At 40.8% G+C, this 144,179-nt stretch overlaps 3 protein-coding genes across 16 annotated transcripts in view; 2 read left to right on the top strand and 1 right to left on the bottom strand.

Annotated features, from left to right (window-relative positions):
* Nucleotides 1–30,275: 30,275 nt before the first annotated feature.
* ANKS6 (ankyrin repeat and sterile alpha motif domain containing 6) lies at nt 30,276–81,719 on the bottom strand. 13 transcript variants are annotated; one of them, XR_012633133.1, is made up of 19 exons: nt 74,146–74,523; nt 70,905–71,404; nt 67,029–67,073; nt 63,290–63,494; nt 58,729–58,835; nt 57,132–57,280; nt 52,032–52,242; nt 51,322–51,371; nt 50,297–50,500; nt 48,331–48,496; nt 47,499–47,668; nt 43,737–43,926; nt 42,208–42,324; nt 40,243–40,310; nt 38,859–38,975; nt 37,820–37,916; nt 34,386–36,966; nt 30,950–31,029; nt 30,276–30,677 (listed from the first exon to the last, which is right to left on the bottom strand). XR_012633133.1 is itself a non-coding variant. In XM_074899384.1 (18 exons), exons 1-17 carry the CDS (start codon nt 74,490–74,492, stop codon nt 30,980–30,982), a joined length of 2,793 nt encoding a protein of 930 aa, XP_074755485.1. In that variant the 5' UTR covers nt 74,493–74,523; the 3' UTR covers nt 30,276–30,677; nt 30,950–30,979. The 13 variants fall into 13 exon arrangements, 5 of the variants coding, with proteins under 5 accessions (XP_074755485.1, XP_074755490.1, XP_074755484.1 ...); XR_012633132.1 differs by having other exon boundaries at nt 30,276–31,029; nt 34,386–34,453; nt 35,532–36,966; XR_012633136.1 differs by having other exon boundaries at nt 30,276–31,029; nt 34,386–34,453; nt 35,532–35,584.
* A 1,391-nt stretch (nt 81,720–83,110) lies between these two features.
* On the top strand, nt 83,111–131,098 carry GALNT12 (polypeptide N-acetylgalactosaminyltransferase 12). Its single transcript, XM_074899382.1, has 10 exons — nt 83,111–83,573; nt 96,216–96,385; nt 97,101–97,290; nt 100,553–100,738; nt 103,068–103,185; nt 110,288–110,464; nt 113,077–113,208; nt 121,419–121,532; nt 128,192–128,347; nt 130,926–131,098. Exons 1-10 carry the CDS (start codon nt 83,197–83,199, stop codon nt 131,061–131,063), a joined length of 1,758 nt encoding a protein of 585 aa, XP_074755483.1. The 5' UTR covers nt 83,111–83,196; the 3' UTR covers nt 131,064–131,098.
* A 9,673-nt stretch (nt 131,099–140,771) lies between these two features.
* The window catches only part of GABBR2 (gamma-aminobutyric acid type B receptor subunit 2), a 483,193-nt gene continuing 479,785 nt past the window's right edge, over nt 140,772–144,179 (top strand). The window contains exon 1 of one of the 2 annotated variants that reach the window (XM_074899378.1): nt 140,772–141,086. In XM_074899378.1, coding sequence (XP_074755479.1) covers nt 140,772–141,086 — 315 coding nt within the window. The remainder of the gene's footprint in view (nt 141,087–144,179) is intronic. The other variant, XM_074899381.1, reaches the window with a different exon arrangement.

The following is a 144,179-nucleotide window of genomic DNA, read 5'->3' as shown; positions in this document are numbered from 1 at the left end:
TCATTTTTAAGAACCTGAAGAGATTGGTAGAGCAGCAAAAGTGAAACAGAGTACCTGAAAGGAAGGAAAAGGAAGATGGAGAGAACTACAAAACAGCCCTATTTCAAACCCTTAGAACTACGTACTAAAGCAATCAGCATTTAAGCATACAGGAGACAAAGAATTTGCCAACACATCAAGAACCTGTAGCATCAGTTCAAGCTACTTATCTTCCTTGATAGCATAACTGGCATAATGGAAAAAGAGAAGCAGCAGATGTGATATACTCATTTTTCTAAAACTTGGTATTTTCCCTCGTGCTAGACTTGTATGTGAACCAGGAAAGGCAGTGGAGATCAAGTTACAATAGAGTGACCACTCACTTGGTAGAAAACATGCACATTAGGAATATCAGTGTCAGACTGGGAATACATTTCACTTGGAGTAGAATATGAATTTGTCTTTGGCCAAACTCTATTCAACGCATTAATTTAAAACTTGAATGGCAAAGAAAAAAAAAAATACCAGTTTGCAGATGTCACTGGTCTGGAAGGTCTCACACCAGAGAAAGAAGTGGTATTAAAATGAACCTAATAAGTCAGGAAGACATTCCATAGGCAAATTCAAAGAACTGTGCCTGAATAAATGAAGTGCATAATATGATATAAAGAATAACTGCACAACTAGAGCAGTGAGGAGTTATTATGGTCCATAAATCGACAGATTCAACATTGTGATATTGCTGCTGTGAAAGGAAAATCTTTTTTAGCATATACTGGTAGGATTGCCATATACATGACCAAAGTGATAAAGATTGTTCTACTCTGTGTTCAGTCAGCCTTGGCTAGAACACAGCGGCTAGTTCCCAGCACTGTACTTCAAGAAAGCAGAGAAATGAGAGAAGTGCTCAGAAGAACAGTGACAGGTTGAGGCAATATGGCCTATGAAAACAGGTGGAAGAAATTGTTTGTCTAGCCTTGGAAAAAAGTACTGAGGAGAAGCTCTGAAAATATTGTAAGAGTTGTAGTAAAACATAAAATTATCAATAATCTTTCATATTCAGTGAGAGGGAAAGAAAAAGTAATTAGCTTCAATGGTAGAAAAGACACTCAGGTTAGCTCTCAGGTGAAATTTTAAGAACTCTTCCTCTCTGGACAAAATTGCCTGAGAGGCTACAGAATCTCAGTCATTAAAGCTTTTGAAGAAAATGTTACATGGGTATCTGTAAGGGATGGGTTAGGTATATTTATCTATGAATGTAAAGGCACTAGCTGGCCTTTTTGAAGTTATTCCCAAACTTACATTGCTATGCAAGTTAGTATCATCTGCTTTGTTAAGGATTTAGGAATGCTGTCAGGACCCTGAGTGCAGACTGTGAGGTGGGGGAAAGGTTTTGCTGCACAGCCCAAAGGTCAGCAGGCTCAACGGTGCTTGGCTCAGGGCTCAAGAAGGTCCGAGGCAACCCACAGGGAGCACCAAGGGCTATCTGCTCTGTAAGGGAAGGGGAGCCAGGCAGGCAGAGGCTTCATCAGCAAAGGCACAGACCTGCAGTACCTAAAAAGGAACAGCAAAACAGGTCTAGTGGCAGCAGTCAGAAGTAAGAATCCAGACTACTGGATGAGTCTGTAGTGCTGAGGCAGGTCCAGAGCCAAATCAGGCACTTAGGTGCACAAGTCAGTGTCCGTCTCAGTGGAATATGTGGCCAAGCACAGACACAGCTGCAGTAAAGGTCAGGGAGCAGCAACAAGCAAGGGTGCGAGCTTAAATACAGCACTCAAGCAAAACAGGAACAAACCCCAAGGAGACTTCTCACTGCTCTTTCTCACACAACTTCTTTCACAGCAGCTTGATCCAAGGCCATGCAGCTGTGCCATATCAGCACTGACTTTGAGTCAGTGGGTGCACTCACAAGACTTGACAAATACTTAGGAAGTGACATGGAAACCAGTGCTGCATTCATTTACCTTTCTTCAGTAGGTACCTCCTAATATCTTCATGCTTTTTATAAACATTATCTGCAAACTCCTACTCTGGCATAAATTAACATTTTTAGTTGCTTCTTCAGGGGTGCTAGTACAGTTCCAAGGTGAAACAACTGAACCAGCATAATAATATAAAATCCTGGCACATGCATGGATAATACTAATATATGAAAAATATTGCCTTCTTGGAATGAATACACATAAAACAAGTAGAAAATTACAGCAAATGAATATTAATGTTTAGATTACTGTTAGTAATTGCAATGTTTTTAAACGTTAATATTGTTTTAGTAAGCTAAATTTTGTTAAATAGGTCAATTGTGAATGCATTCTCTAATTGCAGTATCATTATTAAAATTAAGAGAGATGAGGTTTGCATGTATTCTTATTGATAGAATAAATTGAAGTATTTGAGAGTATGCCATCTGTTGAGTAAAAATCATAATGTAAATGTGATTAAAACTGTATTACTAATTAGTAGCAATGCACCAAATATTTCCTATTAAAAATGCTTCATATATTTCAAAGCAACACCATTACAGGAGCGGCATACCTAGATTCCATCCGGGGATCAACTACATTCTTTTATAGTAGATATTTCACCTGCCCTTCTAATCTAAAGCTTATGCTTGCTACTTTACAGTCAGCTTTTCTTCAAGCCAACTTGTCAAACACATGGGTCACATTTTCCAAATGCCAGCGATAATCTGAAGTATGATCACCCAGTATGCCTTATCTTCAGGAAAGCAGGAGGTGGGGTCATTCTCTTCTGTTAAGAAAACAGAAATAAGTGTTCAACATGACAAGTCTCAGATCTCTGAGACTCGGCTAACCATGCAAAGCTTCACTTATCAGAACCCACAATTCCACATCAGCTTGGATTCCTCTACTTTTGAAGAAAAAATCTACCTGCCAGCTTGAACTGCCACATAGGGCCTGGGCTTTCCCACAAAACTCCTCTAGAAAAAGGCATTCTTCCCTAGGCCTGCCATGCTCCCACAGCAAAGTAATTTGCTCAAGTCTCAACAGAATGGTCAGCAGTGGTCTGATGATAGATTGGTGAGAAAAACAAACAACAACTGCAGCACCAATTATTGTTTTAACTGTAAGGAAGCTCCAGTGCTGCTGAAATCAATGGCCAAAGATCCAGAACAGGATTTTAGTTTTAAGATGGACTAATCTTTTATCTTTATAATAAATCTGAGAAGTTCTCCACTGTGTTTAGTTCAAGTGTTGCAAATTTAATGTGTTATCTGTTGGATAAAAACTGTGATTTTCAGAGCTAATCTAGGTAGGTGATGGAGACAATGCCACTTCTGTATTTACATTCTATCTGTCCAACAGTCTTCATATAAATGAGCACATACCTGAATTCTGCCACCTGTGGTAACTGCTATCAAATCATTCAATGTATACAATATATGCAACTGAATCCTTTTAATATTCTACCATAGAGAGTATAATTTGATGGATTAAATCAGTTTATTTGATGTTTAAAATGCTGGAACTTGCCAAATTATACTGACTTGGGATCTAAGAATGTGTCAAAAATTAGGCCTACAGTTTGGTTACAGTCAGATAGATTATGAGGTGTTTTGTTAATACATCACTTTAAGATTCCTCCGCCTCCTTGTTTGCCAGAGCTCAGAGTAGTTTTGGATACTCTGGCATATTTCTATAAAAAGGCCTTTGCATTATTAACCACATCCCAAGACCAACGAGTGACTGAAAAAAAGGCTCAGAGTTTTGAAATCACAGTCTATGGGACAAAAATATCTGGAGACAAAACCATGAACTGACCAAATATACTGAAGAAAAAAGGACAAATGAGGACCTTTCCCTTTGGATATGAAATATGACAGCATTTGATATATTAAATAATTCTCATCCTATTGTCAATCAAATGCTTCCCCCCCCCAAAAAAAAAAAAAAAAAAAAAAAATTAAAAAAGTGTCGCAGTTTTTCACGCTGAAGATATTCCTGCTACATCCTGGACTCCAGTTCTTCCCCTCTTCTTCGCTATTGACCTTTATTTTTTTTAAATTTACTGAAATGTTTCCTCTGGTTCTTTTTGTTTAAAAAGACATGCAAGATACTTTTATTTCATGAAAGTTACAAGCAGGTAAAAATTTTTCAATTAATAGTATGTTTTTCATACTAGTTTTGCCAATTATATGCTGTTTAAGCTTATCATCTAATTGCATGCTAGTGCTGGCTTCAGAGATGGCATGACATTAAGTCAAGCTTGTGCTGCATTCCCCAGCAGTGGAATATTCAATTATTTGTTCTGACTCATGTAATTCCCTGTATTCCAAGCTTGTTAATGTCATTACAGGGCTGAAATAAAGTGATTACTCTAAATGAGTATTTATCCAATAGGCAATGCAATTCCTGCCCCCTCCAGCTGACAACAGATGATTGCAAGTGTTCTTCTCTACTCCCTCACCTACACCTCCCCCTCCTTCCCCTGTCAAGGAGGAAACCATAACATTGTGGTGCTCTGTGAAATACTGTCAGATGGCGTAAAATATATATAATAAAATAAAAAGAAGCGCAACCTTCCCCGGCAGAGTTAAAGCTAATGACCACTGCTTCCACTCCCAGTCAGTGATGACAGGTTGAACTAACTGATAATGGCATGCCTGCTGTTGAGCTGGCCACTTATGTTATTTCTCTTGACATGGTTCTGGGGAAGGCCTAATTTTTTTGACATTTGACCATGCAAATTTGAGTCCTGATACATTATTCTGCATTTACATCCTCCCAGTGTTGCTGTTTAAAATGTGCTACAAGCTCCTTGAGCTCAGCTAATAAAGGCCACAGAATGAAAGAAAGTTAAATATGAATGTAAGAGGAGACCTAAATGAAGGGCTAGCTTGTACATCTCAGAGATGACCTTCTGGAAATGAGCAAGTGGAAAATCCTTTTAAAAGCAAATGGTAAGAAGTGTAACATTGATTTTTTTTTTCTTCAAAATTTTTTTTAAAGATTCTAAAATATTCACAAAAAGGAAAACATTAAGTTTTACATAGACATTTCTTCAGTCAGCAATTCAGCTGAGTGTATTTTAAGCCTAGGTTCCATTAATGACTCTTAGTAATACACCTTTCCCAAAGAGACAGAAATTCATAGTGCTTCATTAAATATAAGGAAAAAATATGGCTTTCTCACTCTCTCTCTTTCTTTTCACTTGCTCTTAAATTTTTCACATTGTTGAAGTCCAAATGTATTACCTGTGAGCAAACTCAACTTTTTTCCATCTCTTAAAATTAATTTGTATAAATTTACTGCTTATGAACAGCAATAGCTTGACAGCTCTGAGAAAAACACATCTCTTTTTAGCTACAGAGTGGGTGCAGGCTGGAGCTATGGCTTCTCAGCTAAGGCTTTTACATCAAACCTGAATGGATCATATGGAGGGAGAGGTCAGCATTGCATGGGCCTTCTACACATCTGGAGTCAGGGAAGGTGTGGTAAAACTTGAATTCCCAGGTTTTTCTCTGTTGTCTTCGCTCTTATTGACACTGTTTTTTACAACAAACCTCTTGGTGCATAAGCCAATATCCACTGAGGTCAATAGAAATTTTTCTGGCTTACATTCTCTGCTTCACTCTCACATAACAACTCCAGTAATGAGATGGCTGCAAGAGGATTATGCTGCATCCAGCCTCCAATGTCTGGCATGTAGTTAGCACCCAGAATGTATCAGACTTCCCCCCATCAATCACCCTGGAAAATAACATGTTTTATAAAGAGCATAAATCAGCACCTCTAAGCACAAATAAAACAGCAATTTACCATGAACAAGAAAATTTTGACCACTGTGCACTCTGGGCCTCCAAGAAACCCATCAGCTCTAAAGCAACTGTAGCTTGTTCTTTAACAATTTATACTCTCCTTACTTTCCTTGAAAATTCCTCTGATTTCACATGTATTTGCCAACAACAAAACACTCCGGAACACGACATGAAAGACAGTCTGTGTGATATTTGTAAGTTTTAGCTAGAAAACTTGAATATGTTAATATTGCACTGTATCCTGTTGCAGTTACGTTACATTATGTCATATTGTTACCAGCTTAGAATATTATGCTACAAAGTGAGGGAATACCAAAGGGCCAATTCCATTTTCTTTTTATTTCTAATACCTGCTGGTATCAAGACCCAGTTTTCAAATTCCTTTCAAAGCATATATTAAATGTGTAACTTAAAACTAGCTCAGACTGACCAACACCGGGAAAAAACATCAGTGATCCTATTATCAGTCGCTAGCCATGTAAATGTGAAGGTACTTCCTCCAGTTTTCAAACAAGAGCTTCTTTTACAAGATTGACACCAGTGACAACTTGATCAGTCATCCTGTAGTCATGCTGAGGTCAAAGAACATGAATGATTTCCTTACTCACTCTAAATGGATGGTGCCTCCAGAAGACTCGGTCCATTTGCAGACATATCCGGTTGTTAATCCTTAGTATCTCTCTTCCTCACTTGATCAGCAATGAATAGCTCCATGAGAAGGAAGCCATATGCCCTATCTCTTCCCCATAACTAAGGTAGAGCCACTCACCCTCCTCTTGGCTTACATGGGCAACAGAGACATGCCCTCCATGCCTTGTGGAGAAGCAGGTGACTAGCAGGCAAGGACCCAAACCCACACCAAAAAAAAGGAATACAGCAGTCCAAATAACTGTCTGCGTATACTCATTTTTACCAGAGTATCTCTGCTTCTTCTGTGCTACCTGCTGCCTTTAAAATGTTTCTTCAAGCTACCCAGAATAACCCAGTTTCTCCTTGCCTCCATTTTTAAAGAAACCTAATTAAAAATAAATGGTAGCTTCATAGCACTGTACTGACCAGAATTTGCATATCATTTAACAGAAACAAGTCAAAGCAGAAACAAACTGCAGTATGCATTCACTGGGCTAGAGTTGTGAGTGAAAATCAAGGGAATGACATTTGAACAGCCAATAAACTAACTCAGAAATCAATTAGATTACTACCAGAAAGCCGCCACTCAAGCAAATATCAGAAAGCGACCATAACAGAACCAACAGCTTAAAAAATCCTGTAGATTTTTCTTTTTGTACAGCTGTCTAAAATATGTTCTCATCCTGCTAAAGCATGACTCATCTTGAAAATCCCCCCACCTCAAGTGCTGTTTCATCCCACAGCAGCTGAGGCTGCAGGGGAAGCCATGGGAAACAGCTGGCTATGCAATATCCTCTCACCAGTTACCTCACTTAAACTATAAAGGATACAATCTAAGACACATACTCCAAATCAAATAGCACTTCCCTCTGCAATACTTTAATTCCACAAGGATTGATATCTGAGATACAATCTGAACATCCATGCTGGATACCCATGTTACAATTTTTAAAATGACAGTGTAGGCATGAGAAATCCCAAACTCGCTTTGTAATTTCCCTTTGAAAAACTCAAGACACCTGCAACATTTGCTTCGCTGAAAGGAAATCACATTTTAGCACTGTATTTCTCTGAAGGAAGAAGTCATGAACACCCTAGTATTCATCACCAGTCTGTGTGATGAATCCAGTAACACAATAACCATGAATCCAGTAACACAGGAAATAAAAGTTCTGAGGCAAACAGCCACCGGTTTTTCAAATAACTGTGGTGCAGACAGTTTTTAAACACTGCAGAGTGTCTGGGGTGAAAAAGATCCAAAGGCACAGTGGCATGAGTGGAAACTGGAAAAGGGAAGAAGAACATTGACCAAAATTATAAACACCTTGAAGATCATGATTCCTCCCCTTTTACTACTGGAAAAAAATCCACTGAACGCAAATTCTGCTCAGTAGTCATTTAGTTAGAAAGGCTGATGTCCAGCAATGTAAGCTCAAGGGTTTCTAGAACTACCCAGGCTGACTCCACTTCACTACCAACATTTCTCACCTAAGCACTTCTCAGGCAAATGAAGAACTAAAATAAATGCTAAGAGATGACAACAGAATGTGATCCTATTAACCCATTAGTAGAGTAAAACCATAGGTGTTGCTGTTCTGTTTCAAATATATGAGGCCCCTTCTCAAGGTCAGTTTTTTACACCTCTCTTATACCACAAAAGAAAATTTAGAACTTGCAAATACCTTACAGTTCCAACCTAATTAGTATAACATATAACAGCACTGCATAATTGCACAGACTCACTGGTTTCTCACAGATTCAATTTAGCCTGTTTCTACAGCAAATTAAATATTAGCATTTTCTTGTTTATATCTCAGCAAAACCAGATTTTGTAGCCATATTGAATAACAGCTACTTACCACATGATTTGTCACCTTTTTACAAGTGAAAGTGACTTTATAATGAGTAATACTAATGTTCTTCATATTTATGCATTAAATACATGTATGTATACTACTGCCCTCTGTGGAATGGAATTATACCACCATGCTCTCTTCCAAGCCAGTGTGTTTTTAAAATATACACAGTAGATTTAGACGTATTCTACTGCTCTCTACGTACTCACATAACTTGAACCATATGTTTCATCCTTTCCTGAATTAGGACTATGTTTTATGAAATCACATTATACGCGTTCAGATTTTCACATTGCAACTGAAAAGTATTTAGCCAACAGCTGCATCTTTAAAAACACATCTTGAATTACTGACCAGTTATTAAAACATCAGTAAAACTCTCAAACTGGGATGATCAGTAGAATTTAAGGACTAATACAAGGATTTCAGCTAAACTCATAAAACTCACAGATATGTGAGTAGCAAAGCTCATCTCTCTACTTAGCCAGGTTATCAGTAACAAAATCAGAATAACAAGTTCAGTTAATGCCTAAAAAGAGAAAACTGGTCTATGCAGAGGAAGCAGGTAGATCCCTTCCAAAGACCTCGATTTCTCAAAATCCCATCTCTTTACAAGATTAATACAGGATTAATATCAGTGCAGCTGTATTTTTGTCACTTTAGCTAACCACAAATATTCTGCTTCTACATGACATTACCTTAATGCTAGCTAAGTATAACTCGCTACGCTCTGGGGTTATTTGCTGTTGCAATTTTAGCTTGCGTTCATACTTTGTCCCAAGCAATAAATAAAAAAACCCCTACCTGACTAAAATAACTTTTGCCAGAGCCATTTTGATCTTGCCTGTCCCTACTTGCAATTCCTGCTACCTTTGCAGTTTCTGTTATTAATATATATAACCTCGATTAAGCAATAGAGTTAGGCCACAGGCTTTCTGCTCTATTAGGCCTTGTGCTCTGTTAGACTACAGTCTTTACACTCAGGTTACAGAGGTGACCTGAATTTTCCATTTTTCAGAGAATCTATGAAGTAGCAGTTAGCTAATTTGGAGAGAAGAAGGAACAACATACAATGCCAAACTTGTAACTAGAAGGCATAAAAGACTGTTTAGAGCCCAGCCTGAACCAACAGAGAACAAATTAACAGCGAGAAACTGGGCAGCAAAGACCAGACAAATGACCTGAAAAAGCGACAATGCATTCCTGACAGGGAGGCTACAGTGACACGAACTGGAAAGGATGTGGCAGTACAGAAAAATTAATAAACTCTCAAAGACTGCTGTTCAAAATACACTCACTGGCTGTTGCTCCTAAAAAGAAAAATCTACATCAGAAGTAACAGAAAGACAACAGGCTGTGAGTGCCCTGAAACACAGCTCAGCGCTGGAGTGAGAAATACCCTCCTGGACTCTCCATCAAAATTTCTATCCAGATCTGCCTGCCCTTGTCCTGGGAAGCATGGGAAAGTTTGGCCCTGGCAAGTCCCACACTGCTTACTACTTGAATCGATACTCATTTACTGCTGTTCGTTTACTCTCACTACCAATAAACAAGCAGGAAGCATTATGTATCAAAAGCAACATGAAAGGAAGAGGGGAGGCAGACCTGAGTGGGATGTGGGGAAGGTTAAACAGTGAAGCATGTGCTCCAATAACTTCAGACAGCTCAACAGTAGCTGCAATGAAGCATCACCAACACTTTAGACAATCCTGAAGTAGCTCTGCTGTAAAATGACATCCTGATACAGAAGCCATGACTAACTCTTAGCAAACCTAAAAAGCTAATGATGCCATTTCTGTGTAGGACTTGAATGACTGGACCCCCTAGGAGATGAAGCATGGGAGCTGGCAATGTAATACAGAATGTGCCACAGCCAGAGAATTTTCAGAGCATTGTCAAGAAGCAACTGTGTCAAACACAGTCTGATCTCAGTACAATGTGTTATCAACGGCTGTGTCTATCTTTCTTGAAGAGAGGCTCTCAGTCACTCTTCTTGTGTGGGGATCTGCTTACCTCCCACGTGGCTGCTGTGTGCCTGATCTTCCTCAGATAGGATGCCTTGTTCTAATGGCAACACTTTCCACTTTTCCCACAGGAAACAGGGAATTTGGACATTTGTCCTGGACTACAGGTCAGAGCAGAGGCAGTAGCTTGGACTACTTGCAGATGCCCAGAACTCAGTCACAAATGACTAAAGCATGCATGCATGGCACACTTGAGATTTACTACTTGGGTGCAGACGAGTCACTCTGGGCACGTGGTGCAAGCTCAGTGAATCCACAATGTGTTAGATTTGCTGCACGGTGAGCTTCGCATGACTGGTATGTAGGAGTTGTTGCATGTACACAGCATTGTGAGCGTGGGGGCATGTAGCTGGGTGCTAAGCTGCTCGGCAATTGAAGTCCCAGATGCACTACAGCCAGGCTGCCGGGCTATTTGCGGGCACACACTGCCTGTACATACAAAACTGACTTGAGGGTAGCAGTAGGACAGCCCTTTGGAGACAGTGCAAACCTACCTGTGAATTTCACACTCCTGACCCAACAGCTCTGCAGCCAAAACAGTCATGGAGGTGTAGAGAGTAGCAGCTGCCATTGCAGGAAACAAACCAAAGTGACTTCCCTATAAAGAAAAATAGGGATAGACTATCTGTGAAAGGAAGTATCAAATTGCTATCCTCTTTCCCTCAGTTTCATGAAACCACTTGAATACATGATGGCTAAATCTCCTTAATTTTACCAAGGATACAAGTCTACAGAAATGCTATGTCACTCTTGACCTTGCAGTTGGAAATAACAAAGCAGCAAGCACAATGGAGCATAGTTTAGTCATAAATAAGCTGGCCCAAATGAGCTGGTCTATCTACACAAACCAGTGCTATGAAGAGTGTGTCCTGAAAAAAAGTGTACTTGCATTAATCCAGCATAGCCCTCTGCCTAGGCCAATTGCCTCTTTACGGAGCTAATTAGAGCAGAGCAGATTAATCCAGACACTCTGCTTATCTTGCCAGCTGCTCCACTGAGACGCAGAACACCGTTGCGTCCTCTCAGCCAGCCACAAGACATACACATGGATGTCTGCTGTGGAAAATTCCTTGTTAATACCCATTCCATAGCTGGCAAGCTCTCATTTGTTACCAGTCTCATGGAGTGACTAAAAGATGATGAAAAGGCCCTTGCAAAACTAAGAATCTGGCTGCACATTTAAATATGATAAACACAAAGGTGGATGTATTAACAAGACGTTTTCATGGAGACAAAAGCAGAACAAGCATCAGGGAAATGAAGCTGGCATTCAGTCTACCCAGCTGATAGCAATGATGCTGAGCAAGTCTGGACACTCTACCAGGGCATTCACATGAGCCAGGGAACCATGTTAGTGAACACAAAGTTCTCACATATGAGTTACAACCTCTTCACTGGTGCTCCTGGAGTGCCAAAGCGCACCATCCTGTTTGGCAGAAAAAATCATCAACTCCTTTTTCATAAAATAGCTGACAGAATTTGCTCGGAACTGGCCTCCATATTTGGTTACAATTTCAAAATATGATTATATTTTTATATAGTGAAAGAGGTATAACTCACCTTGGTTTCCATTTAACTCCCGACTTCCGTTTGAAAGTTGTCCTTCTGTTACGTCAGTATCGTTTTGCATTGTTTCAGAAGTCAGACTGACCATGACTTTGATATAGCAGTCATACTTTAAAACTTCTACTTCAGAAGTAGGGAAAACTGGTTATTCTAAGCAATAAAACTTTACAGCACGGCAGCATTTTAAGATGTTGGATATTACACTTAAATTTTGGGTTTGTACATTTTAAAATCTTTGGATGGCATGTAAAATTTGAAAGCATTATTTTTTTGAATTATCTCCTTGAAATACTAGTTTTCTGATAGTTTTATGACGATTAGACTGAATCAAACTTAAGGCTTTTTTTTTTTTTTTTTTTCCCCAAAAAGAGCTGGAATCTGGTCTGCAGCCTCATTTTCAGTAATCTGGAGCTGCTATCAGGCCTTTGATCATACCAAGCCTTACAGACGGAAAAGTTCTACTTTAAAATTCCCCACATTTGGAGATGTCAATAAACTTCTTTTAAAGTGTCAGAAGTGATTGCTTGGTTTGTAGTTTTGCTAATACCAATTACAATGGTATTGTCTCCAGTCAGAAGACAATATAAAGAAACAAGTAAATGAACCCTTCTTTTCTCCTACCCATTCTAGACAGTAAATTACACACAAACACCTAGGCACATAAATGGATGCACACATGCACACGCATGCCACCCTGCTTCTTTGGAAGGAATACATTAAAGTATTTGCACTTTGGGATAATGAAGGAAACATGTAAATGCAGCACTCTATTCTTTCAAGAAAAGCTTTCAAAATGCACATACTCCACTCTCCTAAATTATGGTAGAAGATGGGTCATAATAGCTGATGTAATAGGCAAGAAGGGAGAATGAAGCACAATTCCCTAAACTTGATAAAATAAGCAATTACTCTTGTTATCTGAATGGCTCTGTCAGTGGAGAAGTTGTCTGTGTCATAACAGAATCTAACAAAGCCTGTTGCCTTTCAGCATCAAAGGCTTTGGCCTTATTATCTTTCTAAGATGTGCATGTATAATAAGTTTTCCCAACAAATGGGGAGGAAGTGTCTCTGGCAAAATATAAAATGGTGATAAACTATGTCCAAATGATTAATTCACAGAAATTCTCCATCACACTGCAGCTACATGTGCCCGTCTCTTCTGTTATGCCCTTGGAGATTTTCATACTAAACGTATGTGCATATTTTTCATGGCCACTGATATTTGAATTGCAGCCTGCTCCCATGCAGAACATAAAACACTTCAAACTGCATAATGCTGACTAAATTATAAGTTCTCCAGTGGCCCGAGGTAGCAAGGGCCATAATAATGAGTGTGCTTAAGTGGTTTGTGTAGATTTTTTTCCCCTTTAATTTTAATGCCCTGACTTGCTGCTGCCTTTTCTAAAGCTAGGGATTGTCTCATACAATCATAACAACAGGGAAATAGAAACTGCATTATGCTTTGAAAAAATGTAGGATGCAAAGCAGAAGCTTCAGTCATCAGGCACAGTGATAGCCAATTCAGCCCTGTCGGTCATATGGAATAGAAAATGCTTTGGTGACTTTGTCCATACTTGTAATCATATTTGGGCTGTTTCGTGTATAAAGACAACTCAGACCACATTTACTGGATACACCAAAAAGCTGCAGTCCTTCCAGCCAGATTTATATTGTGCATGCAAAAAAAATAAAGAAAATAAAAAAAATACACAGCTGAAATCTCATTTAATTAAAATGATAATGAAACCAGGTAAATGAAGCTTGTGAAAATGCTGAAAACTTTAGTCATGGCATTACAATAGGTCAAAGTGGACATCTGTATGAGCTGTAATGAACACTTAGTGATTTTGCAATGTTTTCAGGTTCTGGTATTGGTTATTTTTCTTGGTTTTACTCAAAAGACAAATGGATGAAAATGCTTACACTGCAGCAATGCTCACTTCCATGGTAATTGGAAAAATATACACAAACTGTGCTAATATTCATGGATGTTTATAGTCAGGCGGATGAAAGGAGTCTGGGCACATGTTAACTGTTTCCATCAACTTCCCCCACCTCTAAATAGTGACCATTTTGGCCAGAACATTGAGGAGCAAGGAGCTATTGACTTCACAAATCAGTGCAAAGGAAGATGGGCTCCTCGCAAAATCCTCTGCATGTGCCCCTCTTTTGTCCCACAATGGGAAGCACATTTCTACATTCCCTGCTCTACACGATTGAGGCAGATGTTTAAACTCACTTCTCACAGGATTCAGGCTGACCCCCATCTGCACTTAACCACTCCATTTGGCCTACAGTCTAAGGCCCTCTTTGCGGAGGACTCTGAACTGGTGTGGCGTGAGTGCTCCTATATTAATATGGCTACACAAATCTTCCTCTGGCACCAGTTTTCAGACCCCTTCCTCACTGTGAAAACACAGACTAAAAGTCTTTGTAAGCAGTAACAAGACTTAAATGGAAGGAGAGAACACATGGACTTCTGCCCTACCTCCATGTTGCTCCAGAACCCTGGTGTGGAGCTCCTGGCTCAGTCAGCAGTAAGGGCGACTCTGTTGGCACAGCAGGAGGGGATCTGCAGTGGCTCTGCCTACAACAGGTAAGAACTGATGCAACACCAAGACTTCCCAGGAAGCACCGTTTTTTCCCTCTGGCCTCTCTTACATATCTGGTTTATTGTCTTTCCATAACTGAGAGTAATGAATACATCTCTCATGTGGGTGTTTAATTCCCCGTTGTTTTGGATACTGTTTACCGATATTCCTCACTTAGAGCAGATAATAAAACTACTGGTTAGTTTTTACAGAGTACAACCCTACTTGCTGCAGTGTCTTGAGTCTCTGCAGCTCTTTTTCTCACTTTAATTTTACACTTCATGATTCAGGTATTGGGTTGTAAATGCAGATTAGAATTATTTATTTAATCTGTCTTCATACCTGAAATAAAAGTATGGTACAATTCACAGAATCAGAGCATGGCTGAGGTTGGAAGGACCTCTGGCGGTCATTCTGTCAAATCCCCCCATTCAAACAGGGCCACATAAAGTGGCTACCCATGACTATGTTCAGATGACTGTTGAATATCTACAAGGACGGAGACTCCACAGCCACCTGGCTGTGTCTTCTTTGCACGCTCCTTTCAGATATTTCTACATGCTGATGAGATCCCCTTAGTGGTCCTTTGCTGGACTCTCTCCACTTTTTGGTCCACCTCACTTTCTGCTCAGCCAACCCATACTTCATCAGCATCTCCATTAGAATCTTATGGGAGACAGCGTCAAAAGCCTTATGGAAGCCAAGGTAGACAATATCCATTACTCTACCTTCATCTACCAAGCCAGACATTTCATAGTCATTTCATAGGTGGTCAAGCAGGACTTCCCCTGGGTGAATCCATGCTGACTATTCCTGGTGATTTTCTTGTCCTTCATATGCTTGGAAATTGTTTCCAGGATTAGGTGCTCCATCACCTTCAAATGGATTGAGGTGAGACTGACCAGCTTGTAGTTCCCTGGGTCCTCCTTCTTGCCCTTCCTGGAGACACAAGTGACATTAGCTTTCCTCCAGTCCTCATTCCATAGTCATCATGATCATTCGAAGATTATCCTGAAGTCCAGGGTTGTTATCTTGCTTTTTGCCCTGCTGCTTCTCAGGATTCTGAACTCCATCATGGACACTGCAGCCAAGGCTGGCTTCAACCTTCACATCCTCAACCAGCCCTTCCTTGTTTGTAATTACAAGGTCCAGCAGTGCACCTCTGCTTACTGGCTCCTTTAACAGTTGAGTCAGGAATTTGTCCTTAATGTTCTCTAGTAACCTCCAGGATTGCATATGCCCCTCTGTGTTGTTTCTGCAACAGTATCAAGGTGGTTGAAATTCCCCATGAGGACCATGGCCTGTGAGCATGAGGCTGGTTCTGTCCACAGAAGGTCTTATGTATTCGTTCTGCCCGCTCGTGCCACCTATAGCATACACCTACTGCAGTGTCACCCATATTGGTGTGTTCAGTGATTGATGCCCATAACCTCTCAGCTGGCTCATCATCCATCCCCTAGGCAGAGCTCTCCATACTCCAGCTGTTCTCTCACATAAAGGGCAACTCCACCACCTTGTCTTCCCAGCCTTGCATCCCTCCATTGCAGCGCTGCAGTCCAGTGAGCAATCCAACCTCGCCTCTGTGATAACAACATCATAGCCCTTCGACTGCACACAGATCTCTGCTTCCTCATGTTTATTCCCCATGCTGCATTCATTAGTGTACACACACTTCAGAGAGACACCCCAGGACACTGACTTCCTGGTAAAGGTCTGGGATTTTTCCATAATGATGCCTTGTAAGCACATCCTTGCGTATATGCAAATGCTTGAGATGACCCTGCATAAGCCCCGTTTTGTTGACTTTGTTTACTATCATTCTTACTACTGCTAATATTAAACAAGCTCCTGAAAGCCCAGTAAACAGATAGGTGTTCAGTGTCTGAGCAATTATTTTGGGCATGAGTATACATGGCTATCCATAAGTAATAACATATATATTTATTCAAGATTGTTGTACAGGATATAACACCAAAAATAGGCAAGACTGACTCAGCATACCTGATTTGATTTCAAGGGCCATCAGGCATATTTCACGATCTCCTGAAACATCTATCTGCATATTTTGGTACCTTAAGCTGTCTGAATGAATTAATTTCCAATCCTTGCAGGCACAGTAAGATCATATATTTGGTCTGGGCACGTTTTTCAGTGTATAATCAGTTCAATACATTGCCTTTACTGGCAAAATTAAGTTGGGCATGTATTTTAACACATGAAAAGTCAAACAGGTGTGTTGGTTCAGCAACCTGAATTCATGTGACAGATTCTTAAAATGCAAACCCCCTACAATTATTCTATTCAGATATGTAAAGACCTTTGCTTGCCAAAAAAATAAATGCAGGGTCATCTGGCTTCAATCTGTTTCATTGTCTCTTCCTCTAGCATAATTTGTCCCATATTTTAAAGAGCTGAAACACCTACTGTTTGGTATAGTGGAAGTCTCTTGCTCTGAAGTGCTTGAGAGAACTCCAGGCCTGCAAGCACCTGCAGCACAACAGTCTTCCTGAAGTCAAAGGTGCTTCACTCAGTCCAAATGGACAGCTAACCTTCAAAGCGACTTTCTGAGGAAAGTGCCAATTTTGATTTGTGTCCTTACTCAGAGAGCAGTAGGTTGAGAACTCATCTGTGGCTTCAGGCAGATTTTAATTTAAAACTAAAAATACTACTACTAAAAGAGAATAGTCAACTCCACTGATGGTGTGGCATGTAGCCATCCTACATAACACTCTTCTGAGGCAGGCATTCCAACTCTTAAAGCTGAATAAAATGTTTTCTTTGTCGTGCTAAACTTTGCTTATCCCCAGAGGTTTTTCAGAGAAGGTTTGAAAATAAAGGTGTGCTTTTAGGAAATCTCATTTACAAGACAGTATGTAAAATAGTCAGGTTTCATTATGTTTTAATGAGCAGGTAAGCTTTGTTTAGAGATAGCTTCAGAAGTGAAATATTTATACCACCTTCCACAGTAAAACAATGCATCACTTATCTCTTGGGCATTCACATGTGAATCTTGTCAAGATCTATTGCAGAGTTTTCAAGTGTCATTTTTAGGATGAAAGATTTTTAGAGAAGTATCTCACAAACAAACTCTCAAGAGTTGATTGATGTTTGAGGCATCTTGCTGTGAGTAAGACACTGTAGTTTGTTCAAATTAGTTTACAAGATTTCTCATTTCAGCTCATTAAAAGCACAAATGCTAGATGCTAACGACTTATGGAAGTAAAGTAATTTTTATGTATCCCTTTGGTACACACCCTGTGTGCCCTCTTAGGATTTAATATGTGATGAAAGGTTCAATTTGGAAAAGAGAAGGCTAAATTAACAATAAAAAGGGCTTCCACCCAGTACTTCAAAAGGGCATTTATGACATGCCTCTAAAGTTCTACCTACACTTTAAGTTTTAATTAATTTCTGAGTGAGATATGTGCACATTTTTCAATCCCATTGAACTACAGAACATTTGAGCACCTATCTCCCACCAGGCCCTCTGGTAAACCTGATCTACCATCTTCTAAATCCCACCTAGTGCTCATAATCATGCTTCAGATAAACATTCATAAAACCCAGAAACATATTTTTCAAGAAAAGTGCCATACAAAATGTTCACTCAAACTAAAAAGCTTATCTAACAAGGCCTTATGTGTGCAGCTCAGACTCCTTGTTAAAGGATTTCCTTTCCCCAGAAGAAACAAATTCAGCTTTCCCACCAAAACCAGCCCTAATGAAACACTTATCAAGAGGAGCAAACGAGCTGATAACTTGATAATGTGGCCACCTGTCAGCTAGGCACCGGTCCAATGTTACTGACTGATTTCATGGGGGCGGCAGAAAAAGCATTAGGTTGTAGTAACTTTCAGGTGTAACTGATGTGTGATGAATAGATCTGATGTCCCAGAGGGAGTAGGTTGCTTATGCTGCAAAATTTTAGTCTCCCCATGTTGTAAAATCATCTCTTTGCAAGTTGAAATAAACTGTGGACACATTCCCTTTCTTTAAATTCCTCTTGCTTTGATGTCATTCATGGCATGACTTTAAGACTGCATAAATAAAATACATGCCTATATGTTAACCAAGCACTGGGCAGAAATATGGTGTAAACTGGTTCCACTCATTCACACATTGTCAGACCTACTTTCTAGCTTCTGTGTACCACCCAGTAAACCCCTTGGCCTCGGTCTGTGAGGAATTATCCAACAGGAAGGCACAAAAGCTGGGTACTGAAATTAGCCCCTTACACATGCCCGAGTACTTAGGCACCTCATTCTGCTTGAATTTACAGTAATGCCTCCCACACCTTACAGTTACCTCATAGCCCTCCAATTTTTATCTAAAAGCCAGTCAGATCACTTCTCTATCCCACATTTTACCACCAGCTGAACAAATGTACTAGCTACAGTTTTTGTGCTTCAAGACATACCATTGTTATTGTAAAATTTTCCTATTAGCATAACTGAACACTTTCCAGAGCAGTTTGGCCCACCCTAAGGAGACATTGCTGAAAGACATGAAAAGGAATAATTGCTGATTACACAAATATTCTATTGTCAGAATTATATACAGCATTTGCTCTTTATGTTGTTTAATTCAGTTTGGAGACTGTATCCTCCTGACGATGAAGCCAGGTCATAGAGCTTTAGTGATGAAAATGAGCACCTTCAGTCCCCTTAATTTATAAAGTATTTAAATCTTTGTACTTCTGAGAGGGCTGTCACTTGCATTATTTGTCCTGCTCTTTTTAATGGATAGTTGTAGTTCTCCTACGTTGATCTGAAATCTGACACATTCTTTTCTAATTAAGGACATCTAATGGGAAAGTTACACTTTCCCATGATGCTTGCTACAATAAATCCTTCTAATTATTAATGTATCCAGGCAAGTGACATCTCATTATTTTGGGTGACTTCACAAAACCATTTGACAGGAAATAATGATGACTCAACCCCAAACCTAAATTTGGAAGAATTTAAGCAGATCAGAGATTTTTCACTACCATAAAAATTTTTGATTCATATGGCTTAAACTAATAGATAATTCAGTCTGGAGGGTTCATACGAGTTGAACTTATTCTCACTGAATGGGAATGATGACTGCAGTGGAGAACAATGCTGGTGTGTTTTGAGGCCTACATGAGAACATACTGCTCCCATCATGTTCCCCTTCCTTGAGATTTCTAGACCCTATTTTTACAGTAAATATATATCGTAATGACCGGAGCAGAGAATGCACCAGGACAATTTTAGATACTACTTAAAATTTGTTTTGCTACTCCTCACTCACCAGTATTACTCTGTGGGTTCTCCTTTCCTATATGTAAACAGGGGGAAGCTTAGATCCCCGTGTCTGTTTGAGAGCGTTCGGCAAATTCACCCAGCTTCCCACAGAGCTGTCAGCCCATCAGTTCACATGCAGCAATTGCGTTAAATGGGAGAGCAACTGCCAGAAATGTTCAGACGATGGCATTAAGCAGTTCTGTCAGTGCAGGTTAGCTCTTCAGCCACCCTCTCCCAGTAAACTTGGGGACTCCGTTCAGGGTACAGCAAAATAAGACATTGCAAATGCTGTGTGAGACTCTCGCCACACGAAGCCACTGCTGCCACTGACAGGGCAGCCGGTGCCGGGCGAGCATGTCCTCCTCCCCACAGCACGACTCGAAGGCCTTGGCAGCTGTGACACTTCCCCAGCCTCCTCCCAGGTCCTCGGAGCACAACCCAGGGCTGAGGGTCACATCAGCTTCCCGCACTGTATTTCGGAGACTCAGTGTGTTTAAACCACCCATCGTGCTGGAGGGGAGGGCTTCACCCCTGCTGGGAAACGCTGGGGCTCCCCAGGATACATGGCCAGGCGAGATGGGGGAGCCCCTTAGCTCCACAGCAACTTGCTGAGGAAAGGGCCACTCCAGCGGTCAATACTCCCGAAGCTCACACCAGCAACCCCCCCCAACTCGCACCAGCTACCCCTCATCTCGCACCTGCTGTCCCCCCCAGCTCACACCCACTGTCCCCCGCCCCACACCTGCTGAAGCCCCCTGCTCACACCGTTTCCAGTCCACACACCCGCTGTGTCCCCCCAGCTCATACCCACTGTCCCCCCCACACACCCGCTGTGTGCCCCCAGCTCACACCCGCTGTCCCCCTCAGCTCACATGCGCTGCCTCCCCCCCACCTCACACCCTCTGTCCCCTCGCCCCTCACACCCGCTGTCCCCCCTCAGCTGACACCCGATGTCCCCCCGCTCCCCCCGCGCTGTCCCCCACCTCGGCAGGTCTCTGCTGGCGGCTGCTGCGACGCCAATGCCGAGTCGGCAGCGCCCCCTGGCGGGCGGCCGCCGTCACCGCGCTCCTCCCGGCTCGGCCAGGCCCGGGCCGGGGCCGGGGCCTGGGGCCGGGGCCGGGGCCTGGGGCGGGCGGGAGAAGCGCTGAGGGCCGGCCACGGCGCTGAGGGCGCCGCCGGTAATCTCACTTAATCTTTGATCATTATTATCACGGTGCTGCAGTGCGCTTTCTTGGAGCTTTTGCCGAGGGAACGTTAATTTCTGTGATTGTCAATAACCATGAATAATTCAAGGCGTTGCCGTGGAGGCTGAGGTGCCCGTGATAAGGGTATCCAGAGATCAGAGGAGACTCCAACTTTTCGAAAGTAAAGGGGAAACTGTTAAACTATGTCTCTGACGTGTGGTCTGCCTGTATCAGCTGGGCCTCCCGTAGTAGTTTTTGTCCAGAAAAGTCCCGAAACGCTTAACACATCCTCTCCTGTCCTGAAACGCAGCTGGAGGCAGCAGTGTGCGATGGGTGGAGCAGTGGGGTCTCTTCCCCGTTGAACCCTGCCTGTGTGAAGCTGATGGAGAGCTGCATGGTGGGGTTTTTCCACATGTCAAGCTTTCCTTTCATGGAGCTGCCACAAGGCGGGAGGGAGTGGGCAGCACACCGTTTGGTAGAGGCCTTTCGTTACAAATCCATGCTACGAAGGGGCCTCGGGAGGTGTATTGCTCTAGTCCAGCTCCCAGCTCAAGACAGGGTCAGCTAAGAGGTAAGAGCAGTCTGTCCAGGGCTTCATCCCCTCAGGTCTCAAAGTCCTTCAAGACTGGAGAATGCACAGTCCTATGGGCAACCTGCTGCGCTACTTGGCCATCTTCATGGTGAAAAAACATCACTGATACTCAGTCTTGTTTCAGCCTAAGGCGTCTGCCTCCCGTCCTCCCACCCTGAACACCTGAGCGGAGCCTGACTCGATCTCCTCAGTGACCTCCTTGTACAAATCAGAAACCTGCTGCCTTCACTAGCTACATAGCTGTTAGAAGGTCTCATGAAGCCCCCTTTTCTCCATGATGATCAAGTCCCATTCCCTCAGCCTCTCCTAACAAGGCAAAAGCTCTGATCTTCAACCATTTTCATGGCTTTTGCTGAACTACTCCAGTTTATCCATGCCTTTCCTACACTGTGGGTCCCAAAATTGGATGCAGCTAGAGTCTAACAAATGCTGAGTAGAGGGGGATTGTCACTCAGCCTGCTGCTACTACAGCCTAGGATGTTGTTGTCCTTCTTTGCAGACACTCCATGCTGCTGTCTTACATCTACCAGCCCCCCAAGTCCTTTTCCACAGAGCTGCTCCCTCACCACCATTCTGCCTATATTGTTGCACAGGGTTCTTCCTTCCCAGGTGCAGGACTTGGCATTTGTCCCTGTTGAAATTTCTAAGGTTTCTCCACCCTGTGCAGATCTAACTGCATGACAGCTCTGCCCTTGAGTGTATCAATAGTTTGGGGTCATCTGAAAACCTGAGGAGCTAGCAATGCATCACCTCCTGTAGGTCATTGATAAAGATATTAAACAGGACAAGTCCCAGGATAGACCACTGAGGCACTCCACTTACTACTGGCTGCCAGGTAAAGCATGAACCATTAACTACTACCACCTGAGCCTGATCATTCAACTGATTTTTTTACCTGTCTAATTGTCCACTAATCCAAACTGTGGTATCTTACCTTGGATATAAGAATATTGTGAGACACAGTGTTAAAAGCCTTGCTAAAGTCAAGCTGCTTTCCTTGCATCTAGGACATTTTATCATAGAAGGCAATCGGGTTGATCAGGCAGTAAACTCAAGCTGACTCTTCCCAATCACTTTCTTCTCCCAGCTTTCATCATGAATCTTGGGAAGGAGCATGATCCAAAGCCTGGGGGATGGTGGTGTTCCTGTCTGGGCATCAACACACTTGCAAATGTTTTTATAGTGCTTTTACTTTCTCATTTCAACACCCAGAAAATACTGAGCAGGTCAAAGAGCAGTTTACCACTAATGCCAATGTTAATTCTTCCTGGAGCTTTTTGTTGTCAGTGTTGGTCACTGCATAACCAGCTGAGGATGAAATATTACTAGCTGTCTATTGCTGAAGGGAAACTCTGGCAGAAAATTGATTTACTCAACATCACACAATGTGTCTGTTGTCAAGGCAGGAGCAGAACTCAGGATGTACTCCCTCCTGGTCACATATGCATCCTCAAATTCATCACATGACAACTATTGCCAAGAATTTACTCTTCCACTCAAACCCATGAGACAAATAAATACTTTGTCCATGCAGTGACCTCAGCCTGAGGTTTTTATTGTATTATAAATATACATGTCTAATTTACAAACAAAAAAACCAGCACAATGGTGAAGTGAGTTATCTGGATCACAACATGCACTTGGTTCTGATAACAAGCACTTATAGGGAGCAAAAGCTTATTGGGGAATGTTAAAAAAACTAGGATGACAGGCAGGAAAAAAGGAGGTACATGAACTGAAAACAGCAAAGCTGGCAAAAATATTTTTGTTGGAAATGGAAAGTTAAAATTTCTTACTTGGTACTTGTTGGGAAATTAAATGTGGGTGGTTTTGTTTTGATTTTAAAAAATACTACTTTTCAACAGAAATGTAGTTATACAGTTCTCATTCATGTTTTAAAACTTTCTATGCAATTATTAATTTGAAAATAAAAAAAGCACAGGAGAGTGTCTTTCTCCTTCTCTTCTTTCCTTCCTGAATCATCCTTGCTTCATCTAAGAAATCACTGGTGTGTCTTTGCCAGAAGTCTCCTTAAAGGCATGAAATGGAGAATCTAGGTTTTTGTGTGTCTGTATGGAAGTACACTAGAATCCAGCATAACATGGGGAACCATACATAGAAGGTGAAAATGGCATAATGTGGGTTTCTATCCTATCATCAGCTCTGGCTTCTGAATTTGTTTTTTCTTTGGCTTTTCCTGCCTGTGAGGAAGAAACAAGTTGCAGCAGAAAGCCAAGGACGCTTTTGTGAAATGGCTGTGCGACACTTCCTATATTGCACGTTGTCTCCAGGAGAGAAGGAAGGTGTTAGTCATGCTGTGCTTATGCACAGTTCTCCCAGATTAATTTGAAATATATACATGTACATAATGGCTAATATATGACAAGGCTATTGCTCATTTATACATAGTAAACGAGGCTAAATCAGTTGGTTAGTTTTGTTCCTATATCCAGATAAGTGAGGGGTTTTCTCGTGGGGTTATTTTCATTTTTCTTTTGCCCTCTTTGTCCTCCCATCTCTATATATGAATTGCTCTTTTTGTTGCTTTGATCCAACAGAAAATAAAGGCAATTTAAAACAAGTTCATTATTAACATTTGTAATACTTATCAAATTACTACTTATCAGATTAGAGAGTGGCAGGACCAACAGTGAATGCCAACAGGGAGGTGAGCTCCAACAAATTAAAGTGGTATCTAAAGCCACATGACAGACACATTCTTCAGCTACTTGTCTAAGAACATACCTGCAGTCTCCCTGTGTACACGTTGAGCTTACGCAGAAATGATGCAATCCCGCATGCTGGGTGGGGTGCTCCATTTCTAGATTATCTCAGCTCAGATTCTATCACAGTTCCCCACACTTAAATCCAGAGTGTTTTGGATTTGGTGGAGTTACACCAGTACGAATCGGGCCAGTATTTGGCTCTTTAGTTTGTTGCTTATTTACTGTAAGGTACAAAGGGGCATTTCTTTTTTGTTAGAACTTCTGAGCAAGTGTATTTGATGCAAGCAGAAAACCATTATCACGTATAAGCAGTGTTCTCACAAAACCCAGCATATTTACAAGTTGTCACGGGGCACTGCTGAATCTGAGAACACCACTGTCCTCTAACTGAGTAACAAATTGACAATATTAATGTTATAAATCAATATCTTCGTCTGATTATCAAGGTTAACATTTCAGGAAGGTGCATCCCTCCTCAGGCAGACGAAATAGGGAAGAGCTTGACTGCAAGTAATTATTGCTGTGTGGAAAACAGCACCTGGAGCCATTGGCTTCCCTGAGAGTTGGACCCAGGTCTGCTGGCTGGCTGGCTGAATCATACTACTAGTTGGCATGACTTCACAGTCTGCTATCTGGACAAAACACAGGAAAACACCTGTGGCTGCACTAATAAAAGGCATTCTATCGTTGCAGGATTTACTGTTTCTAAGTCTAATAACTTGTTTCCTAACTGTGCATTTATTTGTATGAATTTATTTTTTGTACTTGTCAATGTGGTGAGCACCAAGACCGATGTTAGGTCAGTCTAGGAAATATAGGGTATTGCAGTCTTCAGTATGTACTAGGTTTTTTTCTCAGAATATTCAGACCCCACCAAAGTCTCAGTATTTTAAAACAGACCCTCACCCACTTCATGATGATGCTGGGTTTGCTTGAATGCTGATAACACAGAAAAGTGTTGGCAAATTTTAGCTGGAACATGTTTGCTCACTTTGTCCAAGGAAGTGGAAGAATGACCCCAAAGTTGATGGATCACTGTGTAAGTTGCTTCTTAGCAACAGGATGCCCGAAGAATGGGAACCATGAATACTATTGCTGTACAACTGAAATAATGGGATGCTTGGAATACAGCTGACAAACTACTATGAAGTTCTTTGTAAGAGGATGTTTATAAACCATCAAAGGACTAGCAGAGGTGTGTGTAGAACACATGCAGAACACCCATGGTATTATCTGATGGGGACCTGTAGATGACAAAATATCCTTGCATGGCACTCCAAGAGATGTTGTATGATATACACGAGTCCATGGGACTTGGTGGGATGCACCCACATGTATTGAGGGAACTGTTTGGTGTCATTGCAAGGCCACTCTCAATTATCTTTGAAGGGTCGTGGTGACTGGGCAAGGTTCCTGAGGTCTGGAAGAAAGCATATGTCATCCCTATCTTCAAGAACAGTAAGAAAGAAAATCTGGGGAACTAGAACCAATCAGCCTCACCTTTATTGTGGGGAATGTGATGGAGAAAATAATCCTGGAAATAACTTCCAAATATTTTAAGATGGTGCTTGGGAGTAGTCAGCATGGATTTACAAAGAGGAAATCATGTCTGACTAACCCGATAGCTTTCTACGATGATTGTCTCAGTGAATGAGAGGAGAGCAGTGGACATGGTCCCAAACAACCGGCTCCAGGTGGCCTGCTTGAGCAGGGGGTGGTGGACAAGATGATATCCAAAGCCCCCTTCCAGTCTCAGCCATTCTGTGATTTCTGTGAAAAGAATCTGTGGCATTGTTAAGGACTACAGTTTGTGTTCTTGACACATACACCAAACAAGCCATTAAAATGCATGATAGATGATAAACAATACCATGTATTAGGACCATCTATAAATTGGAGCTGTATGGTTGTCCCAGATGGCTGGAAAGGTGGACCTCCGCATATACCATTTAATTACCAGCACAGAGAATGATTCTTTGTGTTTTCTCTCTGTCCAAGTAAAGGAATGTGAGCAATGGATTTTGAACCAAGGCTGTGATAAAAAGTGTGTGCTTTAGAGTCCTGAGCAGAAGGAAGTGAGTCCCAGGGCATTCAATATTAACGCTGACTATTCAAGAAACAGTCTAAAGGAGAAGCAAATCCTGGAAAGAAAGCCAGTAATCCCAATCTAGTAAAATACTATCTGTGCTTCTACCCCTAACTTTTTTCAATTTGTTTTCTTTTTATTCTATCTTCCCCTTTTTAGGACAAACTTGCAGCAGAGAGTGACTTGGAAAAAAACCTCTATGAAGAAATATGTTGAGAACAGTTGAAATCAGGCCCACGGTGGTCAAATCCATTGCACTTTGCTGTCTGCTCTCTGTGCAAAGTGATTTTGTTCTGCAGTTCGGCAAAATGGAGATCTCTGCTCCAGCTAATTGAAGGTCACCGATTCTGTGGTGTTACAAACCATTTACTAAAAACAAGAACTCACAGCCACATATCAAGTATATGCATGAAGGCTGAGTATTTTTAGACCATTTATAAGAAGGGATCTTGAATGGGCCTGTTTTTCTGCATTATTTATGCATTTATCACCTTCAAGAACCATGCTCCAGCGCAGCACTAGGTACTCTGCTAACAGCCATGATATAGCACTCATCTTAAGGCCAGACAGACTTGCTCTGAAAGCGTTGTACATACCTGCTGATGAGAACTGAGAGGAATAAGAAGCCAATTATGATGCAATAGATGAAATGCTGGGAATACAGCAATCATACTTCAAAAATCTATTTACTTTTGTTTTTATGACTGTGTGTTAACTCCATCAGGTTTTAATGCAGACTGGCATGCTGTGAATGACAAGTGGCAGAAATTCCTTTGAAACAATTCTTTGCTGTGACACTTTAGGGAGGACATTGCATTAACAGTTTATTTCAATAATACAAACTTCTGAGAGACTGGAAATTAAGTATTCCAGAAGAGCTTTAAATACAGCGTAAGAGCATAAGAAGTTTTGGGATTAATGGACAAAGCCTGTTCCCACTAAATGTACCCTTGTACTGCCAAAAGAGCTTTGAAATAAAATAAAATCTAGAAGTGGCAAGTTAGAGGCTATTAGTGTCAAGAGTCAGACCAGCCAGGCAATTCTAAACTAATGTGATTTTGGTATTAAAGAAATGTTTGAATGAACTTTTATGTTCCGCTTCACTCTAGAAACCAGTTGTTCCCTTGAGAAGCTACCTGGCTTCTGAGGCATTTGCTGAAGCACAACAAGTACTACAGATGACTGCCTGAATTATTTCCAGATAACAACGTATCTTTATTTAAAATATGATCTTGATTAATGCTTGAAGTGTGGAAAAAAAGAAAATGAAATTCAAAGAACCTCATAAATGCTTCTTGTAAAATAAAAATGAGTACTCCTCAGCAAAATAAGACATCTTTGGTTTAACAACTACAGATTAGTCAAGTCTGTAATTCTAGACTGAATCAGAACAAGAACTGTTTCTGTAGTGTTTACTTCTTTGGCAAAACCCAGAAGGTATCACTTTTCATTATGAGGTTAGCCAACCTTAACAGAGATTTTCATTTAAACTAAAAAGGAGAATGCAGAAAATTATCAGCAGATGGGAAACAGCTTTTCACCTTTGAATGTCTGTGACAAATCAGGAGAGGTCAATGAAATAATGGTCTCTATCTCTGAATGGTCTCTTTGTCCAAGTGACTGCAACAAACAAACTGATCATAACCTTCACATAGTGTCATGTCTGGCAACACTCATGGGTGCTTTGGATGCCTCAGGGCATGCAAGTGCCAGTGCATGTCTGGACAACTGAATCAAGCTCTGGTCTAAGGCTGGTCAGATACTGGCTTTTGAGGCCCAGTTGACTGTACTGACGAGGCCTCGGCTACCCATGCCAGCCCTTACACACAGACACACAAAAGTAGGAGTCGGTCTCAAACTTTCCTCCTCTCACAGCCATACAAAACAGCCATGGTAATCGACCTGTTTTGTTTCTCCACTTAAAATCGCAGCTAAATCAGGAAGATGGAACAGATCACCTCTAAGTAAGTGCAGCAGAAGATATGAAAGGTTCCTAAACTCTAAAACCATGTTCCTGTATTAATAAAACTAAATCTTTAGATAGTAGGACTTGTTGGTGGGACAGCCTGAGGAAGCCTTTCTGTCTGTTGCGTAAACACAAAGAGCTTACACTTGTGCACTGGTCTTTCTTTGACAGTGTTGTATTCCATTTTAAACCTCTTTGCTGCTTGTTCTTTGTTGCACTTTGGCTAAAATTCCCAAATTCACAGCACTATTCATCCTCAGCCACTATGTAGCTTAGGATTTGGTAAATATATCAACTAGAGGAACTGAAGACTAACTCTTTCCCATCCTAGACCAACGACTTAAGGGGCCACACTCTGTGAATCTTGAATTATTTTCTGCACAGTGAGACAGATTCAGCCAGAGGAATGAAGCATGCCCCTACCTTACCCTTATAGCCTTGAGGTTCCTGCAGTCTACTGGGTAGTGCCACTCATATATATGAATTTGAATCCCTTTGAAAGAATGCATCTCTCAACCTTGCAAAGTTTTCTTTCACACTGAACTATTGTTCAATGCCTTACTGAAAAGGACCTAAAAAAAAAAAAAAAAAAAAGAACACTCTTAACAGGAATGGCTGAAGCCTTCTCACCTTGTCCAGGTTTCCCTATTAGCAGGCTTGAGGTGGCCCTTTGCAAAGCATACCGGATGTTTGGATTGCCACCTGTTGCATTAAAAGCACAAAACTGTATGGGGAAACTGTGCTGCCATAGGGCCCGGAGGCACTAGATCGTAGGTGAGATGTTTTGGCTCATTACAGATCACTTATTCACAGTTACACTGACAGGGGCTCCAAGGTGCAACGGAACCCTTCAGCTCAGAAGCAGCAACCATTTCCTAGTCTTAATAGGAAGCTGTAATTACATCTCTGCTGCATTTTGAAGTGTTTTAACCAAAACTGTCCACATGTTTCTTCAGGAAAGGACAGGGCCATTAGCTCACTACTATATGGTTCACACCCAACATTTCTGTAGTTCTGTTCTGCCATGCCATCTTTAGTAGGAGCTCTGGAAGACTGTAAAAGAAGAAATATATTTCTACCCTAAAGCTGAAATTAATACTGAAGCACAATTCTGCATAAGGAGTGATTTTCTTGGGCATAAGACATGTTGGAAACATAAAATAGCACGCTAAACGATGACAGTGATGCAAGTTTGTTGACAGATGTGCACTGAAAAAGAAAAATGGAATAAAAATTACCTTGCACATGGCTCTACTATGAACACCTGAAATGTTAACAACATGACCGCCAGGGACCTCAGGGTACTCACAGGTTCTGATTGCCTTAATCAGCTCGTAACCATCTTTTTTTTTTCTGCAATGTCCCCCTATAACCTCTTCTCCTCTTCCTCTTAGGGGTTTAGCTACCTGTGTCCAAGGTCAGCTCTGATATGGCACAGCTGCACAACCTGGTACAGCAGCTCAGCTGCTCTGCTGTTTGTGGTCAGCAACTTGCAGCAGTACCTCAGATGGCCAACCAACGAAGCCGCCACAGAACCAGCTGACAAACCCAGAAGCAGCTGGGAGACAGCAGGGGCATCGCTGCTTTCACAGCTGCTGTTATCCCTGGCTATCACTATACCCACTTTGATTATCCCTGGTTTTGCTAAACTCCACTAAAACCAGTATGGGTGGATAAATGTAGAATCTTTAGTTCTGTACATGAGTAATTACTTGAAATCACATCTCTGCATTGCAGCTCCAAGATGTTCTTGGCTTTACCTGCATTAGTACTCCCAGACTCACACTGAATTCAGCCAGTAGCAAAGTTATGTATTTGTGAGTCTTCAGAAAGGATAAATATAGTGTCAGAGGCTTCTGCTGGCTTCTGCTTTAACTGCTCAACAAAAATTTGTATTTACTAAGCGGAAAATTATTTCCACTCATAATTAGTATAACTAATCCTTTTAAAATTATTACAAAAATCAAGTTATAAAAATGTATTTTAAGGATCTGCTAGTGTTACTGTTCAAAAAACCCAGCCAATATCAGTTAAATGGTTTTATTCTCAAAACAACTGATCAGCAATATAAAATATTTTAACACTATTTCTGTTTAAATATCAGTGACAGATTATGCATTTTCTTAAATAAAGTGCTGTTTTTACAAATAGGTATTTCATATTTACTTTTACTGCTGTTCTAACTTCTTAATATTGAATAGATAAAGTGTATTTTGGTTAATGAAGAATGCAGCATTACTTTTCCTTTATATTCCTTCTCATGAAACCACTACATTTTCGATTTGGACTCCTTTATCTGCATCCAGTCAATAGAGGCATATTCAGTTTATCTATTTCCCCATGTAGAAGCTCTCATAATTCATGGTGGTTTTCATGCCTTCTTCCATGCTTTTGTTGTTCTTGACTATGCCTCCTATGGGTTCTTCATCTATGGGCAAGAGTAGAATGAAAACATGAATCTTCTTATATCATCATTCATTCTTCCTGCTCTTCTTTGTTCTTCTCAAATCCAGACCACTGATACCTTGAACAATTCAACACTTGAGCTACAAAAGCAAGCTCTTTATTTTGTTTGATTCTTTGTGGGATTCGAATTTTAAGTACATTATTGCAGAAAGTCCTATAAAGGTGTAGTTAGGGCTAACTTTTCAAATTTTCATTTGTACACTTGAATTTACTCAACCAGGTGCCAAACCTCACCATAAGAAAAAAAATCTTTTCTTCCAGTAGCTATCTTTTAGGAGAAGCAGCTTCTTGTGGCTTTATAGAGCAGCCAGGTGCTGTAAAAGAAAAAAAAAAAAAATCTGGAAAACTGCAACCAGCGAGACTTACAGCTTTAAAGAAGACAAAATAATTACACAACTACCAGAAACAGGCCCGCATTTCCCAGTATCTTTATACCAGACTCCAACAATTTGACCCTGTAATTCATTTTACTCATCTCCTGTACAGAGAGGTATGAAAAGTCAGTCACTTGTGAAAAGGTCATCTACTGCCACAAACCTTTCCAGTACCTCTCCTCAGTGTGCACCTTTCCAGCAAGTGGCTACCTGAACCCTGTATGATTTTTATTTGCAAGTCTATATTGGTTTTGCTCCTATTTTTACTTTTCAGTCTACAATCTCTGTAACTCCCTCCTCTGGATAATTTCCATTTGGTAGTTTTCACTCTGAATCCAAAAGGGGAAAGTAAATATACAAACAACTCCCCACTCTCTTCCACTTTATTCTGTCATGTCTTTTAAAGTATGTACATACGTATCTGCATATAGGTATGTGTAAGTATGTATCAATATGCAACATACTATATGTAGTCAGAAATTACAAGACCATAATTTCTGCAAAGAATTATGGATTGAATGGCATCACATTCTTTTTTGCACCGCAGGCATAGTTACTCTTCATTTAATTTGTAGCTGGAGAATATTCAGTTAATTCTTTTGATATCTCTATCTTCCCTTTGTTCAGTGGCCCTGCTAGATGTTGGGGTGTTCTCTACCCACCTGTTGTAAGAGAAGTGTTACGTTTAGGTGGGGGAGAGAGCTGGGTGTCTATACCAAGTCCATCAATCAGTATCTTCTTTTTCATTTGAGCATTTCAATAAACTTGATATTAGAAGATAAACTAATCTAACTGGCAGTTACTTTTATGTCCTACAAATCTTTTTTTCATAATGAGGTTAAGAAATGCCCTAGGAGAGAAAAAGAAGATTGTGTCCTTCAGAGTATAAACCTTGGATGCTCTTTTGCTTTTTTCATGTAATTTTTGTAGAAATAGCCAATTCTGTTACAAGCCCCAGACTTGGGCAAGGGAACTCCGTGAACTGTTTCCATTTTTTATCACAGATCTAAAATGTAACACTTCCTTACATATGTATTATAACTAGCATATGGGATTTTATTTCTACTCTTCTGGAATAAATAATTTCAGCTGGTTTGCTCCTTTTTTTTCCATAATCCACATGAATTTTTTTTAGCTTTTTATTTTGGATTTGGCAAGTCTGTGTTGACATGCAGCTCTCCTTTGGCCTAATTTCTTTAATTTAACTTGCAGACAACTTCCAAATCTGTTCAACCCCTTAATTATCTACTTGGTGACTGCATGAATCTTGACACCCACCCCTCTTCCTCAAAAAACCCCCCTAAACAATTAGTCCTGGCAATTAGGCATTCAAAAAGTCTGATTTTATTTTCTACCAGAATCACGTAAGCAAAAAAGTCACCACAAACTACAAACAAACATTTCTGGGGGTAATATAATTTTTTTAATTCAGTTTCCACAGAAATCTAGACTTCATGGTGCCACTCGCTGTTTTCACTGAAGTTGGAGCACAGACAAAAGGAGGAGCATTTTGTTCCTCGGAGCAGTCATCTTGCCTCATGCCTCCACGGGCTGGTCATCTGCTCTAAATTTAAATGGTGAAGCAGCAAGCTAATTCTGTGTTTGTTTGACACAGTTCACTGGGTTATAAAGAAGCAGTATCTTCCTAGTAGTTTCTCTTATCAAGGACAGGGTGATTAGCATGCATTGGCAATTTTCCAAGTCATGATTTTTCCCTTGAAATCTACCAAAGTGTCAAAAAGCTCCATAACATTTACTCATAGAATTAATTAATTTCAGCACAATTTTCTGAAGGTCACCAATTCATTTCCATTTAAAAAAAAAAAAAGAGATGGAGGCAACACTCTCCATGCAAGTACTCTTTGACTATTCAGAACAGGGACAAGAACGATGGTGCCCCCGAACCTAATGGCTTACAGGTCCAGTAACCACTGAATTATTTATACTGCAGTTAGGGCAGTCATCTGCCTTATGCAGTTCAGGCAAGGACTGGAATATGGAGCTCCCACAGCCTAACCTAGTGTCACTAGCATGGGGTGGGGAAGAAGTGGTTTCAGCATCCTTCTGAGAGAAAGTAAATATATGTCAAAGCCTGTTGTTTTCTGTATAGCAGAATCATCTCACTTCCAGCCCCAGGGATGATACAGCAACTGACGTACAAAGGAACCTTTCCCCCGACAGTGAGCTTTATTATAATAGAAATTGCTCATCTGCCAAAACCCAACAGTCAACAACTTTTCTACAAGTTCTTGTAGTGAGTATCACAGCGAGTTCAGAAGCAATGACCTCAGCAGGAGGTGCTCAACCAGAAGTAAGCTGAGGACACAAGCCAGCAAGTGATTTGGAACTTCCAAAAAAACATCCAGAAGAAACTGTAGTATCTTCCTGAAACAAGCTTGTTGTGTGAAATTAGTTATACCATCAATCCTCTGCTTCTGAAAGTCTTGCTTTTACTTTTTCTGTCTCTCATTGTTTTCCTTCTACTGCATTCCTTGGAAGTATAAATGTAGGTAACACTACAGTTCTCTGTTCTAGAAACACTCATCTAGATGCTTTTCTGTTGCTGTTGCCCACCACCTCATACCAGGTTTGATGAGCAGCAACACTCCTGACCCAGCTCCTGGCAGCAGGGGAGGGACTGAGCCTGGGCAGTGCAGATTAGGGCATTTTGGGTGAACTGAAGCTAGGTGGGCATTGGAGCTACGGATGGGGAAGGGTGTAGAAGCTGTAGACATTCACAGGCTTGGTGATGGCAGTCAGCCCACAGACCTCCCACAGTTATAAGCTACATTTCCAGAAAGCGAGGATATTTTCTCCCTGCTTTTCAATTTCTGAGTCTTATGAATATATTTGGGTTGTACTTCATTATCTTCTACACACCTACAGGCTGGAAGCTTCGTAAAAGCAGAGCTACACTGGCAGCCACTCCATCTGAAGGTACTGAGCTTTTGAAATGACTCAAAATACTGAGGAAATCACAGTGATTGGTGTGAAAACAGTGATACTGACACAGCTGGAAGACCAGGATGTTTTACTATCCTGCGAACTACATCTACCTTTCTAAAAAGGCAAATCATGAAGTGTCTTTCTTGCTAATGGTGTCCAGACAAGCTCCTAGGAAGAGCTGCAGAGAAACCAGTGGTTGTGGACTGTGCAAAAAGCATAAAGATTTCACATGTTACTTCTCAAACACATCACAGGAGGCAGCCAGTTACAGATGCCATGATGCAAATCAATGACTATACTGTAAGGAGCTAGAGAAGTAAGTTCACATTGGAAAAACTAAATGTATTCACCATGGAAAAGCTTGGGAAGGTTCCCATTTCAGAAGCCTTCTTTATGGGGGAGTCCAAGGTATCTTAACCTGAAGTATTGGTAAAAAAAGGTTATGAAACAAATACACAAAGCAAATAATAACAAACTGCTAGATCAGATTTCTAGCGGAACACACAGATTAAGCAGTTGAACTGCTGAATACAGAGCACAGGTTCTTGTTTAAATTGCCACAAAACTCAGAAGTTTTTTAAAATGATAGGTTTTTTTAATAGTTCAAGAGGAGATCCAGGGAAACACAGACCAGCAAGATGGCCAGTAATACCAGGCAGATTAGCATAAACTATAACATAGAATAGGAAATGTTATGGAAAACAATCAAAAAGGGATTTGAAAAGTCTTGCCTCACTGACCTACTTGAAGGTGCCAACAGTCTTGTAGAAAAAGAAAGTCCACCTGATGCCTGATTTTTTACATTTCACAAGGTCCAAGGCTGGGTCTTAAGACAGTAAGGAACCCACAGGGTAAAAAGAGTTTCTTGTGTGGATAAATAATCAGTTAGGAAGGCAGTGATTTTTTTCTATGGTAAAGAGATTCACACCACTAGCATTTCATAGGGATCTGCATGAGGACTCAAGATATTCAATATGTCACTTTGAAAGTGAGTGAAGTGACAAACTTATCCTAAGTTATCCATGTAAATAAAAAGAAAGGCAAACAGAAGACTGTCGATAGGATTTTAGGAGACATCAGTGCCCAAAAAATAAGAAGTCAGACAAAATTTGATGAAGATAAATATGAAGTAAGGCATATAGAAAAATATGAGTGGTTATATAAAATTATAGGCTCTGAGCTTGAATTCAGCAGATGAGCTGGGTAGTAGATGAGAGGTCATTCCAATTAATAAAAAGCAGAGTACTAGAAATAACTATGAAAGGGCAAGAGAACTGAAAATAGAGAACCCAACTAAAAAACAAACTCTGTCGTGTAAATCCACAGTATGCCTTCATCTTGAATATTGTATGCGAGGCTGGTATCTCTAAGTCTGAAAGGATACAGTAGGAATGGAGAAGATACCAGAAAAACTATAGTATGTATAGAGAATGATTAAGCAGCCTGTAAGTCTTCTGCCTGGAAAAAGCATGACTGAGGAAGAGTATCACAGATACCTGTAAAATTATCATGGAGGCAGTGAAGAGGAAACAACTGTCCACCGTATCTTCTGATCCAGCAGGATGAAGCAAAAGAAGTCAGGACATAGTAAGTACATAGCTAATGAAAGCAAGCAGCTCTTCACCAGCTGAAGAAGCTGAAAACAACTGTATGGACTTAGGATCTGACTTGGTACAGCTCCTCTTAGGCTCCAAAATATTACACATTCCTGGAAAAATTACTTCAAATTCCAGAGACTGCATAAGGGTCTCACTGCTACTTTTTACAATAAAAAGCAGCTTACCTGGAGCAGAAACTTCTTTTATCTACATGTTCTCTTCCTCTTCCTTCTCTGTTAGTGCTTCTGTTGCTGTTCCACAGCCAAATCTATTTCACAGAGCTCTCACACACAAAACCCCAAAAAGCTAAATATCTGATGGCAGCCCCCTTGCAGGTCAGCAGCTGGTCAGCAAGAGCAACTGTTGCTTCATTCTTACAAAGGGATGTTCTCCCCAACTCTGTACCACCATTACTGTCTTTTGCTGTCTTCAAGACACTTTTAAGGTCAGTGATTACACGCAGCAAATTGCTTGGAGACACATTACATCTATATGCTGCTTCAGTTCTTCAGTAATTCCAGTTCATTACACCACACTATCAAATCCCAAAGAGTAGCTCCTGCTCACCTAGTAGTCCCTACAGAAGAGGCTCTTCAAGTCTGGGACGTTATCAAGAGACATCCTTAAGCTCACACACACACTGACTACTCTTGAGAATGGTAAGTAAGCTGCACAGTCCATACAGTGACCCCTGACAGTGGCTTTCAGCCAAGCAGACTATACAGAATACAGAAAGTAGCCCACATCGCCTAACTACCCCAGCAATGTCCAGTTTTCACCAAGACAGCAGTGGGACTACAGTTAGCATCTGCTTTCACATATCTAGTGATTTTCAGCTGACTGAGACTGGAACAACTGGAACTCGCTCATTACCAAGGCCTCCTAAAGCATACAATACCACCTACTAAACAAATGGAATTATTTTGTGAGTGGGTGCAAGCAGCAAATAGGCAACTGAAAAAGAGTAAGAGACACTTCAACATGGTGAATTTTTTGAAGCCATTCAGCAGCTTTCATGTCCCTCCTAAAACATGGATCCAGAAATACATGTATAAATAGATTTTGCCCCACTCCTTAACCTTGAGTAACAGATGCATCTCTGCCTTTGGTTCAGGTGGCTAGCAGGACAGAGATTTGCAACTTTTATATCTAGGGTTGATTGTAGTAAATGCATTCATATGTTGCATGTCAGCAACACCTTTCTGTACATTTTGAATATAGATAGTACCTTTTCAAAGGCAGTTTCTCCAGCAATGGCTAGCAGTTAACACTGGTGGTTGGAACAGATGTGTTCCAGAGAAACTGGCTACAGGCAATCATACAAAAATATTACCTATACAAAATAAATAAATGCATACATACATAAATACATAACTAACATAGCTTTCTAAGCCAGTATACTAAATGGTAAACCTTGAATATCTTTAATCTACTTGATCACACTAAAGAAAATTGTCTCTTATAAAAAGTATGCAGAAGTAAATTATGTACCATACAGAAACATGAATGCTGCAAGCACTGGCAGTCCCCAGGCCCAGGGGTCTCCTCATCATTACTTTTAAGTTTAGGCTGCACCGTGACTCTACATAGGCAAAGACAAATGTCTTCTTCACAGGTTTGGCTCGACTATATCTTAGACTGAGTATTAGGAAGCATTTCTTTACAGAACGGGTTGTTAGCTGTTGGAATGGGCTGCCCAGGGAGGTGGTGGAGTCCCCATCCCTGGAGGTGTTTAAGAGTTGGGTTGACATAGCGCTGAGGGATCTGGTGCAGTTGGGAACTGTCAGTGTGAGGTTAATGGTTGGACTGGATGATCTTCCAAGGTCTTTTCCAACCTACATGATTCTGTGAATCTGTGAAACGCACCTCCCACTGCTACTATACATATATATACACACACACGCTATATACAGTATACTGTTTGCTATACTTGCATCTATTTTCTGTATTAGTAACATGTAACAAAAATCTTATGCTTATTTCAGATAGTACTGAACTGCATATAAAAATCTTACAGATACCTCTACCTTTTTACCTTGAAATCTTCTCTACAGTCTCAGCAAAAGACACAAATACACATCAATCGTTAACCCAGAAAGAAGTAACTGTTCGTCACATTCTGTCTTCTAACCAGTATTAATTACAAGTATCCATATATTTTTCAATTGATTTCAGGTGCTACTTACACTGGGAATGACCTGGAGGTCGTGTGTTACTAACACTACTCTCAAAGGAAGAGTGGAAGTTGTGTATAGTTTCTTGTAAAATCTGCCTCTCTCGTCCCTGTAAAAGCACAATAAATTAAAATAAGGTATTCATAAATTTCTGTTTAAAAAATTGATTTATTAAGAGTTCACAAAAAAATGTGTAAGTGTATGTATCTATGTCCAGAGAGTCACAGTGTACTATTAGGAACAGTAACAAATCCTTACCTCCCAGATGTGTAGAAAACCCTGTAGTAATTTTTTCTTGAAACTACCAGACAGCAATAGAAACATTTTCACTATTTTCTTGATAGCTTTATAGCATGGAGCATCATCCACTTCCCCTAACTTTTATCCTCATCACTTGCTGCTGTTGGTCTTAACTTGGGAAAATTGTGTTTTGTTTATCCAAGCTTCCAGTATCAAAGAGAGACTGTACCTCAAAACCGAAAAAGCAGCTAAGTGTCAGCATGCCTAATTAAAGAGATGCTCCAGTCCATAATCCTTCTGACAAGAACACTGCTTACTGTATGCCATTCTTAGCAAATTTGTTTATGTCAATACAAAAATAAAAGGCAATGAAACCGTAAGTAATTAGAGAAGTGCTATTTACCTAATCACAGAGAAATAAAAAACTATTGGGCAAAAGAAAGGAGATCTTTCATTTTACATTATATTCTCTAGCTGGACTAGAGCTGCCAGATTATTCTTTTTAGCATCACTGAAATCAATATTCAGTAACTGCAATATTGCCAATGTTTATGTTACCAGCAGCTTCTGTTGTAATTTCCAATACTCTTAAAAGAGCTGTACAGTCACTGAACTAGGAAAGAGTTAACAAAAGAACAGGACTTACCACAAAGGAAGATATTTTTCACTAATCAAATACATTAAGTATTTTGTTTGGAAAACATTCATCTGGCTTTTCTAACCAACATCTACAACTGAGTTTTGAAATGTATGTTGAATTAACAATGTAAGCAAACCCCGAATTTACTAAGTACAGTACTTCAAAATGTACCTTTCCTGCATTCAGTTCAGAAATAGCTGCCAAAATTTGCTGCCTTGATCCATCAGTTTTAATACCCAGCTCTTTCAGATCACCATCAGTAAGTGTAAGGAAGGCTTCCATATCCACCTACATACAAAAAAAGAAAATAAAGATAAGACAAATTTACCTAGGCAAAGATTCACGTTAAAAGTGTTTGCTGGTTTGGGTTTTTTTAACTGTATATACTTACTGTAAATATTATGCACACAAAAATTTGTAATGAATTACCAGCACCAAATGGTAACCACTTTACTACTCTGTTGTCAGGTTTTAAATCTGCTGTTAATAATTCAATTAATGATGATAGTATATTTAAAATATTAATTTTTTTTTCTAATGCTATCAATATAAAATATATACTCTCCACAAAAATTCCTCTACTTACAGTAGCAACCAGTTGAATAAGACTAAGATTTTTCTCTATTCTTTTCTCCACACACCCCCATACCCCTCCCCTCCCCCCCCCCCCAGTATTTTGGGAATTTCAGAATATCGCATGTACTTTTCCAGTTCATATATCAGTTTTTATTATATGAACACATCCATAAGGCTGCGATATGAACAAACATCTAAAACTCTGCATATTGATACAACCTTTGCGCAGAGCGTATTCATTTCTACAAATGCTCCCTTCCCTATCATGTAGGGAAACAATAATAAGCACAGCGTATTGTGATGCAGCTAAATAATCTGGGTTTGTGGTATCGCATCCTGAACTCTGCAGCAATGTGAATTTACTGTATGTCCATTCACTACCCTCTGCCTTTGGCCAAACAAACACACAATTATTGCTCACATCTAACGGTGTCTTAAACATTGTAATTAATTAATTCTACTCATTCTTCCTTTCGTTGCATCCTTCAGGCAAGTCACTGCCACAGGCCTCATCTACAGTGATGCTCAGATTCCCCAACTTAATTCTCCTGTTGCTTATTCATAATGGATAATGAAGAGAAAGCAGCCATCTCAGTGACTCACACCCTGCTGTTCTCCATCTGCAAATGAGGTTCCAGCTGTGATTCCAGGGATGATACAGCATGTCCTATAAACTGTTTAGCCACATTGAATGTAGACATATATAGAAAAAGCAGAGTGTAAAAACAGAGAGGGGGAAAAAAGTCTGAAGCACCTATCTGTGTTAAAATTGTAGATTCAGTGTAAAAAGCACTGATATTTGCAGTGTCCTGGAGGATGCCATGAATACCACTTGGTCCATATTTCAAGGTCCTCTCTGCAATCAGAAATGGTTGTAAAACTTTAAATTTGAGATTCTGGATCACAATTCTGATTTAATGTGTGTTGCACCCTACTTTTCCTAAAAGAGTAAAAAATAAATCTTTTAAAAAAGGCATACCTCTTGTTCTTCAAAAATAGGTTGATATTTCTCAAGTGACAATTTTTTAAGGATGCCAGTCAGCTCATCTGTAATAATAAAGAAAACAAAACAGAAACACCCCCATAGATCAGGAAGGATTTTAGTGATCTCGGCATTGTTAACTGCTGAACAGATATATTAAAACATATATTCTACTCAGTGATATATGATAACAAAAACCCAATCACATTTATTCTGCATCACAAATTAAAATATTGGTTTACTGTGTTCTCACCTACTTCCATAGACTGTAATTCCATCTAATCTTACTTGCTAGGATAAAACCTTTCTGTTGTACTGCCCTTTCTTCCTCATTAAAAGGATTTTAAAAAAACAAACCACTAGAGGACATCTTAGACACTTAAATGCCTAAAATGCAGGTGCTTGGCCCCAGAAGGTTGACCCAGATCATGAAGGTTAGATCACGCAGCTCCTCAAGCAGGCAATGAACTGAATGGCGTATTTTCATCTCATGATCCAGGAAAGCAAAATGTAGAGCAAGCAATCACCCAGTTGCTTATTCAAAACACTGATACAACAGGGTATATATCTCAACCTCTTCTCCTTAAGTGCCTGACATCCAGGCGTCTTGACCAGATGAAGTACAGCTAACATGAAACCTGGGCAGAACTTAAGTTTCATAAGCTTACCTTCCAAGACTAACAACACTGGATATTGGGTTTCCTCTCAAAGTCTAAGGAAATTAAAAGTTGGATGACCTGATAGTGACTCTTCCCACACACTTAAAATGTGATTAGCCACTTAAAAAGCATAAATGAAGGTTTAGAATAACCCGCAATTACCCCTCTTAATTACATGCTACCTCTCTCAACTAAGGATTCTGTTTATTTTTACTGCTTTACTGTCACAAGTGACTGATTTTAATTTTGCCCCTAAAAGTACCAGAATGGTCAGTTAAACTAAGGAGTTAAAGTCAGAATGAAGAACATGAATTATTACACTACACAACCAAATTCTATTTGGTATTCCCCATATAAACTCACTTTCATTGTAAAGACATCACTATTCCATTCCCAAACATACCTTGCTTTTATTTATTTCACTTCCTTGTCTTTTGACTGTCCTGTTTCTTTCATCATCAAGAGAAACATAAAAGAGAATCTCACTCTCTAAGCTTCTCAAAAGATATCAAGTATCTTGAGATGGACACACTTTTTTATGCACCATTCTGGAAGCCTCCTTCTTTACATAGAAGAGACCACAGAAAACTGAAGTGAAAAATTCTAGTTGAGTCTTATTTTCTCCTAGAGTTTTGTTTTTTACCTCAAGGCCAATTAATCTGTTATGCTTAACGTGATCTGTAAAGGATGGCACAGTTTCAGGATGAAAGTTTTAGTACCCTAACTGATGTTAATCCATGGGAAAAGGCAACCAGTTTTAGAAGCACGGCACGGGAACTTCTCCATCAGTTTGACGGAAAATATTGTCTTAGAGAAAGAAAATAAAAGTTTCATTAGAAGTCCTTAGATATATTATTAACCTTTTTTTCTTTTAGGTTGTTAATTAGCCTTCTCATTTTTCATCACACTGGTGTGCTTGAATTACAGGTTGTGATACGGGAAGAAACTTCCAGGGTCTCTAAGCCCAGAGCCTTGCTGTCATAAACAACATCTAACACTTTTCACACGACACAATACTTTCAGCTGGAGGCCTTTCAAGTTTTCTTTTCCTCTTTCTCTCTTCCAGTTCCCGTATTACACATTAAGTTTAAACAAAATCTGAAACCTCTCAGTTTTACAACTCTTGCATAACATACTGTTTTTCCTTTGTTTTTTCACTGTCTTTTTTTTCCCCTCTACTTGCATCTTGTCTCCTTACCTACATCCCTGGAGAAAACAAAGGTTCTCAGAGCTCTTACTACTTCTGCCACATTACTCCTATTTAGCATCTCTGTACTACTCTGTAGTAGTTGGGTAAGATTACCTTTCTCCAAGTTTTCAGAGCCTCCTTTTACTCTCACATGGTTTCGTCTTTCAGGATTCTCTACATCACTGGCTCTCAGAATAGGGACAAGCTGTTGATGGTCCACCAAGTGGTTGCCTAAAAAGAAATCATGCATACCTCTGAACCCTGTTGCCTACTGCTCCTTCACATTTCAATGCAAACCAATCTTCTAATTCATTTAAGTTTACCTGAAAGACAAGTTAACATTGGAGGTCTTCTGTACTTATTCTGATTACTGCTGGGCCTATGAGCATTTGTATTACTGCTGCTAATTCAAAAGTAAGAGAAGCCCTTGAATTAAAGGACCACTAAACTATGAAAGCTTACAAGCACAATGAACCCAGAACTACCTAGGTTTCTGACAACCTGTCCCTCTGCTACAGAGGAAACTCGCTGTCCCATGACACTAGCGGTGCAGTCACAAAGTCCAGCTTCACCAGGTGAGATGAGAACAGCTGATAGCTTGGGGAATTCCCCTTGTTATCCAATGGGAAGTTCTCTTCCTTTTATATATTTCTAAACTGACAACTCTTACATTATCAAGCCATCACTGTAAAATGGCGCTAAGTAAAATATGAAAGGATTTTCTCCAACAGTCAGTACAGCTATATAACAGCTAAGACATAGTAAGAGGACAGAAAGTGGGTCAAATATCACCTCTCTTTAGTGTCAAATGGAAATACAGTGTCAATGGACAAAGTTAGTATAAATGAAAATAAACCAAAATCACTACAGACACTAAAAAAACCCCAAACCAGTACAAAGTGCCTCTTGCAGAAACCAGATAAAAGATGTCTCCATGTCTTACTTAAAAGATTGAGTTGTGGGTTGTTTTTTTTTTTTCACTTAGAGATATTTACAGAAAAACAGTAATTGATACCCTCTTTCTAATGCAGTAACATGACTTCTTAAAATAAAGTGCTGTAATTTAGACCTAAAAGTTCAACTTAAAAGACAGTAATCTTACTGGAAAAGTAGTAACACTATCATCCTTTTTTATGACCTAAAGTTGAAAATAAGGTCAAAATAAGGCTATTTTTGCAATTATTAAAAAAAAAGCAATAAAACTCTTAAAAATCAATTGCATGTAGCTGTGACTTGCTATGAATCAAAATCGTGTTTCTGTAGTGATTTGCTTCACTGCATTTATTTAAAAAAAAAAGTATTTCTGAATGTGGAAAAACTGTGTTTTCTAGACTCAGCAAAGGCTGAAAAACAGGATTTAAGACAGAAAGAGGGCAAGGAAGGACGCCATGTTAAGAGTAGCCTACTGACATGCTGTATGTTAGCTTTGACCCTCTAAATGGAAGGGATCACAGCTTTTGGGAGATAAATAGTCAGTTACTGCAGGAATGACAATCTCACAGTGAGAAACACCACAGTATTTTTTCTAGAAAGAAAAAAGTTTTAATTTTCATGCAGATACACACTAGTCCAGAACAGTTATATCTTTAAACACTTTGTGCTCTTGATAAATGAATCTCTCTTAATTACAGTGACCTACTCACCATCTTCTGTAATAGTACCACTGCTGGAACCATTGCTCTTGGCCTGTCTGTGAGAAGAAGAGAGAGAGGACTCTGTGTTGTGAACCTTAGGAGACGGGGAGGGTGATGGGGAAGGTGTGAGAGTTGGTGAAGTGCTTTTAGATGTAGATGAAGTCCCAGATGGAGGTCTTTTGTTCATCTCTGGTTTTTGCTGTAGTTAATGATACAATCATTTCAGTTTATAAAAAAAGTGTTTACCTATATATGATGCTTCAATATTATTTAAGTTGCATATCATTTCTACAGAGCATGAGGTCACAACTAGAAGCTTCTGTGTAATTCATATGGAAATAATTGAAGCAATACTGATTTATCTCAGGTGAGAGTCTGTCCCCTCAAATTCATCAAGAAAAATACATTTATTCATTTATTCATGCTGTAATTTTGAAGTAAGAAAATTGTTTCTATAATATTATATACAAGCACGACAATTATTTTTTTTTATAAAAGCTGAAATTGACTCTGAAAACAGGTCTTTTTATTCAGAGATTTAATTAAATAAATCAAATCTCAATTAAAGCTTTTTGAAGTATATCAGATGCTTATTTATTTAAAGTAGCACGTCATGCTGGATTAAGCAGAAATATGTAGCAAACATAAACTAAGTTTCGGATGCATTTAAACCCCTTGCTGCACCAGAATGAAAGTTTCCGGTCAACCCTTAAACTTGTTATTATTACCTAACATGAGTCAAATGATTCAAATTTATTAAATAGTTTGCAAATATTTAATCCATTTAGAGGTATGGAAAACAAGAAAATAGACAAATTAAAATGAATAAGAATATACATCTATGCCTATCAGTCTTTTCCAAAACAAGTTAATGTACCCCATCTCCTAAATTCCTCAAGCTATGTATCACTTCACATATTTTGATGTTTGCATTATATGACCTAAAAAGAAGCCTTAGGTGATTTTCTCCTGTATTCCTGAATTGAGAGTTTAACTTAAAATACCTTTTGTCAGTCACACTGCTACAAGAAAAACCTAAGAAAAAATCTGAGCCAAGACAGGAGAATGACAGTGGCTCCTGCCTCTCTACAACTTTGCTTCTGTGCTATGGCATAAATGGAACTTTTCTAGTTAATGAAAGAGATGCAGATTAAAAAGACAGAACTGATTTAAGTGGTAACATTCTTCCATTACTCTGTCTTATGCCGGAACGTACTACCTCCTTAGTCCTGCATTGAACTGATTAGAAGTAATGTAGCATGACACAAGTTTGAGAGGTCTCTGAAGAGCACTGTAAACTCTTTTTTTTGGTCCCAGATTTCCCTGTATTGTTATTGGCCAATTGTTTTTCAGAACGGTCTTCCCTATCTAGTGCATTGTCTGCATTTATGTAAGTTATATCACCCTGTGAATTGTTACTTAGTTTTAATTTTCCCTTATTTAAAGCTTGTACAATCCCACCCCTCATGGATAACTTTTGCAGAATTGATCAGTGTAACATCTCTGCATTTAAGGTCAGCTATTTCCACGTTTAGACAGCACACTCTTAATGGGAGGGCACAAGCATTTCCACAATGAATATGGACATTAAATTTTCAGCATATATGTTGTTGATTACAACAACAAAGCAGGCTGTTTAAGCTTCTGCAGCCAGTGTGGATCCATACCTGATTCTGTACTCTCAACAGACACTGACGTCCCAAAAATTGCCTCAGACATGTGATACATGGACATCTATAGCGAAATCCACACTGATTACATGTTTTGTTATTTGTAAATAGACTGAAATTCATCTCAACATCTAAGCAAAGAGCACTGAAAGAGCTGTTGCCTTTTCAACATACTGGCATCATTTTTATTTAAAAATCTTTTCAACAGTATGATGAACTGAGTTCCTAGAAATGATCTGTAGGGCACTGCACCTCACTACTTCTTTATCCCCTAATGCCTTCCACTGTGCGTGGCAATAATAGTTAAACTTTGCAGTGACAGCACTGTTGTAAGAACAGGCCTCAAGATCTGCAGGCCAAAGCTCACAGGCACAGGTATTATCTCTTAATAGGCTAACTAACATAAGTGGAGAAAAACAAGATTTTTCTGGGCACAGAAGCGGCTCTTTTAAAATTATTTCCCAGATAAAAACAAGCTGAGAGGCACTGCTGAGAGTTTAATTAGAGATATATTGGTCAGACCACCTCTAAAAGAAAACGTATTTGGTAGCTGTTCAGTAGAGGGGACTTCAATGAGGGAAGAGAATAATAAAGTGGCTTTGTCTACAGAAGAGAAAGAGACAGATCATTTATAACCCAGGGAGCAGTTACATGGGAAAGAAAGGGAGAAAAGATTATCATGTGCCAAAGAAGCAGTATGAGTCAGCCCATAGCTTTTGGGGGTCCAGCAGTTCAAAATTTTAGCTCCCAATCTCATCTTTGAAAACCAACCAGTAGTTGCTTCTGAATCAGGACTGACAGATCAGAAACAAAGTGATTATTCAAGGAAACTGTTTTGACATTGGTAGCTTCTTTTCCTGATTTTTGTTCTCCAGAAATTTCAATTAAATCACTGAACAACTGAATAACTCTGTAACTTCATTTATTATTGATATTTACTGATTAAATATACATACTGCTTACTGTTGCCACATAAGACATCACAGAACGAGACAGCAAATGTAGTAATTTTATACTCTGGTCATTTTTGTTTCTTTGGGCAGAACTTCAAGAAGAATCTCATGACAAGATGCAAGGAAAACAAAACAAAGCAAAACAAGCTGTTTGGAGATTACACAAGCAAGAAATTGAGAAATTTTGCTCTTGGTCATGTATTCTAACATTTTCAGAATACCAGACCTTAGAACTAAAACCCCAAATTATGTGCTTTCTTTCTCTTGCTCTTTGAAATGTAATGTTCTTCTGTGTGAAAAAACCCATACATTTCACAACAGTGTATGACATCATCTGTTATCATGTTGCTTTCCAACTTGTGTCTGTGCAGATTTTGAAGATTTAAAATCTTAATCCTCAAAAATTTTGTACAAAGCAGTTGTTGACTCAAAGTACATGCACAAAAAAGGTCAGGTCATAAGGGTAAAGCTATTCCAGGAAACTGATAGGTAAATCAGCGCAGATTATATGGCCTCCACTCAACAGCAAAACCTGACGTTGGTGATGACAACTTAATGTTCATACTGTTTAAAAATAAAACCCTGTGAAGCAGACTGTATCCACGCGTATTATTGTGGTTGGCAGATCCTGGTACAAATTATCTCATGTTCAGCACTCAGGTTGTGCTTTCAGGGGGAAACTAGCTAAACCACTTTAGAGTAAAGCCCAGGTGTCCCTGCCCATGCAGGGCAGTTGAAACTAGATGATCTTTAAGGTCCCTTCCAACCCAAATCATTCAATGATTCTATGAATAACTAACTTTAAACACTGGACTCAATCAAAATACTCAATACTTAGAAAGAAATAATGAGAAGCCAAAGTAACAGCGCAGACCTACCCTAAGATCAAGTATTAATTTACTGTTTTTAAAACAGAGTGAAATAAATAATAAAGCAAACCCATGTTTTATTATTAGGTCTGACCTTTTGTAGACTTATAATTAAAAAGCAGGTTTGTGGAGCTGAAAAGTTTCCACTACTGTAAGAGGTGTTCTTTCATTTCAGGCTGTGCAATGTCATGCAGTTATATTTATCAACCATCTATGACTGAGAGATGACCTATTAAAATTAGCCAGTTTGGAAGTACAAAAATTTACATTTATTTTTACCTTTACAACATGTCCATTGCCTACAATTTGAGCACACTGCAAATCAGACAGAGTGGATGAAGGAGTTGACTGGACTGGACTATGCTGTTGGCTGGGTTTCTGTTCAGGTAAGCCTGCTGCTTTTCTTCTTTGGGCTGCAATCTGAGACAAAACATTATCTGCACTGCCACCTAAGAAAAAATAAATAAAAACAGAGTCAAGGAAACCATAATTTAAAAATATTTGTTAATTCCCAATTCATCTCTCTCCACCACTCACTTTCTTTTAAAAACTGACTGGATGAATTGTAAGCTTCAGACCTATTCAGCAGCCTTCAGGAAAGGGAACAAAAATCAAGCACAGAAGAGAGAAGCCAGCCTTCTATAGACACAGAGCTGGCTTTCATACTCTTGGATACAGGTTTCACAAGCTGCTTCACTACATTGTCTTTTACAACTGCCAGATACAATGCTTTAAGGTTTGTTTTTAACTGAAAACTGATTTTTATTTTAAACAAAAAGCAAGGAACATGGGTAAGAGACAGCTCTATGCAATGTATGTTGCCGTGAGCAAGCATCCACCTGATCCATCATGGATGGACTCAATAAAATCAACATGTTTTTTTGAGACAGGGGCTAACCTTTCAGACTTCTATAACAGATGTGAGGCTTTTGTTCCCTTATGGAGGTGTCCAAAGTCCAATCCTGCTACAACAGAATTTACAGAAGTTTTGCTTATACAACAGTAGAAGCCCTCAGAAAAGGTTTAATATCTTCTACCATCACCAAAACCGCTATTTTTTTCCCTGAACCAGATACAAATGAATTTATTAAAAATAAAAGCAGCACAGTACCTGATCTGTTATGCAGTTCACCTCCATGCCTGTTAATTCCTGCAATGTTATTGGATCCACCAGACGAATGGGGAGAATGGTTGAAGTTGTTGGAATTTGAAGGAGATGCAGGTCTTCTTGCAAATGTTGGTAATTTGACTGGTCTAGTACCTTTGCTAACAGATGTCTGGAAAATAAAAAGAAAAATAATTTTCATCTTTCTTGTTTGACCAAAATAAAGATGAAACTTCAATTATTTATTTATCATAGTTCTGAAAATTCCACTGAAGAACAAAAGCAATATCAGAAATAAGATTATTTTACATATACGAATACACTGAATATATATTTATATAAATATATATATTCAACAAAATAAATGCCACCATAATGAAGGCATTAATTCTCCTTAACCCTTGGCCAACACAAAATGAGCACATACGATGCACCTGAGATATGCTACACACATAGGATATGATGTATGGTTCCCCACAGCAGCGGAGAAGAAAAAAAGAATAATCATATGTGAAACTTCCTTCCTGCAGGATCATGGTTTTGTCTCTCCCATCTTGCAAAACAGCTACCACATACTTCTCATCCATCATATCCCTGTTTCTTACTAGTTAAGCTGCAACAAGTGATATGAACTTTCTTTCCTTCACTTGCATTTTCATATCCCCTTTAATCTAAACATCTACCTGCACCATTTTGTTGACTACTGTTAACTGATGATCTAGCTATACACTAGCCAAACTCTCAGCCACATCCACATCCTCCTTCAGTTCTTTTGCTTTTACACCACTGGCCACTGCCAACTGTCTGACAAACAGCTCTTGCAGCTCAGCTTTTTCATGTTTCTAATCCTGTTGCTCAAATCACTTCTTCCAAATCTGATTTACTAGGTTTCTCTCCTTCTGTTTATTCTCTTTAACAAAACCCTTCTTTCCCCACAGAAGGATCGACAGCTAGTTCTCCCCTATTTCCCACTGCTCCTCACATTATATACGGGTGCCAATTATCCACTTCTGTTACTACATTCATCTTTTTTAGGATGATGAACATTGAACTTCCTGTGATCTATCACTTCCCTTCTCATCACCTTATTCTACCTAGATCACCTCTACTGGTATTAAGCTAACTTTCACTTAAAAAAGGAAGACATAAAAATATTCCTCCTAAATTGTTTTCATTGTCCCATTTCTAGAACCGACATGAAATACAGTTCTGGACTAGTACAGTAAACTCTTCTTTACGGTTGGCTGTTAGAGTTTAAGGTCAGGGGAATAAGCACTTCTCCTTTATCTCCTACTAACTAGGAAAGCAAAGGTTGTCAAGGTTGTTTTGCTGTCTCAAGACAAATGAGCTCTTTTCCTTTTGTTTTGCATTTTCACTGAAAACATCGTAGAATCAGGCAAGCTTCTTCTCTAAAAAATAGAATTTGTTCAGACTTTTTCCCTTTTTACTTGCACTTTAAGGCTTCATGCCTTCAAGCCAACTTGATCACTAGCTGATACAATTTATCTATTACAAATCTTTCAGAATATTATGTCTATTTATGTCTCACTAGTATTTCTTCCCTCCCCCATCAGTTCCTAAAAATTGAGAAACTTTCCCCCTTTTCTTCTGCCCCTAGTCTTCTTCTAAATCAGAGCAGTTTCCACCACACTCCAATGACTCTACCTACTTTGGCAACTAAAATATATAGGTCGAACCAGCAGCCACCTTAGCAGTTTGCAAAAAAATTCATTAGGGCTTGACTTTATCCTGGTTAACAACAAACAAGTCATTTCATTTCATACAAAACTTTTGTTCCATTTATGTTTCTTCCACAGAGCTGGGTACTCTTCCTAAACACCGAGCTTAAAAGGATAAGCCACTACCGAGACACCAGATATAAAGTAATTTCTAATGAAAAACACAGTGTAGCTCACTAGTCAGTATGGCCTGGATATAATGCAGTATTTTTGTACACATTTTGTTTGCCTACTATATCAGAGTTCCCACTGTTGTTAAAATCGTGCTTGATTGCTCTCTGCGGCCAGGCAGTTCTCATCTGTTCAGCTTTGCCATCTTTGCTAAGTCGCGTTCGGTCGGAATTCCAAAGCTCAAAACTGGAGGGTGGTAAGAAAGGCGGTATCACTGCTTTCAGTTTATCGCTGGGCAGCCTGGTAAATGGAGCACTACTTCTCAACTGAGAGGGGAAAACAAAGAAAAGAAAAAAGAAAAGAGCCTCTTCTTAAGAAATATTACTGGGAGCTGATGATGTAGTTTCAAAATTGTAAGTTAAATAAAAAGATGGAGACAATGCATTTTTAGACAAAATAAAACGGAAACAAGACACAAAAGTAGTATTTGTGAAGACGCACTACACATAATAACAGAGAGAATGCAATGGACGTTCTGGCACCCATCAGTACGTTCACTCATTTAGCACAATGAATATAGTTTACTAAGTGGCAGAAACGGTCTCTTCCTTCATTGGGCTGAATCTTGCATCAAAGTCATTTTAACAGGAATGTTAATTAATTTCCAAAGATATAACAAGGTAGTCCTCTCTGTTCCCAGATAGGACACCTAGAAACAGTGAACAACTGTCTGTTCCTGGTGTATGTGTTCTCCAGAAAGGAAAAAAAAAGAACAAAACAACTGATTTGGCTCCCTGGAGTTCTGTCAGCCACATCAAAAGTTACCCAGTCTTCTTAAAAAAAGAACATAAAGGATAACCAGCCAAATTTAATGACACCTCCAGGGAGTCAGCTGTAAGGGAATTTAAAGCTACAGCATAACAAAAGAAATAGAATACAACCAAACATTCTGAACTAAGTATTTCCTGGTTGCCTCTACTAGTAATATCTCACTTTCACGCTGTCAGTTCCTGTCTAGTGACTATAAACAAATGATAGGTCTCTTTTTAATGGTGACTTGGATAGGAGATAAAAAAAAAAATAAAAGTGATGGGAGCTGCATGACCTTCTGAATTGGGCTGAACATACCAAGAACACTGTGACTTACCATGGTTGTCAATAATTCATCATCCTTTCCTCCTTTTGCAATGTTTACACCTGAAAAATATATAAATGATATTTTACTGTTTACATGCTCCTACTTTTATTCTCATTTTATTCTCAAAAATAATCTCATTGTTTTTATTCTCATTGCTCCTATTTTATTGCTTATTGTTTTCAAACATTCAACAGATTTACCCTCAGTAAGCACAAAGAACCAAGATTTCCAGTGACACTGTCATGTACCTAAATTAAAGTTAGGCCAATAGCCTTATTTCACGCCATAAACTGTGGGGGTTTTGCGTGGAGAACTGTATAATTTCAGTAGATGTGATTTATGATTTGGGATATTAAAATCTCTCTTTTTTTCCTCAGAATTATTTATTATTTGTTTAAATAAATAGGGTTTCATTACACAAATTAGTTTATGAAAGATACTAACAACTTTTTAGTGGCCTGTCTCTACTGTCCAATTTAATGGTGCTTGCAACAGAACATTAACATGGTTATATCAGTGTTTTCCTGCTTAAATGATGCTGCACTGAGTGTACAGCAAGATCAACAGTCAGGAGTACAAACATCTCTCTTTCTATATACTACAAATACATTATGGATATTTTCAGTTGTATTAAGCTAAATAAAATCTAAATCAATAAATTAGAATCATCTTGACTATCCCTCAAGAGCTAACTTCCCACAAGACAACTCTGGCTTTACCACTAGCTTTGTTATTTGTGATCCGAGCTGTAGCAGTGTCCAGGTTTCCAGAGGTGTCTGTATCACTCTGTGAAACTGCTTTTATGGTAGAATTTAATGATGGTTCAGGCTCATCAGGAAAAGGCACAAACTGATTGGAAGGAAATCCATGGCGCAACGTCTGAGTCAACTTCAGTTTGCGGAATCGATTGGACATCCTGCTCCACCAGGACTAGATTGATAAGAAGACACAACAATTTAGTTCCAACTACAAAAAAAAGGAAAAAAAAAAAAAAAAAGGAAAAGAAATGTGCCATTAAGTAATCCTTACAGCAGCAATAAATGTGTCAAGGAGTTTTTGAGATAAACTACAAAAGCTATGTTGAAGTGGCTTGCAATTATCAACAGAATCCTTCACCATAATTTGTATGCATAAGATTAATCTCTTCCCTTATTTTTCATCTGTCAAATGCCTTACAATATTTCTCCACACTATCTAGAAAGACAAGGTAGATAAAAGTATTAGGGCAATTTGAACAGGAAATTTGTACAGCTACATCGCAAATAGTTGATCTGCCCATTAACTTCCAATTTCACCATGTGAAAATTTATATTTTCTGCTTTTTAGAGGTGTGCCTGGAAATTTATCCAATCTGTATGAAACCTTCTCCTTAAGATTTTCAAAATCAGTGTCAAACTGGAAGAGTTCTGACAGTATTCCTGTCAGACTAAAGATCCACAATCCATACAGTTGCTGCCATACAGATAACTTAAACCCTGCCAGACTGGAAAGACTATAAACTGAAAAAGAGCAAGGCAAGGAAGTATCAGCTGTTAAAACACAAACCTTAGGACTACTGCATCTACAACCTCGATTCCATTCACGTATCACGTATGTCGAAACTGTTACATGAAAGGACCCTCTTTGCTCAAAATTATCCAAGTATTTACAGACTTACACATTTTCACAGGCAGGCGGTGTGAGATGCTTCAAGTATTTAGCAGGACATTTCTCTAGACTATAAAAGATCTACAGACTATATTAAGAAGACCCAAGCAACCTGTGTTAAAGATTATGCAGCCTGCAGGTAAGTAAATTAGATTATAACTATCTTCTGATTATTTCTTAGTAAAGCTTCTTCCTCCCTTTCTGAAACACTTTTTTTAAAAAAATAAATAGTAGTGTAAAAGTGATGATACTTCATCAAGTCAGCTTTATGTAGTAACAATCCAGGTAACACACTCTCCTAGTTTACTCTTTATTCTTAGCCATTCCTTCTCATCATACATATTCCTCTCGTTCCCTGGCATTTAACATTTTTCAAGTGCTTACTGATATATGTGCCTTCACAACTGTCATACAGTAGAAGTAAGTAATATAAACTGTAAACTTATTCCCCGTAAATCAATCCTTCTAGCAGATGATCATTAAAAAGATTTTAAATCTGCACAGAGCATTAGTAATGGATAGAGTTCTTAGACCTTTGTATCTCTTCGGACCCATAACTAATAAAGATTTACATTGCTTTCAGCAACAAAGACATGATGAAAAAAAGGCAACAGAGACAAATAGTTCTGAGAAAGCAATAAAACCCACACAGTTCAGTGTTTATTCACCTTTCAAAAGGAACTGAAAGGGATAAAAAAACCCATCTAGTTCTAACACAGAGTACAATGAGCTTACAAAAGAAACTGCTTGCACAATGCAGTTTGGGTTTGTTCACTGAAGCTAGCTTGCTTCTGTAACAAAGATCACCTCTAAGTTCCTATCATCTTTGTTACTCTTCTTCACAGTGCTTCTGCTTGGATACCATATGCTCACACCACAAACTAACCCAAAATGGAGTAAGTACAGCCACTGTTACCATATAACGAACTACTGCTCTCAACAAGAAAGGCATAATAGTGGAGAGGTTCATCTTGTCCTCTGGCATGCAGAGTATGGTGGTCTGAACTCTGGAGTTTCCAGTCTGCTGCTGCTGCAGAAGGTTGTGGCCTCTCCATATACCCTACCACATCACACATATACAGAAGCTGCAGTAAGGGGTTTTAAACTAGACCGAAGCAGACAAGTAACAAAAATGAATTCGTGGTTAAAAATAGTGTCTGTCAAAAGGCTGAAATCTAGTAGCAGTGGGAGAAGGCAACAGTATCAAAGAACAGAAAAATGGTGTTGCCACTTGAGAAATACCTTAGATATCTGAAACAATATTAGGAGTGAAAGAATAAGGGGAAGAACTTGAAATCTCTGCTCTCAAACAACTTTAATCTAAAAAAGAAATTGAATGTGACAATTCACAGTGTTCTAATACTGACATTGAGAGTATAACTTGCTAAAGAAGCACAGGCAGGAAGAAAAGAGAGGAAATAAAATTTTTGCATATGCAAAAGACACAACTTTGCTTTTAACGCCACAAAACGGTGAGAAGCAAAGCAGTTAACACTTCCTGTGTGAAAGGCGTAAACAATGAGATCATGGTTATCCACTACCTAATCAGTAGGTAAAGGTACAAGGGCCTGTATTATACATAAATTACAAATAAAAGAAACACACAACAAAATAAAAAATTTACTTGTTAATGACAAAAGTGATCAAACAGGAGACACAAAAAAGGGTTTGTTTTTTTCAAACTTCAAAATCAGCCTACTCTGATCAGATATTTTAATATGAATACCATTAACAGGAGGAAGGTAAGCATGAATGTGCATTTGCTTAAAAGAGTAAGAATATTTAAATGATCTTACACAAATTAAAACCAGACAAGACTGATTAAAATTACCCTGGAGTAATTATAGGCAACATGACCTCTGAACAAATAATGATTATCTTCAAAATAACTTAAGAGGACGGCAGAAGCTACAGAAATCAATCAAAAGACAAATAACGTCACCACCCTTACCCCAAAGAGGAAATTTGAAAATTTACTGAACAAAAAGCTTAACTTGAAAGGACATAATGGAAAAAACTTCATATGTCAACACAGCTCATAACAGACAGCTGGCATGGGTTTGTTGGGAATTAATCCCACCATATCATTCTCTCCCTGTGATGGAATACTGTTCAAGTGGGCAGAAGGGAGAAAAACTGTAACACAGCTTGACTGTAATAAAGTTTTTATCGCTATTCCGTGTAACATCCATCAAACAACTGAGGAAAATATGGTTTAAATAAAACTGGTATAGGGAAAGCAGCATAGCCAAAACACATATTAAGAGACAAATCACCAACAATTTGATCTCAAATTGGGAGGTCATACTTCATGGAGCGAAACAGGAGTTCAGAAATGTACATTAACAACAGCAACAATGAAACATATTTTGCACAATCTATGGAAGACATCTATCTGGGCAGTTTCATTAGCACCTTAGATGCTCTAAATTTTAACACTGAAAATTTGACATTATTTAGTAGGGATCAAGCTGACATGTAAGAGGAAGAAATCAAGTGTACAAATTCAGAAAAGGAAGTAAATGGCAAAGCAGCTGTACTAAGAAAAAAAGAAAATCTGAGTCATAACATGGTACATTGTCTTTCAGGTTACATATATATATATATATATATGAGAATATACAGAATACAGTTTCTGCTGAAAAACTGCTTGATTAAGTCTTAACTTGTAAACACTGCAATATTTTGTAGTTTTGAGACCAAATACTTAAACATGCTACACATCAAAATACTATATTTCTGTCATACTCATGTGTACATCTTTATCATTGACAAGTCTTATATTTTTTTTTAATTTCACTTCATAATCTCTTATGACCCTAACTCAAGCCTCTGCATCATAACACTGCAAGAGCTGCCATGTGACCTGTTGTTGATCTGTATTCCATAAAGCCAAAAGCTGTTCTGACAATCTCCCATGTAAGTAACTGCATTCTTAAGTAGGTCCATCTGAATTCATACTGAAGTTGTATCATATCAAATAAAAGAATAATCATATGAAAATAACCACTTGTTGTTTCATAGTTAAAACTGCAACACAGATTTGAGCTAAAGTAGAACTTTAAAAGGTCTTTAAAATTCATGTCACCAATAGCCTGCAAATTACCATGTGTGTTTCCAAGGTCCTGATAATATTTACACTAAAAATGTGAGATTAGGGACTCGAGAAAATTCTGAGGTATACCATAATCAAAAATTATGCACCTAAATAAACAGCAATGACAACAACAACAAAATAAGCTAATACTTTTCCCTTCTTTTTTTGCAAACACACAGTGTAAGTCACAATATCTTTGTTTAAGTGGCATACACTTTTTCTGACTATTTCCTACTGGACTACTGCCAATTTCAAGTAAAGATACAGCATGCCACCATGAACTGCACACTCTTCCACTTGTCATATTAAAATCTCTGCTGCGATCGTCTTAATTTTCAGTGCCAAAAGCCCGTTTCCATTTATGGTTAAAATAAAGTCTACCCTCTGTCCTAGAAGGAGACAAGAGATACAGCCTCTAAAGTCTCTTGGGCTATCCTGCAGAGTCCCAGGAGCATTTTCAAGTACATTACCAGAGCTTCAGTTTCCTTCCTACATCATCCTTCCTTCTTCTAGAGCCTACTAAATAGCATAGAAATAAAATAAAAGAACTACCACTGCAATTTCTACATAGAACAACATATAAATAGGCAGTTTCTCACTATGTTAGGAGACACTAGCCAAATTCCCTTAACACATCCACTCCAATTTAAAAAAAAATTTTTTGCCTTTTTTTTTTAAATTAGCAATGAGTATAAAAACAGCCTACTAAAGATGGAGTACATTTGGATTTTAATGGCAAATTTAAAATTAAGATCATAATGGACATTCAGTTCCAAACTTATGAACATAGTATCTTCTACTACTTAATTATGGGATCTGTTTCTAGGCACTCAAATGCTTCGATGCAAACTCTTCCTTAAAAGTCTTCCCTTTGCTTTGCCATCTGACAAAAAAAAGCTGAACACATGTTATATTTCATAAAACCAGGAAGTGCTGTCAGTGAGGAATTCAGACCACACACCCCCAAAAAAACTGTTACGCATTAGATCCAAAGTACTCCTTAGCAATTACTTTCACTGCTTCATACACTACAGGAAACAATCACTGGTTATTTATTAAGAGTGAATGTATTTACCTTTAGACCTCCTTTGTCATCTGGCAACATTGGGACATTTAAGGATTGCCTACTTCTAGAACAAGGCAAAGATGATCTGTTGTTCAGTTTATTCTTGTCTTTGTCTACTTGCATGCATGCTGATGCCAGTAACCGTACAAGCTCTGTGTCTAAAAAAAAACAAATTAAAGGTAGTGTTTATTCTGTTTTGCTTTCCCAAATTATGACTGATAGGCTGACACTTTTCCTGTAAATCCCACATAAGCAGTAATTGATCCACCTCTCAAACACAAAGCAGATGAACCCCGAAAACCTCCTCTCTTGACCTAGGTTTCCCATGCCTTTTTCCCGCAGAGTAGGCTGCAGTCTTACCCTCACCTCTCTAAACATATTTATCAAAATGAATAAGCATGCTATTCAGTTGGAATCAGTCATGTGTGACCAAGTGAACTGCCTCCTCTTGCACTTTGCTGAAGAACAACATTGTGATGCTCCCTTTTCTCACCTGACACAGAAGAGAGTAGAGAAAAATGAATATTCTTTCTTCAAGCGTAGGTTGCAGAAAAGAAGCTTGAAATTAAATCCCAAAGAGAAAGGAGATGTTCAGCCTGGACAATGAAGGGGCTGAAAAGACATGGGAAGAAAAAAGGTGGACAAAAAAAGTAAGGAAAAAAGAAATGAAGAAAAAAAGACTGAGCATGAGATGAGGACAGGAAAGAAAAAAAAAAAAAAAAAAGTAAATTTTATACAGAAGTCAGGAAACACTTTCAGAAGGGCAGACAGAACTGACCTCTATATATACTGACAGGTAACAAGATAAACTACTCTGTCATACAAAAAATTAGTTATGGAATAATTCACTGTATTTATTTTTAAAATTTCATACTATTAGTGATCTACTTTTGACAAAGTAAAGGTCATCTGCTAGTGACCAAAACCACCACAGTAAGTAAATACAGAGAAAATAAACATTAATTCCATCAGCAGTAGAGTTTTTTGGCTTCAGATAAACCAATTCAGGTACCAGGCAAGGTTAGCAATAACAAATTATATAGGCTAAACAAACTACAACAAAAACTAAATGTGTTTCATTGAAGTCTCCCCAAAATGTGCTGCCTTTTTCTAAAGCACTCCCATAAAAGCAACCTGAACCCTGAAGTGTGATTTATTCTTAGCCTTTACAGACCTAGTGGGAGGTTCAGCCAGGAGTCACTAGTTTTGTTCTGATTGCACTCTTTGTCCTGTCCCTTTACTGCTGTTTACTGAGCAGAAATTTCTAGCTCCAGTTCATAGCCCTGTGCTAACGACACTACAGAATACCTGGGATACCACAGTCAAATGACAGTGAACTGGCTCTGGTGACACAAAACCCACATTTTGGAGCATCTTCAAAAACAAAGGCCAGAGGAATGCACAAAATCCATTATCCCATAAATGTATATAATCATCTAACCAAATAACTCACACCCCACCATTTTCAGGCAGTATCCTTTCTTGGTCCAGTGCAGTCTGGACCTCAGAGAATACTTCCTAGCAACTTTAATGTATTTTCTAGATTGGAAGGGATGTTTATCTGTTTATGTTGTACATTTCCTCCCTGCTCTTTGAAATAACATACCTGGATCATTTAGCAGCATTATCAGGTCAAAAGCTGTGTATCCGTTTTTTGCACGAAGATTGACATCAGCTCCTTGATTTAACAAATACTTTACAACATCTTTGTTTCTTTAAGGGAAGAAAAAAATGCATTGCTCATGTTATTTTTTTTTTAAAAAAAGAAACCCCTAATACTCCATTTTCATCCTTTTATACCACTGCTCCTCAAATAGAGATCAGTTTTACCTTTTCTATACCTAACCAAGTCTAAAATTTGTTCACAAGCTATTCAGAAGCTCTCATGATTCCTTCGTCAGTCACTGTTTAATCACTATGAATTACACTAATCAACATGCAAAGTCAGCCTAAAAAAACCTAATCTGAACAGTCAGTTTCTTAAACTGACCCTTTTGAATTGACTCTGGATTTGTTGCCAAACACCTTTCCAATGACAAGCCATTAATGCCTAGAGAAAAAAAGCAGGTGGAAAGACAAAGGTCAGTCCAGTTGTCATCATGTGCCATCACTAATACTTCAACACAACTTCATATTCAGAACAGGTAAGAAACTATGTACAGAAAAGACAAACTGACTGAAGATAATTTATAAACTCCAAACAGTACTTCACTTTAATTAGAGATATAAATTATACAATTAAGAAGTCACATTATCACTTGAGGTGTTTAAAATGCAAAACCAATCAGAATTAAAAGATGACCAACACAAATACTTTCCAACAAAAGCTCATAAAAGCTACTTGCATACAAAGAACTCACCGTTTCATTCCCATTAGCCCCTTTCCCCTCTCATACACCTGAATAAATAAGCAGGCCTTGCCTCATGAGTTAAAAACAATACTGTAATTCAGTCTGCAAAACAAGCAAACAGGCAACAAAGCTAAGGAAAATGTATTTAATACAAAACTCCTCTTGAGCAGAGACTGACCTTTTATAAAAACAGACATGCATAGGCAACACAGAGCAAAAATGTTCTTAAGTAGCAATAGGTGACTGCAAACTCTAATATTATCCCAACCCCTCCAGAGCATTTCAGAGCTAGTTTTCACTTCTGAACTCACTCCAGATAAAATAAACCTAAAATGGAGGAGGAAGGTTCCTTCTCCCTTCTAACAAAATTTCTGCTTATCCTCGCCACAGCTCCTCTGCATACTTCCCACCACTTTTCCTCTCTTCCTTAAAATTGTGTCATCCCCCCCTCCTGCTTTCCAGTCCTGCACCTTGAAGGCACACAGAGACACAATCCTTTAGTGCTCCTGGCTCACAGAGACCTTGCTTGCTCCCTCCTTCAAACCAGAGACCCTTCATACCACTGTTGCTTCTGAGAAAGAGAAAGCTGAGGCTCTGAAGAGATTTCCAGTTAGAAAAATTCACAACTGGCCCATGCTGACCAAGGAAAAAGGCTAGAACACAAAGTATAGAGTTACAAGGGTAAATATTTATTCGTGCACATGAGGCGTCACAGTCAAATTGGGGCACCCCTAATGCGGTTTTACACAGGGTTCTTGTACATTTTGAGCATTTTGGCACAACACAATTTGACTAGGGTAGCTCATGTAACATCCATCTATAAGAGAGGAAGAAAGGAGGATCCAGGAAACTATAGACCTGTCAGCCTGACCTCAGTACCAGGGAAGGTCACGGAGCAGGTCAGCTTGAGTGCCATTAAAAGTCATATAATGGACAACCAGGGGATCAGGCCTAGTCAGCATGGGTTTATGAAAGGCAGGTCCTGCCTGAGAAACCTGATCTCCTATGACAAGATGACCCGACTATTGGACAAAGGGAAAAGCTGTGGATATTGTCTACTTGGATTTTCAAAAAGCATTTGACACAGTTCCCCATAAAATTCTCACAGAAAAACTGGCTGTCCATGGCCTGAATGAGTGAACAGTCTGCTGAGTGAAGCACTGGCTGGCTGGACAGTCCCAGAGAGTGGTGGTCAGTGGGCCTAAATCCAGCTGGTGGCCGGTCGCAAGTGGTGTTCCTCAGGGCTTGCTGTTGGGACCATTTCTGTTCAACATCTTTATTGATGATCTTGATAAGGACATAGAGCGTATCATCAGTAAGTTCGCAGATGACACCAAGTTAAGTGGGAATGTTGATCGGCATGAAGATAGGGAGGCTCTACAGAGAGACTTGGATAGACTGGATCTGTGGGCCAACGTTAACGGGATGGGCTTCAACAGGGACAAGTGCCAGGTCCTGCACTTGGGCCACAACAACCGCCTGCATGGCTACAGGCTTGGGGAGGTGTGGCTGGAGAGCTGTCTGGAAGAGAAGGATCTGGGGGTTCTAACTGACAAGCAGCTGAACATGAGCCAGTAGTGTGCCCAGGTGGCCAAGAAAGCCAACAGCATCCTGGCTTGTATTAGAAATAGTGTGGCCAGCAGAAGGAGGGAGGTGACAGTCCCCCTGTACTCTGCACTAGTGAGGCCACACCTGGAGTATTGTGTCCAGTTTTGGGCCCCTCAATACGAGAGAGATATCGAGGTGCTGGAGCGAGTGCAGAGGAGGGAAACGAAGCTGGTGAAGGGCCTGGAAAGCAGATCCTGTGAGGAGAGACTGAGGAAGCTGGGACTGTTCAGTTTGAGGAGGAGAAGGCTGAGGGGAGACCTCATCACTCTCTGCAGCTGCCTGAAAGGACACTGTAGAGAGGTTGGTGCTGGTCTCTTCTCACAGGTAATTAGTGACAGAACAAGGGGGAACGGCTTTAAACTGCAACAGGGGAGGTTCAGACTGGACATTAGGAAAAAATTTTTCACAGAAAGAGTGGTCAGACAGTGGAACAGGCTGCCCAGGGAGGGGGTGGAGTCACCATCCCTGGATGTGTCTGAGGGTCGTTTGGATGAGATGTTGGTGGATATGGTGTAGGGGAGAACTTTGTAGAGTAGGGCTGATGGTTGGACTCGATGATCCCAAGGGTCTTTTCCAACCTGAATGATTCTGTGACTAATCACTAGCACCCACACTACCAGTTACTAATCATAGCAAAACTTTACAAAGCAACTGTATTCCTGCAGCATTCTTGCTGCTCATCTATTGATCCAGATGTCCCTGGAGTCAGGCTTACTAACGTTTTTTATCTGTGATGCCAGAAAACATTGGGAGTGCTTCACTGATGCATTAGAAAGGCTATGATGCTGGTGTTATCCTGGTTGACTAAGGGTTATCTTTTATCCTTTATGGACAGCTCTAAATTTCCAATAAGCCAAGTCCTTATTTCCAGGGCTGGGATATTCTTCTGGTCCTATCACTGAGCTGGTGTCCTTTACTTTGTTTTACTTAAGCATGAACAATACCAAAGTCTCCAGTAAAATTCCACTACCTCAAATGTTAAGTGTCTTTAACAAAGTTAATACAATTTCATACTATAAAGTATGACTGATTGATGTAATAGGGAAGAGGATCTTCATAACACAGTCCTCCAGGAAACTGAAAGGGCAGTATCTGAACACATACAGCACTCAGCTGTGCTTTGTACTCCAACAAACAAGAGGAGTGCTTGAGTACTGGCAAGAGGACATGCCAGCAGCCCTGCACATCACTTTCTGCTGGCTGTTTCTACTGCAGCTGTGTGCTGCGGTTGCTGCTGCTAAGCAAAATGGCTGCAGCAGAAAAACCTGTCTTCAAGCTCTTCTGTGAAATGCCTATCACTGCTATCAGTACTGCATTGGTGAGGAAGCAGATAATCTCATCTTCTGTAGGTCCCAGGAACTACTTCAGAAAATTTTCACAAAGCAATGACAACTTGACCTCCTATTTTTCCCCTTTGTTGCACTTTCACAGTACAGTGAGATCTGCTGACTAAAAATAGAAGCTGGAGCAGAATATCTGCATTTGTACAACTAATGTGAGCATTATCAGGCAGTGAATTGAACCTTAACCTTGCTGAGGGCCTTGTCTACAATGGAGAAAAGTTCATCTTCCTAAACAGAATATCCTGTATTCAGACAATGCCAAGTATGTGACACAGATCACATGTGAAGTAACAAGCCAATTTCTGGGGCCTGACTCTTAAGTGCCTACCTGCATTTATAAAGTAGCTTTAGAGAAAATGACAATCAGTTCTCCAGTGGGTGCATTTCAGAAAACTCAAAGAAAACTAAAGGCTGAATAGAGGAACGTAAGAATAGTTTTAAAACTGGAAGATATGGCACATAGAAGGGTGATTTGCCTTGAAGCTTCACGACTTGATCTAGGCCTACAACCTTGACAGGAGGTGATATTATCTTAAAAAACACTAAAAAACATCAAAGAATGAAACTTGAAATCTGCACCAAAGTTCCTAGTGCCTGCCTCAAACATTACGTTCCCAGCACTTACTGAGCAAGATTCAAGTTCTCAAATGTGCCACTCCTTCTGAAAACCAAACGGCATTCAGGTTCATCTGCTCTGAAAAGCTGAGGGCAGTGCAAGAGTCATGGAAAAATGAGATCACAGGTCTCCCAATTTCCTGTAAGACCTCTTTGCTTCCAGAGTCAGTATCAAAAACATTTCTTCTATTGGTATGTAAGAAGAATGAAACTTCTTTACTGCTAAACCCAAAGAGAGCATGTATCTTACCCGTGGTATGTGGCCTGCATTAGTGCCGTCCAGCCATGAACATTATCCTGTTTGTCAATATCAGCATTTTTCTCAACAAGGAGCTGAACAAGAGGCAGCTGTCCAGTTACAGCTGCAATCATTAAGGGAGATGCACCGTCAACATTGGTAATATTGACCTGACTTGGGTCTTCGTCAACAATCTCTTTAACCAGCTGAAAGTTTCCTGCAAAATAGTGATAAAACATAATCTACATGAGCAACAGAGAACTGCTAAGCCACTGAATCTGTATTTTGATTTGCTGAAATTGTTCTACATTTAGTGGAAATAAGAAATAAAAAATAAAGTACAAGAGCAACTGCCACACTAAAGCTAACTATTTGTGCTGATTTGTCTTTTAGATAATCAGTACATCTTCCCAGGCTACATAAAATTGTGGTATACACATGAGACACTGTTGTGCCTCATTTTCCCGACCTGTACACTTACAATACAACCGAATTACACATTTCTGAAATTAACAACTAAGCTATAAAGGCTGTATAAACTGCAGTGCATCCCACATGTGAAGACACAAGTAGGGTATATTTCTATTAAACTGTTGTAAGATCATTGCATGCAGGGAAAATTGATGATGCTGAGACACCATGATTTGTCCTTAAGCAGGATGAAGATCCCTATTCCATTTCCACAGGCTGAAAACACAGAAAGCAACAATTTTAGAATCAAAGAGAGTGGGTACAAAGGCATGCTGAAAGGTGGTGGACAGCCCATCCCTTGCCTTAATCAGGTAGAACAATGACCTACATCACATTGGCCCATAAGTTCTTCTTACAAGGGTGGTTCACTGATTCTAAAAACCTCTATCAACACAATTACACAACCTCCCAAGAAACCAATATTTTCCAGTCCTCAATTTTCTTATATTCAGAGAGTTTGGAATTTTTTAATTCTGCCTCCAATACTTAAACTAAATCACCAATACAAAACTTCCCTATTTCTTGCTCAAGACTACTGCATTATTCCTGTCATCTTTCCATTTCTTTAAAAGTGAACCTAATGTTCACATAAAGAGACAGGTAGTCACTGAGTTCTTGTCTAGATTACGAAAAGCAATATAAAACATGCTACTGAACATATTTTAAACAGGGTGGGTTTATTTCTAAATCTTAACAGAAGTAGAAACAAGCACTATGTACGAAGCAGTCAGGGTTATCTTGAGTGCTTAAGCTCACCCATCGCTTTTTAGATGGCACATGGCAGGCAAAAGTAAGGAAGTTAAGAGGAAAAAGATCTCTGTGACTGAATATGTACAACCATAGGAACAGAGGCAAGAAGCAGCAAATCATCAATTGCCATGCAAATGGAAAAATTCTCACCTTTAAAAAAAACTTCAGATGGTAAACTGCTTCATGACATCGGCTGCTTTCAACTCAATCATAGGTATGAACATTTTCCTTGGAAAAACAGTCAGAATCCCAGAATCCCTGCATGCACTTGAATGCACTCACTGAAATGAACACCCACCCATGCTACTCAACTAATTTACTGGAACAGCAAAGATACAAAAGCACAGAACTACTTTTTTTATGTCCCAATTTAGTAAAAGACAGCAGATAGCTCTTTTAACACAGTCCTGCATCACAGACTTTGTTAAATAGAAACTGTGGAACCTACAGAGACTCCAGAATTGACTTTGAACTCTGGCCTGGACACTTCTTAACCCAGTGAGCTTTTTTTTTTTCCACAGTGCTGTCATCCATAGCCAAGTATTTCAGAAAAAAACTAAAGGAGTGTGCTGACCGGTATTCATTTGGCTTCCCCCCTAAGCCTCCTTCCGACCCAGCACTAATGTTTATAAATCTCAAACTAAAAGTCACAGGGATACAAGAAGAGCAGCTGAACTCTCTAAAATCTAATAGACATGAGGCTTTTCCAGGAACAGGTTTTCGTGGCTTAAGTGTGAAGAGCTGACATTTAAGAGAGTGCTCCTGATACTGCTATCTATCACCTCTTTCTTCTCCACTATTATGTCTGCCCATTTCTAGTTCTGGTAGTCTGAAAAGCCATAAAGTTTCTGAAAAAGTGACTTACAATGGTTAATTGAAAAACAACTGTGAAATTGTTGTATCAAATCCAGGATGAGATCTGAACACTAAGGCCAGGCTTGACCACTCTGAACACACCTCTAACTTTTCAATAGGAATGCAGCCACAATAAAACTTGGAAGACAATTGTTGATTTAAAGATGCACTGCTGAAACCCATATGGACAGATGCTCACAAAAAAATGGCATTTTCCTTCACAAAAATCACTCATTTGCAAATAATAATAGTAATAATAAAAAAGATCTAAAAATCCAACAGAAACTGTGAAAGTTGCTAACTCAGAGCTCTCTTCAGGATGCAGCTCCGTGTTGAAAGCAAGGTGAACCATAACCATACCAAAGGCTTCATGATTATGTTACAGTCGGGAGTGGGTACACAGACAAAAAAGTCGGAATGTGAGGTAGGTGTGCTCAGCTCTAAAGCTTACTTATTCTGTATGCATGTACCACAATCAGAAAGGGGAGATCCAACTTTCAGTGCGCTATGATCAGATTTTCTATGTCACAGACATAGAAAGCACAGCACCAGTAAGCATTATTAGGCTCACTGCATGTGCAAGAATGTACTACCAATGTTTCCTCACTGTCTGGGGCATTTTAGTCCCAAGTAAGGGCAGACTCACTGGATAAGAGACCCCCTCTTAGGTCTCATGGGACACCTCTCACGGCTTCACTGGATGTAAGATTTAATCTCACATGGGAATGACATCTTCCAATATTTGGGAAAAAAAAAATAAAAAAGATGCATCAGGAACTTTACTACCCAGTGACTGGTTTTTTCCTCACTGCTTATATTATAATACTGCTGGCAATACGCTAAACATGCTATCGTGCTACCAAATAGCTGAAAACATTTAAATGGCAAAATACCAACTATAAGAGCAGGAATCAGGTAAGATTCAAATACTGAATCTCTCTAGCCTGTCAAAGAGATTGCAAACAGTGCAGAGTTTTCTGACCTGCAACAGTACCAGGAATTTCAGAGAGAACTGAATAGTCTTGTTTCCCATGCCAAATCCATCAGATAGGAAGCCTCAGGCCAAACCCTTCCCTTCAGCACTTTTTCCTATGCTGGAAGATCCAGGAAAAGAGGTAACCAGAAAGAAGCCTGCCATCCACCGGGATGCAACCCATCACAACCTGAATCAAATTTAAGTCAACAGGATGGCACTGGCTCTTTCTGTTTGCCATGGAACAGTTTTACCAGTTGTGTGCTCATGAAAGCCACTCTTGCTCATGAGAGAACAGGCAAAATCTGAAACACTCTTTCCTTGAAAGAACTTTAAAGAGCAAGTACAATACTCATATTTTTTGCACCAATTAGTAATTTTGTTTTCATATTTCAAGTTTATGAGGAAGGACAAAACCATCGTATTAAAGGTAGCATGGTCTTGGAATAACTGGAACTACTATAACACATCATTTTGGCATGAAGAGCACAACCAAGAGTACATAAAGATCTTCTCATATTGGAACATGAAGAAAAATAAACTACAGAAATAAATGTATTTTTTAAATTAAAAGAAAAATAAGAAAAAAACACAAAGTCACATATAAAACCAGAACATGTCTTGGATTCCCATGTGAGCAAACAAACATGCTCTGAAATTACAAGAACCAGAAGTGGTGAAAAAATCCTGTTAAGTTCTTACCTAATTTCAAAGCGTGAAAGACATCAGGTTGCCTCTTTTCTGTATCTGGAAGAAATATAAATATTTCTCTTAGAAATCATTAAAAAAATCAAAAATTTCTAGTAAATTTTTTATAGCAAAAACTATTTTAAAATTTACATAAAGATATTATATAACATATGTTTAGACATACATTTAATAAGAACAAAGAAAATACTGATAACTTTTTTATTCCCTTTGGGAAGAATGACTCACCTGTATGGTTCTCTGTGCAGAGCTAACACTGCAAACTAGAATAAAGCACCAGTACAGGCTTTTGCCTTTCAATTTCCATTCTCTATCAGGAAATTGTATTTGGAAACTTCTGTGTTTCCTTCCTGGAAGACTAAAATATCAATTAAAGAAACACAGTATAGTTCTGTGGTCTGGTGTAATCCTCCACACAACAGCAAACACTCAGATCGCACAGGATTGTTTTGAAAAGTGACGCAAAAGGAGTTTTATAAACTGTCCCACTTTTATTTCCTCTTGAATATTGCCAGGTTAATTTGTGAAGGTCACAAAATAATAGTGACGATTTAACTACACAGCTTGCGATTTCTGCCTTAATCCTTTAGCTCCCAAATCACCATTCCCATAATAAAAACTGTAATTATTAGAGATTTTAGTATTTTGAGTGAAGGATCATTCCTTTGACATGCCTTCAATTGCTTTGAAACTGCTGACACTAGGTAAGATGAGGAAAAATAGTGACATATTTTGCACCTTCCACTCAAGCCTGAAAAATATATCCTCATCCATCTTCCAAAGCCTCACTGACACTACAGAATCAATCAGGTAAAAAGATTTTAAGGAAGACAAGGAGGTGTTGAGATTTCCTGAGCCAAATTCTGCTGGTTTTAGACTACAGAAAAATTAATTGTCATAGCTGGACTCCAAAGGAAGCTGGACTCCAAAGGAAAATGCTGAACAAAAACAATTGATGGAAAATCCAAAAAACCATGAGAAACTCTTATTTTAACAGTTGGAAGAAAAGCGGTGGGTCTTACATTTTGTCCTGGTTCAGAAACTGCTCTTATAGAAGGAACTGTGCATGAGCTCACCACTGGAAAACAGATTTCAGAAGACTAGTTTAGGAAGGGACCAGATGCCATACTTGGCATGTGAAAAGCCTGGAAGAGAGGCAGCCTCGGGGAGCAGGAGACCAAAGGGAGATGCCAGAAGGAAGGACTGCTGTCCAGGTAAGCCAAAACAAAGATACGGACAGAACACCAGCAACACCCATGCCATTTCGGGTAGTCCTGAATTTGCTAATGAAAACAGCCCTGAGAAGAGAGTTGTTTTCTTTTGGAAAGGCAATTCACCCTATCTATGGCAACCAATCAGAAGACAAGTTCCTTTTCTGCTGCATTCCATATCAGAGAAAGGATCTTTTTTCTTCCCAGTATATAAAGACTCCAGAAGGAGTTTGAAGCCATTGTCGAAAACCAATGGAGAAATTTGTGTGGAACCTTAACATTTTTATGCCCCTCTCTGCCCCAGTTAGTTAGTACCCTTCTGCTGATGGAAACTCCTGCTCAGCAGAGGTGACAGGAACACTCATCTGCTTTAAAGCAAGTTAAACAGACTTCTTTAATACTTTCAGTCATACGACTACAAAAGACTTCCAAGATTCATCAGGCCAACTTTGCCTGCACATAGGTTCTATATGTGGAAATGCACAGGCAAGGTATAAAGCACTGCACTAGTGAATCCCACAGATGTCTGATTCACAACGTCTATTCCTCAGAGAGTGGTCATGAGCAAACATGTACAGTCAGCCAGTTGGGTCTGGTAGCATGGCTTAACCTATGAGTCAACATCTGACTAAGTTAACACCTTCTCTGAAGCAGAAACAAACATCAGATTTTTGTCCTTGCTTCTTAAAGTACAAGGAAAGCTTGACCTGCAGGAATGACACCAAATATAAATAAAAATTAACAATTTGGGGGATTGCAGACATGTCTACATGGAAGTGTAATACAGACCTAATTAGGTAAGATTCAAATAAGCCTATTTGGGTACCACAGGTGGAGGAGAGCTTAGAGTGGACTATTGTTCATTCAAATGTCCAACACAATGACCAAACCAAACTGATTTCATTAATTTCTGTTCAATGCATTTCTGTTAGCATAAACAAACTTCCAGAGAAGGAAAGCGAAGCAAATCCACAATACTTTAATAAAACTAACATAAGACATTAATAACATTATTTTATAGAACCAGCTAGAAAGAAAAGCTAATTTGGAAAGGTATCTGGGAGAGATATCCACAGTAAGTAAGATTTTTTAAAACTAAATTCATTAACATTTCAAACTGACAGGTGACAGCAAATAGGTTTACCCTTTATCTTCAATAAAACCAAAACTCCTGGGAAATTACATACAAAAACCTGTCAACAGAATACAAATTTGCTTAGTAATTAAAAGAACTTGGAAAATTACTGGTAAAGATGTACAATATCCTATTCTGTCCTTTTGGTTGAGTGTATGGTACTGGACATATTGATTAAGACTGAAGGAAAAAATGTTGTATTCTAAGTTTGCTCACACTTTTCTAAGCTTTCAGATCTCCCAGAATAAGACATTAACTTTCTGTACAAAATCCTTGATTTCTTATATCCTTCCACCGTCATGTCTAAAGCTACAAGACCACCGCACATTCTTTAAGTACAGGGTCACTAAACGTTTCTTTATCAGTTCACTTGTCCCATTCGGTGCACATAACGAATGCATTATGGAGCAAAATTAAAAGCCATAAAAGCAGCATTTAACTTCATTTTAATTGAAAATTGCACTGAAATAATGTTATTTTAATGTAGTTTTGTACATACACGATCAGCCTGGGTGCCTGTCTGTGCGTGTGCACAAAGAAAGAGGTATATTCTAATTTGAAGGGAGGAGGTTGCTTATAAATTTTATGGAGTCCTGAAGTTAACTAAGTATTCTCCTCTCCTGCAAGGAAGAGAAAAGTAGGGGACAGGCTGACTTGTTATTCATCCACGTTAATACTTGGTTTTCTTAGAATATAGTCCATTACCAAAGGACTTTGAAGAGGTTTAATATATTCAGAGAGTGGTAGAAGAAACTGTTAGGTTAACGTCATTTGGTTTTCTGCATGTCACAGGCGTTATATGTGAAACCCAGTGGAGACGATCTGACGATGGGTTTTAGAAAGGCATTTAACCTTGACTGCAACTATTAGAGACTGCACACTTCTACTCAGTCATTCCAAGTCTCAGCTTCACCACAAAACATAGTGTCTTATTACCCATTCAAATTCTTCTAACTTCAAACTCACAGGTCTTTTTCTTTGGTTGCCATATATAAAGGTCCTCCAATACTGGATATCCTGTCCTTAATGTGGACACTTCATTAATCACGCCTCTTAACCACCTCCTCATGAAGCTAGACAGATTGAACTTCTTCAGTCTCCCCTTACAATACAGGTTTTCTAGATTTTCTCTCTTTTAGGTTTTCTTTGAGTGTGTGATAGTCTTTCTTTGACATCCTACTCTGGTTTTTATGTCCTTTCTTTAGTGCCATTTCAAGTAGGCCTTTGTAATTTTATTCCCTAAATGAGCACCCAGATCATGTATTTTAAAAGCAAAAAACATTGAAAACATTTTAAAACGTTTCACATGATTTTTACTGCAGGACAGGAATCTCCTCATGCTAACATGGAGGTATTCTGCCCAAGTTGGGCATTCCTGCCTCTCCTGAGGTAGGTGTACCTACTTCAACATTTTCAAAAGAGTCTAGTTACATATCATAAAGAACATCATGTACACATAAAATAACCCCTTCAATTTCTAAATATACAAACAAAACTTCAAGCAAACCAAAAAACGCTCCTTACCTGCCTGGGGTCTGATTGTTGTGAGAGATTCCAGGTAGTCCTTCATGTCTTTGTGTTTGAAGCCAACAGAGATTTCAAAAGGTGTTTTATGTAGTACATTCAGGTGATCAGGATTGGCACCCTTCTCCATGAGCTGCTGTGCCAAGCTCACCTTTCCACTAACAGCTGCCAGCATTAAAGGACTCCAGCCCATAGTCTTCACAGTGTAATTACAATCAGCTCCCCAGTCTAATAGCAGATGTACCACTGCCTCATGTCCATGCTGAGCAGCTGCCATTAGTGGAGTGATATCTGGAAGGTCATCTCTGCTGCTGTTAAGTACACTTGTGCTAAAGTGGTCATAATTGTCTACAAAAGCTCCAGATTCCAGCAACAATTTCACCATACTGACGTGGCCACCTCTGGAGGCCATTGTGAGGACGCTGGCTCCTAACTTATTCTGTGCGTTGAGATCAGCACCATTCTCCAGCAAGATGTGAGCCACACTTAGATGTCCAAATCTTAAGAGAAAGAGACAAGGAGGATAATTAACACCTTGGATGGCAGAGGCTTCTCAAAGAAAAGCAACATACTCTGAACAGAAAACTTTGTTACCAAATTGGCCTATTGACTAATACACTATGTGGGATCATGCATGCATTGAACAAGTAGAATAAAAATTTCAAAGAGTCAAAGCTAAAGGAAAAAAAAAAGACTGTTCTACAAACTTGATAGCCAGGCTTTTGTATTTGTAGTTGTGAACCATCAATGAACCTCCACAATGGAAGAAGGCTCAAAGAAGACAGGCATGTGCCCATGAAGCTCAAAGAACACAGCCAGTGGCCACAGCTGTGGTAAAGCTGAACTTCTTTCAACACAAAGGGGTCCACAGGGTGGCCTTTGTTTTAAAGAAACAGCTCTATCAGCAGAGTGGGACAACTGGCTGTGTGAAAGGCCTTTCCTAAAACAATAAACAGAAAGTATTACCCTCCTGAGTCAGCCGGACTGTGTTAAGCCCAACACAGAGCACCAAAACTGAGCAACGAATGAAACCAGTTTTGAAAAGAGCAAGGGTCTTGAGCTGGCTTCCAGCCACATATTCCTTCCTGACAACTGAGGACACCCAGAATCATGATGGTGAGTATGCAGGGACTGGTAATGGGCGTGCCATTTGTCCTGTGGTTCAACGCTGTGTTGCAGTTGCTATGTGAGGCTTGTGTTATGACTTCAGGATATAGCTGGATCACTAGGCTAAATGAAAACCCTGTGTAATATCAGATACTTCCAATAAGGAAACTTGGTATTAAAGCATTAAACCCTTGACACCAGTTTTACGTGACCCAGCTTTGATATCACTTGACTATCAGAAGCTTGTCAGTGAGTAAAAAGACAATCATGCAAGCCATAAACGCAACCATCTAGCTAACCGTGAAATAATGGAAACCCTTTACTGTTCCTCAGCTGAGGAATCCCACATCTTAATAAACATAATACACTGACAAGATGTGTACTTTGTGCTCTTGTTGCAGATATCATGCATGTGTTTGTGCAGTGTTTAACACAATCAAACTTTGACCCTCAAAGCAGCCTTTGTATACTGCAGCAAAGCACATGTTAGTTGAGGAAATTGCGACGAATGCCACTAACAGGAGACATGAGATCAGAACTCCCTAGTTTCATTTCAGAAAGTACACAGCTACAAAAGTAAGCCTGAGGGGCCTGTCTAATCCCTAGGTCTATCCCGGTAGCCTTCACTGCGCGACTTCAGTAGAGCCTGCAATCCCTGTACTGTGATTAATTTAGTGTATATATGCTATCTCCTGTCCAATTTCAACAGGGCTAACCACAGCCAGAAAATTAAACATGTACATAGTTCAAAACCTATGTTTGTACAAATACAACATTTCCTTTTCAGTTATCCATTAAAAAGAAGAAACATGTTCTCCCACTTTATGCTTTCTCCACAGGTTTCAATGATACTACTTTTCAAGTGGCAGCAAGTAATTTCTTTAAAACAGTGAAATGGTTATTCTGATTTGAGTTTATTGTTCTTAGAGAATGAGAGTACGGTTTTCATTAAGGGGAGAAAAAAAAAAATCCAGGAATGTTCCTGTAACTTCTTTCCTTTTTTTTTTTTTAACCTTCATAAAATAACAAAATTGTTGAACCTTGTCTTCCTTGTTCTTACTGGGAAACCAGCTGTGTGACTCATTCTTTGGGAACTTTCTATGGGCTTTAATTGAAAAGAGAAATGAAACAGACTCTTTTCTTCCAAGTATTTTACAGTTATGAAAAAAAAAAACACACACAAAAAACCATTTCTCCTCTCAATTAAGCAATCAGTTATTATAGGAAAGCACTGCCCTCCAACCTGTAAACCCGAAGGGTACTTTTATATGTAAAGATAAGCACAAACACCACCATTAGCAATACAGGGACCGCCCACAACCCAGAGGTGGGTTACATGAGGCACAGCGTCACTGATGTGGAAAACAATCCAGTCTTGTCATTAAAACCCTCAGCAATGTTTTTCTGTAATTCTCCAGTGAGCTGATTAGGAAAATATGGAAAAGCCAAGTGAAATTAATTATTTTTGTTTGCTTCAGTATGTTTTTATGTCAGAGGTGACTTTTCAACAGGTAGGTATACACATATACCAAAACCCAAACCATTAATTAAGGGCGTGTACATATGTTATTTCCACAAAAGTAGTGAGCAGCATTTTCACGTTCAGGTCACCTCTGACAGCAACTCTACCCCAGCTTTACCCCAAAAAACCCAGCACGCACAGTTTCGATCACCACATCCTTCCCACAGAAAAGGAAAACCTAACACCCAGTGTAACACCCAAATTTAAAAGCCAACAACCCCTCCTCACCCACCCCCGGGGAAGACAACAGGTGACCCCCAGGATCCCCCCACCCCGCTACACCAGCGACGAGCAACCGCGGCCTACAACATGGCGCCTTCCCCGCCCGCCCTCACACACGCTGACCCGCCTTAAGCCCCCGCGCCGCTCCCGGGCGCCCTCCCCCGGCTTGGGGAGCGGGAATTTGAGGGCGAAGGGGCCGAGCGCCGGCGGCAGCCGCGGGGCGGGGAAGGGAGGACTGCTGAGGCTGGCCCCGGCCGCCCTCCCTTCCCCGCCCCGCGGCTGCCGCCGGCGCGGTAGCCGCCCTGCAGTTGACTAGGCCGGTGCCCCGCGGCGAGGCGAGATGGCGTCCGGAGACACCCTCCCCCCCCCCCCCCCTTCTCCCTCCCCTACCTGGCCGCCTGCATGAGGGGGCTCCATCCGTAGTGGTTCCTGCTCTGGACCGAGGCCCCCTTCCGCAGCAGGTACCGGACCAGCTGCTCGTGGCCCCCCGCCGCGGCGAACTGTAGCCCGGTGTTGCCGGCCTCGTCGGTGCAGTCCACGGGCACGGCGGGAGGCGGCGAGGCGGCCCCTTCGCCGCCCCGGGGCTCCGCCGCCGTCTCTTCGGTCCCACAGGAGGAGGGGGCCGCCGGGTCGCCACCGCCGGGCAGCCCCAAGAGGCGCCGGGCCGTCTCGCAGTCGCCCTGCTCGCAGGCGCGGAGGAAGAGCTGGACCTGGGGGGGCACCCCGCACTCCCCCATGGGCAGCGCCGGCGAGCCCCGAGCAGCTCGGCCGCCCGCCACCGCCCCCCCGCCGCCGGCGGCTCGGCGGCCGCCGGGAAGGCAGCGGGGAGGAGGGGACTCCGCCGGCGGGAGGAGGCCGGCCGAGGGCGGCCGCAGCGCCCCGGCCGCTCTCGCCAGGCGGGGAGGGGCGGCCGGGATCGCTCCTCCGAGCAGGGAACGGGCTTCCCCGCCCGGACCGGGGGCCTCGGCGCCACTCCCCGCCAGGCCGCCCTGCCCCAGCGGTGTCACCCCTCCGGGCCCCAGCCAGCGCCTGGCTCACCGCGGCTCCTGCCCCTTCCCCAGGTGTTTCCTGGCATCCACTCGCACCTGGGCTGCAGCCGTTTTCCACGCCGTGTCCCTGCTACCGTTACTGGATCCCATACAAAGAGGCGTCACTGCAGTAGGTGCTTTTTTGCGTGGGGTCACGGCAGCAAGCCTTCACTCCGGGGCTCACTCGCGCTCACCCGACACAACAATCCCTTTCTCCTGCTTTGTAACTTGATTTCTACAGCCTGGTGTGGTCTCTCTCTGCCAGCCCCACTCTGCTTAGATGATACTTCAGCCTTCACTTGCACCTTCTTAGTTTGTTTTCCCTTTAACTCAAAACCAGTCCCGTCCTTCACTGAAATACAGGATTCACAGTTGAGTTATTAGACAAAAAACAAATTTCCCAGCCCCTGATAGTATCAATAAATTAGGCTTATGGTTTGAAGAGTTTGGGCATAAAATTGTGATTTCTTGTGGTGTTTCTAAGTATCTTCTCCTAGCTTGAGCCTCCCTGGTAACCTGAAATCTTTTCCAGGTTAGACTTATTTCGAAGAAAAAAAAAAAAAAAAAAAAAGCACTGATGAAATAACTCTTGAGCTGCAGTTGACCAGTCACTGAAGGATAGTGTCATATCCTAGAGGTTTGGGCAGTTCATTCTTTATTACAATCAGTGACTTCAATATCAGAACATGGCACTTATTACAGTGGTGGAGTATTTGGGGATGAGAGGACTAGGAGAGTTTTATGGGGAGTGTAGTGAAACCACCAAACAACATGAAAATGAAGCCATCCCCTGGTTTTAGGCAGTGGCATCCTTATCTTCCAAGTTACATGCCTTTCTGCTTCTGATCCACTTGCAAATCCAAATTGCCAGACCATTGCAGTAAAGGGCCATAGAAATTACGCTTGGAGAGAGACTTCAGCAAATGAGTTCTGGCTGCGTTAATGGCCACTTAAACCAGTCCTCTGGGAAAGTACTGTTCACAGCAAAGAAAAAAAAAAAAAAAACCTTTGCAAATTTATCGTTACAGAAAGGACAAAATCCTAGACAGAGTAAATATTCATTGATGCTTCTTCCGCTATAGATACCATGTGGTAACTCATGTAAAATACGTAAATATTTAACATATGCACTTATGCTAAATCATTTTCTTAATCATAAAGCTGTGTATAGTGGCTATCATCAGAGGTGAGATACTTGGCTAGGTAGACTTTTGGTCTAGCCAGTCTAGCTAGTACAACCATATGAGGAGCTTACCATTATCAGTAAAACTGGACAGTGCAATTCACTCTATGTATAGATCTCAGAGCTTGGAAAAAGGGAATGGCAGGAGTGATTAATGCAATACATTATTCATGATTGAAGAAAACTGGGTCATACTTACCATATCAAAGTGCATGTTCATATATAGTCAAATTTGTGACAGGATCACTCCAGTTTATCTTGGATATAAGCTATTGAACATGTCGATCACACAAATCTATGTTATGTAGCTGATGATTATGCCATGAAATTCTACTAAATAATATTTTGAAATTCCAGACAAAGATATCATGAATGTAATTAGGAACCTAACAGCAAAAGATGCAACTCTTATTTTAAGAAACTCATAGGTAAGCAATAGGAAATATTTGTTGGGGTTTGCAAAATGGGAGAGGAAATTATTTGTGCTAAATTCTGCTGCTGTCATCGAATGGTCATTACTATCTTCAGTTAGCATCCTAGGCATTTATACAGATACGATCACCTGGTGATTTCTGTCACTGACTGAGACTCAAAATACCATGAGGCAAGGGAAAAATAATGAGGTCTCTTCTGAAGTGAACAAAGTGCTATAGAATATTCTCATGGTTATGCAGTACTAAGCTCTCTGGAAAATATAGGACTTGACTTCTTCACCAATGAAAGAACAACCTAAGCCTTTCAAACTGTTCATTAAGGTAAGATAACGGAGAAAGCTTAGGTTGGAAGATAATACAGGAGAAAACAAAACCAAGATTCTCAAGTGCAGATTGTGCATTGATCGTTTGGAAGGTTTGTCCAAACCTCATCTGGGAAAAATGCGTTGCTTTTGACGAAGAAATTCCTTCATGTCATCAGTGTGCTAATCTGTATAGGTCAATGTTGGATTGCTCTAAGGTTAAAATAATTTAAAATGACAGAGAAAAAACTGATGAATGAGAAAATTACTTTAGACTAAAGGAGATGAGAAAAGTGCAAGGAACAGAGCAGGCCCACCAGAAAAAGCAGAAAAGAGCAAACATGTGAGGTCAATATTTGTGAAAGTTTTCTAACAGAAGCCTCCATTGTAGATGATAACAAAACACCAGCAGGGAGATAAACGGGCCAATGTAAGCTTTATTAAAGCTAGTCATAATACAAGGTGACATAAAGGAGATAAAATCAAGAGTCATGGTTCGGCAATAGACAGAACTCATCGTTTGGGAAACAAAGCCTAGGAAACCATTAGGGCATGTAATGTACCCGTGGAGCTAGTAAAGTAAGTATAACATGGCAAACATGTAGTGATGTAGAACTAAAAATTGGCCAGGTAACATGACAAAAAATTCTGTTGCTCTTAGAGTAGTAACAGGTTGTAACACATTTGGACATACTATTATACCATGACACATGAGCAAATTTCTACCTCATATATAATTCAGGATCACATAATATGGAATATAAAATTACCATCGTAGTCAAAAGCATCTCAGAAAGGGAAAAATGCAAGTAGTCAAGCAATCTGTTTCAAAGAAATCCGGGAAACTAGAGATAGCTGACTCAGTCATAAACTTCATTATGAATATCTGGGTATGATGGCATCTCAAATCCCCAAATATGCTGGCATTATCTTCCTGGCAATTCAAGGAGTAAAGAGCTTATTTTCTACTGTAAACCCTTACTGATCTGAATCTCAAGGAAGTCATACTTACGAGTTAAAAAATCCTGAAAATTTTAATGTGTGTTTTGTGTGAAGACTCTCATCTCTGCCTTAATGAAAAGGCAGACACATATATTAGAAATACAATCATAGAAAAGCAGATGCTTCGCCAAGTATCATTAGACTAATATATGTTAACTTTGGTCCCTTCAGGCACAGAAACAGAAATAACCTTGAAAAAATTACTTTAAAAAATGGTGGTAAGTGCCTACAATATAGGATGACTAAGATTAATTCCACCATGTAATATACCCTTGAGTTCTTGGTTCAGGATTTTAATCATGGTATATATAGCAAGTCTCCGCTTTGTCTACTCTAACCAGCTGCTATAACTTTGTGAAGAATTTACTTCATTTATGCTTTTCAGAATATGCCATAGCTTTGACCAAACTTTCAAAAATTATTTGCCACTCAGTATTTTAATTCACTGTCCCCACACAAGAATGTATAAAAATCAGACAGGTTTCCAATATAACAGACGTTCAGTAACAGGTCATGTCATACCATATTTTGTGCACAGAACTGCAGTTTTGTTCCAATATTTTTTGACAGTTAAGCTTGCTAGCCACACCCTCCTTTATGTACAACATCTCTTCTACTGCCTGCAATTCATGCTTGCTATTTATCTAAGAGTACATTCATATATCAAGAAAACATACCTATAGCAAGCAAATAAACCAACTGAGGCCCTTGGCATGCATATCCTTCCTACTTTTAAGCTATCCTGGCTTCCATATGACCTTTTGAGCAAGGTAGTTTTTATACGTGTGTGTGTGTGTGTGTGTATGTGTATATATGCAGACATACATATGTACATATATATACTACCAAGATCTGCAAACTAGTACAGGTTAGGTCTTGCCTTAGTAATCCACTGAATGCCACCTGTTTTTATATCAGTATAAGAATTACACAGCATTCATCAGTCTGATAGAAGATCCCTGAAATAGCTGACAGTTTCTATCTCACTCATCAAGTCTGTGGTTTTAATCTATTTTATTTTTAGGCCTCTGTATCCACCGTTCTTTCTCTCATCTAAATTCCAGTTACGCTCTGCCTCTGCACTATGCATCCAGCTTCACTCATGACCCAAAGCCTACCCTGTAAGACAGGGTCCCCTCAGAAGCACTGAGGACCTCAACACCTCCCCTTCTGTGCAGACCTGCAGCTGGGAAGGTGGGGTGCAGCCCATTTCATGTTTTGCTTGTGCTACACAGCTGTCTGAAATACAGACACTTTCAATTCAAAAACATTAATAAAAAAATCCTTGGCACTGGTAGAACAATGAGGTGAATAATAGCATTTAAAAAATACAGGTACATTTGTGCTGACAGAAGAGAGAAAGAACAACCAAGGTGGGAGTTGGAGGGGGCTGTTTCTTTGCAGGACAATGCTATTTTACGCCCACTTAAAGCAATGGTGAACAATGATCCATAGGTCCAAAGCTGGTGGGTGTGCTTTATAACTTGGCTTAATTTTCTTGACAAAATTTCCTATCTATCTGCAATGTATCATGTTCTTCTGATATTTTTTTCCCTTTTCTTCAGAACTCATAAGCGTTGGCTGTTACTAAAACTAGGAACATTATTCTGGAACACATTATTTGGTACTTTCTTTTCCCCTGAAAGTATGAATTCAGGAATTTTTTTAAAAATGTATCAGTATGTTGATACTTCTCCACACCCCATTTCCATTTTAGAATTTTGCTTCATTTTGACTGAAAATACAGATCTAACCAAAAAGATTAAAATAAAACATTGGATGAGGAAGATTTTAAAGCTTTTGCAAAATTTAATACCTCTATTTTTTTCTACAATGTATATGTCATCACTACAAAATAACTTTAAAAAATATTAGATGTGTAAAATATTCATCTTAACTTATTGCTTTAAGTTTTCTTTGTCTGTGAACCAATTCCTTCAATAAGCTCATATATTTTAGGTAAACTAAATATTGCCTGCAATTTAAATGGATATTTCAGTAAGCAATAGATACACTCTTAATTTCACCTATTACATTTGCTATAATGTAAGTTCCTATGGACAATTACATATTGTCCATAAGAACAGTGTTTAGTATTCTTCTCTTAGTGCTTTTTGAAAGGTTTAGTTAGTATTTTTTTTTTCTTCATTTGTAAAAAAATACGATTTCACTTTTTAAAAAATAAACTAATGTTTTAATTATTCCACCGATCTTCTGTTTTGACAACTGAAGGCAGAATAGATCTTCCTAGATAAGTAATGATAGGTTTTATAGGACTTGTTTATTTATTTCTAACTGAAACTCTTGAAGCAACTGAATTTATAGCTCATTAAACATTATTAAACTTAAAAAACCCTCTCAAAACCAATTGTTTTAACTTCCATTGTTATTATGCCTGAACAAACAAAAGAATTGCTTAAAAGGAACTTTTCCATTAAAACATTGCTACAAGCTTTATGGCTAGCAGGGAACTTATTTGCCTTATTAATTGTAGAATTTTTTTTCTCCAGGGCTTATTTTTACATTCAGAGCAAAAATCTTCATATTTTAAGTAATTCAGCTCAGAAATTTCAGTCGTCTCAATTAAAGCCCACAGACTTTTAAAGAGGTTTAAGAAAAAGTGTCTTCCACTTCACATTATTTACATCTTGTCCAAAGTTATTTGTGAATGCAACTGATTTATTCTTAATGATTTTTGCATTAACATCATTATTGTACTTTCCCTTTCTGAATTTCCTCAGATTTATGTGCCTCGACATCATCCCCAGGGAACTGCCATTTACTAGTATTGCTTTCAATCCTCACTGTGATGATGATCGCAGAAAGCCTTCCCAGCTACTTTGCTCTAAGGTCATTATTAGCACTGAGAGCCACTTCCCCGACTTTCCCACTAGCTGCAACCTTTCTTGCGTCTGTGGAAAAAAGAAGTTTAGTCATGTGGTCATATTGCGTTTCTTCCATATTGTTCTAATACTTAAAACACATAAATAAAATACGTGTTCTAATACTTAAGAACCCCTGCAGCAGAACTGTCCTGTTTTCTTTCTCACTGTTCTTAAGGAACACCTCAGTCCTATGTTTTACTCTTTACATCTTCCTAATCTCCACCAATAATTTATTTCGGGAGTCCAGGAAGATCTCCTTCTCCTTTGACTCATTCCAGGAAGTCCTTGTTGGGCTCCTCATGCTTAATATTTTTGTTTCCCAATTCTAAGTAGTTTGCAACCTCACACAAAGGGAAAAACCCAAGAATATTTGTTCCAGACAACCAGATCTAAACCAGCAGCATGTTCTAGAAATGTTGGCTGTATCTTTCTTTAATGTTTATCCCTCCACCAGCCAAAAACTAGGGAACTCCTGCTAGAAACTCAATACCACTGACGCCAGCTGGGCTTCCTTTATTCAGGAAGGACGGAGAGGAAGGAGACAATGAGATCACTGGGCATGCAATTACTAGTGCCCCTTAAGTTTTCAGACCCAAAACTTGCTAGGCACAGCTTCCTTTATGTAAATGTATATTCTCATGTCCAGCATATTGGTATTTAGTAGTCATCTACAATGTATATTTAAACACACATACTTCGCTAGTATTATGCTTAAATTATTCTAGCTGGTATGTGTGCTTTGAAAGTAGATTTTATGCACATATAATTATCTGTGATAGGTGTGTACCTGCATAAGAAATAATCAAATATCTATACGCACACACTCATCTGCAAATCCACCTAAACTACTTGATTTATGCTAGTTTGCCAGCATCAGGATGGTTCATTATTATTCAGCACCCTTCTGTCCAGAGCAAGGCCTCCACAGTAGTTGACAGCCTCTGTGTTTGTTGTCATATACGATATTTATTATCATGTAAACCCTGAAACAGTTCATAGCTGTATGCTGTGACCCTGTCTGGTAGTGATGAGGTTTTTCCCCTTCCTTATGTCAGATGTGTTTTCATCTACCTGCTCAGTAAAGCTGCTGAGCACTGCCCAGTACTGCTTACCAGGCTTGAAGTCCTTCTCTGGGATGACAGGAGTCCTCTGCTGGGTTGATCTTGACAGGGCTCAGCAGCAGAGGACAGTGCAATAAACAGGCTCTTTGAAAAATGCATATGGCAAATGACACCCCAAAACCAGAGTTTCAGAGTTTCAGCTCCCCGCTGAAGGCGAGAGAAACTCTTAGCAGTTGTTATACTTAAGGATTTTCAAATGCAAATCACAAATTATCATGTAATCTCATGGCCTCAGGTTCGCAAATTTGATCAGAGCTGCATCCTCTTTGGGGGTGAAGTGAAAAAGCAGTATGGATGTGTTGTTGACTATGAAGCAAATTACAAAGTTTCAACTAAATGCCACAGTTGCTTTCTTCCCCATAATTCAGTCAAGCCATGAAATGGACTGCCCATTATCTGGAGAATAAATTTGAGTTTCTCACTTGCCTTCTGGATTTCTGAGCTGCGAGGCCACATAGGCTGACTTTTTTCAACGAGAGCACTGCTTTCTTCATGGGAAGAGTTTGTCATTAACTCCCATGGCTTCAGGGCCCACGTTCTGTTTACTTCTACAGCACTTGATGTTCTAGAGGCGGCAGAGTGGATGAAGCCTGCTTTCCTACGGATTTGTTTCCTTCAGTCTCCAAGTTTTTCTTGGTCCCTTCGTGACGAATAACCTCCCATGCGGTCCTCCGGCAGCGCTGGCTACCTCTGTCAGGAGACAGCGAGCCTTGGGGCCGTCTCCGTCATCTCCAATGACCAAAGCAGCTTGCCGTGGCCGTGCCAGCTCTGTGCCAGCCGAACCCTCCCTCGCCTGGGGGTACCCCTGCGTGTCGGCCACACAGCTACCAGCGCTCACGAAGCTCCCTCGAGCTTCAGGCTGATCAGATCACCTCCTCCTCGAAGGGTAAGAGCAACTGTGCGAAGGGGACGTGCCTCCCCCCCACCTCCCAGCAGTGCATGACCCAGAGGCACCGGGCTGCCCTGCTCCGCTCCCTCCCGGCCCCGGGAGCGGTGGGGCCAGCTCCCGGGGCTGGCTCCGGACCATGACCGGCTCCACCAGTTGCGTCCCCACTGAGAGCCCGCAGGCAGCGGGAGCCGGGTGCCTCCCCCGGGGCTGCTGGGGCCCCCGGGGCCGAGCTGCCCGCCGACCACCGCGAAACGCCCAGAGCACCGCTCCCGGGGAGCCGGCCGGGGCGCGATCCCCCAGGGCTCGCTGGCAGGAGGGGCGCTTCCCCCTGGCCGGGGGCGCCGGCGGGAGCCGCCGCCCGCCCCCCCGCCCGCCGCTCTTCCGCGCCGCGCCCCTCGGGGCTGGCCGGCGGCGGGCGGGCAGGGCGGAGGGCGGAGCCGCCGGCGGAGGAGCCGGGCGGGTTTCCTGGCGGGGGCAGCGCGGCTTGGGCAAGTCCGTGAGAACTTCGCCGGGTCCGCCCGGGGCGGAGGCGTGCCTGTACCCGTGTCCGGGAGAGCCCCCCCCGCTCCATCTCCGCGGCCCCGCCGCCTGCTCGGTATGGCCGGCCGCCTCGGCCGCGGGATGTGCTGGGGCAAGCGGGGCCGGGGCTGCCGGGGCGGGGGCGCGCTGCTGGCCCTGGGGCTGCTGGCCGCCGTCGGCTTCCTCGCCTGGCGGCACGGCCCGCCGCCCCGCCACGCCGCCCGTCGCGCCCCGCCGCCGCCGCCCGCCGCCGCCGAGCTGCTGCGGAAGCCGGTGTACACGAAGCCGGCCCTGGACCCGGGGGCGCTGGGCGAGCTGGGCCGGGCGGTGCGGCTGGAGCTGAGCCCGGACGAGAAGCGGCTCCAGGAGGAGAGCGTCCGCCGGCACCAGATCAACACCTACCTGAGCGACCGCATCTCCCTGCACCGCCGCCTGCCCGAGCGCTGGCACCCGCTGTGAGTACCCGCCGCCCCGTTCCGTCCCGCCCCGCCGGGCTCCGCCGCCCGGTGACCCGGGGGCAGGTGGGGGCGGCGGCGGAGGGGCCGCGCCCGTCCCCGGAGCAGCCCTGCCGGAGCAGCCCTGCCAGGCAGAGGAGCGTTTGGTGGCAGCGGTCAGCGAGGGGTCACCGTGTCTCGGCTGCAGCTCGCTCCGAAACGCGGGGGCTTTTAAAACGTTCTCCTTTCTTCACCCCCTCTTGCAGCCGCTTCCAAGTCACAGCGTTTGCCCACGAGGTTAAACCCGTCGCGGATTTTGCCTGACTCCCGCCCTTCTGCAGGGTAGCGGCAGTTGCGTGTCGGTGGTGCCTGTGCAGCTCAAGAGCGAGGGTTTTCCACTGATAGCCCCAGCAGTGGGGTTGGAGCCCTTGGGCAGGGGCACGCTGCCGTGCTTCTCCTGCCCCAGTCCGCTGGGTGGGTCACCGCGAGCAGCAGTGTACTTTTTACAGTTACTCCCGGGTTTACAAATGTTAACGCTTCTCAGACTTCACCCTTGCATAGTATTCAAATGTCTTATGCCACACAGCATAAAGCACATTGTTTCATCATCAGATTTACCAGGAGCGTTGTAGAAATGCTCATGCAGGTGCATGATGTTCTTCTAAACTGGGACTTCGCTTGTTCCTGGATACTTGGTTGTGGGGACCATTTAACATTTACAAATCACACTTACATTTACGACACTAATGCCAGATGATGACATAAGCGGTTGTAAACTGAGGGTTAGATCCGGTTTGATGAGATGACTGCGCTTTACAGGCAACAGTTCAGTGCAGTTGTGAAGTCAGTGCTGTGCAGTGGATCGAGCTGTATGGTCAGTTCTGGCCTAACACAAATACTCAGTTTAGCGGACAAGTTCACCTCCGCACGGGCTGTCCTGTGAGTGAGCAGCCGACTGGCAAGAGAAACGGGTTAAGTAGTTGTGGGTATGTGCCTTCGGCCAGAGGGGTTGGGGCAGAGCCGTGGGTGCTACTGAGTCCTCTCCTCTGTTTCACCTGAGCTTGGCTTCAGCCAGTTTATTTTGTTGCAACAGGTTTGTGTGGTATGGTAGCAAAGAGCTGTGGAAAAAAACGGGGCTCTGTCTCTGACATGTATTCACGTCAGTGTGTCCTGTCCTGTGGTTCACCCAACTCTACTTATAAATGCTGTATCTAAAACATGAATCATATGATAGCTCCTAAAAATTTGCAATGCAAGCTTTTTACTGTAAATTTAAGCGTGACAGTAGGCTTGTTTTTCTTGGTTACCTTTTATTCTCCCCTTAGAAACAGGCTATAGACTATAGGTTAAAAAGGACCTTTTTAGTTGCATTTCTACAGAACTTAAATATTTTCAATTAATTATTTTGGACTCCTGCCATTTCTTTCAGACAGGATGTTGGAGGAAATGGAAGATAACAGTTGCTGAGCAGGGAACGTTATAGATGGGAGAGAGATTCTTGAAATGAAAATAATATAAGTGGGCAGATGGATTTTGCTACAATGGTGCATCCTTTTTCATTTGAATATTTGGATGTTGAAATGACAAAATGTATCCAGACCAAAAGGATTGCAAGGCATCAGTGACATAATCTCGGAGATAATTGCTTTTTGAGGATGGGGCTCTGTTGTACCGTTGTAAAATCTGATGACAGATCCTTCAAGTTTTTTCCCACAGTTAAATCTAAATTATGGCAGAAATATCACAGAACATCTATCCAGCTCACACAACAAATTAAAAAAAAAACCAACAACAATGGAGGGCCTATATAGGTTGAAAAGTCAAGTCTAGGAAAAATATGGTTTAGTTTATTTTATGGTTGGTAATGTTTGACCATTCATGATCTTTAAGCAGTATTTGGGTGAGGCTACAGTGGTAGGAAATAAGTAGTAATGGTACACTTTAACTAAACTTCAACTGTCCACAAAGATGATGCAAAGGCTAAATTTTTATATGTGATCAATGAAATAATTTTGGTTCCTGAAGACCAGAAGGTGACAAAGACACCATTTTTTTTAGTGAAGTCTCAGAGGAGAACCAGGGAACTGTGTGCTGGCAAGCCTTGGATCTCTTCCAGGCATATTATTTACAAACTGTGTTAAGGAAAAGAATTAGTAGCAAATAGGTAGGAATGATCTATTGAGAAAGAGTCAACTTGGCCTTTGTCAAGTATGACGTGTCTCACAAACCTATTGGAGTTCTTTGAAGGTTATAATTATATGGGTAAGCGGGTGTGGTGTTATTTCCAGAGGCTTTTGCGGAGTTCCATAAACAGCTGTGAAATAACGTGGAAATGTCTTGCATTTAGCAATAACTGAATAAAAACTGGGAAGAACTTGTTTTCTTTCTTTTTTTTTTTTTTTTTTTTTTCTAAAAGTAGTGGAGGGTCGCTGGTAGTTCCACAGAAATCTCTTGGACCTAATGCAGTTCAACTTACAGCATGGATTCCATACAGAAGTGACGAATCAATTTACAGCTCTTCAGCCTGAAAGATGGACAGTCTACTGAGAGGGTGTCTCTTGCTGAGCCACTGCAATACTAGGCCAACACATGAAGTGAATAGCAAAAATCCATTTACTGTAAAGTATAAGAAATTCTATCTACTGGAAAACCGACATCAAGTATTCATGAGATACTAACAGATACTATGCTTGGAGACTTTATTCTGGGCTATGAGCTTTTGGTCTGTTTCAGCATATTCTTATGTGTGTGGAGGTGAGTCTGGAAATTTTAGATCCCAGGAAAACAAGAGGAGGAAAGAAAGGGAAATAAAGGTAGACAACATCCCCACCACCTGGATGCCCCATTGCTCCTTTTCACATTCATGCCCTCCCACATTCAACGGTGAACTCGCTCTGGGTATGAATTGTGAAAATCTCAAACATGAAGCTAGTGAAAACTAGAATTTTGCTAGTTAAGATTGAGAATATACAGACCAGTAAGCCTTTAAACCTGGTAAGCAAAATTATGTATACAAGATGTTGCTTTATCAGAAACTGATGACAGAAAATTTTTCTCAGTGCTATGTTTTGTAAATCCTGTACCTGCTATCAGACCAGAAATATGACAGTAGTTATTTGCTAATACCTGTGTCTGGTAAATACTGTGCAGGAAGAGAAGAAGAATAATAGTTTGATTGAGAATGCTCCCCATATAATGTATTGGTTGATGATATTTGACTATGAATCCTATATAGATGTTATTTACTTTAAGTTTCTTCAACTTTAGGTGTTTCTCCTCCTGATATATTCCTGCTAATGTAAACATTCAGGAGACCTTTATTCCTTCTTATTCTCAGAGACCACTGTGAGGTGTTTTTCTCAGAACTGATAGTGTTTCTACTGAAACACAGATCTGGAGAACTTCACTATTTGTATAATTTCCTTTAGACAGTTTCTGCTTCCTTTAACTGTCTGTGCTTGAGGTCAGCAGCTGATAATAATGTGTTTCATCACACAGAAACTCTTTAGTTTTATTGATGGCTAGAATTGTCTCTGTGTGTGTGTATGCATATAAATGTACCTATATGTGTACATAATATATATTTAAACATATAAACAAATTAAACATATACACATAAACTATTAGGAATGTTCTTTCTATAAAATATTATGCATAAAAAAATGAAATTACTAAATGGTGATGCAGTTTGTACAAAGCTTGAAGTGAAACATGCCATAGGGTCAGAGAAGGTTGGAAGGAACCTCTGGGGTGTTTAGTCCAACCTCTTGCTTGAAGCAGAGCAACTTCAGTGTTAGAGCGTGTTGCTAAAGGCCATCCTTGTCCAGTCAAATTTGGAAAGTGTCCAAGGATGGAGATTCAACACCCTCTCTGGCTACCACTTTCAAGGCTACATCACTGCCACAGAGAACTTTTTTTTTCCCTCCAATCATGGAGTTGTCTAGATGGCCCAGGTTGTCTTCCCAATGTTTATCCTTCATTTCTTGAGTTTATACACATATGGGAAGCAACCACTATAGCAGGTTTAAAAGAAGCAAGCATCCTCTGTCAGACATTGACCTAGTGAGGGCTGTGTTGGGGCTGATGCCCTGGGCTGTGCGTTTTGGCTGCTGCTGCTCTGCCTTCGTGCTGTGCAGCAGTAGGGCCACATCCTGTCCTGTGGGGCTTCTCATCATGTACTTGCTTTACAGGACTGTAGGATTAGGCAGACAATGGATAGGGTCTTTTAGACAGCCTTTTACAGACTATTACGGTGTGTAAGAAATGCATTTCCAGTTTTTCTGCATGGATTCTTTTAGATTGACTGTTCTCAACAATTTTTCCTGATTTTAGACATTCTACCTTCTTTTATTTTCTTTCTATATTTCTCACAGTAGGGGTGCACTGCACATTTATTTCGGGGATGGTTTCTGTAAAATCACACCGGCTTTCTTTTGGCTGGCTCTTGTTACAAAAGGAGCAGGGCAGGGATGGGCACTTTTGTGCCGACTCAGCATTTTGTGTTGTCTCTTTCATGGTAGAAGCCTGAATCAGCCCTTGGGCCTCATTTCACTTGTGCTTGCAAGCAAATGGATTTGTCTTTCCTGTCTTTCCTTACCTGGCAAATGATTTTGAGTAGCCACAAAAGCCCCCCAAATATTGAATGTGGTCTGCATAATAATTAGCAGCTATAAAAATAGTCTTAGAGGTTTGTTCTTTAATTCTAGATAATTTTCCGTGTTTTGGAGAGAGTGCTTTTTTATATATGTTTATATATGTATATTAATATCTGTGTATAGATATACACACACACTGAAACTCCTCTGTGACCATCGTTTATGCCTATAATATTTTGGGGGGGGATACTGTCTTTGAGTTTAGCATAGCAATCTTGTGCTAAGATTTTTCCAACTTTCAAAACTGCTTTTTCTGTCTGTTCCCAGATCTGAAGGTGATTGTCTTACAGTCTCATTTGTTACCGTGGTTTGTTTTGTTTACTAGGTTTTAAATACCAAATTATGTAGACTGCTCATCTGATAGTATCTCACCAGCAAATTCTCAGAATAAGCCTCAAGACTAGGTTTTGGTCCCTCTTCTACTCCCAAAAAGTCACAGCGTCTGATTTTGATGGGCTTTCTGCTCCTGCCAGGAGTTTTAGCCTGATGCCCTTCCAGGAAATGTCACAGCAGCCGGGTGTTTCCTCCTCAGACCACCACAACCACCTGACTATGCCCTGGAGCTTCTCCTTCATCTGTTAACTCAAGGTGAAGTAACTGCAGTGACTTTTTCTTGGTTTTTTTTCAGAGCCTATAGGGAAACGGAACTCCTTGAAGAGCTTATTTGCAGTGGCTTGGCCTTGTGAGCACGTCCCTTCCCTCTGAGCACGCAGCTGATGGGACGCTCCATGCCCAGGCCTTGCTTTGGCGTTGGTATTCCCATGCTTTATGTTCAGTCAGAGTCCACAAAACACAACACTCTTCTTCCTACGAGCAGATGCTTTGCTTAAAACGCTTTTAGGGGTATTTGGTTTACTAGTTTTGTGACACTATGGTTACTGGTTCCAGGTTGGGTTTGTTGTTTGTTTTCTGAGCTTTTCTGGAATGGATGATTGGTTACTAATAACTACATTAAGGACTTTTAGTCCTTACTGTATTGTTAGTTGATGGGATTCCTTGCATTTAGAAACAGGCTTTAGACCGGCAAAGCAGTGTGTCTGTGGGACATCTCATTCCTACTTCATACAGTTAAGTGGGGGAGTAATAAATCTGTATCATATTTACTTGTTTTATTTGTTTTAAATAAGCAGGCTTGCAGTTTATGGCAGTACAAAATACAGCAATGCTTCCACAACTGCTTTAGGATATTTTACTATTTTTGCTTCCTATCTTCTGTAAAAATCTGTCAGTTTTCTTTGTCATTATGCTTTCATTTAATAGTCACCTGCAAACATTTCCCAGAAGAGCCCACATGATTATTTTTGGACCATTTTTCTTTGCAGCTTCGGGTAGAGATCTTCAGCTTACTCTGATGTCTAGATGAGTGTTTGGTTTCAGTTGATTTGATTTTTAACCTGAGATAGTTCCCAGATCAGTGATAGTAACCACAAATTATGATTATTTTTTTCTTCGTTCAGTGCTTTTACAATTGTAAGGATCAGGTGCATCCACACCCTACTATTAGTGATGGTTACAATAAATTCTTTCAGTTATTGTATTACTTTGCAAAATATTTTTCTTGTCCTGACTCAGATTACTCGCATCAAAGTAAATTTCTGAATGTAGGTGTAGGAGATCATATGGCTCTGTATGGATGTTAAATGTACCTCACTACATTGGAAGAAAATTCCAAACACAGGTAGCGATTTGAGGAAAACGAAACAACTGTTTCAAATCAGCAAAATAACATAAAAATGAATTGGTTTTTCTCCATGGACACATGCAAAAATGCTTTCTCATCTGCACATCTGGAATCTGGGCTAGGTAGGAGCTTCTATTGCCTTTTCCAACAATTTGGAACTAGGAGAATCTATGGATTTCCTGAACTTTTGAATTTTAGGATATAGGTATAGTTCACCCTCATAGGTGGGCTTTCTAGACAATTTTTTCTCAATGTATTTTTAATATGTCTTAAACAGATTTGCTTTTTTTTCTTTTTCCCAAATTTCTTGGCAAGCATTCATTTCTGTTGCAGACTTCCCAGCTTTCTTCCTTGCTTCTCACAATGTTTTTATACTAGCCAGCACGGTTCTTTATTATCTGAAATCTTAAAATGATGTTTGGCAGCCTGTCTTGTCGTGACTTTATTGTCACTGGCAGAGTCATTTTTTAAAACATCAAATAATCTGGAAAACCATTTCAAAATCTAGCCAACCTCTGTTTCAGAGACTTGTGTTGTAGACTGTACTGGGGGGCTCTCTCCTAATTTTCAGCAGATGCAATTTAGGGAGCATTTACCCAGGCTGCTGGGCTGGGACTGGGTGGTGAGGAAGTGTGGGCCAGCATTGCTTTAGTTCATGCTGCTTACGCGTTCCAGCCTTGCCCCAGATAATTCAGCCATTCTGGCAGTTATCAGCTCCTTGCTGCTATCTGCTTTGCTAATCAGACCAAGACACGCCTTCCGTAAATGTCAGCACCTTTTTCTGTAATATCCGAACACACATGGCGTATGTCGGTGTGCAAAACCAGGTGCAGCCTTTCCATGCTCCGATAAGACTTTTTTTTTTTTTTTTTTAAACAGATCTGATGATTCAGGGTAGTTTTATATGAGAAAATAAATTAGCATTGAAAGTTGGGTTGCATTTGGGGGAGATAAGAATAACCTGATTTATCATATCTTTTAATTCCACTGCAGACATCACAACTCTGTATCCGGGGTTTTGATGTAATAGGACCGTGTTGCTTTTGGCTCACATGCTGAATTTCATCCATAGGTTGCCCTCCCCCAAGGAGGGGTGAGAAGCAGCTGTTCAAACACACGTTCAGCCTCGAGTAGGTAACGTGGCCTTGGTAACTCTGCAGGGTGGCTCAGAAACCAGCCCTGTGACCCATGTCGTGCTGCTGAGCTTGGGGTGCTCATGGGTGGACCTGCTGAACCCTAAGCTTCTGCTGAGAGCCAGAGGGAAGGGAGAAGTAGAAAAGGGGGGAGAAGAGAATGCCAGCACATCTGTGTCCTGTGCTGTGGCTTTGGGAGGGTGGGAGAAGGAGGTGTTTTCTCTTGCGTGAAGATACCTGGCAGACTCCTGTGTCCACATTGCTGCCTCTGCCATTTGTGGGGTGGGAGTGGAGAAGGTAAAACTAGATTGAGACACCCATGGCTGCTGCCATTTGTCCAGATCGGCCGTATTTACTTATAGCGTACAAAACGCCACATTTGAGCACATTCCATACTAAAAGGGTGTCTGCTGTTTAATTCAATGTGTTAACTCAGTTCAAATTAGGAAGAGAAAAGGAGGTTGTTTTGTGAGTTGGTGTGTCCACAGCCCACCGTAACTAACCCAGCAAGCCTGGTTCCTAGCCCACTGTGTGAAACCCAGCCTGAAGTAGGACCCTAACAATGTTTGCTAGGTGACAGTATGATGGTGCATATATGGCAATGTCATGTACCATAGTCACATAAATCATGTTAAATCAGATACAGCAGTGACATGTGCTGTTTTGAACTTCTTGAGAGAAGCTATGCAATCTTGAACTTGCCTGTATTCTTGGGCATTCAACATTGGAACTTCAAAAGCAAAACTTATGTAGTATGCCTTTAGAAAGCATTAAATAATTTACAGACATTGTATTCTTAACAAATCTTTGAAAACTCGTAGAACATCTCATATTTTTTCTGAAAATATGGGTAACTGTGCATACAGAACATTGAATTTGGAGATATAAAATGTATTTTCCCTTGCTGTATCATTGTTGCAGTTGTGGTAAAAGTCTTACGTAAAATTATGTCAGCAACCATTGCTAATTAACTCATGGCAGCATGCCCAGTGTGCACATATTCATGCTCTCTCTCCCTGTGTATAGATACGCATCTCTAAGAGTAACAGCTCCTTACAATGAAATAAATTGAGTGATTACATTAATTGACACAAACGTTCTCCAAATAGACCATTTAATTTTGTTTAGGCATTTCCTGACTTATGTCTCTTTAGTTTCAAATAAATAACCTATTGTAAAACTTGTTAAGAGAAGACTTTGTAGTTTAGTGGATTTCTATTTTAAGTTATTAAACTGGTCAGCTGTATAGTCTTGGTTAGACTGTGACTTGCAAATGCCATGTAAAAAGGTGAAATGAAAAACCCACAGGAATGTGGATATATGATGATACACTTTTACATGCTTTGCTTTAGTCTCCATTTTGTGGAGTTAAATGTTTGAGTAGATGCTGTAGTGAAAGATCCAGAAAAGATGGTGTGTAGTGAACATGGTTTGTGTTCAGGTACCTACCAGCATTATTCTCTCTCCCGTCTAGAAAGGGAAAAGATGGGGAGGGACTCTTTACCAGGGACTATAGTGATAGGACACAGGGTAATGGTTTTAAACTGAAAGAGGATAGATTTAGATTAGGTAGAAGGAAGAAGCTTTTTCCTGTGAGGGCGGTGAAACACTGGAACAGGTTGCCCAGAGACGTTGTGGTTGCCCCCTCCCTGGAAGTGTTCAAGGCCAGGTTGGACGGGGCTTTGAGCAACCTGGGCTAGTGGAAGGTGTCCCTGCCCATGGCAGGGGGGTTGGAACTAGATGGTCTTTAAGGTCCTTTCCAACTCAAACCATTCTATGGTTCTGTGATATGACTTCAAATGATGGTGCTTCTGCATTTATTGTCCATGTTTGGAAATGTCACATATACAGGCAACTCATTTTCTTGTGTCTGTGTTACGTTTTTACAAACCATTTGGTAGTTATGATGACTAGGTTCAAGGTGATGTATCAGGCAGTCAATAGTAGGGACTGTAGGTAGTTTTCTGGTTTTTAACTTCAGCCATAGAAAAGTTAAGTGTCTGCTCTATAGACAAGGGGGAGATGGGGGCCCATTGTTTGTTTGTGCTAGATAAATGGCTTAAGGAGAGTGTGGTGAATTGCCTTCTGGATCTGTCTTTATGGACATGCAGAGTCCAGACAATTAGCTCAAAGATAGCACCTATCTTTTAGATGGCTAATGTGAGGTGCAGTTAATCTTGTCTTAACGTGATCCCCTATATTGGGAAAGGACAGTGTTACGCATTTGAGGGTGGCACTAAAGAGCGCTTTAGTCAGAAGCCAAAAGCAGCTTGCAGTATAGGCAATATAAATATACATTTCCAGTATCTGCAAAAACGTATTTTGGGACTGCTGTCACTAGTTTGTACCCTCCCTGTCATTTTAATGACATATTGTAACTGATACGCATTTGTTTTTCTGAATAACCCAAAGTAGGAGTGAAATGATTCACTTGGAAAGTAGGAGCTTGGATACTTGGCTGACACATGGAGAATAAAAATACATCCTGAAGTTTGCAAAGGTGAATCCAGAAGATGCACTGCTAAAGTGATTCTGTTGCAAATAGAAATTGGGAAATGGAAAAGCTGAGTTATGACCACTAGCCTTTAAGTCAGGTTTTGTAATTGTAGTGGTTTTTTGAAGCTTGTATAACTTGTGAAGTGGTAATGTTAAGCATTCCTATGCATGCCACTTAATTGTTATTCAACAACGCTTCTAAGCATTCCATTTCAGGGATTCATTCTTTTGAAAAAGATGTTCTTAAGCTATTATTTTTCCAGCGTTTAAATGTTTTGGGTTTGTTAACTCCCCAATGGGATTGTTTTTTAAGACTTAGCAAAACTCTTTGAAATTTCTTTCAGCACAGAAAGATAAGGGGCAACCGCCCTGCCACCCTGGTGAGTCACTTCAGTGCACTTGCATGCTGCCTTCCACCACCGAGCTAGTAAATAAAACACCCTTTTTAGTTTGGGCCTTTTTCTTGACTTCATAAACCTACGAAACGTATACTGTGGTACGTCCCGTAGGAGGCTGACCTTTTTCCACAGAGTAGGGTACGCTCAATGAAGAAGGCAGCAATGCACAGTGAATCACAAACAGTCTGGGGATTGCCTTGCTCTGTGCCAAATTATGTTTTCAGTCTCCAGCATGTAATTTTCAGTCAAATCCACTGAAGTCTTTAATCTATAATTAGGCTTATAAGCTTCTTTAGACCTTTTGGATTTCCTTTTTAAAATAATGTAACATAACACTATTATTCTGTGAATCGTTCTGACGTATTTTCCAGAAAAAACTTTCCTGGAGGTTTTATATTTATTCTTTTTTTCATTTTTCTAAAATGGGTAGGTAAAGATCCCATTTCCATCAAGAAATAAACTGAAATTACCTGGTACAAGTGACTGTGATATATAAGAAGAATTTTTTCCTAGCAGTACTGAGCGTAAATGTTTTTCAACAAGCTAATGTAAATATGTATTTCTAAAATTGGATTCATACAGTAAGTTCTTCTGTGGTTTTAAGAAAAAAGTTAATTAAAATGTCACTCCTTTTTCATGTGTTAATGCACTAACATTTGGCAAAATAAATCACTTACCAGCCACTGCTGTGAGGCAGTTCTCTGTGTGAATGCCTGTTTGCTTCAGGACAAGTTACAGCCTGGAGGAAAGGGCATTTTTGTATAAGTGTATGTACCTATCTGTGTATATCTGTATGTGTGTATGCATGCATATGCATCATATACAATGAGTGTTGTTGCACAGCACTCATTTCATGTTTGAGAAGCAGCATTCTGTGTGCTGCCTCTGCCCAAGTGTCATTTCCCCTCATTGCTTCTTCATTTTCAGGTATTTATTACAAAAGTACTCTACAGACTTTTTTTTTTCTCATAAGAATTTTAATTTTAGAAATATTCAGATTCAGACTTTTTTTTTTTCCTTTCTGTACCACAGATCTTAATAGATACTGCCTACTCTTTAAAGAAACCTAGAAGTCTTCTTTTATTGCAAACACAGCAGCATTAAATAGTAAATATATTCTCAATGTGCTATAGATAAGCAGTTTTCTTTCAATGTCTTTTTCTGGATGTTTTGGGGAATTTTGGTTCCCCTAAATTGACCCAAGGGATTTTGCTGTCATGTTTTCTGCTGATCAGTTCTGGTTTCCCTCTTCAGCTCCCTTGTAGCATAGGTTTTGGATGACTTGCTGCTGTTCTGTTTTGGTAGGAGGGATGTCCGACCTGTTTCGGTATCTATTGTGACCTAGCAGTCTACCGAAGTTGAAGTGTGTCCTTCTGCCCCTTACAAAAGGCTCCATGTGACTCCAGGCATAAAAAAATTCAAACATCTCTAAACCATTTCTGTTGGTTGTTAACAAAACTACTCGGACAGAATGCTCTAAGACAAGGGGAGAAATGGTAATAAATACCATTATTGTTTTAAAATTCTTTCAGACCAGGGGAATCTAAATTTATACATTTGGCTCAGCTGTGAGTTTCTTGGCATCCTTATGTTCATTTAGGGAAGTTAATGTATATATTTATAGGAAATACATTCTGGAGCTTAATCTGAAGGTTTGCAAACTTCCTGGCTCTCCATAGAGCCAGAACATGCATTTCTATGTCTGTCTGTGTTTTTTGCAGATTTCGCTATTATATCTTGGCAGTTCTGTGGTCTAACCAAATTCTACTTCAGTATACTTACGTCTCAGTTCTGTTGCTGGTTATTTCTTTCTCTTTATATGTTGCTGTTCCTTCACAGTTATATTTTTACTGTCTAACACTTGTTTTATTTTCCAAAATGCAAGTTATCAATAATTTATGCTACTGTTTTTATGACACTTAGGGTTTGTTTTTGTTTTTGTTTTTTTTTCTTTTGGTCATCTGAGTTGTGTTTTGGCCATTGCTTGTTCTTGTACTTAAGGTGATACTGTGCAAAGACAGCTACCAGCTCAGAATACCTCCTATTATTTTTGGTTTTAGACACTTTGGGGGGTTACAGGATTTTAGTCATAATGCCATTGCAGAAATGGGGCTTCTGGAAGACCAACTTCCTGAAAGTGTTTGCATGACTTTTCCATGTACATAGAGTTCTTTTAAGATCCTTTATATGTTCTTGCTTACAGTTAGTAAATAGCATACAAAATCTTCATTTGAGACTAGTTTTCTGGAAGTTAACAAATGCTTTTGCACTTGTACTAAATGTAATCCATTCTCTTACAGGTGCAGAGAGAAGAAGTATGATTATTACAGCCTGCCAAAAACCTCTGTTGTGATAGCTTTTTATAATGAGGCTTGGTCAACACTTCTGCGAACTGTTCATAGTGTTCTTGAGACATCCCCAGATATACTTTTGGAAGAAATTATCCTTGTGGATGATTACAGTGACAAAGGTAGGAAGAATAAGTCTAAATAATGTTGATTGATGGGCTTTTTTGGTCAGCCAGTCCACAAGAGGAAAAGATACGCTGTTTGGGTAACATACCATAAAATTGTACAACATAACTATCTCATTGGAAAATACTTTTTCTTGTAGTGTGCCAGTGAAAAATTTGTCCTGTGGACCAAATTTGTTTTAGAATGGGGAAGCATGTTTGTTTTGTTGTAACATGAGTGCTTGCATATATAGATAACCTACAGTCTGGTACAGAGCATTTCAGGTTTCCTAATTTGAGCAAGCAAGTTTCAGTTGCTCCAGGGTTGTCTTGGCGTTTAGTATAGCGAGAGCTACCTGGTTATCTGTTTTCACTTAAATTATGTGACAGAAAGACAACACTGGTGTTTTCCACTACATATGAATTCTGTTAAGAATGAAACTTTTACATGGAACAGGTTTTACGTAACATGTGAGAGGCATTTAACAGTTTGGAAACTAATTGCAGAGGCAAATATGAAGCATTCAGTTTCTCGAAAGTAACTGTGATTTGTGTCCATCCAAGTTCTGTGCCTTTTCCTTGTTCTTTTTTAATATGGGCAGTATAGCAGAATCAGAGTTCCAAATGCAGGTGTCTTTAAGGCACTGCTATAAGTAATACGCTACCAAAAAAAGAGCTGTCTGTAGCATGACATAAACCAGAGCTATATTCTTTCTTCATTTCTTTGTTACAGAACATTTAAAGGAGTCTCTGGAAAACTATGTGGCTGGCTTACGCAAGGTGCGTCTTATCCGTGCAAATAAGCGAGAGGGACTGGTTCGAGCCAGGCTGTTGGGGGCGTCGGTGGCGAAAGGAGACATTCTGACATTCCTGGACTGCCACTGTGAATGCCATGAGGGCTGGCTGGAGCCGCTGCTGGCAAGGTGATGTTATGCTCTCGTCTGGTTTTCTTTCCCGTTGCAGAAGAAGGGACACTTCTGCAGTGAAAAAATTACTCTTTGCAGACATTTACCGAAGGTTACTGCAGTCTGGTCCCTGGGGCACTGTGAGTGTTTGTCTCCTGGCAGTGGGGTAGTGAATAGAAGTGTGGAAGATGAGGAGATAGATTTGTGTTTTCTCCCGAGGACCAGGCTGTTCTTTTTCTTCAGAGAACAGAAAGTTTTGTTTTCGGGAGGAGGAATCCTCCCCTAGCTTTCAAACTACCTTGGGAAAGGTGGCTGCTTCTATCAGCCTGGGTGGTGGATGAGAAGAAGGTCTGAAAAGATGTGTGCTCTGAGACATATCCCCTGTTGCAGGGCAACATGCATATAAGCGGATTGGGATAAAAGTCAATAAACTCCTTCTTCCTAGTCCTGAGCGAATCCATCTTTCCAAACTGTTTCTGATATAAAGCATCACAGGGTAGGATAGGGAGGAGTTAATGTTATGTCAACACTTTTACTTGGACACTATCTGTCCTGGGACACTGTACTTTACAGCTATGTAGTTTTTTGTCTATTCTGCAGATCTGTCGGGCAATTCAGAAATCTTTCATTAATTAAAAAACCCCGCCCCAAATCAAAACAAAAAGAAACTCAAAAACCCCCCAACAAAAAGCCTTAAAAGACAGAATACTAGCTCTCTATTACAACTTATATATTCTTGAAGCCTTGCCCGCATGTAGTCAGCAGCTACACATGCACTTTTCTGGCTTTGGTTTAGCCGCTGGTACACCTCACCTTGCTGCACCCTGCTGCCCCTGCCTTGCATGAACGAGGCTGTATTGCTTTTGCCCCTCTTGCTGACAGCTTACATGTTTACCCTCTTGGATGGCATTAGCAGATACTGATATCAGTATTCAGTACCTGGATCAGACCTTCTAGATATTGTATATAGAAAACCAGCTCTCTTTAAAACATAATTTAAAAAAAAAATCTTTTCTTTAAGGTCAGTGGTTTGATTTGCATCCTATAAAGCTTACTGTAGACTTTGGAGAAGGACTGGAAATAAACAGCTCTATGCAAACTGGAGAGAGATTTCCAAAAGCACGTGCTGTATTAAGGTGTGCAAGTTTTCCTGATTCCTGCCGGAACTTGCATTCTCAAACTCCCTGTGTTCATTTGAAATTGCATCTAGAATAATAATAGAATAATAATTATTTTAAAAATTGTTATATTTAACTTGTTTATAAATGTCACACCGAGTGTATTCCAGATAGCTGAGGGTTAATTATGAACAGTATAGATAGTATGAAGAAAGGAAAAGGGATAAAAAGCAAAGAGTAAGCCTGGTTTTAACGACGGTCCTCTGAAGAAACAGTACAGGACTGTGGAGACGAGTCTGTTAATTTCTTCACTACTTTAGCAAACCACTAGATGGCAATCTTGAGGAACGATTTGGATAATTTAAATCACCACCTGTAAAAAGTTAGGCCTAGATGTGTCTTGGAATTTTTGCTTTTGCTGCAGATGCAGACGTACATCTCCGAGGGGATGTTTTCATGGCATATTTGACTCAGATGTAGGGGAGAAATGCAACAGTGTTAGCATTTTGTAGTGCAAACATAGTTGTATTTGTAAACTGCCTGGGATTTGTACCATCCAGTTAATTCTTAACTTAAAGGTGATGGCTTTTCACTTACCTGATTCTTTTCATAACTGAAATTGTGACAGCTACCTAGTTTTTACTCCTTTTCCTTTTACAGGAGCAACAAAGCATTTTTATGTTTTACTGGGATTATTTCCTCTGTGTACATGACATTTTCATTGCTTTGTACATAAGCGTTATGCAAGTGAGACAAGAGATAGGAATATTTTTATAATTTCTTTCGTGCACTGTACCAAACAGTATTTCAATGGGAGATCATAAAGAAGGAAACAGCTGTGTCACATCTTCCCTCCAGCAAAAAGAGACCATTTCGCACTTAAGGCAGTCTTTCTCAGCTCAGACAATACTACTTTGCAACTGCTGCTGTTGTCTACTGCATTTAACCACCCCAAGCTGCTCTAATTTTAGAGTCAGAGCCCCTTGGTCAGCCTGAAGGTTTTAAGCTTAATAATCCCATGAGAAACTAGCTCCCCTTGAGTGACAGATACGTCACAATTCTTCCTTGTTTGGCAGTGTTACACATTCAGTTTTTCTTCTCCTCTGGAATACGCAGATCAGAAGATGCAGAGCTAAAACAAATACTAGCATCTTAAAGTCAATCAAGTCACTTTGTTTCACTGAACTAACAGGAGATGTCTAAGACTAGTATAGAGAAGATTCCTAAAAAGTGATTTAGGAGAAAGAGCTTAGTTTGAGCTTGCATGTTGGAAGCTGATCTCTCCTAGTACTGAGAGAGAGACCTTTCCAGAAGTTGAGGTGAAGACAGAGGAACCCACTGTCTTTTGTAAGGGCAAATGCTTTTAGAAAGGAATCCAGAAAACCCTGCATGGTGTTGAGAAAAGGGAGGAAGGTGTTTATCTCTGCAGAAGTAGACATGCAAGCAATGTCATCAGCACTGGTGTATTCTAAAGATAGCTAAGATCTTTATCATACTAAGATCAGCCTTGCTGATAGGTTTGTCATTCTGCAGTACTACCTTGCTTCCCCTTTTTATCTCCTATGTTGTCAGAGTCTCTGGGGACCTCCTTCGTGTATGTTTCATTCTTGGAGGTCTAATTCCCATGCCGCATGTTTGGTTTTTTTTTTAAGTTCATGGCTTCTTTTTGAGTTAGTTGTAGTGCTCAGTATAACTTTTTGCAGATGATCACAGTTGCAAGAACAATCATGACTTTAAAGGCCAAGAGGCTGGCTTGCATATATACTATACAATCATGCTGCTCTCTCAATACCTTGAATGCAGCTACCTGTACAAAACAAAATAGACATTTTTATTGAGAATGTGATGCTGGTTATGGCAGCCTAGCCAGATGCTGAATATGTTGTCTCAAGCCACATGACATGCCTTGCTTCCGCTGTCAAGGAATGTTGATGCTTGCCAGGTGCCTACAGTGGAGTCCATCCTTATGCATCTTCCTGATGCATCCTTAGGAATAAATTGGTGGTTATTCTTGTAGCCGTTATTTCCTTGTATTGCAGCATGAATTGAAAAGGAGCAAAGCTTTATGTTTTTATATGTTAAGTATTCTCTGTTCTTCACAGTTCTAGTTTTTGAGAGAATTTTCTAATGGAGGTCACTTTCTTCTTTTAAAAACATACTAGGATTGCAGAAGAAGAATCAGCAGTTGTCTGCCCTGTTATTGATGTTATTGACTGGAATACATTTGAGTACTTGGGAAATGCTGGTGAGCCACAGATTGGTGGATTTGACTGGAGGCTGGTCTTCACTTGGCATAGTACCCCTGAAAGAGAACAGAAACGGAGGAAGTCCAAGACTGATGTGATCAGGTTAATTTTTATGCATCTTATGAAACTGTGAATGTTACAAGTGGTTTTGATTTAACTTGGAAGTGCCAGGTGCTGAAAAATATTTGAGAAATGAGCATATTACTAAAAAGTACATGTTTTGTTTAGTTCCCCTTTTTTCCAAAATAGCTCCTGTTCACCATGCTCCTGGAAAAATATTGCTCTAGAAGCTGAAATTTCTGTGTAATCTTCCATATGGAATCCTTACTGTGCAAGTAGTCTCTTGACTCCTGTGGGCAGACTCCCACAGACGCTTATCAGCACACAGAAAGGTTGTAACTGATTAACTAATACTGAAGGATGTCTTCCGTGCAAAGAGATCCACTTTGTAAAAAATGTATCATGGTCAACGATGAAAAAAGGAAAAAAAAAATCATCAATCAGTAAGAAAGCAAAAGTAGTTTCAAAGACTTTATCTGTGCTGTGTAGTGATAGTGGTGGTTCTTTGCACTGTTTTCAAAGGTGAATGAGTTTGCTAGTTCTTACTATGAAATATTTATTTACTATGAAATTTATTTACTATGAAATCTTACAGCTGTATCCATCGTAGTTTCTATGAAGGGCTAACTCTCAGGAGCTCATGTGGATGTCTTCCTTGTGGGTTTTATTTTTGTTTTATTTCAAGACAGTTTGCAGACAGTCGGTATCATTTGTCACCCCATGCTGTATTTTTAGGAGAGGAAAGGTAAGAGTACAAAACAATGCATCTGGAAAATGGACACTGTAGACAAACTCCTGACAGTTGAAGGTCTGTTACGTTCAACATGGAAGTTGCTGTATTTCAGCAGTGTATTGTAAGAAAAGAAGCAGCTGTTTGGCATTTTTAACATCCTGATTTTGTTAATCTTTGCTTTTATTTATAATGTGTTACCTTATGGACTGCAACAGATACAGGATGATTAATTTTTCTTAGTCTTTTCTAGGTCGCTTATCAGGATAATAATACCCAGTACTTCACAAATATTAATGAACTTATCCTCAACTGAAAGAGGTTTTTTTTTTTTTAAATGGGAAAAGTGAGACAGTAATTTAGTCTTTCTCAGCATATATTAGTCCACATTCTCATGAGTTTCAAAATAGAGTAAATGTTTTTAAAGCCTTTAGTTTAAATATGATGCTTTTCCTCTTCACAACAAGAATAATTGTCTTTGGCATGCCAAGGGAAAAACGATGAGGGATAAAGCTTCACAGTAGCCCGAGGACTGTGAGCTCAGCAAGTGTCTGGAGAGAGCAGCAGTGCCGAGAGCGGTGTCACTGGCAGCTGTCTTTGGAAAGATGAGACCTGGAGTGAGACAGAAGAACTTGACTGGTTATGGAGTTTGGGTTTTTTCCTTCTGTCTCACCTCATCTCATTCCATTCTTTGAAACAACATATGACAGTGTAAGACTGTTTTGCCTCAAAAAGATGGCTGGTAAAATTAGTTTTGACAGATTAAGAGTAACTGATAACTGCACCTAGCATTTGATAATATTTACCTCAACAGCAACTTAGCTGACACTTTATGAATTTTGCTGAATTTAGTTCCAACCAGCATTATATGCTTGGCACTTTAAAGAGGATCATTTTCTGAGACTGTGAACAATTCGGAACAATATTGAACAAATACTAGTGTATGTATGTGTGCACACCTACCCTACTGAAAGTACATCCCTTAAGTGCACTGTTGCTCTGGGCCTTGTGGTCTTCGATGAGGATCTGGTCTTGCCTCCTGATTTATTTTTTTCCCCAAACTTAGTAAAAAATGTAAAAATTACAGGTGGGCAGATCTTCTTAGTAAAGAAAAAGCAAGTGTCTTTGGGGCTCTATTTATTTAATTCTCCTCAGTTGATGTCTGAGAGTTTTTCCACTCAGTATTAATGGGATCAGGAATGTTGTTATTAGTTTCTAAAGCACAAATATTTGTTTACTTATTACTTAAATGAAATATATAAGGATACTCCACTTAGAATTCCAGAGCTGACTAATGTAATTCTGTCACAAAAAAGTTATGTTCTACTATGTGAAGGTAAGACACTAGTTATTTATTGTCACAAAGGCACTGTGATTGAAAAAATTAACACAGTGTTTATATTCTCTGATTTCATTGTTACTTTAATACATTCTGGAGCTTGTTTCTGATACAATTTTTTACTATTAGTTTAAATTTAAATGGCCTGATGATAACAGATCAATGGCTGACTGTTACTTTGTATCCAGAAAAGACTGAGAAAACAGAAAATAAAAATATACTGTATTTTTTAGTCATTGCATTGTTTTTTGTTTTTGTTTTTTTTCTTTTTATTCAATTCAGAGTTACTGTTGTCTTTTTAGGTCTCCAACCATGGCAGGTGGATTGTTTTCTGTGAGCAAGAAGTATTTTGATTATCTTGGTTCATATGACACAGGAATGGAAGTCTGGGGAGGAGAAAACCTTGAATTCTCATTTAGGGTAAGTGTCTCAGTTGAAGGGTTTTTTTTCCTGAGAATAAAACCAAGTTTCTTATTTCTTTCTTCACACCCTTTTTCTTAATGAGAATATTTTGGGAGATGTTTATAGGAATCTCTTTTACTTGTTCTCACACTTCATTGTAACTGTATTTTCCTTCCAAATAGCCATTTAAAAATCATTTTTAAAAATGTGTCTTTGTTTTGAATGCCAGTACAAAATGTAAGTAGTGGTGTGATATTATCAGATGAAGTTCACTTTCTGTGGCTTGAAGAGGATCATTGGAAAGAAACATTTATAATTCTCTAATGTGACTTGGAACTTTCTGTCGTTGATGGAGTGAGCAGGAGGTAGATGGTGGCAGGTACCAATGGGGCAGCCCCTGTACATCTCTAAGGGGAAATATTCAGGAGAAGTTTGTATAAAGTTTATAAAAAGTGGTGGGGAAAATCTCCAGGAACTGTAGAGGTGTATTCCACTGGAGGGTAGATCAGTGCTCAAGTGTGAGGCAGATAGCTGGAATGGAAAGGATTTATGGTAGGGGAAGAGATAGGAGATACAAGACAGTCCAGACTGATGAGTTAAAAAGTCTTGTCCTCTAACTCTGCTGTTGCCTGTGCTGCTGCTGATCCCACTGAGTGTGCTGGCTGCCTGTGGTTTGCCCTGTGTCACACTTACCTTGCTGAAGAGTCCAGTAGTGGCGTAAGAGGTACGCTGCAGGGCCATTTTTGTCTTGCAGGGAGCAACTTAATAGCCTGTATTTCCCTTGTCATCAGGTATGTTTTATGGTCGTATTTGCATTTCTTTGTGTCACTGGATTGTGGGACAGGAGGGCTGATATTTTTGTTTTGTTTATTATCAGGTGACAGCAGATTTCAGGGATAAATAGCATTTTAATGTTATAAACCCGCTTTCTTGAGAAAGGAGACATCATCAGACTGTCATCTGATGTCTGCTTGTTAACCAGAGGGGCATAGAGTCTTCCTAGCTTCTGTTCCTGTCTCCTGCTGCCTCTAGTGCAGAAATCCTAGCAAAGGTGGTACAAAAATAAGGAAAGAAAAGGATAAGGGAGGATAATAAGCACAGACCTAGAGCTGACATGGTTTTTCTCTGGGATGGGATTTCTCAGCTAGAATCACTGTTTGATCTAACTCATGACCACCTCCTTTCTCATATAGAGAAAAGTTTCTGGCACTTAAGTTCAAACACACAGCCTGTTTGTCTTGGGACAGTAAATTCAGCAGGCCTTTGCCTGAAGCTCAGAGCATCTTACCCACCCCCAGGAGCCACAGGGGCTGCTGAAGCAGGAGTCTCCCAGCTGTCTCCAGTTGTGGTGTAGCCTGTATGTTCCAGGGGGTCCCCTCTTTCCACTGGAAGGAATTTCTTTTCTGTGGGATAGTTGCATAGTCACAGGGTCAGGAGCTATGAAATAGCTCTTGATGAAATTATTTTTATGCCTCCTTCTGAGAGGCTGCTCAGGGAGCCAGAAGTGGCAATAGTTTGGGTTTATACTTGGGGGCCCAAAGAAATGATCATGCTCATCATTGATCACAACCTAAGGTAGGTTAAGCAGGAAAGCAGCCTGGTGGTGAACACCATCCCCAGCTAACTCTGACAAGGGAAAATTTTTTTCTTGCTTACTGAGGGATTGGAAGGGGTGGTGACAGAGAGGGAGTCATGCAGTTTTGGGTACAGATGCTTGCTGACCTTGGGCTTACTGTGTCTCTTACTTTCTCAGCTATGACACTACTGCAGCAGACAAATAAGCAGAGACAGGAGACTGTCAGTTTAGCAGCAAGCTACATCAGAGCATGGCGCTATCTCCCACAAATGTAGCCTAACAGTAGCAAGCATGTTGGATATGTTCATCTCTTGAGCAAGACTGGCTCTTGCAGGCACTTGTTTGTGTTTGCTAGTGCAAGTGCAACCAGACTGAGCATCCGTGAGGTTGAGAGAATGCTGCTTTTGAAAGCAGTACTACATGCTCTGCCTCCTTAACAGAAATTTGCACCTCTTCCAAAGCAGCAAGCTCAGAAACAGACACAGTTGACAGAAGTGGACATTACAGAATCTGCTTCACGTTGCTGAAGCGTTTGCAGTCTTCTGTGACCCTGGTTGCCACAGGTTTGATGGCACCAAAATGGTTGCCCCCTAACCAATAGGAGTTAGGGGTAGCACCACCCCAGATGGCAGTGGTTTTATTCTCTGCAGTGGACTGGGGGCTTGTTACAAGGAGCTGTAGAAGCCTAGAAGACAGCCCTCTTGGCATGCAGTTCTTGGCTTTCTGCTCTTCATGTCTTGCTTTTTGGGAGACCAGGGCTTGCAGATGGGACAAGCCTCACCCCTGTCCTGTATGACATTTTTGATGTGGTTCCCCTGAATCAGGTGTTTGACACCAAGGGGTGCAGCAGCATGTATGAGCGGTGACTTTGCTCCTTCATCATGGAGAACAGTGGTCTCCTCATGGGACAGAGAAAGCATCAGAAGCTGCCTAGCATGCAGGAGTGTCACAAAGGAGCAGCAGCCGAGTCTGCAGGAGCCAGTGAGCTGGGGGTTGTGGGCAGACACGCTGCTGTGGCCCACCGAGGCTGAGCAGGCACATGTGTGCACCAGCCTGGGGGCTTGGGGCGATCCTCCAGCAACTGCAGGCGTGCAGCGTGTCATGCACTGGTCCAAGAGCAGGGATGTGGTTCATGGTAGAGAGGCACTTAAATGAGAAAGCAGAGTGGGAACTTCGGTGCGAGGTGCGTGCAGGCAGATCAAGAGGCTCTCTTCTGGGCGGCCTACAGTTTTGCAGGACGGACTGTGGAATGGCCAGTGGATATGCCTGAATGTGTTAATTTTACTAGTGCAGATTGCCAGTAGGATCTGGGCATTTGGATCCAAATTGTGCACAATGTGCTTTCCTCTATTTGATTTCAAGACCCTGTACTCGTGCTTCCTGCAGTGAGGGGATTTGTGGGACAGAGCAGAGTGCTATGATGTTGCTTAACTGGTTCTTCTGGCTGCCCATGGTGCTGAAAAAGGTCAAGAAGAATAGATCAGTGTTAATTCTGTTGTCTCTGTGGTTTCTAGACTTGCCAGATTTGAAAATTAGGAGCAGGGATACTGAAAAACGTTTTAAATTAATTCAGTGTTCTTCTCATTTCTGAAAACACCTCCATGATGACATGAAAGGACTTGTCCTTAAACCTCCTCTTTCTCATACTTCAGTTATAATAAACTGAAAAAATTCTCTGTGGTTTTGAGAGGAGCAACAAGGACAAAACTTCGGCTAAAAGCACGATGACTAAGAGAGATGGAGGCTGTGTGCTGAATGCAGGATCAAGTCAATGTGCCTTGATTTCAAATTGCTTAATGCTATTTGGCTGGATAAAATTTCACTTCATGGGCATAATGGGCATTGAAACTCCTCTTTCTGAGAGATGCAGAACATGCCCTTTCATCTTCCCCCTCCCATACATGGAGCAAGGGGAATGCGGTTGTAGCTTTTTTCCACCTCTCTGCTCTTGGTCCTGCTAGTGGCACGGCAATGTAAGTTTATTTCTGGGGACCACCGCTTCTTACACCTGTGGTCTGTCCTTCAACCCACCATCACAGCATGAGAGGAAACCACGCGTGTGCAAAAAGACAAAATTATTTACTGGTAAGTCCTTTCTTCTGTTGGAAATTTCATTGCTGATGAGCCCGAATGATATGCCTCTGCCTCTCTTTTCTGATAGTTTTGTATTGTTTCTTTCTGTCTGGATCTGGAAATGTGTCTTGTGTTGGGAGCAGCCAGGATGGGTTCATGCAGCTGAGGAGGCTCCTCTGCCTACCCAGCTCCCAGCAGATCATGCATGAGCACCACGCTGGGCAGTTCAGCCGTAAGCCAGCAAGGTAAATTGCAGGAGAGAGAGGGGCAGGAACAGAGTATTTTCTGCAGTTTGGCTTTATTTAGGAGGTAGCATACTTTTTTGTTTGTTTTTATTTCCTCTAGAGAGTCCTAAAATGTTAGAATGGAGGTGGTAGAGCTTATAGAGCTTTTCTTACTTCATTGGCCCAGCGTTAGGTCAGTTGTCCAGAGACCTTGGCAGGGGTAGGGATTGCAGGGCAAGATCTGAATATTTACTGTAGCTTTTCATAATGCCACCATCTGTCTCTGAAAGGAAAAGAAAAAATACTGATAGTCTGCATGCATCAAGAGGAAAGTGAAAGTAAAAAGGAATGTCACCTTTTTTCCTTTTTGTGGTGAAGAAAACAGTATGCTTTTATAATGAGAGCTGCGAGGTAGCCAGGCCTAGTAAAGAAACATATTTTCATGCACACAAACATGCAAAATATACGTGAAACCTACTGTTCTTTGTTATAGAAGACTAAAGTAGTTTTGGGGGAGAATCTTCTCCAGAGTCACTTATTTAGCATATAGTAATCAACTTTGGTATCTCTATTGAATTCCTTGCTTCCTTTTACAGCTCTTCATTAGTATCTGGTTTTATATAGAGGTCAAAATGTTTTCCATTAAAATAAAAACAAATAAACCTTTTGAGGAATTGTTTAGATTAAATATATTTAATTTTTGTTTGTAATAGGAAGATAAGAAGTTCTAAACTTTTAATGAAAGAAGCAGTGAGCATTTAGTGAGCATTGCTTAGCAACTTAGAGGGTTTTTTTAGAGAAATTCAGAATTTTAATTATTGAAAAATCAGCTGTTCTGGCATTCTCTTTTTGGCGTCAGTTTAACAGATATGTTCAGTCTGTTACTCCATTTAAATCAGACTTTATAATGACAGAGTAGAAGAATGTGCTTCCTTCTTAACTGTACATTTTTACATCAGTAGTCTTTACGGTCTGTTCCTCATCTCTTGTTTAAAAACAGATCGAGACAGTAATGATCAATTAAGAAAATGCTTACATGGAATATAACAAATATGGAAGTTGTTAAACTAATTTCAGTGGCACTTAATATTTTCTGACAAACATCTTGTGTGATAATTTCAACTTTAAAAAGTAATCTTGGATATAGAAATAATAATGTAAGAAAGCTATTGTTTTGAAACAAATCTCAAAGGGAGATATTAAAGTGAAAGTGGGTAACTGGTTTCATAGCAGCTTTCAAAATGGCAGTAGCATAACTTACATGTGAAAATATGCAAATTGTTTAAAAGATCAGTACAGAATTCTAGAGTTCTTGTATAATTCCTTTCATCATCTTTCTGTTCAAATGACAAATATACTGCTTTGTCAAAAAGCAACAAAAAAGAAGAGACAAACCTCTTATGAAAAGCAAGAAAGGAAAATTTAAAATCCAGGAAGTTTATCCAGTGCTCCATATAGTTTAATAATGAATTACCTATACCTTTAAGGCAATTGTTTGTTTTAAAAGTAAACATATGTATTAGAGTGCTTACAGTTTTGTTATAAGCACAGTATGGTGCCACATGTAAAGGTCATTATTATCCAAAACAAATCAAATGAGACAACGTTCGTTACATTCTAAATTAAGAAATTTGACAGAAATCCTAAATAACTTAAAAAAACCCCCAACCCTGAATCAACCCAACCCAAACACCAACACACCCCCCCCCCCCCCCCCCAACCAAAATAAAACCCAGCCTGAAGACAACATCCATCTTGTGTATTCTGAAAGCCTTCATCTGTAGTGACTTTGTGGATCCCTAAAAGTCTCAAGAAAAGAGGTAGAAGAAGTCTCACCTGATCTGTTGTCATTAGTTTTATTTGCTACCTCATAGCTTTCACTCCTGCTGTGTTCATTTGAATAACATGTAATTAAAAATGTAGTTGTTATACAAGAAGGTTGTTGGGGAGCAAACCTCTCAACCCGTTAAACATCTCAGTGAATTTCCTTTGTCCTCCATTTATGAAGGAAAGGTGAGCGGCCACCTATGCATGGTTGAATACACAAGGGACTTCAGCTCACTGGAGTGACAGTTCTCAAAAAAAAAATTGTGAGGGAAGTCTGTTGGAGCCATTCGTGAGAGCCTCAAGCCTGTTCAAGTGCAGCAATGTGTCCTGCTTTTCCTCCCATCTGACAATTTCAGAAACTTTGTTTCAGGCACCAGGAACAGGTTTCAGTCCAAAACAGGTTGTCTACCACATTGTGCATAGTAGTAAATGGAAAATGTCTAGCCATGCTTTCCTTTCATTACATCAAACTTGAGTCAGTGGCTGTGTGGATGAGCTGCCAAAAGTCCACAATTTTCAAAGGAGATGAGAATAATTACAGAAATTTTTCAGAGTTCTGAGACTAGTGTCCCTGCTTGGTGGTCATTCATGGGCTTTATCTCCAGGGCCATGTATTTCCTGACTTGGAGAGCCAGAGGCATGAGGATGAGGGCAGAATGAGTTCTGTCAATTCCACATTCAGGTTCCAGTACTTTTCTTGACAGCAAGTAGGAATATTGGTTTAGATAGAAGAGGTTATTTCACTGACCTTGGCTGGACCACCATGGGTCAGTTACAGATTTACTTTGCTTTTTCCTTTCGTGCACTGGGTCTTGGGTTCTTTTCCCAGCTTTCCCATGAAAAAGATTAGTTATATTTTATCACCAGGCACCCATACCTCTCTTCTGACATGGTGAACATAGAAATGGAAACATAACTTGCAATTCTCCAATAATATGATGAGCTTACATGGTTCATCAAGTAAGCTGTCCTGCAGAATAGAAGAGTAAGTTTCTGGTAAGAAATCTGTCGCTGGTTTCTTTGAGGAGGCTATTCGTATGGCTAATTTGGACTAGAAAAATGGCTCTTTTGTTGATATTGCCCGTATAACTTCAACTGTAGACCACAGTTTGACCTGCAGAAATATTGTGGACCATTTCTTATCATGCCTTCAGAGAAAGTAAAGCTAACAAAGGGATAATTGCACACCACATAAAACCAGAGGTGGGGTTATCTCCTTGTTACTCCCAGTGATTTGGTCTGAGTTCACAAGGTTGTCATTTAATCTCATTAAATAAGACACACAATTATTGTATGTGTTGCTTATAGTACGCTGTAATGTTCTTGGGAAGGTATTATCCTTGCAAAGATTTATTGTTACTGCATCCTTCAGCTTGCAAAGATTCAAATTAATGATGCACAATGTCAATTCTTTGTTCAGATATGGCAGTGTGGAGGAAGTCTTGAGATCCACCCTTGCTCACATGTAGGTCACGTTTTCCCCAAACAAGCTCCCTACTCACGATCGAAAGCTTTGGCAAATAGTGTGCGTGCAGCTGAAGTATGGATGGATGACTATAAAGAAATTTACTACCATCGAAACCCACACGCTCGCCTGGTGAGTTTAAGTTCTTGGAATTTCAATAGAATTTGGTTTCAGTGTAATAACATTAAGTGCTTTTTTGTGTTTATTTCTTCTGAAACTTTTTCCCAAGCAGAGTAAGTGTATATATAGTTAAACTTTAATTCCTTGGAAAAAGAGAAATTCTGTAAGACTAGAAGAAGGCCACATTCATGTCGGTATTAAATGCATGAATGAATAAATGAAAGAATAAAGTTAAGCAAGGTGACCCAAGTCAGGAGGAGCTGTTTAACCTAAAATGTGCACTGCTTTGAAACAGCTGATACAGGATTCTATCAATAAAGAATTACAAAAGAGGCACACAGTTAACAAATGCTAATCAAAAAAGTTCAATGGACAGTAGATCTTTAAGTGTGCAGCATGGTAATAATCTTTAGCAAAATTACCTGTCTTGTGATAATTGTAAAACTTTGGCCTGATGTAAGACAAAATGGATTTTTCTGTTTGATTTACTGCTGCACAACGCTTGATTAAAAAAAAAAGAAAAAAAAAACAACCCCAAAACCCCTCCAAAACTAAAAAACAAACACCAAAATCAATATTACAAAGATTAATTAAAATCAGTCCTGGGAACTCAGGTGAGAATGTTCCTAATGAAATGTTTGAAGTATCAGTTCTGTTTTTTTAAAAAAAATAATTAATGTTTTTATTTTCTGTGAGGAAAAAAATACGAGACCATTTGTTTGCAAAATTTTTCAGGAGCTAAATACTGTGAACATTGAATGGGTCAGAACAGTAAAGCTGTGTGCAAATTCATAGCTTGGATATATTTATCGTGAGGGGCCTGTAGGCTGGAAGACAGTAACGCTGAAATATCTTCCCAATGTCTAGAAATGACTTATATGAACCTCTGCCACAAAGTCCAGAATTCAGGCCGAAAAGAAGTCACTCTCTGCTGTTACTTGTTTCTGGAGGTGCTTAATCTTCCGAGGTGTTTCTCTTTGCACGGAAAGTTTTCTGAGTGCCAGCTTTCTGATTCTGTGCATGGGGGGAGCTGCCCTGTAGTGGGCTGCTGGGCACCCACCTCTAGCTACACCAGACTAGAACTTAGGGACCAGGCAGGAGGACAGGGAGCTCCCCACGTGTTTGAGTGGCCTACCCCAACAGGCATGCCGGGGAAAAAATGCTCTTGAAACTGTTAGGCTTTTAAAAGATATGCTGGAGGACACTGGGGAAGCTGAATTTGGTTAGCTTCCATCTCGTATTCCTTTGGATTGAAGGGGGTAATTAGATTATTATGGTCCTCGCATCTGTAATAATTGTTTTACTTTAACATCATAAGAGCCATCTAGGTTTTATTATTAGAGTCTGACTTTGAGAAAAATACACATTTTGTGTATCTGAAGATGGGAGCTCACAGGCAACGCCAGGCTGATTCTGCTTGTCATATGCAAAGAGAAAACAGCAATAAATGCTGACAGGTTTTCTTGTGAAGTTCTGGGCAGCTGATGTCTACGATGACAGAAGTTTAAAGGATAGTTGTGTGTTACTGTAGGGAGTTTTGCATATTGTCTTGTTGTAACACAGTGCATGTAAGTATGTAAGTGGATGCAGGGTTTTTTTGCGTGTCTCAAAGCCGCCACCAGTGCACTCTGGTTTCTGTAGTACTCTATGCACCACTTGTTGCAGGAGTTGAATTCAGACTCTTCTGCTTCATCTAATCCAAATACTCAATTCTGTAGCATAATGGAAAAATGTCTGATGCTATGGCTGCAGCATTTGATTCTATAAAGTTTTGCTTCAAGATTAATGTTCAGACCTCAGAGCTAATATGACATGCTGTTTGTTTATTCAAGCAGGCATCTCTGCCTCTGTTTTATATCTGCTTTGTGTGTTCAGTGATACTTCCACAACTTGGAGAAATGCAAATATATTTGTAGTTTTATGAAAGTGTGTCAAGTGACCTGTAAAAATCTGGGAGCTGAAAACAATAGCTTGTGCCTGACTATCTGAAGTCCCTAGTCAATATAAAGATAGATTTTTGAAGACAGGTGTGAAAAGATGTGAACTCTGCTTCATTCTATAGACAGGGAAAAGTCTGCAATTAAAGTTTTTCTCTGGAGGTTTAAGATTTCATACACCCCACCTCATAAAAACTATGAAGTTCAAAGGAAGCATTAGCAGATTTTACTAATTTCATCAGTTAAGTATAAAACTGTCTGTACAGGTAATTTGTAAATGGATAGTGGAGTAATTTAAAATTCTCAACATTTGTTCACTGCCTTTGAGATTTTCAATTATCCAGCTAAAGGAAGTTTTATTTTAAAAATACCTTCTAGGTTCCCAGTAATCTGTATACAAGGACTTCCTTACTTGCAGATTTGGGGAGTCTTCTCAGACAACTGCCTTCTAGAATATTTTAAAGTTTTATGTGCATCATTCCAGTTCTTTTTAGTCAACATTTAACCAACGTAAGAATAATGAAATCAAATTCAGCACCCAAACATGGGGATTTTTGCTGGCTAAAAGTCCTACTCATTGCTCTAGCATACGGTTCCTAATAATGTATACAGATAATTTAAAAGAGAGCATCTGTTCTGGTTGGTTTTTTAAAATTATTTTTTCTTTTTTGTGTGTGTGTCTTTCAGGAGCCATATGGAGATGTGACCGAAAGGAGACTTCTTCGAGAGAAGCTGAAATGTAAGGACTTCAAGTGGTTCTTGGAGAATGTGTACCCAGAGCTTCACGTACCTGAGGACAGACCGGGCTTCTTTGGAATGGTATGTGGCTGCATAGAAGGGGCCTCCTTGTGGTTGTCTGATCTCTCTCCTGTTAACTCAGTCTGAATTTTTGTGCTGAAAACAGTTTGGGATTTTGATAGAATTCAGTTAGAATTGGTAGGCTTTAAAATGTGGTTTCTATCAGAATCTCTATTCTAGGGGATGCTGTTTCTAAAGGAGTTGTGTGAAAGGGTAGGAGAACAGGTAGTGTTGACATGAATTACACCTTCCGAGTGACATCTTGGGAGTGTTAAAGGCAGCAAAGGATGACTTTTTAATTTGTCAAAATGTTGCATAGCAAAAAAAGAGCACCACAATGTTCTGGGTTTTAGTTGTCAACTTGAAAATAGAGTGTGCGTTAAAATACGTGTTTGCACACTTTCTCTCTTGTCATCAGAGCATCAGATAGAGAGTTGGTGCTCCTAGATCATATAGGATTCTGCATGTCAAAACTAGCTTGTTAATTTTTTAATCTGGAGGTCACTTTAGACCAGCACAGGATCACAAGCCATTTTCATTGATTCAGTATCAAATCTTCTCTTTTTTTAAGAGTTGACAACTTTCCTTGCTATTTGTAGCTTACAAATAAATATAAACTATAGCTCCATGTATATCACATTACTGTAATCTCATTTGGAAGGGATGAAGGCAGAGATGATGCAGCAAATACCTGCTTCCTCTGAAAAATGAGCAGATACCTGCTGTGTGTCTTATTAGGAAGACAAGACTGCACCTTTCTGCCAGGCAAAGATGTATAAACCTTCCTGATTACCAGATGTATAATCTTCCTGATTACCAATGCCACATTGACTTAGAAGTATTTTTGCTGGTAAATCGATCACTCTGCAGATCTAGCTAAGCTACATTCCCACATTGCTGCATTGCATCCAGCCCATATCTTGTCTTGCTGCCATCTGCACTTCAGTTACTCAGTCTGCTGGATCTCCTTCAGTGGAGGAGAAAACCTGACCACTGTGGGTATACAAAATGTACAGGAACCAAGCGTCCCTTCAGTCTTCCCTCATAGCTTTGTTACCTGTTGAATGAAAAAGATCCTAATGTGGCAATGCTGCAGTTTCCCGCAGGGAACTCTGTTTTCCGGGGTAGCTCTAGGAGTTCCCATAGGAGTGCATCAATTGGCAGCAAAGCCCTTCGGAGCCTCTGAGCGAGTAGCCACCCTCCTTCATTTGTCTTGGAGCTTGCACTTGAGTTGGTATCTCTGTGATCACTGGCGTGAAAGGTACTATTCACCATTATCCAGTACCTTGAACAGACCCTGGTACAACATCAGTTCACTTCTTGTTGTTTCGTGACAGGTCACTAACTGACAAGGTCAGAGACAATTGAAGCAATAAGGTATTCCAAGACTTACCTTCCAGGAGCATTTCAGTAACCTTATCCTCCCCTCCACCTCCATCCTTCACCCTCCAAAAGAAAACCTAGACTGGTGGCGGTAATAGTGCTTCAGCCTCCTGGGGAGGGGGTGGGACTTGCAGTTTCTTTCATGATTTAACGGCACGTGTCATCCTCAGGAAAGGTGTTGACAATACCTAGAAATAATAATTCATGTTCAGAGCTGCTTGAGGTATCTACAGTGTAATTTAAGTGTGCTCTATATATTTCTCTAAAAACAATTCTTAAATGCTGTCATGTAGTTGTGAGTATAATAAGAATACACCATTTTTTTTTGGCACAAAGAATTTAAAATGTGATTAAAGTAGAGTTATACTTCAAGAAAGTGACAGTGCAAAAATGACACCTACTGATTTGTGGATATTGAGTCCCATCTGCTAGCTTCAATGAATCATTGATCATGTTCTTTACTTCTGCCTTAGCTGTGTAGTGCTTTTCTGGTTCAGAAAAATACTCTGTTAAAAAGTGTCGCCTTTGTTAACAGCTGAGTTTAGCGTGAGCTTATTTAATTGTTCAAAGAGATTGCAAGGGATAATGGGATTTCTCCCTCCCTTGAAAATCTTTACACGAAGTTGAAAAGTCTAAGATTACCTGTAGGTCAGCCATATGTTATTGAAATAAATGCGAGAATTATTGAGCAGCACTTAGTGCCATGCACTGGCAATTAGAGACTTGTGCTAAAATTCTTCTCCTGATACATAAAGTTTTACTGTCTGTACTAAACTTGGTTGTCTAAAAGGGCCTAAAACTTGATTTAAACATACAGAATTCTGAATATTTTTGCCTGAGCTATGTTTGCATTCTTATAAACTTCCTGAGGCCTGGAAATGGGGAGAATGCATCTCCTTACTAGTAGAATTAGTAGCCTTTATACTAAAATCATATAGCATCAATAAATCTGGAATGCCACAATACTGATTTCTCTCAGTATTCTGAACAAAACCATACTTTAAGAAGTGGTACTATCAGTACCACGAATGTTCTCGTTCTTTTTTTTTTTTTTTTTTTTGTTAACTTAAGTCAGATTTTTTCCATAAAAGTACTGGTACTGGAACCGTGGAGTGAAGTTCAAAACATAAAATTTCAAACGTTAAGGCTGCAGAGGCCATTATGAGACAAAATTTTGGAAAACACTCAAATTGCTCTATGAGGTGACAGCATTAGATAAAAGGATAACTGCATGGAAAACCTAAATAAATTGCCACAACTTCAAGGGTTGTTCCCTTTCTTGCATAGCATTTTTGTAGGAGTACGTTGTAAGTCCCTATTCACTATTTTAATGAAAGAGCAAAGAAAATTTGGAGAGGTTAATCTGACTTCCCATCTGAGCTCCTAGTACTGTTTTGTGCAGTGGCATATTAAAGCAAGGTGAGCTAGACGCTCTGACAGCTCTGAATGAGAGTGCATTAAATTTCTTCTCAGGACACCTCAGCTGCCAGGGTAGGGGTCATAGGCATGGTCTATCTTACATCTATATAGATAGATATAAGGAAGAAATTTTTTACAGTGAGGATGATAGGGCATTAGAACAGGTGTTCAAGGCCAGGTTGGACTGGACTTTGAGGAACCTGATCTAATGGAAGATGTCCCTGCCCATGGCTGGGGAGTTGGACTGGATGGTCTTTAAAGGTCCCTTCCATCCCAAACCATTCTGTGGTTGTATGATTCTGTCTCCTTGCTTGGCTCAAGCAGGTGCCATTTTTAAGCCATACAGTGCCTTGGACAGCTGTACAAGCAGTGTGTTTCTGGTCCTTGGGCTGCACGTAGCTTTGGAACTTTGTGTGGGATGTGAACTAAACATTTTGACTTGAATTTTTTTGTTGTTTTTTGGTAGGAGAGGAGCTGGTAGGCACATAGTGAGTTAAAATAATAAGATGTCAGTGTTTCTGGAAAGACTTAATAATCCCTTTTAGATTCTTGCGTAGAGCACTGATGCCCTTCTTTTTCTGGTATAGCATCTGATTTGGTCATCCTTGAATATGCACTTACCAGCATGCTGTACTTGTGCTTCAGCAGATGTGAAATCTTAAAAATATCTGAACCCCAGCTCTGCACTGTGCAGACTGCCTGCCTAGATAGTCCAGACTAGGTCTGTTTACAGGTTTTAGCTCTCTTGGGGAGGGGATGGTGTGGGCACCACTAGGGACCTCGGAGCCATCTTGTGTTTAATATTGGTACTGTGATGTTGTTGCATTGTGCAGCTAGGTGAAGGTACAGGAACTGGGCAGCACTGTGATCTCTTCGTGTTACTGTTGGCTGTGGAAATGCATGGCTGCAAAGCAGTGTAATAGTCAGGGTTCCACTCCCTGCTAAGGTGTACTAAGTATAGCTGGCACTCAGGGTGCATATCTGAAGGTAAAGATCCTGGTCAGTCAGTGAATCTGGCTTTGAACTTGGCATCCAGATTGCTTTTAAAAGACAGTGTTGTCACAGCTATTGGGATTTCATCTTTCCTTTTTATGTAAGTTTGATCACTTGGCAGTGGCACCATATTATGTTCTGATACAAGAAGTTTTTCTTTGTTCTTCTCAGTTTCTAGCTGATCTTCCAGCTGAACGTGAAGCAGTTAAGCTGATAGATGTCTGTTTTGTCTATCTAGCTGATGGCTCTTTTCACCACCTATCCTTAAAGGCATCTGCAACTAACTGAATCAGTTGGGAGTTCAAAAACTTGAATTTTTCTATTGGTGGCTTCCTTCCACATTTTCTCCCAAGACTGTCTTGTCTTCGAAGAATTTCTCAATGCTTAGTCACAATTTTCTTTTAATTTAGACCAGATACCACCTTAAAAAAAATCAGAAAGAAAGATCTTAAGCCTTTAAAATTATGAGGAATTTTGTTTTGCTGTGATATGAAAGAGACCATTTTGTAAATTATTTAAATAACAGATGATATATGTGGACAGGCTTACAGAAGAAGACATCTTAGCGATGTGGCTTATGTAATCAAGAAGACTATTTCATGTCTGGTCTTACAAGTTCTCACAGGTATCAGGCTCCAAAACAGACTTGTGTAGGGTATACCTCTAAAACTGCATTATAATACAATTTGTACAGCTGCCACTTGAGATTGAATTGGTACCTAAGGTTATGGCTGACTAGACCCTGGAGATCTGTGCCCATCACAGGAAAATACGCATCACTCTGCTGGCTGTACAGCCTCTGAAAGCTTGAGACAGACATTTTTAAAGAAAGTGGGAGAAATTCAAGTGTTTAATATTAATCTCAAGTAAACACACCATCACTTGAGACATGTGCTTGTATGTTCTTGAGCTTCCCAGAGAGATCTGGACTTCCTGGGGTGAGGAACTAAGTTCCAACAGCGGTGTCTTATCATCAGTTCCTTCAAAGGATCTTAGCCATCAGTGTTCTGTACGCATTTCAGCATTGCACTTAAGGAGTTAACAGAAATCTGAGGATATTCACAGTCTTTTTTTGAAAAAGGGTGGTATGAAATGGCAGACACTCAGTAAAATCATTCCCTGTGACTGCTTGGATTACTTCTGGGGTAAAGGTTTACACCTGGTCAGCGCCATGAAGCCATTGGTTTGCTGCAAATTCACGTCTTACTGTGTCCTACAGTATCATCTGCCCATACTAGTAATGCATCAGCACCAATGCCACTGTGGCGGAATAAAGAGGATTCTGATCTATTTTGTGAATGAAGAGAAAGGTTGGCTGTGCTCCACTGGCTGAATTTATCAACTTAATGTAATGAAGTTTTGATGTCAAAAATCTGTTGTTGATGCTTTGCATACAGTTATATGAAATGGATTTTATCTTAAAAAAACCCCAAAACTAAGAATTATTTACAAGATGCCATCTGTATTGTGTCCAGATGTTAGGAAACAACAGATTTAAATTTCTCCAGGCAGTAAGGGATAAAGGTCTGAGGCAAATATCTCTGTAGTTACTGTTTGTTACCGGTCACAGCCTCCAAACAGAGTGTTAACTAAGTGGAATTGTAGAGTACACCTGTAGTGTTTCAATAGGAGGCAAATGTTGTAGAAAGACACAGCCAGTAATCCTGCATGGGCAGAACTTTTTAGAACTGAAGTCTGAGTTTTAATGGCAAGGTGATGAATATTTTTTCTTGCTTCTGTTTCTCTAATGCAGCATTCTGCAAAAGAATTAAGGTAAGTCACGGAGAAAATTTTGTTCTTATTGCATGACTTGTTTATGGTGGATATGGGAACAAAGATAGCTTCAGAAATGAATGGATGATTACTGTTTTGATAGAGCTGTTGCACATAAAAGGAACTTAAACAGTGTATTCTCATTCAACAAATGAAAAATATTACCATCACAAATTCTCTCATACTTTTTTCTGCTTTGGAACAGAGGATAGATTTTACTATTTTTTTGCATAAATGGTGCTGTGGTCAGATTTTCAAATCTGATTATTTTCAAATCTTTGTCATTTCAAATCAGGTTATTTAACAGCTTAGTATGCACTATTCCCACAAACTTGATCTTCAATATTTATTAGGCTTCCTGATGAAGTGCTGGGTGTAAAACAAACTGGAAGAACCAGTTTGAAATATGGACCGTGTACGTTTAGGAATATGTCTGCATGTATCACAAGCATTTATGCATGAAAGAGAAAAATGAGAGAACATACGTGGTAACATCCTGGGAGTACAGGCTCAGTTTTGAACCATCTGAAATGAAGCTTAAGTTAGTAATCTTTTACACAGCTTTCGTTTTGTTGTCTGTATTTGGCCATTACATAACATGCGTAGGAGTTACCGTAGTTCTGGAGGTGCACGGCATTTTAAAATAGATTATTTAAAATTCCAGGCCACAAAAGGGAGCACATGCTTGAGCACATGCTGGGGGCTGACAGCAAAGAGCACGCGCTTGGAGTGGTGGCAGAGGTGTTGGGTTGTCTGAAAGGGCACCACAGATAAGGGCTTTGCTGCATTTATCTTCCCTTGGAGCCAGGCAAAGTCATACGTTATTAAACATACTAATGAGAGACCCTCTGATCCTGAGGACAGCTGCTGACAACAACCAAAACCAATTTACGTTTTTAGAGATACAATTACCATTTTTAAGTGGTTATGACTTTAAGTTGACATTTCTTGATGTGGAATGTAGAAACATGAGAAGCTTATTGTTTGGTTTATGTAGTTCCATGGTACTGTTAAAAATAATTTGTAAAAGAGACTTTTCCTTCCTGTTTTTGTAAGTGTATTTCTTGCCTAGTGCTATGAAGGTAAACAAAATGTCGTCTTCTGACAGCTCGAGGAGGGGTACAGTGATCTAGTGAGTTCCCATCAAGCCAAGCAGCACTTATAGAGAGGGTGCCCAGGGGTTTCTTTTGCTTCTGGTAAACTTGGGCACTAAAACTAAGGATGAATTTTATCACACAACAAATTCAGATGTTAGTTTATCCAGTACTGAAAAATTACACCAAATGCTTAGTGGAAACATGTTCAGAGAGGAATTAAGAGGCAAAGCCTGTAAAGGTAGGGCTTCAGTCCTACATTTATACATTTAGCTCCGACAGGAGAGCCTCACAGCTCCAGCAGCCCTGCAAGGGGCCCCAAGCCATGGCGGCTCGGTGGTCCTCGCCAGCCCCCCAGTGTATTGCTGTTGCCTTGGGCTGGCAGCCCAGGCATGCAGAGCACTGAGCTCTTGGCTGTCTTTCAGCAGGAGTGGTCACAAAGCAGTGGAAAGAAGACATCGTGTAGCAATAAAAGTAGAAGTTGGGAAAGCAAAATATATGTAGAACACAAGTATTTAATTTTCCAGCTTGTGTGGTTTGCTCTGTGGTGGGTCCTGCGAGGTTTGTCTTGTTTGTTTGGTTTTAGCCTTCTGCAATCCCTCCGTGTCCCCTCATTCTCCACATTAAGAACTGAGGATACAATTATGGTGACTAGGGAAGAGTGGTGAAATTACACCTTGCTCGAGTAACTCTTCTGAGATTTACTCTGTTTGTTCTTTTTGTCTGTGATTATAATTACACTCCCTAATGGGGACATTCAGCTTGAACCTGTGTTTACAGAACTTGTTTTGCTCTGTGTAATTTTAAATTTGGTTAAGTGGCTAATACTAGGAGTCGGTAATTGTTATGGCATTGCTTAACTTACTTTAAGTTACTTTTGCCTCCTGGATACTTAAATGCAAATCCTGGTTAATTAGCCTGATGTTTTTAATACCTGATAACAATATTTTAAAATTTAATCTAAAAGTTATGCACCTATTCTGTCAGAGATAAGCAATGATAGTAAAGAATGTTTAATATCACACCTAGTGTTTCTTTCCAAAGATATATCTTGCCCACTTTGATGATTTCTGGTCTTAAAATCTGTCTGCTTGTTCAACCTCAAGAGGGTACTGGAGTCCTTTCAAAAATTAATCCTTCTTATATCTCCCATTTGACAAAGTGGGAAAAGTATGTAGTCTTCATAAGAAAATTGAAAGTAGGTCCTGGGCCGGGGGAAAGACATGGCAGACTCTTTTGTTCCGCATGAATTGCTGGCTTTTTGGGTTTCAGCACAGCTTTTCGTAGTTCCTGTCTACTTCATCTGCAAATACACTGGAACATGGTGTCACTTCTAGGGGAAGCCATTGTGTCTGGCTGCTTTAATGCCCAGAGTCAGGATGGTTCCAACAGTTTTACTTCACATTAGTCAGAGAGATGTTGCCATTGGATCCATTTGATCTAATCCCATTAATTTGCACTAGCTCTGAGATACAAACCTTACAGCCCAGCAGGATGTGTGTAAAGTCACTACAGTCTATCTTCCTTACTTTGGATTAATACTTTAAAATATTATTTTGTTTTGATTAGCTGAAGAATAGAGGAATGGCAAACTTCTGCTTTGATTATAACCCTACAAATGAACATCAAGTAACTGGACACAGGATCATACTATACCCATGTCATGGCATGGGACAAAATCAGGTAAGATTCATTTTTTATTTTCATTTTGACTAACACTGTTGTTGTAATGTAAAAAAGTACGGTAAAGGCATTGCAGTAGGGCTGAGAGAATGTTTCCACAGCAAGGTGATCTTAGATCTACTTGTGGTTCTTGCACTGAATGCTTTTAACTTTGATATATCTTCAGGTTAAATTTTCTTCATTCTGAAGACATGTCTACCCAGACCAGGCAACTCCTGCATACCTTAATTATACCTTTCCACAGACCTCATTAGCAGGGGTTAATAGCAGAGCAGTGCAGCTGTAGTGCTTATAGGCCAGTGTTCACTCACCTCCAGCTGGTCTTGGGCAGACCAAGCACATCATGGGCTTTTGTCTGTCCACATTTCCAAAGCCCTCAATACTGCCAACTGCAAACCTCACCTAGCCTGTGTCTGTCATCATGCCTCTTCCTGCCTGTCTAAATGCACAAGAGGTTTTGGATGTCATTTTCCCCTGTACTCCACTCTACAGAAATGTCCTCCCGGGCTTGGGATCCACTATCCTGGAGAGCAGGGATCCCGTCTAACACTTGTTCTCTTGTTTTTAACTTCTGAAGCTGAAAATGCTTGCTGGTATCTTTCTCCACGCTGATTGAAACTGTGTGCAGCAGGGTTTAGTTATGATACCCGTAAAGCTGTCTGCATAATGCTGTGGTAAAAGTGTTTGGGGCACCATGTGCCAATATATAATGGCTATTCTGCATGGGTTTGAGTGGCCACCTTCTAGCATTGAGGTTTGCTGTTTGATGTGTGACATAACATGTACTTGTCTGTCTAGCTTGATTTTTGGCTTCTAACCCAGATTAGACTATATGGCATGCTCCTAGTTGGGAGGGGTGAAGAGATATGCAGGGTCTTGTTGAGAGTAAGTACAGAACTGTGTGACAGTTTGGGTGGCTTGACTAGGTTTTTTAAGGAAATTAATCCAAACATTCAATTAGGAAAGGAAAAACAAGTTTGGAAAAGAACCAGAGATGTGGCATATAAGCAGTGTTATCTGTTCTTTTTCTGAATTCTGCTTTAAAAAAATATAAAAGCTTGAGGAGTGAAAAACAAATCTGTATTGAGGAGAAAGCTTCTAACATGAATTGCATTTTACATGAGAAAAGGAAAACAACAGTCTGAGCACTGTGCTTTGGATTTTAAAAGAAAGTAGATTTGTTTCTGATAGCAAGTTTATTATCTTAAGTATTAGAACTTTTATTTAGTATTATTTATTAGTTTATGTCTTAACTTTCCTAATGTTTCTGCCCTGGAGGGCAGGAGGAGAATCTTGTGTCATAAATGCCAAAGTTCTTGTTACTGACAGGTCTATGTCAAGAATGCTAAGCCATACCACACCAACCCATTTTATCTCCTCAGTTCATCTCCACGCCCAAATTAAGCATACTTCTATATAGATGTTAAGTTTGTAATCACATAACCTAGTTAAGCCACTTTCTTATGAGGAAGAGTTGATTGTTTTTGTAGATTAATAAGTATTTCATGTATGGGATTACATGCTCACATGCAAAAGGTATTTATAGATTTTTTATTTTTTTTTTCCCTTGTATTACAGATTGCAGAGAGGAGAGGGGTTGAATCTTTCTGTATTGCTCTGAGCAAAAAAGTTTATTTAAATTTTGTCCTTTCCACCAAGAAAAAAGAAAGACATAGAATAAAAGGTGAAAGCAGAAGAGAAGTACAATTCAGAGATGAATTCTTATGAGATGACATTTTTACAGTTATCCTTTGTTTAGCTAGCACTAAAAGATTAACTGAATTTACTGCAAAGATACGACATCACTGGATATTAATACTGTTACGTCTCTGTTGATGGCGATGCATCAGCATACCTGCAATAGCAGGCACTCAACTGAGAGCTGTGATGCTGTTGGAGCTGTGCAATTAGTGCTCCCTCTGCTGACATCCAGGCGGCAGGAGGAAGGAGAAATGGAGAAACTACCAGACTGCAATATAAACTTATAAAAGAAAATATGAGATGACACAAGAGAATTAGCCTGAGGAGGGAAGGCCCAACACAGGAAGTGGGCAAAACAGTATTAGTGATATGGGCACAAGGCATGGGAGGGCTGACATGGGAGCAAGTGAAAGAGGGACAAGGTGACAGAGGGCAGAAGTAGTCTGGGACAGAGTTAGGGCAACGGACGAGGAGCAGGGAATGCGTGACAGAGGAAGTAGTAGTTAGGAGCTACAGAGAGGGAGCATGAAACAAGCAGAATCACTGGAGACCCCTTTAGTAGAAAGGGGCAGGGGGACTGAATGTGAGAGCAGAGATACCAGTTAGCAAATGGAGGCATGAGTAGGGGTGACAGGTAAGTAGTTGCATGAGGGGTGGACAGCAGGAAGAGCTGTGGGTGGAGGAACAGAGAGAAGCTAAAATAAGACAAGACATAGAAGCACAAGTGAGATGGGAAATGGACATAGGGATTGCTGAATTTGCACCTCCTTCTTCTGCCTCATAAATAGCTGTGAAATCTATCAGCAAGATATTTGTCTCCATTTCCTTTCCGTCTCCTGTCCCTTTTGACAGTCGTTCTTAAAAGGTAACAGGCTGGTGGTGTGAATTCCTTAGCTCAGTTGGCAGGTGACAGTGGCAGGACTGAAACAGTCCAATCTCCCACATGTACATCCCCCACTGTCAGCTGACGGAACTGATGGTGACAAGGTTGGTCATCCTCTAGTTCTATCAACTCCAAGGAGAGCAAGGCATGTCAGCACACAGTTTCACAGATGTTTACTGACAATAGTCAGCCTTTAACTTCTGTTTTGCCCTTGGGAGGGAATTTGCCACCCTAATCACAAGCTCTACAGCTTTAGCAGCAAACCCTCATTACAGAGCTTCACTCCTGTTCCTGTCCTGCACCATATGTCACAGAGAGCTCCTGTTTCTCTACTCCATGCTATTTAACACTTTCTTTTCCATGCTGGCTGGCTTCCAGTCTTTCTCTAATGCCCTTTCTCTGTCTCTCCCCTCACCAGTTACTACCTACACTAGGTTATGTTTTGCACCTTTTCACATGCCTTTCTTCCTTCCTGGCTAGCTCCCATTTTTAATCCTCTAGTTGTCTCATCCCTTCCTCCTGTTGCAGAGTTTTGTTCCAGCATTCATCACTTTCTTCCTCAGATAGTGTTACTCCCTGCTGCACATTCACACTGTCTCATGGTATCAAGGAATAAAGTTTATCCTCAGGAGTACAGCTCAGTGAAGTTATTCTCCAGAAACATCTTGATAGGATTTAACATTAATGAAGGTTAACTTGGTCAGCCACTGGTCTTACACACCAGTACATCCATCCTCTGGCATGGTATGCTTGTGGCAGGTGGCTGCTTATGTAGGGGACAACTGCAAGAGTTCTTTTCACTGGAAGCAATTCTCCACTTAGAGTGACCTCTGTGTTCACTGTGTCAAGAGGAGAGAGCTCCGTGCTCTCAATTATTTATAAAGGCCAGCACCTGCTCCCATTTTATGTCTCAGTAAGTAAAACCACTCTCAGAAAACTAAGGTCCCTGATAATTGGCTGCTATTTTTCCTTGAATCCATGGCCAAAGTGAGAGGGTACCCTTTAGCCCTTTTGAGTTGCTTTTGTGTCAGCCTTAAGAAAGCTAACTGTGGATTGTTTAAAATTAGTATGTTCCATTATACCAAGAAGGTGAGGATATGACTGTGATAGGAGCTGAGTGTGTATGGAAGAGAGGCAGAAAATATGCAAAACATTGACTAGTTGGTGCTTGCACCTCAGGCTGCTGATGTTTTATGGAAGTGTCTGCCCCAGTAGATGAGAATGAAAGGCTTTGAAATTCAACACCCATAAAGCCCATTGCCCTTCTTGGTATGGTTGCGAAGTGGTATAGAGGGCACCAGTGTGTGATAGCAGGAAGCTAACCTGGGATGGTAAGAGGATGGGAAGACACTAAGCAGCCTGTTTTGTCTGACAGTACCCTCTAATATTTCCATTTGCAACTGATAGATATGAGGCAAATAGGGAGAGACAAAAGCTTAGCAAAGCCATTGGGTTTTCTGTGAAAGGGGTATCAGACTTGGTATAACCTTTCTGCTGGTTCTACCCATCAAGTGCAAACTTCTTCCTGCATGCAGAAGAGCAGTAGCCAGGCACAGAGAGGGATGATGGTGGTTTTTAGGGTCTGGTGAGATCTCTCATTCCACAGAGCACTGACGCAGCTGGGATATATCCCGTAGATTGCTCAGAAACGGTAGGCACTGGATAAAAGGCCTTATCAAGTTTCCCAGTAGCACTTAAGGGAATCTACTGGTTCTCTGAAGAACAGAAATGCAGTAAGGCTACTAGTTACTAGTCCATGGATCATTTTGAAAATGCTTCCTTTCTGTCCACATAAGCCACTGGGCAAGGAAAGAGCACTGTTCACTTTTTGAGGATGAAGAGATTTATATCATGTATTACCGGAGCTTGAAAAAGCCCAAAGCCTGAAGTATTTATTCCATTTAAAGCAGTATAGGGTAAAGAAATGTATAATGTTCATTGGGCAAGGAGGCAGGAGGGCTTGGTTGCTAATACTGTAACTGCATTCCTTAATGTTGTCTGGAAATTAACCATTTTACTTGCTCTTCTCTTCCAAAATCTGGTGCAAGTCCTTGAGAGGCCGTTCCAGAAGGACATCAGTAGTAAGGAGTGCTCTGACCTAGTAGCTGCTCCATCTACTCTTGATGCATCTCATACAATCAGCAGCTTGCAGGCTTTCACTGATACTGAATATAAATTGCTGAAAAGAGTTATTATATCTAATAAATCCACTAATGAGTAAGGCTCTAAACGTGGCCTTGTAAAAGTGGCAGCTGTAAAAATCTATCCATCCAGACACAAATGAGCAGGAGTGAAGCATTTTCTTTATTCACGAGTTGTAGGCTTAAAATGTGTGCCCTTGTAGCTCACTGTGGTGTGCAAAGTAGCAGGCTTTCCACATGCCAATCAGATACTGAAGCTGGGAACTAAAGCCTGAAGACCCAGGGAATAGCCCCTGCCTATTAGGGTAAAAAATAATAGTAATAGTAATAATAATAAAAAAAAAGGGGGCCAACTTTATCACAATTGACTTTTGTTGATTATGAGATATTTCTGGCATAAAGCAAATGTTGTAAAGATAGTGCAGCCTACCTCACAGGAACAGGTCTTAGCACTATGTTTAAAGGGGAAATTGGGGTCTCCTGGGTGTTAGGTCGGCAAGTAGACTTGAAGTAGCTTTCTTGAAACACTCACTTCCCTTCACAGTTTACCATAAATGAATGGTGTCAAACAGATTAATTGTGGGGGCGTCAGTCACTTGCACCACTGACAGGAAAAAAAAAAAAAAAAGGCCATGAAGCTCTAAAGGCTGATGCAGTAGGCAGCACTGGTCTGCGTTTGGCTGTGAGAGCCACCTCAGCAGAGAAATTCCTGATTGTGATAAAAACAGGGACAGATTTTGTGAAACAACTACCATCAGTGTAATCTAGATCAGAGCTCTTACACCTGGAAATGGATGACTGCAGACTTTGTAATCACATGGTCTTGTTTACATTAAAACCCCATTTGCAGTTTCTGTTTCAAGGATAATTAGCCTTGGTGATTGTTAAGGATGGCTTTGTGGTAAGTTCAAGTATACACAATATTTCTGAATTGGTACAGCCTGCTTCACATGGCCTTACAGTGTCTTTCTACAGGGGTGAAACAAAGTAAGAGGATTCCTTCTCTCACTCATCCTTTGATTGGTTTCCACTAATTCAGCTATAACTATTGGTAACAAGCAATTTTTGACATGTATAAAATTCTTCTCTACTGAGTAGAACCTAAATCAGATCTAAACACATATCCATGAACTGTAGTCATATAAATTATTTACAGGTGTGCTAAACACAAGCAACTCTCAAACTCTGCTACTCTTTAATGAGGTCCAAAATTTGGCAAAAGTCCTTGATAAATACAAAAATGTTAAGGAAGTCTTCTACCATAATTGCTACAGAAGCCAAGACATTTTATAGCAGGTTCAGAACACCTCTGTAGAGTATTATACAACAAACAAAGCCAGTAAATTCTCTTTAATAAAGTTCTGTTTGTGTTTAAAAGCAGCTGTAGCTGATCTGCTTCAAATAGTATCTTAAAATGTTATATAATAAAATGCTAATCACCATGCATCCTGAGTACTTTGTAACTAGAAATGAACCTTGACCAAACTGCATTTGAACTATGCAGTGAGCAACTCCTTTAATTAAAAGTAACATTGTTTTGTGACAACTGAATTAAGAAGGCATAATGTCAGGCTATAAACTGTTTTCCATCCTATTTTTAAGGATTATCTAGAATGTGAAAGTAGAATATTACAGTCGAATTTTGTAAGTTATTTAATGCTGGAATGTCTGTTTTCCAGGACATTTATTCAGCATTTCATACATTTTTAAGTGCTACCAGTGTAAAGCAGTGTTGTGGAGAGAATGATTTTTGTAAAATAGTAAGTAAACAGCAGAAATTAAGGCTCCTTGAATGTTTTTGGCAGAATTTCTCTCCACGGCAGCAACTTTAATATGTGAATTTAATTATAGTATCTTAGTATATCCTCCTTTATAAATACTTTGTGTACATGTGAAATGACTGTTGTCCTTTGTTTCTTCTCTTGGGTTTGTAGTTTTTTGAGTACACATCCCATAATGAAATACGTTACAACACCCGACAGCCAGAAGTCTGTGCAGCAGTCGATTCGGGGACCGACTACTTGACAATGTACTTGTGTGAAGAAAATGTCCACAGTGTTCCTGAAAACCAGAAGTTTGTTTTTAGAGAGGTATGTGCGTCTGCTTGGTTTTGGGTTTGGTTATTTTTGAGAGTGGGTGGAAGAATTATTGAGGTTTTTTGTTATCTTACTGCCTTTACAGCATGCAGGCACCTGCATAGATATCTGGGAGAAATATCTTGGATTTTAATATCTGAACATAGAACCAGGTAGAAGCAGTACATACGTGAAGACTACGCCAGTCATAAAGAATAGGAAGATGAGATGAAGGAAAGTGCCCTTCTTAACCTCAGAGGGGCTGGGAAGGTTGGCAGAGGTCTCTCTTTGCCCTGTCCACATCTAGCACTTTTTGTGAGCTGCTCAGTTCTGTCTCACATCTCACCCTTACTGTCTTCTCCTGAGAACTGAGGTGCCTCCATATACCCCTTCCCCAGCCAGTCTCATGGCTGGCCTACTTCTGCTCTCCTTTCATTGACTTCTTCTATTTCCCTGTATTCATACCACCATGTATCCTTGATACTTCACATACCACCATTACATGACACTGTAATGTCAAGTAATGTTGTGTAATTTGATGCACCATCAAAAAATACCTTCCACCCTACTCCTGCCCCTATACAGGACACATCTTACTGGCTGTGGAGTCTCAGCAGATCTGTGCCTCTCTTCTTCAGCCTCAATGCCTACACCCCAAAGGGTGAGAAGTATGGAGTATATTTAATAAACATAACATGTGATCTTAGAAAACCTTGTGTTCAGTAGTTTTTGATCTCTGAAGGAGTTCCTGGATGCCTGAGAGAAAATAAATTGGATGAAAAATGATGGCCTTGGTCAGGTTCTGGAGTATTATTATTTGGTTAAGGGAAAAGGTCACATAATATATCAAAATGCTATATTTACATAATGTGTCGGCATAATGCATCTAAACTTTTACAGGCTCCATGGTTGACAAATTTCATGCTTAGATACTACCACCAGTGATAGGTGGCAGAGTAAATTCTACAGAAGAATGTGAGAACTCTTGTCCATTCATTAAATCTAGTCCAGACTAAAGTTCACAGTGATATTACTGAGTAAAACAAAATATTTAAAAGCCTGACTATAAATGACATTTCATTTTTAATGCTGACTTTTAACAACATTTTTCAAGGTCATATGCATTAATCCCTAAGATGACATATACTGAGCAACCATCAGTCACTTCAGGAAATAACTGAGAAAGCACAGTTTCGTAACATGTGTTTCCACTGCATTCCTAACCATTAATTTTTATCTGAAACTTTAGGAATTATTTTAATAAATCCTCTTCCTTTCTCATGATGAATTTGTGTCTCTGTGATTTGAACATACTGCTCTGCTCTCATTCCTCCTCTTCTTTTTGCATTAAATCATTAGTCCCCACCTTTCAAGGCAAGTGATGGGTGAGATGTCAGTACCACATTTCTCTTGGTTTGTGTGGAGAAGTGTCAGACACTGGAAAAGCTGTCCTTATAGATGTAGCATAATCAAAAGATTTGAACAGCCTTCCCAGCAGCCTGGCAAGAATTAAGTTCTTATGGGCACCGAGTCAAAAATGAGTGAGGCAGATACGATACTGATTAGTCCATTCAAAAATTTGAATTATCGTGACAGAAATGGGAAAGTCATTCAGCAGCTAAGTCTGTCAGCAAGCCCATAAGCAAGCACACACTGCTGGGCATCAGGGGCTGCGGTTCAAGGCACAATTGGTGCGACACTCCTGATGATGGAAGGAGCAGACTTTCAAAGGAGTCAGGGTTGTGCTCGGAAACAGGGCATTTTTCTTTGGAAGCTGCCAGAGGCTTTGGAAATGGTTACATGTAGGAGTGTCACCTGGGCCAAAGGAATGGTCTCAGAGAAGGGCAGTTCTCCACAGCTGGCTCTGCTGCCTTTTTGCAGCTTGCTATCCTAGTTGACAGTGCTCCTGAATTGGAGCAAGTGTTGTGAACTGGATATGAAATGTTCTTGGAGACTCCCATAATAGGAGGGCCTGAGGCCTCAAAATGTATTCTTTGTGGAGTCTGAATGTGGGGGCCTCTCAGACCTTACACCTCTCAGGCAGCTGTGCTGCCCTCCGGCAAGGCAAGATAACTCCTCACATATCTGCAGGCAAGGGGGGGCACGCTTAGATATTTTTGCCTTTTCCACTAAAAATACACCCTTGTGAAGAAAGGGGAATTTTTTTTTTTTTTTTTTTCCTAAAAATATATCCAACATCTACACTTGCCTAACAATAGTTACATTTTACTTGCAGGATGTGCAATAAGTTGATGAATTCGGGTAATAGCTGTACTTGGCTTTGATCTCTGACCATATTCTGGTGCAGTAACAAAAGACAATGAAAGTGAATAAAGTTAGCACATCCTTTACAGGCTTAGATGTTAAGACACTGATCACTCTAAAGCAACGCTAATGTAAGTTTAAAAGTAGGGTCTTTTTATAATGTTTCAGAGATCCTCAAATTAGTCATTTTGGCTTCACTGCATGGCCCCATGAGAAGGATATGTATGGTATTTATTTGTTCTGAATGTTTTCTGTTACTTTTAAAACACAGTGAAATGCCTGTAATTTTTAGGACCTGAAAAGCAAAAATTATTTCTGTCTTTTGTAGGATGGTACCTTGTTTCATCTACAAACTCAGAAGTGCGTACAAGCAGAGTCAAACGCTTACAATGGTAACCCAGCACCGTTGTTACGACCGTGTACCAACTCAGACTACCAAAAATGGTTCTTCAAAGAAAGAAGTTGATTGAGATGTCATCTAGGATATAGCTGAATATGAAATTGTGCTCTTTCTAGTCAGCAGTTAGCCTTTTGAAAATCACATAAGTGATATATTTTTGTATGGAAAGAACTGTAATTAGTTTACAAGCCTTGGATTTCATTTTCTGGAGCATTAAAAGGCACTAAGCATTGAGAGCTACGTAAAGTAGGTCCACTGGTTATATCATGCCACGGAATCTGCTCCTTTTATCTCTTTGGCAGCTACGTAACTGCTCCTGAAGTGTCTTAGTTTCTTTTCACAAGTGACGATACATTTTTTTAAATCTACTGTGTGAAAGTAAGGCAGTCAAAATAATTGCACTAATGTTATCTGCCAATAACTTAAAATGTTTATTTTTCTACTAAAACATTCTGCAGTTAGGCCTTTTAACAGATATTAGTTAATAATTCTTCTTGTCTTTTAAATACCAAGAAAGTAAGTGTAGGCCAGATTCTGCCCTAAGTGACTACCACAAAACCCTCACTGTGTGGATTTGCACATGAAGGCAGAGTAGGTCTGCATGTTTTTGCACAAATAACAATCTAGATGCATACAGATTGCACATGCTTGACAATACTATACATTAAATGTTGTGACAGTTTTAGATGCTCATGGCACTTGTCGAGTTTCTAATAATGCTTAAGTCTGGTTTTGGAGTAAATTGGGGATTTCTCAAATAAGACAACAATATTTAAAGGTGATGCTCTGGGAAAAGTTATTTAGGTTCACATGGATCTAGCTATGTGGCTGTGTCCCAGACTGCACAACTTACTTCAACATGATGTGGATTTTCAACATTCATAAACTCGCAAGATCAGACCTAGCAATAATTCTTTTGACAAATTTCAAAATTACAGTTAGAGAAAGTGAATCTAACAAACTGTATCTTTCTTTAAATTGTAAATGTTTAAATGGTTCATGTAAAAATGATTGAATGAACAAAAATGTTTTTGCAACTAATTGGTATGATACACAGCTGATATTAATACAGAAAGGATTGTCTTTCAGGTATAACTTGCATTTTGTCTGGGGACTCCTTTTCTGAGAGGTTGGCCATGTCAACACATACAGCCCTATTGAAAACATGGGGTTTAATCTGCACCGGTACAAGATGTTTTCTGCCATGGTGTGGGACCTGTCTTACCCAATCAGACAAGCAGTGTGTACAGCAATATATTTTGTCATTGAACATCATCATTACAATGTTGATTAAAAGGGTTTCAGCTCATAAGGAAAGTTTCTTTCTGTATCAGCTGGAGGTATGCTTATGTGTAGAAGCATGAAAATTTCAACCTTTTTCCCCTCAGAAGTCTTGGCATCTGTTTCTATTACTTTTGGATGTGTTTTGTTATTTGCCTTTGTTCATGTTTTCTATTAAAAATGTACAGCCTTTTCTTTGAATTCTCATAAACTCATGCCATTTTGGCATACCTATTTATATGATTGGGGTGTGGGACTGGGTTTCTGCCTGTATGAGATGCATATGTAGGTTCTTCAAAGGTCTTTCTAAACCCATGTAGATAGAATGTTTTTGTGAGCACCTTTACAGTTTTGTCTCTGTGGGATGGACTGATGAAAATGATGTTAGAATTAATAAAATATTTTGTGATTCAGTAGAGTGGGAACTGTGTTTACAACTTTTTTTTTTTTTTTTTTCTTCTCATGGTCAGTGGTTTTAATCATTGCTCTGATCTCTTAGGCTCTGATCCCTGTAGCACCTGGGAGAAGACAGTTTTATTTTATGGTCTCTCAAGTTTCCTTTCCTGAACTCAGTAATGCTTCTGTACACCTGTTAGCAGCAGTGGTGTGCACTTTGTGGAGTCACAAATCAAAACTGGGTGGCTGCATGAGAGAACTGTGCTAGCTCTAGCAACACAGCAAGGATTTTCTATTAACTTCTGATTTGCCTTTTTGACTGTTGATTGAATTACATTAGTAAGTTAATGAGAGCCCAGCTATTAACAGTTGTAGACAAAAGTCTCATTGACCTCCATGGTCAATGAGTTTAGTATTTTAGTTCCAAGATTCCATCATCAGGTGGTGGCATGGAAATGAAACTTAATAATTGGAAATTAGTTTCCATACGTCTTCCCACTCCGCACTTGTTTTAGAGGGAAGTATTGATGTTTTGGTCTTCTGGTGACATGCAGCTGATCTGTTTTCTCATATATCTGTGAACCTGCTAGCTTGGGTTGCATATTTGCTAGGCAAATGTACTTATGCTGAGTTCAATAACAGACACTGAGCATAGCAACGTCACCAGCTTGCTCCCCTTACGTTGGTCTTTTAGTCTACTTACCCTTTTTCCTCCTTGTTATCATTTCTCAACTCACTGGAATTGTATAATGTTTGGCTTCAGGTTTTGAGGCTGAAGGACTCTATCAAGCATGTGAGTCACAATGCACATCTTCAGACTTCCTTTGCAGGAGGTCAGGGCTACCTCCTGAGGAATGGACTGTGGACTTTGGCCTTCTCCTGAGCAGAGAAGGGGCTGGATGTCTCACAGAAATGGAAAAATTGGAGGACTTCAGTCACAAATCAATACTTCATCTCGTTCTGGCCTCCTAGGGCTCTCTTTGAAAAAGAGAGAGGAACACTTTCCACATGGTCCAAATCAAGAGCCAGTAGGTCACCCCTTTCTTAGTATTCATCTTCCTTTTATACTTAGAGCCATGTGGTTCTTTTCCCCTTTGCAGCTAACCACGTGAAGCACCCATAAAGCCAAAACTTGCAACTCAAGTTTATTGATAACCTTAGATTAAAATAATGGGATACTGGCAGCACAAACTGGGAAATGTCAAGGGTCCTTCTTCCATTTTGTACCATCACTCTGTTCAAAAAAAAAGAAAGGACATTTTTTTAAATACAGAGAGATAAACTGAACAAATTGTCCTATGAAGGCATCATCGAAGTGCACAGTACGTCATATAAAATTCTAGGACAGAGATGAAGAAATCTGTCTTTCAAATGGATTTTATTTTTTCCTGGTTGCCTACCTAAAAATACAACCCATCCTGTGTTTACTACCCTTTTTTTAGGCATTATACTGGATTAGTATGATTCTGTATTCTCCCAGGTTCCTTCCCTTCCCCTTGTCTGATGTTCCTTGGATGTCTCTAGATATGGAGCATACTTGGCACAGAAGATTAAGCCAGAAGTATTTCACTAAACTGTGCAAAATGTTTTCCCAATTTTCCATCTCCTGTGTTGAATGCACCTTTTGAGGGGAGTAGTAATATGCAAGGAGTCTTTAATAAATTACCTGATGGTATTATCCCCGAAATGAGAATTTAGGGTTGTAAGTACTGATTGAACTTGCTGGTTTGTTTTGTTTTGTTTTTTTTTTTTAAATTAATAAAGAATTCATTTAAAAAAATGCTTATTTCTTAGTCTTTGTATTCCTTTATGAAAAAAATAATAAATTACAATCCAGATTGCAGTCTAGTGCCTGATTCTTTACCATATTTCTTTGAACTCATAGGTAATTTTTTTCTTTTATTCTTCTACTGTTCTCCTTTCATTTAAACATTGTGAGTCTTTGATGTGGACTAGAACTTACTGGCTTTTCACTTCAGCAGAAGGCACTATGTGAACCTTCCTTCTAAGAAATAAACGTCTAAAATCTCTGTATGTGAAGTCTTGACCAAACCTTTATAATGGAGGATTGTTAGAGCTTGCACAAACACCCAGAAACAACAGTCATTACTGTATTCACATCGGTCAACATGAATTGGAAACAGCATTTCTTGCTAGCTCTTCTGAAACAAAGACTCAAAACTCTGTTCAATTTTAGTTATAGGAAGTGATAAGATTTACTGGAAGGGGAAATCCATGTTGGTTGGTAACACCAGGAGTGATGGGACTGTGCTCCTGTTCCCTATGTATGAAAACACAGGCAGTTACACAGTGATACTGCTGGTCTGGTAACGCAAAAGCTGATGGTCTTTTCATTTAATTTGGATCTCTTAAAGCCTTTAGATACGGAGATTAATTTGAAGTTGAGCTTTGTGCTTATACCCTGATATAAAGACATATCAATCAAGATATCTAGAGAGACCATAGGGTTAGGATCATGCAGCTGTATATATATACTTGAGACTGGGTTTTTTTGGCAGTGTTTCAGGATGCTGTATAGGCTCATAACAAAGACAGCTTGACTATGCTAGCAAGTTAGCTGAGGTAGGTGGGACGGTCCTCAGGAAGGAGGGAAGAGGGGGACAGCAGAGCTCCTCTCATTCTGTTGGGGTGCTAACAGTTGACTGAAACAGTAATATCTGGGTTTGAATTAGAGCATTGCAGTATTGTTTCACTTCCCATTTACCAAGGAAAATAATTATGTATGTATATGCGGTACTGAAATTACTATGCCCAGATCAACAGTTTTCAATCTTTTCTTCAATCCATTACTCACTGACATTTGTATGAATAGACAAAGCCTGTTTAGACCAGTCCTAGTCAGCACTGACAGGAATGACGTGGCTGTAGATGACAGACTTTCAGAGGCTTCCAGGATTTCCAAAGGGGGTTGAAGACAAAAACAGGGCCAGGACCTTCTCTGTGACTTCTCCTAACTCCTAAAGTAAGAAGAAAGAAGATGGAAGATGCAGGAAGTGAGTCACTGGCCTGATGGGCAGCATGACACGTTTCATGTAGCATCAGAGCATCTCCCACAGTGGGAGAGGACTTACAGCAGATGTAATTTCTTTCTTGGCCATAAAGAAAAAATCAGTTTTCTGAGTTTCCTGAACCTGTCCATGCTCTGAAGATATTTCACTTGCAGGTGAAGAAAAAGTCAAGGGCGTCATACCGGTACAGATACTTAGGCCTGAAATTCATGAATTAGTACTCTGTGATGAGCAAATACAAAGAATCTATAAAGAGCAAAAATGTTAACTGTGCATACACACAGTGAGAAGACATAGTAATAACAGAGAGAAATTGGAAATTATTATTAGCAGGATGATACTTGACATAACTGTTTTTACTGAAATATAGTTGAAGGATTCCTGTGATTGAAATGCTGAAGTGACTGTGTAACATGCTGGGAAGAAAGTGACATTTGATTTTCGATCAAAGAACAGGATTTACAATTCTTGTGAACTGGTGGAATAAACAGATACAGAGGGTATCTAGTGTAGATCACCAAATAAGAATATAAAGCCTTTTTGCATAACAGGTAAAGGATGTGTGCTACTTTAGAGATTTCATCCTAGGGGATGTACTTCAACAATTTCATGGTATCAAAATATTCTGGGGATTTCTAAGGAAAAAAAAATGCAGCTGGGCAGGCAGCTGTATCTGACATGATCTTTAATAAGCAGTTTGGTGCAATTTTCCTTTAGGTCTCCTTTTATTTAAAATGAGCTGTTACCTGGGCATCTGTTATGCATAAACAAAGGATAGTGCCTTTGAAAGAAGAAATTTCTCAGTGCTGAGAATTGGAAAGAAGCAGGGTTTATGAAATATGACTCCATGTATACATCATGTTGGAAACTTACATGTGTATAACATGAACGTTTTTTATAGGATTGCAAATGAAATATTTAAGTGTCAGAACTAAAGTTCTTTGTTAAATCTAAATTTAGCCTCAGTGCATCTATTACACTATTGTCTGATGACACGATTTTCTTGCATTATGTTCTTGCATTATGTTTTTTTTAAAAAAGATGTGGAAACTGTCTTTTTCGTGCCTCACTGAGTATACGGGAAAGATTTTGAGAGGCTTATTCTGCCTAATCCTCATTGTTCAATACATGGCCTTATTTACTTTGCCATAGTAAATCCTTAGCCTGAAAAATACAGGATATTTTCTTACTTTTTTTAAGTGGAACTTGAATGTTACAGTGTCTTAGTGCTTCCCAGATATTTATTAAGCTTCACAGTATGTCCATGAAGGAGGAGCAGCCCTGTTTTACCGACAGGGAAGGCAGTGACAAAAAGATTGTCAGAAGTACCACATTATTCCATACAGTAATTTGAAGTGTAGCCTTGCTTGGTTTAAATTCTATCCAGCAATATTCAAGACTTCTGCAGTTCGGATACAGGAGCTGGGATACATTTGGCCAAAAGTGGTCACCTTCAAATCAGAAATGCGCATACAGATGAACTATCGCCCCAGGCTCCCGTTACAGGCAGAACGATGCACAGCTGACACACAGAAATGATCTTCCAAGGGCCCCAAAAATGAGGAAGGTATCATCAGAGACTACCTCTGAGAAGCCTGCTTTAGGTTTCTGGACAAACAGGAGTAAATGTTGTTTTCCTGGGTCCGCTTTTGGAATTGGTTTGTACTCCATGGTCAGCATTAGCTCCATGACATAGCACTTGCTAGGTAGAGCAAGTTAAGAGAACTCGACAGGTTCTCTGACCTACCTCCCCAGCATCTGACTCAGCGTTGCACTGCATGGGCACCACTGGTGCGCAGGCACGGCCTCCCATGCCAGGGCAAGCCTCGAGCTTTACGCTGAATGGAACTATGCAACAACTCTTGCCAACCCATGTTTGGAAAGAAGCGAGGAGGTGTATTTGATTCTTAAAATAACAAAGGGATGTTTGTTTGCTGGTGCATCAGTTACAAAGAAGGATGTCAAGCATTGCTGATAGTATTCAAGGTATTAATTCTGTTGTACCTCATAACGTGGACTCAAGCTTTTGAGTCAGAAAGACTGAATTCTCAAAAACTGGGTAATTACTTTTTTTTTTTTTTTTTTTTAAATAAAAGCTTGGAAAGCTGACGATGTTCCAGAGTCAGTGTGAGTGTGTGTTAACAGACTGCCAATACTGTAAAATAACCTCAGTGATCCAAGTAGCTGGATCCTGATAGCCAAGTGCTGGAGAAAATCACTGAATGATACAGGATACAAGCAGTGAAGAATGATTTTCTGTGAAACAGATTTTGACAAACAAACTTGGTATCTAATGCAGATCAAGTTGAGAAAGGTGAAACATCATTTAGCACAGGAAATTCTGATTAAAAATAACATTATACAAAATCAATATGGCACCTATTCCTGTCGGCATCCTAGGAAGATCTGTTCTTGGTGTCATGATAATTAATTTTCTGGAGGGATGTAAGTTACTGGTAAGTTTACAGGTGACAAAGAAACTGCCAGACAGGTCACTTGTACAAATAAAGTACATATACTTTGATTTATCCTACTAATGCAACATCAGGGGTGCAGAAGCAAAGAAGTAGGTCATGCTTTTAGACAGTATGGATTCAAAACACGGTGTAGATTATTCCATAAAGACGCAGCCCCACAAGGCCAACAAAGTGTCTGGTTTGCCTGTAGGGATCAGCTCTCCTGACCTGCCTTTGGAGGTGGCTGGTGCCGAGGGAGGTGCTGAGGTTGCTGCTGGTGGCTCGGTGCTGGCAGGTTACCGAGTCAGAGGGGCAAATTCACACATAAAGCAGGAAAAGGAGAGGTGCCTTGGAAACGCTTCCAAGAATGATTCCCGGGGTGAGGGAAATTCGGTCTAATTATTTTACAAAAGCGGAATGCACTGATTAGCCCATGTGCATGGGAGAAGACCACTGACACCATGTCCCCTTAAACTGGTAAAGGCAGGATGGGAACCACTGGCTGGAAGTTGGAATAAGACAAATTGTTACTGAATGTGAGATGCACCTCTTAGCAGACTCATTAATGATTGAAATGATTAATCAAGAGATGTGGTGGAACCCTTCACTACTGACGCCTTTAAGTCAACACTGCTGGGTGTCACTCGGAGGGAAGAGGCTGTAAAGCAATGAATACTGAGGCCTTTTCGCCCAAAGTCACAACATGACGGTCTTCGAATTTATCAATCCATGAAGATTCCTTCCCATTTATTGCCCAGATACCACCGTTGCGTATCTGATACAAATTACATGTATTAGATTGATCTTCAGGGGTTTGCTGTGAGTGACTCCAGGAAACTGCCTATCAAAAGTGAGGTGCGTAGGGCAGGGTTAAGCAAAGCTTTGCATTTCGCCTCCTGCCTGGGACCCACCTGCCTTAAAACGCACCGCGACCTGCGCCGCCTCCCGGGTCTTCTCAGTAGGCTGCAAATGAGCGCAGCGCGGCGCGGGGGGACTTCGCAAACCACGGTCGCGGGTGGGAGGTGTGAACGTGTTCCCCGGGGTGGGGGGACACGCCGGGAGCGGGGCAGAAAGCCTCGGCGGGTGAGCGGGGTGCGGAGGTAACCGGCCGGGAGAACTGGCGCGGAGAGGGCTCCTCCGCCTGCCCCAGGCGCCCGGCAGAGCTGCGCCACCCCCCGCGGGGAGGCCGGAGTCCCTCCGCGGCCGCGGTTTCGTGCAGCCGCGCGTGGAGCCGGGCTGCGGGTCGCGGGGGGACAGGAAACGGGTCCCGGAATCCCGAGCCCCGCTCCTGCGGAACGCGCGGGCTGCGCCTGCCGCAGCGCTGCCACGGCGCGGGCCGGGCGCGCGCCTCTGCGCGCGCGCGGGGGACGGGGGTTGGGGACGGGGGTTGGGGGGGGGGCTGGCGGAGACGCCGCGCGCGCGTTTGCGTACCCGCGCGCGCGCGCGGGGGAGAGGCCGCGCCGGGGAGGGCGCGCGCGGAGCCCGCGGCGTGCCCGCGCGGGGCAGCGCCTGGGAGCGGGCCCGCGCGCGCGCTTCTGCCGGGCCGCGCGTGGGGCGGCTGCGCCTCCGCGCGCGGGCCGGGGCGGGCGGGCCCGTGGGCGACCGCGGCAGTCGCCGGCCTCCCCCTGCCCGCCGGTGGGCAGCGGCCGCAGAAACACCCCCCACAGCCCCCCCTACCCCGCGGGCAGGCGGCCACCTGCGCTCGCGTGGAGCCCGGCGCCGGGGCGAGGTGCCCGACCCAGGGGCACTGCGCGCTGATGCCGTGAGGGAAGCTCGGCCCGGCCCGCCCCGGCCCCGCCGCCGCTCGCTGCGCTCTGCCCCCGGCCTCGGGCCGCGCATCCTGCGCGGCGGCTCTGCCCGACCCGAAGGACGCGGGCGCGGGCGGCGGCACCTCCCCCCCGCGGCGGCGGCTGCCCGGCCCGCGGGGCGCCCGCTGCGCTGCCCCGGCTCCCGCGGAATGCGGCACTAGCACCCCCGCCCCGGCTCGGCACCGCTCCCCTCCTCCGCCTCCCCGGCTCTTCGGGGGGGGGGGGTTGTTCCTCTTCAGCGTTTTTTCTGCCGGAGCATCCTTTTTTTTTTTTTTTTTTTTTCCCTTCTTTTGGAGGAGGAGGAGGGGGGGTGAGGGAGGGAGGTGTTCAATGAGGGCTGCTCGGGCCCCCCCTCCGCGCCTGAGAGGTGCTGTCCCTCCCTGAGCGGAGAGGGGGGAGAGCAGCCGGGGAGGCAGAGGCAGGTCCCGCTCCCTTGCTCTGCCGCCGGGGAGAGCGGAGGAGGGTGGTGGGCAGCGTGTCTGTGTGTGCGTGGTGGTGGTGGGGGTTATTTATTTATTTATTGCTCCTGGTGGTTGCAGCTGGCAGACCTGGGAAGGAGTAGGCGCCATTGCCAGAAGGATTATTGCCAGGGGAGGGGAGGGGGGGAAAAGAGAGGAGACCCCGAGGCTCCCGGGGAAGCTGAGAGGCGGCTCTTTTCCTCCCGCCTTGGCTTCTGCCGCCGGGGGATGCGCCCGGACTGAGAGGGGCTCGGCTCCCTTCCGCCGCTCTGTCCGCCGCCCCCCCCCCCCCCTTCCCCCCCCCTCCCCCCCCCCCAAGTCCTCCTCCTCCCCCCCATCCAGCAGCATGCATCCCTCTCCGCGGAGACCGGCCGCTGCCACCTCCAACACTGCCATGCTACTGCTGCTCCTGTGCCTGGGCTGGGCGCCGCCGGGCTGGGGCTGGCCGCGGGGCAGCTCCCGGGGGGCGGCCGGGCTGCCCCCCAACGCCACCACGCCGATTTCCATCATGGGCTTGATGCCGCTCAGCCAGTCCGAGGAGGACCAGAAGAGCAAGATCGGCCGGGGGGTGCTGCCCGCCGTGCAGCTGGCCATGGATCAGATCCGCAACGAGTCCCTGCTCAACCCCTATTTCCTGGACCTGCGGCTCTACGACACGGAGGTAGGGACCGGCGCGGGGGGAGGCGCCGCCGCCCAGTCCCGGGGCGCTGCGGGTGCCGGGGCGCAAGGGCAGCGCGGACGCCCGGGCCGGGGCTGCGGCTGCCGGCGGGGCCGTGCGCGGCGCCTCCTCGCCCGCCCTGCCCGCCCGGCCCCGCCAGCCGCCGGCAGATGCGGAGGGACCGGGAGGAAGTGGAGCTAGCGGGGCCGTACCCTGCTCGCCCCGCATATCCGGAGCGGCTCCCCCCCGGCAGCCGGGGGCTCGCCCGGCCGCTCGCCCCCGGGGGCCCGCGGCTTGCCCGGCGCGGCGGGGGCCGCTTGCGGCGCGGGGGTGGGCCCGGGCGGGTGCCCGGGTGGCGGGGGTGCCCTTGGCACGCACGTACACGGGTGGGAGGAAGGCTGCCTCTCGCCGGCGCTCCGAACCTGCGGCTGCATCCCTCTCCCAGCCGCTACCCGTTCAGCAACAGATGCACGCCGGCCACTTCACTCCCCCTCTCCGCCAACGGGCGCACGCTGCCGTCCCGATTTATCCCACGCGGCGCCGGGACGCGAAGGGCAGCGGTCGCACCCGCAGCTCGAGGAGGAGGCGGGGAGGGTCTCGCAGGGCTTCTCCGGGTCTCCCTCCCTCCCTTCCTCTCCGCCGGCTGGCGCGGCGGGAGCGCCTGGGCGCCCGCCCCGGGGGTGCGCGGCGGGCGGACGGCGGGGCGCGGAGACGCTCCCCGTAAAGAGTTAAATTTGCAGCCCCGCGGGCAGCGGCCGGCACCGCGGCGGGATCCCTGCCAGGTGGCCCGCTCCGGACCGCTGCCCGGGGCGGGCCGGAGGGCGCTGGGCTGGGCGCGGGGGTCCTGCGCGGAGCTGCGCTGGTAAACAGCTTTCCTTTACCTGGTAGAGCGAGCGAGAGGCAGGGAGCGAGGCGAGGGCTTTGTTAAGTTGGTTCCCACCACCAGCCACCAACAACTGCATTTGGTTTTGGTCACAACTTCAGTAACCGGTGTGTTTGCGGAGGGCACTCGCTGAGCCAGTATCGAGGCTTTCCTGAAGATGGCAGTCGTTTCTTGGGTAATGCTGGCGTCGGGGGCTCCTTGCCAAGACAACCCCCGGTAAAGCGGGCGACTACTGAAAATCTTCCTGGCTGTAATTTAAGGGAGCCCTTGTCTTCTCCCCTTCGACTCTCAGGATCCTGAGAGCATCTCAGCTTGCTCCGGGAAGCTGTACTGCTTCGTGATAGTGTCTTCATCCCCAAAATTCCTACAGAAGCCTCTCCTAGTGTGGCTGCTTTTTATTGACATACATTTGTCATAGTATTTTTTCAGATATCTCTGAGCAGAAATGCATGGAGGGCAATATTGCCGAAGACGTCATTTAGGAGAGAGCGTGCTGCCACCGTGTTGCGTTGTGTGAACAAGACTGAGATATTGAAAGGGAATACAGGCAAGATCAGCCTAGAGTAGCTATTTGTTTCCTTAAAAAAGAGTGCATCTCAGGGAACTCTGCAATCGTAATGAAAATAATTAGGGGGGGTTCTCTGAATGGCATTACCTGTTTCACAAAGTGAAGTACGTGTTAGAAAAAATCACAGTTCTCCTAATCCTGTTTTCGTTACATTATTCTATTTAAATCCTTCCCTTGGATAGAACTGTTACACAAAAATAACACATGCATAGGAAGTAAAGCCTAGAGGCAGGATCTTCCTTCTTCATAATCAATAAGGTGCTGTGCTTGATTGCAGACAAAATATTTTGAAGTTCTTAATCCAGATTTTGGGTTCTGGACTAGGTAGTTAGCATTAAAATATTCAAGAAAAAAACCGCTCTGTTTGTTCTGGAACGGGTATCAGTTTCTTAAAAATTGCATTCTTACTGTTTTGTACTCTAGGGACATAAAGAATCAGGGTCATGTTGCCAGCTTGCTGTGTAGCTTTGAATGCTTTTAAGCAATTAATAAATGGATGATTATGGAATGCTAAGTCAGGGGAATGTATGTATTTGGACTACGGTTGGATCATTATTGCATGCTTAATAGTGACAAGTAAATAACTTAGTGTTCATGAACAGCGCTAGATTGACCGCACCAAAACGGAATAGACTAATGGCTGGAATAGCCATTAAATACATAATGGCAGTGCACACTTTTTCACTCGGTTCAGACATTACCTTATTCCTTCAGTGCACTTACGGTAAGCAGGAGGGTAGATGGCTTGTCATGCCCACTTGGTCCTCAGCCTGTTTTCTGAGGTTGCCAATAAATAGATATGCCTGAAGGGCCTGTATCTTTATCATTACATAATCACAGACCAGGGACTAGTTCTCCCTCTCCGGGCTTCGCAGGTGGTGCTTCTGACATTGTCGGCTCTTGAAAAGAGAATGTGGAGGAACACGTGGGATTTTTTAATAGCTTGAGAAATAATTGTAGTATATTTATAATGCTTAGGAAATGTATGGCAGTGATTCAGAAACTTGTATGTTCTCCCTCGTGTCTTTCCAAAATCTCCCATTGTTGCAATCTGATGTTTGTATTGCAATTTTGCATAATGCTTTAACAAAAAGCTCCTGAAAAACAATAATGAAAAAAAACAAATTGGATTTTTTTTATTATGCATTCAGGTAGTTTTCTGTCAGGATTGAACTGAATATTTTGTTTGCTTGATATTTCTGCTTTGTACAGCAAAGTGTTATAATGCCTTTACTTTCTGACCAACCATCTGAAGAACTGCAGTGTGCCTTCTAAGTTCAACTGTTGTTTGTCAGCACTTGAACTCACTAACCTTTGAGCACATGAACAGCAGCCCGGATGTTTTTCAAGGCATTTAAACTGAATTAGGCACTTAGGTACAATTCTTAGTCTATGTCTCAACCAGTGGTGATCATGTGAATTACGTCTTGGTTACAAAATATGACCACAGGTTACAGCAAGTATATAAAAATGGAGAGGCTTCTGTCTTTACTTTTGATCGTTAAATGTATTTGGAGTGCGATCCTGATCCACTTCAGTGAACTCTGTCTTGCTACCCCATGGCCATGTCTTTATCTGTTTGGGCATTCCTGTGGAGGCTCAGTTAATAAAACAAAGCTCAGGTGTAGGCATTTGCAGAACTCTG

The sequence above is a fragment of the Athene noctua genome, chromosome 2, assembly GCF_965140245.1.
Source record: "Athene noctua chromosome 2, bAthNoc1.hap1.1, whole genome shotgun sequence".
In the NCBI taxonomy this organism is placed as follows: domain Eukaryota; kingdom Metazoa; phylum Chordata; class Aves; order Strigiformes; family Strigidae; genus Athene; species Athene noctua.
Note: the sequence above shows the minus strand (reverse complement) of the source record. Positions and strands in the feature narration are given on the sequence as shown.

Coding starts and splice junctions, on each gene's coding strand:
- ANKS6 (XM_074899383.1), bottom strand. CDS start 74,492: ATGGGGGAGTGCGGGGTGCCCCCCCAGGTCCAGCTCTTCCTCCGCGCC. Junction 38,976..40,242: donor CTATTTTTGAAGAACAAGAG/GTATGCCTTTTT, acceptor TTTTGTATGTAG/GTGGATATGGAAGCCTTCCT. Junction 37,917..38,858: donor CTGAACTGAATGCAGGAAAG/GTACATTTTGAA, acceptor GTGCTTTTACAG/GGACGAGAGAGGCAGATTTT.
- GALNT12 (XM_074899382.1), top strand. CDS start 83,197: ATGGCCGGCCGCCTCGGCCGCGGGATGTGCTGGGGCAAGCGGGGCCGG. Junction 83,574..96,215: donor CCCGAGCGCTGGCACCCGCT/GTGAGTACCCGC, acceptor ATTCTCTTACAG/GTGCAGAGAGAAGAAGTATG. Junction 97,291..100,552: donor CTGGAGCCGCTGCTGGCAAG/GTGATGTTATGC, acceptor AAAACATACTAG/GATTGCAGAAGAAGAATCAG.